Source organism: Anas acuta, chromosome 15 (assembly GCF_963932015.1).
Source record: "Anas acuta chromosome 15, bAnaAcu1.1, whole genome shotgun sequence".
NCBI lineage: Eukaryota > Metazoa > Chordata > Aves > Anseriformes > Anatidae > Anas > Anas acuta.
In genome coordinates, this window is record NC_088993.1 from 1090501 (window position 1) to 1203154 (window position 112654).

The 112654-nt window shown below is 37.4% G+C and overlaps 3 protein-coding genes across 16 annotated transcripts; 1 reads left to right on the plus strand and 2 right to left on the minus strand.

Moving 5' to 3' along the window:
• Positions 1-11920: 11920 nt before the first annotated feature.
• Positions 11921-78850, minus strand: PARN (poly(A)-specific ribonuclease). 6 transcript variants are annotated; one of them, XM_068699931.1, is made up of 24 exons: positions 78729-78850; positions 78442-78519; positions 77526-77605; positions 75263-75330; positions 75091-75172; positions 73180-73240; positions 72271-72436; positions 71606-71671; positions 70807-70845; positions 69071-69113; positions 68303-68383; positions 66416-66472; positions 65307-65384; positions 64119-64162; positions 63640-63682; positions 61823-61898; positions 59732-59842; positions 59577-59646; positions 53542-53597; positions 48206-48292; positions 41872-41946; positions 24184-24373; positions 14939-15126; positions 11921-12891 (listed from the first exon to the last, which is right to left on the minus strand). In XM_068699931.1, the coding sequence occupies exons 1-24, from the start codon at positions 78745-78747 to the stop codon at positions 12839-12841; spliced, it is 1911 nt and encodes a 636-aa protein (XP_068556032.1). In that variant the 5' UTR covers positions 78748-78850; the 3' UTR covers positions 11921-12838. The 6 variants fall into 6 exon arrangements, with proteins under 6 accessions (XP_068556032.1, XP_068556036.1, XP_068556035.1 ...); XM_068699935.1 differs by having other exon boundaries at positions 77545-77605; positions 78742-78822; XM_068699934.1 differs by having other exon boundaries at positions 78742-78816.
• BFAR (bifunctional apoptosis regulator) lies at positions 78769-93139 on the plus strand. Of its 8 annotated transcripts, XM_068699942.1 has the most exons (10): positions 78770-78891; positions 82499-82564; positions 83714-83786; positions 84759-85089; positions 85884-86085; positions 86420-86589; positions 89758-89902; positions 90167-90337; positions 90890-91092; positions 92002-93139. In XM_068699942.1, exons 4-10 carry the CDS (start codon positions 84824-84826, stop codon positions 92192-92194), a joined length of 1350 nt encoding a protein of 449 aa, XP_068556043.1. In that variant the 5' UTR covers positions 78770-78891; positions 82499-82564; positions 83714-83786; positions 84759-84823; the 3' UTR covers positions 92195-93139. The 8 variants fall into 8 exon arrangements, with proteins under 8 accessions (XP_068556046.1, XP_068556043.1, XP_068556042.1 ...); XM_068699941.1 differs by lacking the exons at positions 78770-78891; positions 82499-82564 and adding an exon at positions 83241-83319; XM_068699939.1 differs by lacking the exons at positions 78770-78891; positions 82499-82564 and adding an exon at positions 83442-83595.
• A 602-nt stretch (positions 93140-93741) lies between these two features.
• PLA2G10 (phospholipase A2 group X) lies at positions 93742-103884 on the minus strand. 2 transcript variants are annotated; one of them, XM_068699952.1, is made up of 4 exons: positions 103476-103884; positions 99430-99595; positions 96581-96687; positions 93742-94090 (listed from the first exon to the last, which is right to left on the minus strand). In XM_068699952.1, exons 1-4 carry the CDS (start codon positions 103525-103527, stop codon positions 93945-93947), a joined length of 471 nt encoding a protein of 156 aa, XP_068556053.1. In that variant the 5' UTR covers positions 103528-103884; the 3' UTR covers positions 93742-93944. The 2 variants fall into 2 exon arrangements, with proteins under 2 accessions (XP_068556053.1, XP_068556054.1); XM_068699953.1 differs by having other exon boundaries at positions 99430-99588; positions 103472-103883.
• Positions 103885-112654: the final 8770 nt, after the last annotated feature.

Genomic DNA, 112654 nt, shown 5'->3' on the forward strand with positions numbered 1-112654 from the left:
GATGCAACTTACCATAATTTTAATATAATCAGGGCAATACAAAAGAGAGGACTGGACTTTAGAGGATGGGTCTATCTGTTATAAAGACTAAACACGCTCAATATGAACTGAAGGGAAACAGTATATCAAGCAAAACTGACCATGTGTAACTGGACAAAGTTTTCTCTTTGTGCTTGCATGAGAACTTTAAAGAGAATAAGACCTGAAAGAAATGTAGAACTACATTTCAACTGAAAGCTTTTTTTTTTTTTTTTTGTAAATTTATTAAATCAATTAAAAAAATAATGCCTTTTCCTACAAACATAAAAGAAGAAAGGCATATGTTGTCCCATGGTCCTCCATTCCTACACAAATACATAGTACTAACCAAGAAAACCTGAACTGCATATCCATATCCCTATTCTGATCACTTTTACCTTTACCTTTATCTCCTATCTTCTCTGAGCTGAGTTATTCCTGTACAGTATTCACGTTGCAGAGAAAAACAAATTCTGTGCAGCTACAAAGGTTACATTTACAGTGAATATTTACCTACTTCAATGTAGACATCCTTTGATTGCTTACTATTGTGGAGGTGTTTTAGAAAGTAAAAATATCTTCCCTCCCCAGGCAACAGAAGTGTCCCAGAAAAAAAAAAAAAAGAAAGAAAAAAAAAAACAACAACAACTTCTGTATGAAATCTTTTACACAGAGATTGAATTCCACGTGCAGAAGGACTCAGTACACATTGTTCAAACTAATGTTCCCACTGAACAAATACAAGTTTCTAACCTCATGCTCTCTGCTGGGAGTTTACAACACCAGAGCAAGCTGCATTATAGGTCTTTTCAGGACAAGGAAAGGGGGGAAAATTTCCATGAACTATCATAAGTCTATGCCTATGCTTTTAATTAGGACATAGAATACAGTTCATTTATAACACTGGGAAGAGGGAGGGGAGGAAAAGGACCAAGAAGGTAAAACATGGTACTTCACAGTGAAAACAGATCCTGGAATGACTTCAGGAAGACATAAGGAGATATGTGGCAGAATATCTTTAAGCGTGTATGGTCAGACACGTCAAATGAAATCGAGGAAAACTCCTGCCATATCTGATTTTGTCAAATACTTATTAGTATACAGAAAAATAATTAGCTACTGTGTATTTCTTTTATGGACAAAATCCAAATCATCTTGAATAACTAAAGATTAAATTCACAGAAGTAATAATTATTTTCATACATAACAATGCCTCCCATAAAAAATACGATGTACTCCTGAGTTCAGTCTCAGAAATGTAATCTGAGATATGTAAATGTTACCTCCACATTACAGAGAAACTAGAGACATAGAGAAGTTAAAGTGAGTTACCCAATGTCACAATAAAAATTGGTGGCTAAACTGATAGTGACAGTAGTCAGATTATCCAATGCTGTCTTCTACCAGGCAGAAAAAGGAATTATCTGTCTTATAAATAACAGAGCAGCTCAGAAGCGTTTTCCTGTTTTGCCAACATTGTGGATAAATGCTGGCAGTGTAAATGTGTGGAACTTGGCGTAGAGCCTCTTTCCTTACAATGTATCATTCAGTCTCATTTTTAGCATTTCATGCCTGTTCCCTTTACGTGGTTATTAAAGGGAAGAAAAACAGAAAAAAAAAAAAATAAATAAAACAATACAATATATTTATATTACATAATGAAACAAAAATCAAATAAGAGCATCCTCTTCTAACTTTGCAGCAGCAAAAAAGGTCTACAGTATTAAACAGAGTAAGTACTATAGTTGGTCCACCCCAGGGATATATAAAAATCTTTTTTTTCTTCTTTTTTTTTTTTTTTTTCCTTCAGGAGAATTCAAAGTTCTCTGTGATATGATTTTTAAGGGTAATTGAAAAAAAATGGAAGCACCAGTAAAATTCCTGGAGCAATTCTCTATGTAGAGTTGAGAAAAAATAGGAAGTATTGTAAGGTTTCCCTCTTAATAACATAATTACAAAACGTAATTTCTTAAATAGAAAACATTCACAAGCTTCCATCACCACTCTGGAAAAAAAAAAAAAAAGTTACAGTATCTCTACACAATTTAGATTGTCATACGTTTTATCTACAAACTACATGCATTTTCAGATAAGAGAGTTTATTGAGGTCCCCCACCCATACCTACATGCATATATTTCCAACAGTCAAAGAAGATTTCTGTCTTTTGAGAATGAGATTGCATTGGAAGAATTAAAAGCATTGTGAAGGCAAGTAGGGAATCCTTCAAATATTATTCCTCAATACTATATTTGAAAATACAGTCATGAACTACACAAATATAGATGAACTATAGGAGAAGAAAAAGCCATTATTCATATTTGCTACAAAATACAGTGCACCTGTGAATAAGAAATCAGATAAAAATGTTTGCAGATTCGCACCAACTGCTGTACTATACACTTAATTGTAGCAGGAATGGTTAACATTCATTAAACATCTCTGGGTGGAATACAGACAAATCAATTTGTGAAGAATTACTAAAGCTTCAGTTAAGTGCTTTCGAGCAACTTTTCAGTGTCCAGGTTTAGAACTCTGTAACACATGACATCCAGCAGCACACAGAGCAGAAAAAACAGGCAGTCTACAAGGGAATGCATACAGCTGCCTAAACTCGGGCATGCATTTGTAGCTACCAGTCAATACAGTGCTTAAAAAAAAAAAAAAAAGTCTTTCAGAGCATGAAAGGTGTGAGACAGTTGCGGACATGTGAGAGTGAGATGGATCCCAGAGAAGTGCATGAACTGGCACATGTGAATATGATTAAGTGCCAAGCAGTTTTACAGTGATTTAAACAGAGCTTGAAGTTCAGGAAATGAAGGGGGAGTGGAAGACTGTGCTTTTGAATGTGGTATAATATTATTTAATCACTATGCCATTACTTTCTTCTAATGAAATACAAGTAAAGCACTCAATATTTTCAACCCAACAATGTAAATTCTCCAGTTCTTCTGTTTGGATACTTGGAATTTTATAAGGGTTCAGTTTCTGCTTTGGTTTTATTTTTAAGCAAATACTGCATGTCTATGATTTTGGATGCTTTAATTTATTTATATTAGCCATTTTTTCCATTCCAGTTTCCAGTACTAATTTCAGTTACCTAAAAGACAGCCAGAGCATGCCAAGATGGATCCACCCACTTGGAGGGATCAGTGACATAACTCAGATTTGCTCTTATGATCATTCATTCTGATTTTTATTCCACAGAAGAAAAGACTGGGATATGGCAGCGCCCTGCCAGTTTGTTATCTGTAGGTCTAACTCTGCTGCTTGCACCAGAAGCTTTGAAAATCCAGTTTGATGATTTTTTATTTTGAACGTGGACAGATCTCAGTAAAGCTCTTCTAATCTATGGGGTAAACACATCTGCCTGTTATGTTCAGCATATACAGAGCAAGAACAGCAATGGAAAAAATGCAAAAGCTAATGAGAGCCTTGCAAATTTTTCTCATCTGCTGAATGTCCCTGTATTTACATCTCGCTACAGAAAACATTTTCACCTTTTTGTTTTTCTAGGTTATGAAATACTAAACTTGTAATGCAATTCACTTCTCCTCAGACAAAACTCGATAACTGTCTGACCATTATGTCATACACAATATTAAATGCATTTAAAATGCAAATATAATTTAGCATTAAAAAACTTTGCTGAACACAAGTTAGCTAGCACTGAAATTCCTCAACATACTAGACAAGGATCAGCTTCCCGCTATTTTTGCCCAGAAGTTTCTACAGTTGTACTGCTAGCAAACAGTTTCAGTCAGGCTTAGAGGCCAAAGAGCTCATTTATTCTGTTGTTGTTTCCCACAGTATTGACATGCCAATGTTTGGCCTTATTCTTCCTGTTGATATCATACATCCATCTGATGGCAGTCATCAAATGGTTACAAAACTGACAACTCAGTGTTTTGTATTTTTAGGATAGGTCTTGCAATAGAACAAGCTTAAAGGGAAAAAAAAAAAAAAAAAAAAAAAGGAATAGGAATAGAACATGGTGTTAAAAGACAACTGCTAAAGTTGTCTTGAACAAGACACAAGACACAAGTCTTGAAGTGAAGCCTCAATGTCCAAAATCTGACAACAGCTTGAGTAATCATCTTTGAACAGAAAAATTAAGCAGAAAACTGTGAGACGTACAGAGAAAAAATTCCAGCTGTCTGAAAGAAATGTGCAGGCTGTAAAGCTAACTGGACTGCTTGGTAGGAAATATTGCTCTCTATCACAAACTGAAATTGAATGATTAAGTGAAGTGCTTACCTTCTTACTGGGAATGCACAGAGAAGCAAGGAAGGAAATTTGTGTAATACAAATAATTTCATTCTTTCATGTTCTATTGTCTTTGTCTGAATAATTGGTTGTTTGGAATAAAAAATGTAGATAGTTTGTAGAGACTTTTGATATAAATATCATTTTGATATAAATATCATGCTACTGGCATTTAATAGAAGAGCCATGGGAAATCAGTAGTAACTGTAGAGCTTCCTAGACTTCTGCATGCTTATAACCAGTTACTGAACATGTGAGTGACATTGTATAACTCCCCCTAACAAGGGCATAAGGCATCTAAATAGCAGCAATGGTTCTGCTCCAGTGTAGGGCACCTATATCCTGTGGTCCATCTACCTGAGTACTCAACAACTGCAGGCAGGATTAATAAAACTGTTTCACGTTGAACAACAAAAGAAAACACTTTTATCCTTAATTTTTTCAATTTAGTGCCATGTTTAATGTGTTTAATCATTTAATGTGTTTAATCATTTTCAATTTTATTAAATATTAAATGTACACAGGTACTCAAAATTGCATCAACTGATTAACTTTTCCTCATTATTGATATCATGCATGTGTTTTTAATAAAAAATCTAAAATAAAGAGGTGATTCTCATGCTATATTTAACAAACTTCTCAGAAACTGGTAGGATTTTTTTTTTTTTTTTAATAACATAATGTTTAAGACCTCATCTTTAGACAACTGTTCTCACCAACGTTTTCAACTCCAAAACAAACAACTGAATCTAGTGAGTCTAGTTAAAAAACAAAACAAACAAAAAAAAAATTGGCCTGTAGAATAGCAATGTTACCTTGAAAATCTGATGTCTGGGACAAAAAAACATTATTTATGACAATATATGACCTTATCAAAGTTGACCCACTGACATAAAATTTGGCACCACTGCTAGTATCTTTATAATTCTAGAGAAGAAATATTTGCAGAGTAGGACAAAATTGTGCACCTTTCTTTACCCAAGGACAAAACCTACATGATCAGTAGGGGAACAAAAGATAACCTGTTTTTCATTTTCGTCATGAGAAAAGGTCAAATTAACTCTTTTTCTCTTAATACTACCTACTGTCCATTTTCTTTTAATATATTTTATGATTTTGTTTTGGGTTAGCTCTTCAGTCTTCTAGGAAAAAACAATGTTCTAGTTTTATCTGGTTTACCTAATATTTGACAATATATCATTCTTCAGGCTGTTACATGAGCAGTTTGCAAGAGCCTCCAGCGTCGACTTGAAGGAGTTCCTTTGCAGTGATTGTGGAACAGCCGCAATTTGGTTCCATGATCTTCTGCAGTACGCTAAATAGTCACCTTGCCAGATTATTAATTTTATGTTCCATTCTGTGTAAATATTCTGTATGTGTTTAAATGGAGCACTCTATTCATTAATACACTGGAGTCATAAAACAGGTTGGGAAAGGTAAAGAGCCTGCAGTTTCAAAACAAAGGGGAAATTTCAGTTCTTGCAGTAGGAAACAAGTTGAAGTGTATTTGCCAAAAATGAGTAATGGAGATGTAAATACTGATTACAGATAACAAATCAACCTTAAACTATAAGCCTACCTAAATTTGAAATGGTACTCTGTGTTCAACACACAGGACTATTTTCATCCTAACATTTTTTCCTATAAATAAAGGAAATACACACACAAGTAGAACTATATGTGGTGTAAAAATTCAGTATTTTCAAAGAGTTCTGAACGTAATAGCAGGGTAATGTTCATGTGTATGTTTTTCAGGAAACTATTTGAGGGACAAGAACCTAATTTAACACGTATAAGCATTTTAGTAAACAGAAACATATGTGGTCAGCCATAGTTAGATTTAGTATGTATTAACTTCAAATGCATGGGAAGGAAAGCAGGGAACTACCTTTATTTTAAGGAACTAGAATTCAAAACGTGTCACAACTCTGTCTCATCTGACCTCCTGCACAGCCGCAGATGACAGAACTTTCCAAACTCATTTAAACTGGGAAAACATTCACACTACATTGAGAACCATCCACTGATAGAAAAACTCCTGTTCCACTAAAATGCATTGTCTGAGTGCATATATGGGCAAGACAGATTAAGAAAGCCTGCTTTTTAAGCTACTGGAACATGTGTACAAAAGCTTTTAGCTCTTGCTTATAACACACATACCCTAATATTACATACCATATACACAAAAGGAAACCAGCCAAGTTCTCTCTTAAAACAGATCTAGAAGTTTGTGCATTCATCAAGTCTTTGAAAACCGTCAGACTATAGATGGGATTCCTCTCATGACACAGCATCCTTTTTATGGGGAAAAAAAAAAAACAAAAAACAAAAAACAACACCTGCTGTTTCCTCAGGGAACTTAGGACTCAGTTTACATTTACATATAAACTAATAGAGTTTTAAGCTGAAGGCTGTTGACTATGAACAGAATGTGGTATTTCCTATCTAGTGTACTACACATGTACCACATATTACAATGTGACAAGATTATTTTTTCTTACACTTTGTACCATTGCTTGCAGACAATGGTCTGCTCAAAACCCTCCTTTCCTGGATAGGAGTGTTTTGCTGACATGTGAGGAGATCATGTATAGGAAGAAAAGGTTCTTCTGTTCAAACTGACCAAGCACTTACCCCAGATCTGACATTAGACATACACTAAAAAGATCAGTTACATGTTAAATTCCTGTTCTTGGCCATTATTCAAACTAAAGGTGTGAGTCTCAAACATTCCCCTGGTACTTAAATAGCAAATACAAATCAGCAATTATTACCAAGATGTTACAAGCACTCTAAAATACCTCAGAGTCGCACCCTTTAAGAACATGAATAATTTATTTTAATTAAGGAACTCAATCTAAGTAATGAAAATATAGCAATCATTTTTAGGAGAATACAATACTAAACATTTAATGCAGCACTTACTTCCTAAAACATACTAGTACAAACACTTTGTAGCAACTGCTTCTCATATTGATCATTTGGAACCACCATTTCCATTCTTTAATCTTTTTTTCAGTAACAATTACTTAAACAAACAACATAATATGGTACAATCAAACAGAGTTATTAGTCTGTGTCGTGGTTTAACCCGGCCGGCAGCTAAACACCACGCAGCCGTTCGCTCACCCTCCCCCTCCCTCTCTGGGACGGGGGAGAGAAATGGAAAGTGAAGCCTGTGAGTTGAGATAAAGACAGTTTAATAAGACAGGAAAATAATAATAACAAAAATAATAATAACAGTAATAATAATAATAATACAATGGTGATAATAGGAAAGTAATAATAGTATGTACAAACAAGTGATGCACAATGCAATTGCTCACCACCCGCTGACCGATGCCCAGCCTCACCCCGAGCAGTCCGGCCCCCTCCCCCTGGCTAGCCACCCCTATATATTGTTTAGCATGACGTCAGATGGTATGGAATACCCCTTTGGCTAGTTTGGGTCACCTGTCCTGGGTCTGTTCCCTCCCAGCTCTTACTGCACCCCCAGCCTGTCCGTTGGCAGGACAGAGCAAAAGGCTGAGATGTCCTTGGCTTGGTGTAAGCACTGCTCTGCAACAATTAAAGCATCGGGGTGTTATCAGCACTCTTCTCATCCTAAGCCAAAACACAGCATTCCACCAGCTACTAGGAAGAAAATTAATTCTGTTCTAACTGAAACCAGGACAGTCTGTATGTGAGGGACTCTTGCGAAATTGAGGTAAAATTCTCTGGTAAATGATCTCTTCATAACACTGCATTAGTTGAAAATGATTCTTATCATAAGACCAGGCAACTGAATTCTTGTTTCTTTTTTCGGTAGCTCTATGCCGTTATAGTGAAAACTTGCAGCTTCTCAACAGTACATTAAAGAATACCATAACTGAAATTAAATCCAGCATATGAGAGGATTTAAAGTGGAGGTTAAAATATAGACTTCTTCCAAAAAATAGAGGGCCAATTTTAAAATATTGTGTAATTATTTGCAAATATGCGCCACTTTTGAGAATGCGGCAAGTACATGTAACTTCCCCTAACACAAGAATTTAGAATGGCAGATTTACAGACATGCATTCTATATGTGGTTGCAGAAGATTTATTTTTGAAGAATAGGAAGCAGACCTTAATGAAGTCATCTAACTTCTAATTTTAAAATTAGATAACTGATAACACACATGTTCAGTCTTCTTTGAACATTCTAAGTGTACAATCACATTTGAGAAAGACAAAGATGTTTAAGCTAAAAGTTTAAAAGATGTATACGTAAATAACACATACATATGAACACAGACTCATTACTGAAAGTTCTTTACAAAGACTTCAGAATCAAACAAAAGAGCAGTTCTCACCCCAATAACAGTACCAAGTGTCTTTGAGACTTTTAAATGGATTTGCCAACTTCAAAAGCTGAATTTGAAGTAATCAACTCTAAAACAATGGTATTATCAATCATTTGATGGGTTGTAAGCATATCACAAATCAGGCTTGGCACAGCCAACCTCCAGATTTTCATGTTCAATTGCATACTAATACCAACCAGATCATATAAGTGACTCCAATAATAAAACAAAAAATCATTTGCAAGAATGTATTGACTAAAGACTGCTCATGTATGAGTACAGCTCCCAGTTATTTTCAAAAAAAAAAAAATGAATGCAAGGACAGAAATTTAACTTGGCACAGTTTCATTTAAAGTTTTCTGTACTATATGTACGAATAGATACATTCCAAATTAGTTCTTGAGCTGTGACCTACCCATGATCTGCTATAATGTTCATGGCCAATAACGATTCTCATAGAATATTATTAACTTATTTCTATTTTTTGAAGGAGCTTCATGTATACTTTCTAAAGCAAAAAAAATATGTATATATCTTTATTACATGTATAATGACCCTATAAATCCCAGCCTAACCCACCATCTATTGCTTCTCATCCAGTGAAGGTGCAGCAATATCTCTGTAAGCATATAAAGTTACCTCAGTTTCAGCTTAAAGCCACAACAGTACATTTAGTAAATGAATACACAGTTGCTTGTCTAAATGTACTGTGGAGTAACTTCAGGAATCTTCAGCGTACACATCTGGACAGCTGGCAATAGCCTCAACACTTCACTTCAGAAGCCAAGAACTTTTGATTACCAAGAGCATTCATGGGTTTTCTCGGCAGCTTAAGCACAGAGGACATTTTTATCTGCATTGCATTTACCATGATTTAAAGATACAGAGCACGTCCAGTAGACCAGACATTTTCTGGGCACCATGACAGAACTCAAAAGTTTGAAGAGCAAATTTTTTTTTTCTTCCAGAATCACTGTAAATTATAGCTTTTTACCTCTCTCCGTTTCTCCACTAGATGAATAGGTTTAATTTAGTTATCCATCTAAATCATCTGCAGCCTTTAGATTTTTACTCCAAAACAAGCTCAAAACTGAGATCAAGAATAGTCTGTTGCACTCTCATAAATGTTATCATTACTTGTTAATGCTACTCCCAGAAACGTTAATGTTATGTTCATTCCCCTCCAGGCTTTATTCTCTCTTACCTGTCCCTCTTTAAATACATGCTGCAGGGACACCCATGCTCTTCCCTTTCACTGTGCTATACAGTTCTCTTTTTTCTTTATTTCTCATCCACCATAAACTTACTATACTCCTGGATGCCAATCCTGTGCTTTCCGATACAAGCTAATACTGGTCACCCATATATACTTGAGATTGATTTGAAAGTTATCAACTTAAGTACAGTTTTAACTTGCTTTTCAATTCAAACAATGAAGCATTCAGTCACAATTGATAAACAATCATTATCAAGTTTCAGTCAAACAAGCACATTCTGACCCCTCTAAAGAGGCGGAAGTCAGCCCACCTACCTCACTTGCTTTCTTCATGTCCCAGCTTCATAATGAAACAGCATGAAGGATGCCTCACAAGTCATGTAAAAGCACATAAAACCCTAGAGATCACAACTCAAGACTTTGTAGCCATAAAGACTAGTGACGACAACCTTTTTGTTTTTTGGTTTTTTTTGAGAAACACCACAACCACCACCAAATGCAAATTCTATGCACATATTTTAAACATACATTAGGAAACAAATGTGGATCTAATTTAAGAAGCTACATTCCTTTCCTGCTAGAATTAGTGATTTCATTTAACGTGAAGGGCAAGCATACTAAAAACCATACCATGAATTTTGATGCAATATAAATAGGGTCAGTTCCTCCTTACAACAGCATCTGTCCCTGACTGTTCTCCACCCAAACATTATATTAGAAATATCATAGTACCAATCTAATCACGTTTTATTAGTTTAACTAGGTGTTACCTCATAAAATCAAGCAGTATGGCAGGACTAGAAAACAAAATAGTATTTTCTTAAGGGGTATTAAATATAGCTAGAGATAAGTAACATCCTGCTCTCTAAAATGTCTATTCAGGTTAGGGAAAAAGGTGGAAACAGTGGTAATGTCTATTAACATTTGTAGCTTACAGTATATACCCAGCCTGCTCTGGAGAAAAAAAAAATAAATTAAAGGATTTAAGGTTCTATACTGTAGTGAAATTAAGACATTTTCCTGTGCTGGTATGTAAGTATTGTCATTCAAGACTGAAGTCAGTGCCAGACAGATTGTAACAGCCTTAAGATAAAGACTTTAGGTAGATTCTCTGCAACAGGCTCAAAAGCAAGTCTCTGTTCAAGAGCTATAATCTTACTGGGTATTTCTGGCAGTCCCTTTAAATGCTTTTGTATCCTTTTGACATCATAACTCTGAGCTCTCCCAAAAATACATTATGCCAGTTCTTTAGGATGTATAGCAAATAACAAACTCAACATTTGGTTAAGATTCTGTAATAAGTTATTTATCTCTTATGGAGATGACTCATTTTATACACTGTTTGTTTTAACTGTTGCATACATTCTGAGAACTGAATTCACAGTTTCTTTGTAGGTTTGAATACTCAAGATAAAAGCAATTTAAGACTCAAGTTTTAGAGATGAGGACCCTCTGGATCCTTGAGAGCAGAAGACCTCAGTTACTAACTTCCCCTTGCATCACTACTAACAGTCTTCTTTCCCACATTTTTATGTAAAAATGTGATATTAGTCTGCTATTAAAAACAAAACAAATAAAAAAAAAAAAAACAACACACCACCCTTAGTTCTACTACTCCAGGCAGTTCCAACTTTAGAAATAGAACATTTCACATTTGAGGAATTTAGATTTTTTCCTTTTGCAATGCAAGTTCAAGATAGTTCTCCCAATCATAAAAAAAAAAAAAAAAAAAAAAGCCATACCTTCAGGCAGGTTATTGCATTGTTTAAGTGACAATGATTCACACTGTAATGTAAATACAATCCAGTGAAAGCTTCTTAACCACTTCTAAACCACTCTTTCAAATAAATGTTTTGAACTTGCTGTTTTATAAAACTCTTTTTCCAAGGGAAATGCACAGCAATTTGCATCGTATTATAACAGGCTTGCTTTTCCTGATTACAATTCACAAATATCTTGAAAGTAGTCCATGGACCCAAAGGCTCTGCTAGTCACAGGCTGCAATCATTATGAAAATTAAAAAGTGTCATATTATGTCTTAGCAAAACAAGAGCACATGAAAACCATTTCAGAAGCTAATAAATAAAAACAAACGAATTCCTAAGAAAATTTTTTTAATTTTCATTTTATGGAAATACATCTTTTGTTTTTATTTCCATGATACAAAAATGTTAAATATCAAACATTTTCTGAAATCTACCAATGCAGATCTTTTTTAAACAAATAAAGGGCTGGTGCAGTTAGCAGGTTTGTCACAGGTACCAAAAAAACATTTTTACAAAAACCCCACAAGCTGGGGAAGAAGGTGGGGAAGAAATAGATCAAGACTTAAGAGTGAAAACAGCAGGATGTGAAAACAAAGAAAAACTACCTCCCACTAGGATATTCATGTTTGAGAACCACATAAGTTAAATTTATTTTTTTATTTGTTTTAAAAGGATATGGTATGTGTAAAGTTAGTATTTAGAGGAACACTGGCTGCACTGGGGGTGGAGGGTGGGAGTAGAGAATGAAAAAGTAAAAAAAAAAAAATTCCAGATAGAGTAACTGGTAGAAAGCAATATGTGAAACTGCAGTTCTACCTGTGTCAAGAATGCTGACATCACGCATACTGACATTGCCTTAAAAAATATATAAAGATTAGGAGATTTGTGGTAAGTCCCCTCAAGCACAGGAAACAGCCTAGCATGAAATCAGAGTGCCAGTTTTTTTTGTACATTTCATAGCCAGCATGCCAAAGGAGGTGACCAAAAAACATTTAGTCTTGCTTCTTAAATCTAACATCATTTACAACAACAAGGATTTCACATGATCAACAACAATCATATACTAGTTAATATATGCACAAGTAAAATTGACAGTGATTGTTCAGTAAACAGTTTAAAATAATTAAACTGATTTTCAGGACACATACTGCTTTGTTAACACCATTTATATTTAAATAAAGTATGGCTTCCAGGAGGTGTGTTCTTACAACTGCTGTCAATCAATTCCACTTGTTCAGGCAGTTGTTTCCTACCATGTTTCAGGGACTTCAAAAATTTCAGTGGAACTACTTGTGAAGCTTCCTAAAAAAGGAGTCATAGAATACTATATTAAAGATTTCAATATACAAACACTAAAAAAAACAAAAAGTCAGATCAACAATCTTTCGATTCGTTCAAAGCATACAAATGACAAATTTTCTTCTCTACAGCAAAGCTTTAGATATGTTATTTGCAAGTCAATATTTACAAAGGGAACCAAACAGACTGTTTATCAATGGGTACTAAAAAAAGTTGACTTAGTTTTTTCCGAACGAGTTGAAACACTAATGAACAAAGAAAATTTTCTGAAAGAAATTGCTAACAAGTTCAAACAGAATCAACAACAAATAGATCAACAGAAATCAATTACTTTGTGGTTTAAATTCACGTGACCTAAGGTTACTTGATTTCAACATACGCCCCCCTATGTTATTTTTATTTATTTTTATTTTTATTTATTATTTTTTTTTTTTTTTACAGGCGCAGAAATTTGTACAACATTGCAAAAATATAAGGTGAAAAATAGTCACCTATCTGCATTTAGCCAGACAAACAATTAAAAGGTATTTGGGCTAGAAAATGTCAGTATTAAAGTCTGAAAACCAAAACAAAATAGAATTATCCAACAGCCTAGGTGAAAAGTCTTCAACCAAATAAAAACCAGAAAGATTATGGTCAAATGCCACACAGAATATTACATATATTGATTTATAAGTCCTAACAGTTTTTAGAAGACAGGAAAAAGATTTGAATTTATATTTTGTATTGGAAACACTATTGATTTTCAAGCTTTAAATCTTGAACACTAAACAAGGCTAAAAAATAGAAGATTTACAAAACAGATAAAGAAAAAACATAATTCTGGCAAATCCATATTTTGACACCTTTACAGAGGTCTACAATTTCTTTTGTTTTTCAAAATCTGTATCTCCTGAAAGTGAGATTCCTCAAGCTTTAACAGCTAACAGTTCATGAAATGTGAAAGGTCTGCTCACAGTCCAGTAACCTTTCAAACAAATGTAGGCTTACTAAGAACACGTTAGACTGCAAGAACTGGGAAGGGTGACTGTGACCCACCCATCCAGAATGTGTGGAATGGATTTTAATAACTCTCAATTTTCATCACTATCTTGTCAATTAATATCAGAAATAAAAGCACAGCTAAGTGATACATAAATGCAAAACGATCAAAAATCTAAAGGGCCTAGTGAATCCTGTTACATCAGCATCTATTTGGCAGCTTACTGCTTCACTGAATTGTCTTAGAAAGCCAACATGTTCTCAAGAGATGTTCTAGGGAGGCACTGTGGCAAGCAGTGTGCTGGAGGGGCAGGCAGGTTGGCTGTCAAAGTTTTGGCTTAGTTATAAATGTAGATAACATTCCGACCACAGTGAGAAATTGCATCGGTTCTTCAACTTAAATAATCTCACAAATGACAGTGAATAAGGGAAATTAGTACAATGTTATCAAGATATACAGTTTAAGTTCTAATATATATAAGTGCTACTTAAAAGGGCACATATATTAGCTTTCAAGGCAGCAGGTAGTTTTATTAAAATGGACTTATTTGTAAGCAACAGTTTGTTTAACGACATATCTTGCAGATCAAGCTACAGGCATTCAATTATGCTATGACTCTAATTAAGCTTAAGTGAAAAGGTCTGCATCAGGTAAGTCTTACAACTGGTGATAAAAGTTTGTTGAATTAATAGGATCTACTTTAGTGTTTTACTTCCAGAATCCTTTCAGTTTTGTTTTGATAAAGTTATCTGATTTTGCATAACAAGAAGGTCACATAAATGAAAAAAAAAAAAAGCTATAAATATTCAAAGAGCTTTATTTTAAGGAAGAAAGTAGGCAAGAAATCAAATACTTCTTCTTTTAGTTTGTCTCAGTTGTTTTGTTTTCCTTTTTGATGCCATCTTCAGTTTAAACAACTCACAGCAAAATGACTTATAACACTGACTTACTGTGTTACACTCATAGAAGTCCAGAAAAGTTGAGACATTAAAGAAAAATTCAATTTTGTTCAGGTTTAGGGCAGTTCCAAACAGAACAGAAAATCATAAGCAAGAACATTGCTTTTACCTGCTGGAACTTGCTCTTTCTTGATCTTTTTGAACTTTTTGGCTCTCTTCTTACTATCTGGGAGGGGCTCTGCACAGGAGTCTGTCTGATTGTATTCTGGATCTTCTCCCTCTTCCACATCATCAGAACCAGTTTCTTCCTGAATAGGACTCATGCTTCTCTTTCCCACTGTACTGGTACCTGTAAAACTGAAATGCAGGCGAAATATTGTTATGGACAAGTTAAGAATAACTATTACATAGGTATTAGTTACTATACATCTATTAAATGCTTATGAAGGTAGTAGAATAAACTAAGTGATATACCATGAAATTATATTACCTGGAAAATCCGACTTGCAACTTAGGGAAATAAAGGTGTTCATTGAGCTATTGATGTCTCAGGCTTAGCTGTTATTCTGATGAGATTGCTCATCTCAACCGTAATTAAAGCTGTTCTCTATCCCTGCTCGGGTTTATTTTTTTCCCCTCTTCGTCATGAAAGCTCTTGCATGTAACTGAATATCTATTGAGAATGCTCATCACCTATTAATCCCAAAAACATACATCTTCATATTGAAGGATTTTACATGCTAAGTTCATCCACTCTCCTTGAACTATATGCAGTTGTAAAAGTATTTCTACTATACAGAGAAAACAACCAAACTCAGTGTAATAAAAGTTAAAAACGGGTCTTAAAGTGAGATTCCTATAATCCAACAAACTGGTGAAATAAAAATCACAAAAAGTTGCACATATTTTGTAAGTAGCATTTAAATTGAAGTCTGATGAGCACATTACAAATATTCACTTAGAGCTCTATTTCATTCAGCATACATTGAAATAACACGGCATAAATTTCATCCAACTATAATTCAATTGTTAATCTTCCTTGAATGCCAAATGAAAATATTAAAATAAAGTAAAACATAAGTGGCAAAGAAGCTAATTAAAAAAAAAGAGTTCCCATCGAACTTCTAGCTATTTAAGTGTACATTTTAATATTTTTTCAGAACAACAGATTAAAAAAAAAGTAGTTTTAGGCTTATAAACCTTTAGTTTTTTGGTAAAACCAACACAAAACACTTCTTTTATTGAACATTCTATTCAATGCTTGTATTTAAAAAAAGGAATATCAAATTATAAAACAAAACTAAAATCCTTTTTATTTTTTCTTTTAATCTATCATATCTGGAAGCATGGTGTTTCAATAAAGTTTCAGCTAAAGGATTGTCAAATTTATCTGTACAGTTTTGTCTTTGAAATAGACTTTTGTTCAGGTAAAGCCTGGACAATTTGCAATTTAAAACAGACTAATTCTGGAATGTCCAAAGGTAGTAAAAAACCATGAAACATATGATTATACTTCATGCTTTTACTTCCACTTTAGGGATGCACACACCATTTACTTTGATGAATGGCTGGCTTATCCTGCAAATGTTCACATACAGAACACCTTCTTGCATGATCTCTTACAAACCTTCATTTCGAGTCACACCACAACTATGATCAATAAAAAGATGTAAGCCAAAAAGCTGGAGAGAACTATTTGTCCCACATACACATTTCAATATTGCAAAACAGAAATAAAATATGTCTGGAAAATAAAAGTCTTTTTAAGAAAGTGCATTTAGAAAATGAAAAATGACTTTTATATTTAAAAGAAATGTTTGGATTTTTTTCTAAGAATTCTACCTCTGGGAAATATATTCTGAATAATACATAAGGAAGAAAATTTAGGAGCCACAAATTACAATCTCAGGATTAGATAAATGATCAATAACCGTTGACTTTTATGCTTCCATTCACTGCATGGATTCCACATAAACACATATTAGGTGTTTTTTTGTTCTGTTCTTCTTTGTCTGAAAATAAGGTTCAAGACTACAGGAACATAATTTTTTTCACTTAGCAATAGTAGTAAACCAGTATGGTTGTATATATAAGTTAGAACACTACTCAGATCAAAGTTCAGTTTTCTAATTATACCAGCTATTTTGGAGTATGTCCATGTTTCTGTCTCAATTTCCTTACTCCATTGAGAAACAACCAAACAAACAAAGTGGAAAAAGCAAACAAACTACTAGTTATCAGTAATTTTCCAATTCAGATATACTGGTTTATACTTTCTGGACATCTGAAGCATTTAGGAGAAAGTGTTACATCAACCATTAGCAAAGATGGCACTCAAGTTTCAGAACACAAATGTACAACAGTTACCCATGCAATAATATGATTTTTCAAAAGGAAAAAAAAATATATTTAAATAGGTTCTGAAGTTTCTTTTATATTCTGAATTAAGATTTTTATTCTTTGTTTTTAAGTAAAATTACCAGCCAAGTTTGGGGGAAAAGTAAGAAAAGCCCAGCATACACTGCCAGCTGGCAAATCTATCTAGTGAACACAATGCAGCTTTCATTTCAATTAGTGATGATCATAGTTGTGGTTCTGCACCTCTTCAACAAAGGCTCAGGATCCACCAGTCCTTTTTTCCCAACCTCTCCCTTATGTTGGCCTATTTTAATGCCAGCCTGCTGGCAAAAGTAACTGGGATGAATACCACAGAAGGAAGATGGTAGAAATCTAAAATCTATATTTTATTTTCTACTTCTATTCTTAAATACAACTCCAATCATCAAAGAATATAGTATTTTTGTTAAATCCCAGCAGCATGAGTAACAACATTAGCACTAAACGCAATTTGATGAATCGACAGGATGTGGTGGACTTACATAGAGCTTTGCTGCCCAAAAGAGCACACTCTACCTGATTAAAATGCTCACTAACTCTGTAGTGTCATTTCTAAATTGTGGCTACTAAATAGCAGCAATCCAGCTAGTGCTACGGTAATTACTTTGAAAGAATCCGAAAGTGGAGAGGAGTAAAAGTGGGGGAAACCGTTATGATGATGTAGCATTAAGCATTTTCCATTTTGGAAAGGAATGTCCTACTTTTGAAAGGACCAATTCCATCATAACTGAGTATCTTGAATAGGCCTAGATACAGACAGACTTTCAATTTCAAGCATTTCCCAATTCTTATCCTCTAACAAACAACTATACACAAGCGTTTCTGTAGAAAATAAACTGTAAGAGAAGTCACTACAAACTCAGTAAAGGAATCATCAGCAGAAACACAATAACATTTAAAAAAATAAGATAAGCTATTTTCAACAAAATTAAGGCATGCAAGAAACCAGTGCTACAACTGGGAGCCTGACAACAGCAGATGCAGCACTCCTGGTTTTAGCTAGAAAACTTGTAAGGCAAAATGACCTATCACTTTCCTATTCTTTATGCTCATGTGAGTCTTCTGCCATTAGCTTATTTTATTTTACTCATCCTTACATGATGATTAGGAAAAGTAGTAACTGCAAGCAGAAAAGGATATCTAGTTTTTCATAGAACATAACCTATTTTTCATGCTATGGTTTAATACCATTTTGCAGAGGAAAGGATCCCAATTCCATGCGTTTAACCAGTCAAGACAGTTGGCAGGCAGCTATTTGCTCAGCACAACACAGCTCATGCAGTACACAGCCACATAAGAGGCCATGGTCCATCCATTTTGGAAAGCATGCTCTGAAAAGGGAATGGCTTTAGAGGAGTGGATCCTATTAACTACTTGGAGTTTTGCATTTCCTCTGCTTCTCCATCCGATGTAAACTGTCAGGCACCTTTCCATTAAAACTAATTTTTATATGTAACAGTAGTAATACGCTACATGACAGGAGTATATATTAATTATAAATTGTTGTACCTTGTAGCTACTATGATACAGCATTTTCTGAAGAGAAGTTCCTCTGTAACATTGGAATATAGTTTGTTTCTAAAACAGGAATTAATAAACCCTCATTACATACTTACCAGTCTGACAATCTAAGACAGAAGGTTGCTTATAAGAAATAACTAACAACTTCTTTACAGAATGAAAAACTAGCCAGAACGTATTGTCAGAAGCTGACAGAAGCTGATGCAGTAAGCTTATTAAATAATAAGTAATAAAGAATGCAGTAACATGAATCTATTATAAGAGATCAGCTGCTGGATACACCACAGCATTGAGTGCTTGACTATATATGATTCAGATTAATCTGGATGAATATGCACATATGCACACACAAATACATAAAAATAACCTGGACAAATACAAATATATATAACATTGTATAAAAATATTTACATATAAGCATATATAAATATGTATTTATTTGTAAGATATCTCTGTCTGGAAACAAAAAGAAAATCTATCTACAGACAGCATGAGTGAACTGAAAGAGCACTGAGTGTGCAGTTACACGTTGTGTCTAACCCGGTGTAATTGCCAGCTCACACTTACAGAGGAAATATTTACAAAGGACTAATTCACAAGAGAACACAATCTAGCTAGTAACAAAGAGAAATAAAACAAACAAACAAATACATGTCAAAAGAGCTGCATGAAAGGGAGTTTGGACCAGAATAAAGTCACTTTATTATTGGAATAACAATAGAACCAAAATTCATGTAATGGCAATTATAAAATTGTCTATAAACAAAATAAAAGACTACTATCTAAAGCTATCAAAGTGTTGATCATCAAAAAATAAGGATAGCAAGGCTGTTTCTTGAGGAATTTCTCAATATTAGAGAAAACAGATGAAAATCTTTCAAGGAGATAGTGTTAAGGCAGACAACTCACTGAGACATAACATTAAGGAAAGAATTCGCTAAAAAATTTATTCAGCAATTTTCCAAATTACGTATTTGTGGTCGTCCCCAACTTCTTTGAAAAATAACAAGTCTGCTTTCCACATTTACTGTTTTCCAACATATCTGTTGAAAGAAGAAGTTGTCTACAGTTCATATCATAAGCCACCACTCTTAGTGTCTTGCCTAGAATCTGTGAGATACCCGTAATACCTGTGTATTTCAGTAAGGAGAGAGACTTCCTCCAGTAGAAACAATACTATGACTTGGGATTTCTTTGCAATAGACTCAAGATGTTCAATATGTTCAGACTATTTAATACAGAATTAACTATAAGCTACAGACTTGAACCTTAGCCACCAGGTACCGAGAACACATGTAAACCAGTGCCAGGACAATCCTGAGTTCTTCATCTCTTCACAGCATGTATTCCCAAATTTTCCTAAGTACAATAGTTTAATTGAACTAACTTCATGACTTCATTTGATATGGATTTTATCACCAGGTTCTTCCATATGCTTTTTTAATTATTATTATTTTTTTTAAGGAATCCAACAAGTCTAACACATTTAGAATTCCCACCATGATAAAAGGCATGAAAATCTGACACCTAGGCAAAACACACACCTGTATTTAATTTTGCAAAGTAGGCAAATCATAAGCTCATGTAAGTGAGAAGAACAAGTTTAGTACATTTGTTACATGATAACATTTACTGGAAGATATAATGAGAGTTAGAACTTATCATAGCATTCCCAAGAAAGATAAAGCAGGAAAAGCTCAGTGTTGGTTTTATGCCCATCTCATTTGGTCTGTTTAAAGAGAGGGAGTGGAGGTGTGTGAGGGAGAAAAAAATTAACATCTACACTAATGTAACTTATGCACTCCACCAAAATGTGTTTTTTCCAAATACATAATTTATAGAATTTTGAAAAACTAAGAATACTAATGACTTGATAGCTGAATTATTTAGTTTTATTAACACTGAAAGACTCTTTCTATTCACACCCACACAGATCACTGAAAAAAAAAACAAAAAAAACTCACGTTCTCTTCATATCTAAAACATCTCTTCAATAGTGTGGGTAAAAATGGAACAAGAAATACACACAGCAACCTACTGTATTGGAATCAAAACAGACACCTCCTGACTTAGCTAACTAGCTAAGTATAATACTTATAATACTAAGTAAATAGCTAACTATTTAAAAACAAAAATAAAACACTTTTCAAATTTTACTCCTAAAACTCAAAGCCTCACAACCATCATGCACCTATAATGCATTGAAGACAATTTTCTGACATGGGTGGTGGAGGAGCCAATTAGGTGGGGGGTGCTCCTGGACCTTGTCCTTACCAACAGGGATGGGCTTGGTTAGGGATGTGAAGGTCGGGGGCAGCTTGGGTGCAGCGACCATGAGATGGTGGAGTTTAAGATGGAGCTTGGTGGAAGAAGTAAGGCTAAAAGTAGGATTGCAACCTTGGACTTTCGGAGACCCAACTTCGATCACTTCTGGGACCTGCTTGGGAGTATCTCATGGGCTAGGCTGCTAGAAGGCAAGGGTGCATGTGAGAGCTGGGCTACATTTAAAGAGCACTTCTTCCATGCTCAGGATCGGTGCATCCAGAAGAATAGGAAACTGGGGAAGGGGGGCAGGAAACCTGCGTGGATGAGCAAGGAGCTCATCGATAAGATCAAAAGGAAGAGGAAGGTTTATGAAATGTGGAAAAAAGGCCTGTCCTCTTGGGAGGAGTACAGAAGTGTTTTCAGGGCCTTCAGGGATGCGACAAGGAAGGCTAAAAACCCACCTAGAGATGAGGTTTTCAAAAGAGATAAAAGATAATAAGTTTTTTGTTTTTGTTTTTTAAGTATGTAAATATTAAAAGGAAGACTAGGGATAATGTGGGTCCCTTGCTGAACGAGGGGGGTGTCCTGGTAATGGGAGATGCTGAGAAGACGGAGATACTGAATGCTTTCTTTGCTTCAGTCTTTGCTTCAAGGACTCCCCCATGGGACTCTTTGACCCTGGAGGGAGGAGAAAGAGTCTGGGAAGAGACCTCCCCCCTTGTTGACAAGAGAATGGTTCGGGAGCATCTGAGTAGGCTCAACACACACAAATCCACAGGTCCCAATGGGATGCATCCACATGTGCTAAGGGAGTTGGCAGAGGTGATTGCCGAATGGCTCTCTGTCATAGGTCCTGGAGAACAGGAGAGGTGCCTGAAGATTGGAGGATAGCCAATGTCACTCCGGTCTTCAAGAAGAGCAAGGAGGAGGATTTGGGAAACTACAGGCCAGTCAGTCACACCTCTGTCCCTGGAAAGGTGTTGGAAAAGCTTATTCTGGATGCCATCTCCAAGCAATTGGAAGAGAAGAAGCTTATGAGGAGCAGTCAGCATGGATTAACCAAGGGGAAGTCATGGTTAACCAACCTCGTTGCTTTCTATGATGGCATCACCAGCTGGGTAGATGAGGGGAGAGCAGTGGATGTAATCTACCTTGACTTCAGCAAGGCTTTCGATACTGTCTCCCATGACATCCTGATAGCAAAGCTGAGTAAGTGTGGGATAGAGGAGTGGACAGCAAGGTGGGTGGAGAACTGTCTGACTGGCCAAGCTCAGAGGGTGGTGATCGGCAGTGCAGAGTCCGTCTGGAAACATGTGACTAGCGGTGTTCCCCAGGGGCCAGTGCTGGGTCCAGTCTTGTTCAACATCTTCATCAATGACGTCGATGAGGGAATAGCATCTGCCCTCAGCAAGTACGCTGATGACACAAAGCTGGGAGGAGTGGCTGACACACCAGAAGGCTGTGCTGCCATTCAGTGAGACCTGGACAGGCTGGAGAAATGGGCAGGAAGAAACCAAATGAGGTTTAACATGAGCAAGTGTAGAGTCCTGCACCTGGGAAGGAGCAGCTGCATGTATCAGTACAGGCTGGGGGATGACCTGCTGGAGAGGAGCTCTGAGGAGAAGGACCTGGGGGTCCTGGTGGACAACAGGTTGGCCATGAGCCAGCAGTGTGCCCTCATGGCCAAGAGGATCAATGGGATCGTGGTGTGCATTAAAAGGAGTGTGGCCAGCAGGTCAAGGGAGGTGATCCTCCTCCTCTATTCTGCCCTGGTCAGGCTTCACCTGGAGTAATGTGTCCAATTCTGGGCTCCCCAGTACAAAAAACACAAGGATCTCCTGGAAGGAGTCCAGCGGAGGTCCACAAAGATGATATGGGGCCTGGAGCATCTTTCCTATGAGGAAAGGCTGAGAGACCTGGGTCTGTTCAGCCTGGACAAAAGACTGAGAGGGGATCTCCTCAGTGTGTATAAATACCTGAGGTGTGGGAGACAGAGGGATTTGGCCAACCTCTTTTCAGTGGTTTGTGGGGACAGGACAAGGAGTAATGGTCACAAGATAGAGCACAGGAGGTTCTGCACCATGCAGAAGAATTTCTTCACGGTGAGGGGGACAGGCTGCCCAGGGAGGTTGTGGAGTCTCCTTCTCTGGAGATATTTAAAGCCTGTCTGGACGCCTACCTGGGCAGCCTACTTCAAGGAACCTGCTTTGGCAGGGGGGTTGGACCCAATGATCTTTCGAGGTCCCTTCCAACCCCTTCAATTCTGTGATTCTGTGATCATCATTTGCCTTCCTGTTTCTGAAGCACAACCTCATCTGGACTGCCTAAGATGGTAATTTATACCCTTCACTGTGGCAGTATCACCATGGAAAGTCATAAAAAAACCAAAACACACAAGACTACCTTTAGAGGAGAATCCAAAGACAAGTTTTCAAAGTTTCCAAATGACACGTGTCCTAGTTTTGACTGGGCTACAGTCAAATTTATTCCTAGTAGCTGGTAAGGTGCTGTGTTTTGGATTTAAGATGAAAATAATGCTGATAGCACACAGATTGCTTAGTTGTTGTAGAACAGATGGCAGACCTAGGACAAGTGACCCCAAGTGGCCAAAGGGATGCTCCACACCATCTGGCCACATGTGGAACAACAAAGTAGGGTGGCTAGCTGGAGTGGGGCAGGGGACCACTGCTGGACATCAGTCAGTGGACGGTGAGCAATCGCATTGTGCATCACTTGCTTTGTTTAGTATTTTATTACTATTTTCCCTTCCTTTCCTATCCTGTTAAATTGCCTTTATCTCAACTCTTTTACATTTTTGCCCCTGATTCTCTCCCCCATCCCACTGCAGAGAGGGGAGGGTGAGTGAATGGCTGTGCAGTGCTCTGCTACTTGCTGGGTTAAACCACAACACAAAAGCTATTTAGAGGTGTAAAACAAAGAGGGATGTAATTCTTTTACTTTGGTTGTAAGAAATGGTACTACTACAATAAGCTCAGAAGCTGTGAGTTGACCTGCCCCCAGTATCCTAATATTTTAAAAATTTGTCTAACTACTAAATCCCCTCCACTCCTTTACGTATGATCTTGTGACAGGTGATGTACCACTATCGATTCATGTGCAAAAAAAAAAAAAAAAAGAAAAGAAAATACCAGATAAAAACTACCTCAGAAGTGCTAGACTTAATACAGTGCAATAAAAATACAACAATTTGCAATATGGAAAAAATCTCACCTGTTAACACAGTAGTATCGACTCTGGGAAACGTAAGGTGCACATTGAGTTTTTAACCGCTTTCTCTCCATCTCCTTCCAACTATCTTCTGTACATTTTCTCTTTGCCTGTTTTTCTTCATGTTTTTTCTCAACATATTCAGCATATGTCTGGATCCTATAACTTTCAGCATACCTGCTGGTGTTTACAGCTATGGGGAAGAAGAGTGATGTTATACACAAAATGCTTAAATTACAACACACCCTCCCCTGAGATAACTTAGTGTGAAAAACAGAAGGCTATTTGTTCAGTTCATAAAAACTACTTTTTCTAGTTCCACTATTAGTGGTAAAATAAGTATGTAAATAAATAAATGTTGTACTATCCTAAATTCACATTGTATATTTCAATTAAACATTTAAAACATTTCTGAGTTAGACTTCTTCCAAGAAGGGTTAATTCTACTGAAGATTTCTCTTTTAAATTAGAAACCATCAATGCTTCACTCATAACCCTCTTCCAGATTGCTTGTTGGCAAGAAAAGAATTCCTGGATTTTTTCCCTTTTAGTCTCACTATTTAACCCAGCAGGTTTATTTTGCAAGTCTGCCAGGAAAAGACGACATTTGCACAGGCTTTGCCAAAACTCTGATTGCTGTGAAACATAAGCTCATTTGAGCTGCATTTTTTGAAGCACAAGATACCCGTGGAAGCAGTACTTAACTAGCACCCAGCTGTTCCATCCTTGTATCTTTCTAATGTTCTGTCTCCACTTAACTAAAAAAGACTGCCAGTTCAAGGTAGAAGCATTTTTGTCAACACAAAATTAGAATCACTTAAAGAAAACTTTCACTGCCTTCACTCAGCAACAGTTTACCAACATAGAATCATAGAATATCCTGAGTTGGAAGGGACCCTTAAGGATCATCAAGTCCAACTCTTGACACCGCACAGGTCTACCCAAAAGTTCAGACCATGTGACTAAGTGCACAGTCCAATCTCTTCTTAAATTCAGACAGGCTCGGTGCAGTGACCACTTCCCTGGGGAGCCTGTTCCAGTGTGCAACCACCCTCTCTGTGAAGAACCCCCTCCTGATGTCAAGCCTAAATTTCCCCTGTCTCAGCTTAACCCCGTTCCCGCGGGTCCTGTCACTGGTGTTAATGGAGAAAAGGTCTCCTGCCTCTCAATACCCCCTTACGAGGAAGTTGTAGACTGAGATGAGGCCTCCCCTCAGCCTCCTCTTCTCCAGGCTGAACAGGCCCAGTGCCCTCAGCCATTCCTCGTACGTCTTCCCCTCCAGGCCTTTCACCATCTTCGTAGCCCTCCTCTGGACACTCTCCAACAGTTTCATGTCCTTTTTATACTGTGGTGCCCAGAACTGCACACAGTACTCGAGGTGAGGCCGCACCAGCGCAGAGTAGAGCGGGACAATCACCTCCCTCGACCTACTAGCGATGCCGTGCTTGATGCACCCCAGGACACGGTTGGCCCTCCTGGCTGCCAGGGCACACTGCTGGCTCATATTCAACTTGCTGTCTACCACGACCCCCAGATCCCTCTCTTCTAGGCTGCTCTCCAGCGTCTCATCGCCCAGTCTGTACGTGCAGCCAGGGTTTCCCCGTCCCAGGTGCAGGACCCGGCACTTGCTCTTATTGAACTTCATGCGGTTGGTGATGGCCCAGCTCTCCAACCTATCCAGATCCCTCTGCAAGGCCTTTCCACCCTCATTCGAGTCCACAACTCCTCCAAGTTTGGTGTCATCAGCAAACTTGCTCAAAATACCTTCTATTCCTACATCCAGATCGTTTATAAAAATATTGAAAAGTACCGGCCCTAAAATGGAGCCTTGAGGGACCCCACTGGTGACCGCCCGCCAGCCTGACGCAGCCCCATTTACCATAACCCTTTGGGCCCTGCCCGTTAGCCAATTGCTCACCCATCGTATGATGTTTTTATTTAGCTGTATGGTGGACGTTTTGTCCAGTAGGATCCTATGGGAAACCGTGTCAAAAGCCTTGCTGAAGTCCAAAAAAATCACATCAGCTGGTTTCCCTTGGTCCACCATACAGGTGATCTTATCATAAAAGGAAATCAGGTTAGTTAGGCAGGACCTACCCTTCACAAACCCATGCTGGCTGGGACCACTGACTGCTTTGTCCCCCAGGTGCGCCTCAATAAGTTCGAGAACCATCTTCTCCATGATTTTACCAGGCACTGACGTGAGACTGACAGGCCTGTAATTGCTAGGGTCTTCTTTCTGACCCTTCTTGAAAATCGGCACAACATTTGCCAGCTTCCAGTCTACCGGGACCTCTCCAGATTCCCAGGATCGTTGAAAAATAATTGAGAGAGGTTCCGCGATGACGTCTGCCAGCTCTTTCAGCACCCGTGGATGAATCCCATCCGGACCCATGGACTTGTAGGGATCCAGGTGGAGTAGCAAATCCCGCACACGTTCAGGGTCGGTTGGGAGTTTGTCATCCCCACCGTCCCGGTCCTCCAGCTCAGGGCACCCTGGGTCCCGAAGCCCATCATCGGCATTGAAGACAGAGGCAAAGAAGGTGTTAAGCGTCTCTGCTTTGCCTATGCATTGTCTGTGAGGAGACCTTCCCTATCAAGGAACTATGTATTCTTTAGTTCTCCTTTTTCCTCCAAGTCCCAGCATCTTTGCAACTCTCAGCCTTTAATCTGGAAGCCAAGCTCTGGCCTGAAGTCATCACTATAACAGATGAATCAGCAAATTAAACTGGCTGTCAGCTGGTGTCCTCTACCACTTTCAGCCTAACTCACTGAAAGAAAGTATTGTAAACTAACCAGCAAACCCGTTTTAATCTAAAACAAAGAAACAAAATAACACATTCTTTTTCATGCATGTCTGCTGCACATTTTAAAATACCATAATAGTAAAATGGAGATAAAATCCCAATTTTATTACTGCACATCTACCATAGAAATTTCAGATGCATAACCAACCTTCTGATCCCAGCTGACGCACTGCCATCTTAAATACAGAGCATTCTGTACTACCCCTAGCCCATGCACAACACATATCATGCTCTGACATTGCAATTCAGACAGGTAAGGTAGTGGATTTTTTTTTCTCTTTCAGAAAAAAAATCTTCTATTCTGCATATTGGCTGCAGTAACATGAAATTAAGCATCTGCAATACAAGTCATGGCACATGACTTGTGCCATGTGCCTACACAAAACTACGAAGTTTTTCAAATGTACATAAAACTCGACAACACGTTTTTATATTTAATTTTAATCCCAAGAATAGGTAACTGTAATTATGATTAACAGTCTCATGAGACTGCTGTATTAACCAGATACATGTTAAACATACCTCCCGTCACCCCCCTTTTCTTTATTTTGAACTGTGAAGTTATAGGATCTGTTTGAAGAATTAGGAGCATATTTATTGTCCATGAAGTTACAGTACGGGCATCATAAATGAATTAATAATGCTCACTGAAGTTACTGCATGCCAACTGACATTCCTAAGGGTAAAGTTTGTTTAGTTAGACTCAAGCATGTTTTTACTTGCTAAAATCAAGCACACAGTTACCATGGATCATCTGATAAATACTGACTTGTTAAAACACAATAATCATTTCACATTGTTTGTTTTGCTATAAACTACGAACCAGAGTTATGGCTCGTTCATTTAATTCCCTGGCAAACTCTGCTTATATATAAGGAAAAAATAATCCTTATGAATCAGCCTAAAGATAATTCTTAAAAATTATCAGTATGAAAGTTAGACGAACTGTCTGTCCAAAAACACTATCTTGAAGCAAGACCTGTATTTTATGCAACATGTTCCTGTTGCCACATACATATTTTTACATATATGTATATGCATATAAAAAGTTCCAAAAAGATAAACGCTGGATATAACTCTACACTGAATTTGACATAAAATATGCTAAAGTGCAAACGCTTTATGCATTGAACAACCGAAATGAAGGCACATAAACAATTTTATGGAGCCACACAGACAAGTTAATCTTGCACGGTTCTGATCTGAAAAACAGCTCCCTTAAGGGTTTTAAATACATTCTCTCTGATGCTCTTCTGGTGAACAATGTCCCTGCTGCCAAACAAACCAAATACAGTTACCTCACCCTGTAGTGCCCATGGAAGAAATGCATTGCTAGAATACCTGGTGAATTCTAACAAACTGAAGAGAACATAAGGTTTTTATTTACTTGTTTTTAAATCATAGAGAAGGCAATTTTTTTTTATTATTTTTTTTTTGTGAGAAACCTGGCATACTAACCACCAGCTCCACATGGCTGCATTTCATTACCTTGGGTGCAGCTTTTAAAAGAAAAGTTAAGTTTCTGCCTTGAAGTCGAATAATAGTAATTGCATATTATTTCAGGAAAGATTTCTAGATGACAGCATCTTCCCTAGTTATTAGGCAAGCTATTAAACAGGCTGGCTGACACTGAGTGACCCAAGAGGAATGTGTACAAAGATGCTCTTTCACCAAGTCATTACTGTCATACAGAGCAAAATCCTTATAATAACCACAATTTATAAATCACAAAGAACTACACAGATTAAGGTTGTGATACTAAACACTCAAATTTATGAAATGATAAAAGTAAAATATCACCTATGAAGTATTAAACTGCATAGATGCTTTGAGACTACTCCCTCAAATCAGACTGACGGTGTTCAAATTGTGAGTAGCTAATTCAGTGCTTTGTTTTATTCTCATTACTCGTGACTCACGTGTTGTTTTTTTTCCCATTTGTTTTTTAAATTGTCCAATTTGAAAATAAAGCTCCTTATCTCAAGAAGCTAACAAGTGCCTATTTTATAAACAGAAAGCAGAAGTAAAGACCACACATCCCAAACTAGAGAATATATATTTTAATTAACCTAAATGGAATTAAATTGGCCACTACACAAAGCATCCAGTCATGGCTGGGATCACCCACACAAACATATTAACATATTGGCAGAAAAGTCATAAATGAAAATTCTCCAAAAAGAAACAGCACATGATCATGTGGCCATGGACTTTATCAATGGAAGTGTAATTGACCTCCATTATGTTAAACATTAGTGAAACTGGTATTGCAATATTCCCCCACCCCCACTTAGCTGATAAGCAGTTTTCAGACTTCAGTATACCTGAAAAAGTTCTACTGTAAGGCACTACGCTGTTTGACAACTGACTAGTCAGACCAGAAATTGTAAATGCATTTCTCCAACCTCTCCCTCTCAAATTATGAAAATTACTGATAGTTGCTAGTGCTGATTCAACATTTAAAAGGATTGAGTACACTCTGCTGGCTTCTCTCAGAAAGATACGTGAACTTGATTGACAAAACCCTCACCAATTGCCAATATTTCTGTTTACTGCTGCTCTTTTCCTACCCTCTCCGATTTCTCCCAGGTCAGCCTTTTCGTGGCAGTCTGTCTCATACTGGCCTCATAACTCACCATACCCCTAAACATTCCTTAGTGTTAAACTCATGGATCACAGTTCTGCTCCGGCCATGCACTACTCCCAACTTCTTTTATAAATTGCATGTTTCTGCTGCCATTTGATGCCACTTTTCCCTTGTGTTGCATTATCCAGTTCTGTTTTTTATCCCAGTTTTCTACATACAGGTTAGGCTTTATCAACTACAATTTTCTTTTGTATCCAAGGTATTTCAGAACAGGCCCACTCACAGCTTCTTTGCTGCCTCTAAACATGCCAACTAGTTCCCAATCTTACCCTGTTAACTTGCTCCCTGGCTATCACCTTGCCTAAAACAAAGGAGCAGGGCTGGCAGAGGGGCTGGCACCAGGCGCTGGTCCAAGCACTACCACAAAAACCCTTGGTGATGCATAAGTGGTTACAAGACCCCATGCCTCGTTCACACACCAAAAGGACCAGGACATCCCAAACAAGTAAACAAAAACATATGATAAAAATGACTCCACTACCATTTTTTTTTCCCCGCTTAGAAGTCTGTTTTGACAGCCAAAATAAAAACCACTGTAAGAACAGCGACAGGCTGGTAGCGCATTCCTTCCCCCACCAAAGTAAATGGACAAATTGTGAAACTATAAATAATCCTTAGGATTAGGAAGGAGGCAGGCTACACTGGCCCTAACCATGCCTTTTAAACGACCAATAAACTACTATTTTTTTTGTTTTCTTTCCAAAAGATTGTTCACTTCGTGCCTATGCAGTACCCCAGAGGAAAGTACAAGCAGCAGCCATTCGAATACAGAAACACAGTGCAGATCCAACCTCATGAGCTTTGTGCACTTTTTACTACTTCAAGAGAACAAAATCCTAAACTAGATATTTTATTGTATTATCTAGCAATTTTCAGAGAAATGACCTTAAGAGTAACTAAGAGCCCTATGTTGCTCTTAGCTCTGACAAAATAATTAAAAACGAACAACAAAACCCAACTAAACATAGTGGACAAAACCACTTTCTCAGGTATATTTATCTCAATAATATGTACAAAAAAAAAAAAAAGCGAGCTAAACCTGCTTGCTTTTTCAACAGCAACACCTGAATGCTTCTTTAAATCCTGCTTTAAAACTGTTGGGTTTCAAATCAGCCGTTCTAAGCCAAACAGCAGAAGAGCACAGTGGAGTTTTAAGGGAGCAAATCCATCTGATGCTGCTACTCTCAGAGCCATCTAAAGCCCCATCAGTTCCCAAGCGCAAAGCACCTACACAAGACAGGCACGATTCTTTAAAGCTTTGGTTTTCAACCCACACTAGCAAGGCAGGTAGTTTGTTGAGTTGGATGTATTTAGCACGCCCCTTGCTAGAGCTTTTATTAAAACAAAACTACCTTGAAAGTAGTTTTTCCCCTTTCAGCAGAATTATCCTGCACAGGTCCACTTCTCATGGAGTTGAGCAAATACATTTCAACTGTGACTGAAGGGAGTCAAAAATAACTGCTAATTCAGCTACAGATCACCTGCTTTCCATTTGCCATAACAGCTGCGCTGCCACATTTGAGCCCTTTTGCACATGCCAAGGTAAGTACAGCGGGCTTGCATAGCATTACCAAATGAAGTGACACTTCATTAACATGCTCCTCAAGATCCTTGTCCTCAAGGAAGGTTAAGAATTTAAAAAAAAAAAACAAAAAAAAAAACTTACTGCAAACTCTTTAAAAAAATAACATGATAGTCAAGAATTAGATTGAGTAAAGTCCTCTAGGATCATCCTGCACTGAAGCATCACGAAGGGAAAGTCTGAGTTTGCTCTGACAGCAAGAAATAAAAGGTGTCTAAAAATGTTGGTTTAAAAATAAATAAATAAATCGCTACTACATTATTCTTTGGAGTCCATGAAGAAAATCCTACCTTTGAATAAACCACTCTCATTCTGAGACACAGGTACAGAATTCAGTACAAAATGTACAAGGACAAGTCACGGTGTTAAGGACACTATTTTACAAGTCACTAAATATATCAATTTTGTTATTTAACTCCATGCCTAATTTTACAAGCTGCATACTAACTGCACAAAAACATAAATAAGGATAGTGAAGATGTATTTCCTTGGTCAACAGAACCAGCGTACTGGAGATTGGTGGACAAAAGCTGTTTTACAATGAGGGATCTGTCCTATCTAAATTACACATGGGATTAGCAGCTATTTGCAGGCTATATCAGAACTGAAAACATCAACTTGTACATGGCACTGACCATCTCTATTTTCTCCTCCTGTATTAGTCTAAAGACAGTGGAACGTGTTAACACAGATTTTAAAACAGACTTTTTTTATAAAAGACTGCTTTACAAAGATTGTCATTTCTTGAAACCTGAATCAGGGTAGAGGGAGCAGTGTCAGTGTGACGGCAAAGCAGCCCTCCACCTTGCGAAGGACAATGGCCAGGTTAGCCAGAGAGCAAACCAAAATGAGTCTGACTGTCTGTTTTGAAGAAAACGGGAAAATGAACAGGTGATCTGAAATAAGAGTTTTACAGACAAGAAGACACAAAAAAAAAAGTGCCAAGTACAAAGCATAGCAAAGAAAGGGAAAAGAACCTTAGACAGTATTTTAAACCCAAATATTATAAAGGAGTTTTAAAAGAAACAGCCTACTGACTGTTCTGTGTGTTCCCACAGCACCAGAACAAAATATGCAATAAATGAATTTTATATTTGTATGAAACAAAGCAAAACAAAACCACATGCGCCCACTGAACAATGTTTGGCGTTCCTCAGGTGCTGTCTTCCCCTTCTATGCATTTGCTGATATCCTGGGTTTGTTCTATTGCCATTTAACAGGACTAGGAACAGTTTAAAGGCAAGACTCTTAGATTTACAATACCTATCATTATTCTTAAAAACACAGACAGGAAACTGCAGCCTCACAGTGCTAGGCCTAATATTTTATGTAAATTTTAGTCATATACATGCACTTACTTGGATGTGATACAACATCCTTAGAAGTTCAGATACATGTGCAAAGAAAATCTCTTATGCTCTTTTCATTTCCACATTGTAAACATTTACTTAGAATTTTTTGTTGTTGTTTTAAATAAAAATACCAAACATGTCTAACATGCTTGTAGATACCCTGTGTATCATTCTTGCACAAAATGTACATAGGAACTTTATAAGTAGAAAATTAAAGTGAAATGCTTTTTTTATACAGGTTTGTTGGTGCCACAGAATCAAGCTTCTCCTTGTAAACAGGTATGCCAACAAAGTATCGGAATGGCATCATTGCCTCATCTCCACAGTGCACAGCTGCACGTGGTAGATAAGTCATTTGGCATTCACAGAGCAGCTACTGGGGGAAAAAAAAATCTCTCCACAGAGAACACAGATGACAGTACAGTCCACTGAGACATTTCACACTACATACATGTAGACCGATTGTTAGGATTTTAACTTTCTTAAAGTAGCAGTTTAAGTACTAAAAAAAGTCAAACCGTTTTGCCTTTGCACCCTGTTTAAACGCCTCAGTAATAGAAACAGAATCTGTGAAATAAATTAACCCATTTGAAAAAAAAATGCTAAACAGATGAAAAGCTAGTCAAAAGAGTTCCAAGATTATATTAATAAGAAACTTATATTCAAACTTGCATGGCACAGGGTTAGTTTTTTGTTTTTTGTTAGTTTGTTTGCTTTTTGTCTTTTAAGCAATGAGAAGAAAACTTTGCCACAGGTGCCTAACAGCAAGTCCATCCCTAATCTGTCCTCTACATCACTAATGTTGAAAGTTGTAAAACAGCTGTGTTGTGATTTTAGATTTCCAGCTCTAATGTAAGACAAGGACTAGAATATATCATTCAACAATTTCACTTCTTGTTACAGACAAAACTCCTGAATCACACAAATACAAAATTCACCATACCTCGTTGCCAGCACGTACTAGCACAGAAATGCTAGTAGAACTAGTAAAATGTTCAGATCTGTTAATATACATAAAGTATACAATGTACAGAACACTTCCTTTCCCATAAGATAGGTCTTTGAGTAACAGTAGATGTTGGGAACGGATTGCTCAGATCTGAGATTTTTTCTGGAAGGCATACCACAGTGTGGGGCTAGCTAGCTAGGCAGCTGAATTCATCTAACAGCCTGTTACCAGACGGGGGGAATCTCCTTCCTTGCTCCTTAGCCCCTGCAAGCTGCATGGTCTCATGCCCTTCTTTATGATGTTTCTCTGGTTTATAGACCTGCTGATGAGCTAGGTGATCCCCACTGAACCAGCAGCAATTTTATTTATTTTTTCTGGGCACAGAATCAGCAAAAGGAAAGCAGTCACTGTTAGAGTAGGACAAGAGTCATGCCCTTTATACATGAAGGATTACAACTGGCACAAACCATTAACTACATTTTAATGCCAGCAAATTAAATATTTCAGTTAAGGCAGAGCAGTCACAGGAAGCAAACTCCTGCAAATCTGGTGACATTTCTGATGCTTGTTAATAACTTCAGATCAAGGAAGTAGTGAACTGAGCTTGGACACATCCTCGAGGCAGTGCTGTTCAGTGACAGAGGCAGGTTCACAGCAATTCAGGCAGTTCTCAATTCAAGCCTATTAATGCTCCAGGTCACTGTTAAGACACAGGTAACAAGCCCACCCACCATACTGGGCGATACACTGGAGAATGGTTGCACTGCATTGCCAGAAGTAGCAAGTTCCCTAATGCATGAAACAAATGCACTGATACCATCAATAAAAGAAAACCTGTAACTTTTCCATTTTGATACCTCTTGTTGCCTATGAGGAGTGCAAAACCTACAGACTCACTGCTCAGGCACAATTTCTGTCTTAGACATCCCAGTGAAACCATTTCACTCAGGCCCTTACGTTGCCTGCATACACATGGAACAAAGATCCCTGCAATCTTCTGTAAAACAACATGCAGCTTCAAGGCAACATGGTTTAAGAAATCCAACTTGCACGAACATAATTCTTTAAAGAATCTAGGTGATGCAGTAGATGCTACTTACCACTTCCCCAAATTCAGTGAGAAGAAATTGAAATGCACACAATCTCAATACACTCGTATACAACTTTAAATTGCATTGGTAAGTATTCATGCTAAGTAGAAGATTGTACAGTAAACCTTGTAATACCCTGGTGAAGTATGAAGTCTAGTCCTCTCTGAGAACTCACAGGTTCAGAAAGATTAGCGATTTAAACAAAAATCATTGAAAGGCTATCACAGTTTCAGCTGCTGCACCTGCTTTAGTCTTTTGCTCCCCTGCTGTCTAAATACATTGCTCCACTCAGTGCCTAGAGGAAGAAGATATCTTGCATGCAGTAATTCTGTATGAGCTCATGTATCAGGGCATTAACACATGGAAAAACTTAACATTATTTCAATGCTTGCCATATAGGATGAGCAGTTGCTTTTCACATGTACTTAAAATTTCTGGTTAACTGTATTTATTACATTTGAAAACAGCGAGAAAAAGGTTCTCAGGAACCTTTTCAAAATTAAAATTGCTTTTAAATTGAAGCTGTGGTCTTAAAAGTATTGTAGGACTTGCTTGTAGCCAGAACATAGACATTATTAAACTGCACCTAAGTGTACCATTTCCAGAATATTTGTATGAGATGCAGGTTCCTCTAAGTGAAGATGCATTGAAACAGTATTTATTTCATACTAACCTTTCCAGAAGAAAAAGCCAATTTTATAAATATATGAAGCTGAACAGCATCCAGAAGCAAGCTTACCTTCCAGCTTATCAAGCTGGAAGTCATAAGAGCCAGAAGTTGTGCACCAAGAGTTCATTCTGAAGTTTTTTATATTTATACAGGCTCATACTGCTTTATCTTTTGTCACTCACTTAAAAAGCATGTGCTCAATGTTTGACAGAAATATTGAGAACTCATGAAGTGCAATTTGGCAACAGTGAGCCCTGTCTCCCATATGTTCAACAAAAGGAGTATCAACCAACAACTCTTTAACAAGCTCTCAGTAATTACCTACTCTGAACAGCAAACCTCAACAGAAAATAAATAATATTTTTCTTTCACAATGTAAGTAACTTAGTTTACAGCAAAGCATAGTGCAAAAAGTGACAATGCATGTAATCTACACCATCACTTCCACAGACTGGTTACTCCCTTTGGCATGTCAATGTGGCAAGTTCAACAAGAACTGACACTAATAGCACAGCCCACCAGAACTCAAAATGCGCAGGCACAGGTTGCACATACAGACACCAGGGATGCAGCATTGTGGTGCCTATGAGTGGTTAACCAGCATTTGTCTCAATGCAGCTCCCACTTGACACCGAAGCTTTCAGACTTTGCAGGGTAATATTGTCTTATACAAGAATAAGGCTTTGCTGCTTCTGCTAGCTACCGGAATGCTGCCAACACACAAGTCACATGAATAACCAAATTAAGCGACAATTCTTGGACATTATTACAAAAAGCAAAATGAGAAGGTTAAGGAATTTGCTTTTTGTTTCCTGAGGTTTCTGTTTTATGTGTTTTAAGCATGCTGTATTCGGATTGAAAATTAAGAGCAGCTCCAAAACTGCATATAAAAATCCTGCCCTTTCCCCTATTTGTTTCAGAGGGAAAGAAAGAGGAAGAGGGAACAAGTCTTTTTATACCATGCAAAGATTCAGATACTTTGGGTTAACACTTCAGCAACTAGGAACTGGAATCTGCTCTTCCTTGCCACATACACGCTACGGATCGCCGTGTCAAACAGTTTAATCATTAGTTTAATCTAGCAAAACAGGTTTATTCTTTCCAAGAAGAAAAGTCAATGGACCAATGTTTTATCAAGGGTTTTTTACTGGCTCTTTATGGTTACCATTCATGATTTATGTAACTCAGGAATGCTGTTTTGAAGACCACTGGGATGAATAGATACATTTTATTACTTACATATTTAAAACTGATTTTCATGCATATTAACATGAGATCTCCAGCATATTCCTAGTGTGCAAGATGAACAAGTTTTTAGTCCATAAAAAAAATAAAGCCAGGAGAGACAGAAGCACCAGAAACAGCACACAAAATCCTATACAAAGCATCATGGTTTAGGAGATCTGTCACTTGTTTGATGCAAAGGATAAGCATGAGAATCAAAATTAATTATAATTTATTATCTGAAACGTAAAACACAAACTGAATAAAAAAATCCCCTCCTCATCAGGTAGAAATTAATCTCAAATGAAAAGCAAAAAATTTCAAAGACGTTATATTTTTTTTTGAACCTCAGAAACACTTACAGAAAACCAGCTAATAAATAATTTAGGCAGATGCTTTTAGGAAACCCATTCACAGCTAAATGGTTCCAACAATGGGATATTGAGCTAACAGAAGCTGTTTTATACCAAAGCAATTGTTTCAGCTTGAGAATTCAAGCAGAGGTCACTTTATTATTCATTTATACTGAATATTTATTCAATTCTTTTGATTAGTTTTTGAACAGCTGCATAAATCTTGCAACATCTTACTGCTATACTGCTAGACAAACAGGTCAACATGACTCAGTAAATCAGAAACAGGTTAAAATTTCCAAAGCACAGCACACATCAGTTATGTAAAACTAGCACTTGCACAGGTAATACAGGCTAGCACACAGTTTGGGGAACTGAATATAGCTCTTAAGAACTAAGAAATCCTGGCACTAATTGTGTCCGAATGGAAGCAGTAACTTGCCCAATCACACCTGTAGAACCATCTGAGATCTTTTTGCATTCATTTATTCCACACATCAAATTTCAGGAGTGTCTTACATGTATTTCATTGAAAAAAAAGTCTGACTGCACCCATGCATTCACCTAGGGTTTTTTTTTTGTTTGTTGCTTTTGTGTGTTTTAAAGATGTTTTTAAAATACATGTATTTTATTGTCCCTTCTTAGTCTTTGCCCATTCACATCACCACACCTTCCATTTCCTTCACCATCTGCATGCCAGCTGTCCGCTCCCAAGGAACCTGCTCTGGCACTATCACGCCCAGCTGGGCACCTTGATTGGCACAGCCTACAGCAGCAGCACAGATACACTGTAACTGGGACACTAGACCATCACAACTTCAGTGCCACCTTTATATACCAAACTCATTGTATAAGTAATCACAGATGTCAACTTTTTTTTTTTTTTTTTTTTTTTTTTTTTTAAACACATACAAGGATGAAAAAAGAAAAAGGCAGAAGAGGAAAGTTTGTAACGTACAAACCAATTGTATCAACTGGCTATCCTGAGCACACCCATGCAGGGGTGCCTGCGACTCAGCCTTCAAATGATCTGCTGTTCAATTTTATAACTGCACATTAGTTCAGTCCAATATTCAGTATTTGAATTACTGCTGCAACTGAAAAATAAGGATACTTTCCAAATCTGAATGACGTCTAAAAAAAATTGGTAGGCATCCAATCAGTTAACACTCCATCCAGATTATTATAGAACAAATCAGATTTTCATAATTTTTCCCACACATTCTCCTCATTAAAAGGATTCAAAACAAATCTGATTTTTTTTTTTTTTTTTACAGTGTTTAAACTCATATCTGAGGCCAAATCTAACCACCCTATAAATATGGGGAAACTTCCACACATCCATCATGTTCTCATTTCATTTATTTTCCATAAATGTTTTTATTGCACATGTTACATGTATTAATACCAACTCAAAGCCAGAAGCAACTCTTAAGAGGTAAGCATAAACATGTCTGCAGCAACGTCTTGCTTTGTATCACATTGTTTGACAGCTCTGATGTTGTTTTTTTGTTTTGTTTTGTTTTATAGTCCAGAAGATGCAGACATATTTATATAAACAGGTTCAAAACAGGCCACATCATTAGTTTTTCCTAGGTTCTTTACCTAAACACAGCCCACTAAATCACGAGGACGAGTAGTGACTTTTATTGCCAAAGCTGTTCATTAAAGAATTTTAAATCAGGAAATAGAATAACAGAATTGATTTTATGATTTATTTATTACAGCAAAAACCAAGAGGCTTAAGCCATTTTACAGTAAAAATCGCACAGCTTTTTGGTAATTGAAGTTGCTGTAGTTTATCAGCTTGGCTGGCTGAATACTTTCAGTATATAAGATTTTACTAACCTGATTTCATAAAAATCTATGAAAGCTATAATCACCTGAGCTTTCAAATAAATAACTTGTTTCCTAGCACATAGGCCACAGAACAAGCCTCCCGGTTTGTCAATGCATTAAAAAGAAAGACACGGGTGCCAGAAAGATTCAGTTTATATATTCTGCAGACATTCAGTTCTTTCCACAGTATCTATTTGCTGTAACAAAATGAACTTGAAAACAAAAAAAAATTGTGATGGTGGTGAATATGTCTGAATGCTTGGCACACAATGGGCTATTAACTCAATTGACAGTAGTGGGGAAGTTACTGTAGCACTATGTGTGCATACATGTACATGCACACAAGTATATATATAAAACTAATAGCCTTGGAAGTCGTGCCCAGAGAAACAAGCAAGCAGTTTGAAAAGGTGGTGGAAAATGTACAGACAGAAAGTTGCTTTTGTGATTTACAGATATCCTGTACATGAAGGTATCAACTTAAAACCAGAAAAAAAAATAATGTTGTAATTCATCACAAAGACAAATCCTTTTGGAAATGCAAAAAGGTGGCACAATTCCAACCCTTCATTCAATTCTTTCTCAGCATATACCTCGCACATTGAAACCAAACTGAGTAAGATTAATCAGTCTGAAATAAAAAGTTGCAGACATTTCAGATAAGTTCCTACTTCACAAACATCATTCGCAAATACACAGCCCAGAGTACACTTCTACTGAACATAATTTAGATTAAGTCTAAACTTCTAACGTGCTCACTACTGCATGAACAGCATTTCCCTCGAACCTTTGATGGCGTGCCAGTAGCACCGCTGACTATAATGCAGAGATGATGACATGCAAGGAGTGTCAGCAAGTTGCACAGCTAGCTAAAAGGGGACCACTTTTATTTTGACATAATTCTTTATTTGTAACTTCTCACTAGGAGTTATATGGTCCATTTGCCTAAATACAGGTTGGGTCAACAATGCTCTTTCTGCTAAAGGGAGGCTGATGGTAAGTACTCATAACTCTCTGCAGAGATAAGTATGTATGAAGAAGTATGATAAATACTCAGAGAATGTTAAAGAATTAGATAATAACGCAGTATTTATGCATCCTAAACCTGAAAGCTTCTTTATTTTAGCTTTGTAAGACAGAATGGTGATCTCAGTGGGTTTTTCTACACTGCTTTTTCTTTTTAGAACTTAAGTGTGGGAATTCACACAGAATAATTCTAAAGTGGGATAAGATTTCAGCCACTTAATCAAAAGTGTTATCTACACTGCTATTCTTACTGGCTCCACAGCATTTGACATGAGCATTTGAATAAATAGGGATGACACTCATAGAACTATCATGTACAATGGTCTATTTCCAGTCATTGTTCTCAGCAGTAAGTTTATGGGTAGTTCCTCAATCCAGAAACCACTAAGGGCTCATGGATCCAACTACAGTCAACTAAATAAAAAATATCTGAAAAACAAACTGCTTTTCTTCATAACTGGAAGCAATACTTCCAGTAAATTCAGAGACATTGGTCACTTTTCATTTTTTTTTTTACCATGATTCTATGTGCATCTGAGCAATGTCAGACAGCCTTATGAAAGTTTGTAACTCACTACAATTTACAGGATCCTCATAACCCATGTAAACAGCCATATTAGCTTGCACCTCTTAAAAGCTTAAAACAAAAACAACCATAAACATGCTCAACTAAATCCAGTAATTCCAATCTTTTCAAGAGTCTGTTACCCCTCCTCAACCACAACAGTAGTCCATTCTTTGCCCTATATGCAAACATGACTACTATGCAATACTTGCCCCAATCTCATTTCATTCTATACAAACCACTGCTACTAAAACCATTGTTTGCTACCAATTAGAATCAAGCAACTTGCTTTTTGCTCTGACCAAATAATTGTCCTCCTAAATCCTCCAGTTCTTGGCATTTTATTTAACCTCACGCTCATTGTTCCATTCAGCTCTGATTTTATTTACATTTATGCTCTCATTAGCCATTAAATGATACTTAACCCAATTACTACTATCTCCTCTCACTCCTCAGGTGCAAGAATCACCATCTGAAAAGCTTTCCTAGCACCAGATACACCCTAGACTATCTTCTCATGCTTCTTTTGACTGGCATGTTAAAGCCAACTCTTTCCTATAGACAGTGTAAACAGAACAGACACAGATATGGAAACAGAATGAACACAGTAACTATAACAATTTATCCTTTACTGTGCAAAGCAAGTGGATAATCTGAACATGAGGTATGATGTTCAGTGATCTATACAATGTGAAATGGGATTATCTAATTCCCAAAGCATTTACAAATATATTTGGCTAATTCTTGATGCTTGCTCAAGAGTGTTACCTTGCACAATACTTAAGTAACGTTACTGTCTATAGTAATTATATGAATTCGGAACTCAGGTTTAGAAGTTGTTTATACAGTCATGCAGTTTTTTCTTTAAAACTAACTCCTCTCCTAAAATCCAAAATATATAAATCTACTGAATAATGAAACAAGAAGAGATATAAAAAAATACAAAAACAATTTCCAAGAAAGTTAAACGTTAAAGGTAAGATCTACATTTCCTGTAGATCTTATCTCCATTGATTTGTCTCAAAGCTAAGCTCAGCTCAAAAGTTCAAATGAAGATTAAAAAAAAATCTGGAGACTTTGCTTGTTTATTAATACACAAATTGTAGACACATTAGCATCCAGACTGAGTTATGAGATTTAAGTTATTTTACATGTGCTCTACAACACACAAAAAGGCTTTCTACTGCAGCTTTCACTTGCAAATGGAAAGAAATCAAACATGCATCAGTCCCACGGATATCTGGAGGTAAAAACAGATCATAAAAGTCCTGATAGTTTTGCTTTGTGCAGAGTGACAGTAAATAACTTTAAAAGAAAACAACACTGCATCAAGTGAAAAAAGTAGCCATACTCTACTTACAGGTTCGGCTCCTAGGATGGTCATGGAAAACTGTCAACTAAATCCAGTTTGGGCTTGTTGTCTTTGCTGCAACACATGCAGGCACTATGAGTTTTGTTCCTCCTAAAAGATCTGGACTAGCTCAGTGGCTTTGCCATTTGAATCGCAGACACTGTTAGCCTGGAGGATTTTACAAGAGATAGCTGAAGTCCTGGCTTAGTACTGAAGTAATTTCAGAAACACTTACCTATTTGTACTTGTTCTGGCTGGCTTAATGATACAAATGCTGATGTGTCATCTATCCATGACACCTGAATGTTACCTAGAAAAGGCAAAAGAAATGGTTATGACCACAAAAAAAGAAGGTCTCAAAATTGGTCAACACAACATTATATGCTGTGCCATGGAAGACAAAATCGTCAACTAAGCATATTTTCAGCAGAGAATATCTTTTTTTGTCAACAGGAGTCCATGGTAAAGGTGTATAATTACAAGCCTGGAACTGTTCAGAAAGCAGTGGCCATTAGGGCTGCATGTTCATTCTGTTTACTATTAAACCCTCTTAGTAAGGGCCAAAAGGAAAAAGGCAAGAGATGCATAACACCTTTCTGATCCTATAGGATTTCTGCTTCTTCATAGCTTCAGCTTCACCCCCCAGTCTTTTAGCAATTCAAGTAATCTTAGTGTTGTTTTTTTTTGTTTTGTTTTGTTTTGTTTTTATTCCTCCTTCCACGTGTCCTGTATAATACTGAAACAAAAACTTGAAGCAATTTTGCTAGGAAATATCAGCTCTGTACCGAGAAAAAGAACAGCTTTTTGGGTTTAAAAACCTCTCCATCCTTCAGAACTGCAACATTTCCTGAAGACACAGCATGGAATGGCTAAGTTATCACTCAGTTACTTTCCTCATACAGACATGCAAGATAAGGGATTCCAGTAGAAGAATGGGGCATGGGGGTAGAAGATGGTTCACACAAGCGGAGAACTCTAGGTATTGTAACACTCTAAATCATCAAAATCTGGTTTGTGCCATACTATACACTATTTCCTGGATGTGCAATGAAAACTTAATTTGAGTAAATACAAGGACAAATGCATGAAACTGTGCACCTCATTTGGAAGCTGTTACCATGGAACAGTGACTGGAAAAACATTCCTCCACTCATCAAGCAGCAATTCCATTTCCGATTCCATTTTAATGTCACATTAGCACAAAAAGAGCTTACAAACAAGCAAAAGCATAAGCAAGGATTCTCATCCCAGACACAAGGACTTACTGTAGTCTGAAATCCCTTTACATCTCCTGTCCTTATCTAAGTGCTTTACTGTTTGTATACTTCAGATACTGAAAATTGCTAGAACTTTTTTTCAGGGAGACTAAGGAAATCAAGTTTATATAATGTTACATCACTGTTCAACCTTCAGACATTACAAGGTTAAAAAAAAGACGCAAACTGACTTAAAACGCTTTTTATTTTCATATGTCTAATCTATTAAAATTTAATTTAATTACACGTTACAAGGTTAGAGAAGTCTCTTCTGAAATCCAGCCAGATAATAAGCAGATTTTCTAATTATAAAAAAATAAAAGCCTAGTTAGATTTAGTTTGCATGCTATACATCTGAGTAGCCAGCTATTTAGAACTTTAAGTTGTGATCATTTTGATCATTGCCAAAACCATACTCAAATCAGTATGGTTTCTGATATTTTCCTATATTAAAGAGCTAAGGCTGCTAGTAAGAGCAGCTTTCACTGAGAAGGCAAATGTTAGAATTTCTTTAAACACTTCATAAGGCAAATTTAACTTCTAATAATTCAGTCTTGAAAAACACAGGTCTTCACTGCCTATGGGTAAGGATCTTTACTCTATGGAGAACAAGATCTAGGCAACTTAACATTTCACAACATGGGAACTGCCGAAGCTGATTTAAAATTCAAGCTCAAAATTAGTGTGTGTTTGATAGCTTTCTTTAAATATTAGAAACTACTGCAAAAATTAACGTTGCACTAAGGACATTGGCAACTTACTGCTCCAAATTTCTTTAAATATTGAGTCCTCCTTTTTTGCAAATTTTTCAAATTACAAATTTTTCTAATTACAATTTAAGAATTTTTTTTTTTGAGACAGCTGACATATTCTTCCATAATTCTGCAAGACCTAAGTGCTGTCCAGATTCTGTCCCTCTCCTATATGGAAATTAATGAATTCCATTATCTATCTTGAGCAGACAACAAAAAAGACCAGAAAGAAAAATTATCCTGCATAACTTACAAATGTATCTATCCTTAGAATAAAACAGCACAGAGGATCAGCAATGGACCAAAAATCTCTTGAATGAATTTAGCTGATACCAAATGGACATCAGTGCCTATGTTTCCATTAAGTACCAATTAAAAATAAGTAAATAAAAATCCAATCTAATGATGGCACATGATTTCAGGATCGGACACTTATTCATTGCTACTGTAAGGCTGCAGCACTCTAAATGGCTTTGGTATTTTAGATAATTAAGGGTTTCAATACCTGCCAACATATCTTTATACTTACTATCTTTATACTTACATTTATTCAGTTTAAATATATAATCGTAAGAGCATGTCAAACATTAAAGAGTGAACACTGAGCTGCAGTCTAAAACTGCAACAAATGGTCTTTCACAATTCTCCATGCTTAGCAAACACTCTGTTCAGATATGTTGCTTTTTTTTTTTTTGTTAAGAAATAGGAATTTAAGAAACAAGATTGATAAATGAGGCCATCCAGAAGTATTGCTATGTACTCAGTAAATATTGTGTATTTCAAAAGTATGGTGAAAGGACAAAAAAGATCTGAAAAGCAAATGCATCTGTACTTGAAGTGCAATATTAAACAATCAACATAGCTGCATGCCAGCTTACTGCAAGGCTAATCCAAATAAGCAACATTCAGCAATGTAATAGAATACTTCTAGAATACTAAAATATTAATATTAGAATACTAAAATAAGTCCTCTAGAGAACTAAAACAGAAGATTTCTTCTTCTGCACTTTCATAATAGGTCAAATGCCTTCAATACTTTGAAATGACCACTGCTAGCTAAATGACCCTTGTCTATTTGCTACTACACTACTACAGGCAAAAGTCCCTTGCTAAAAAAAAGTTAATGTCAAATAAAGTATTAGAACTTGAAATAAAAAGATCTTCACCTAGCTAGATTAAAACCTGATTTGTTGCTTCTGAGATGAAGGTGGAAAGTAATGTGTGTGTTTGGGTTTTATTATTATTTTAAACAAATAAATTTTAAACCTTTCTATATAAATACAAATAAGCAAACAACATTAAAATCTACAGAATAAAATTATACTGTTAAATTATGTCATTCAGACAGGGTTTTCTTCATTTTTTTTGTACCACAATGATAAAAGGTACGGAAAATCTTCTGTATAAGAGACTAAGTAAACTAGGATTCAGACTTAAGAGAAATTCTTAGAAAGATGCCCGTACATATTTATGGGGAAGATACAAGAACATAAACCATATGAAGGACATACAGGGGGAATTCACTATTTTGTTACTAAACAACTAAGACACATTTAATAAAATATATGAAGTTTTAAAACGAAAGGAAGTTGTCACAGAACAGTTAATATCATGTATAACTATTCTTACACATTTCTAATCAGCTGCTACTTACAACTAAAGCCTTAGCACAGATATTAAAGATTATATGGATCTTCTTTAACAAAAAATAAAAAAATTAAAAGAAATTAACACTCACTACATCAGACAAAAGAAACTGCTGAATCTTTTATTCTGTGAAGAAGGCTTGAAGACTATGTTAAATGCAAACATTAACTGAGAAGGGTTAACAGAGCTTCTACCTTTCTGGCTGGAAGACAGTACAAAGAAAGCAAGAACAGCTGAAGGAAATGTTGGCATGAGGAGGGGGAAGAAAGGCCAGAAATCCATAGAGGAATATAAGATTAAAATAAAAATAATACAAATAATAATAATAAAAAAACACTATACAAAGCTCAGATGTCTATATGAATGCGTGCTGTAGGAGAATACTTTGCATATACTGTGTGCTAAAAATTTTTGTTACACTATATTGATTACCTTTAAAGGGGATATTTTTCAAGTTTTTTTTTTTTAATATATATTTTATTTTTAAGCGGAGTTAAACAGGGAGATAAAAGTACAGGGGGAAACAAGAACGAGTATCACAGTGTATGGAACAAATCCAATTTTGAGATTCTATGATTCATTTTAAAAAGGTCATTTAAAACTCACATATGTAGTAGCTTGGACTACCAGCACAAGGTTTAAACACACAAAAGGACTGGTTACATTTAAAAGCAATTTATGCATTACAATCACTATGATTCCATGAACTACACTATACCAGTGTTCCCCTCTCTCTCAATGAGAGAGATTACTCTCATACTCTCACAAAGTGTAATACAGGGGTTTGACTCCTGAAAGTACTTGTACAGTGAAATTACATTCACTCATGAGACTGTAAAAACATCTTGCATGAACAGATATGAACTTGGTATGCATACAGTACTGAAAGACTTCGAAATCATAAGCACCCATTCTAGAGTAGGGAATGTAAAATAGTACCAAGCTTGACACTGCAGTCCCTTCAGCTGTCTCACTGCTTTCATCAGAAACTTAAAGGAAGATTACAACTCTGCTTCAATTTGTACTAGACTAAAACAAGTTCAAAATGATTTTTCTATAACATCAGATTAAGGTTACTGTGTAATTTAACAACTGAATTATAATTCAGGTAAAAGTTTAATTTAAAACTACGTTCATTCAATTGGCATTGTAAATTGGGATAATTGATGTCTGTTGTAATTGGGGTAATTGATATCTGTTGCTGCCATGATTTTTGGTTTCTGGCAAGTCAACCTCACATCACCCCATACTCTGTGTCTCTGTCCAGCTACAGCTGAAAAAGCATGGGTGTTCCTAGAATTTTGGAAGACATCACCTGCAGTTTGCATGGCAATAAACCTAAAATAAAATGTGAATTAAGCACTTTCCAAATACCATGAATTTGTAAATCCAGATCTGAAATCCGTAAAAACTAGAGAACTAACACACAGCTCTGGAATCCGTAAAAACTAGAGAAATAACAATTTCAAAATTGTTCAATATTTCAGATGTGTAAGCCTGACACCTGGTGGTAGTGATACATACTCGCGTTTTATAACAGCACTGAAAAGAAGGAATTGTTAAAATAATTTACATAGCTGAGCCTTCAAAAGCCTATAGAAATAATACCAAACTGTACAGGTTCTTAATCCTGTAAGTCCACCTCTTGAGGAATCTCAGCACCTTTCTATATTCTAGACTTACCAAATGGGAATATTAAGTTCTATTCTGCATCATAATGGCATCATACTGCAGTGCAGATCAAGTCAGAAAGAACCAAGTCAATTTTTATATGTTCAGAGACCCTGCATAGATTACTGAATCATAATTATAGGTGAAGAAGAGACAAATGCTATTACTATGTAAATCAGAGTGGCAATCTACAGCAAGCCCAAGAGTAACAACAGAGTATTCTGAAGGACTTCTATCCCTCTACTTGTAATTAAATATCCTTATGGTTAGCATAGTAATTTTGTCAGTGGAGGTTAGTTTCAGGCTTGCCCTGTATCTTTTTGCCAAACTGCAAACTCTGACTTAAGTCATTAAACATTGAAAATCAAACATTTTGAAATACCTACAGTATATACTGATCAAGTACTAGCCACAGGCACCTCTTCATTTGCTTTTCTCCAAAAGGGGAAAGGTCCATTTCATAATACAGACAGAACCAGTTAGTCCCTTTTCTACTTGCAAGACCAGAAGATGTCTTTTGAAGTATTACCTTACTTATCTGTAAGCAACTAGAAACTAGTCTACAATAAAAATCTTGGAAACAACAACCAACATAAGGCTACAGACCTATGAAAGATCACTCCTGTTCTGTTTTAACAGCACAAGGCACAACCAGTGCTTTCTGTTGCAAGAATTACATATCAAGAGATCAATGCCAGTTACAAAGGACCTCCATGTCCTTAAATTATATACACTATTACTTAGTAGAGGAGTAATAGGACTACCCAGTTATTGATAGCTTTTGTTGTTGTTGTTTCCTCCAACTTGAATGGTGTTCACAATATCGAAATCAAATTTTAAAGCTTGCTTGCCTAAACTCACGTAAGTTGCAGTTTTGCTTTAAGTACCCTGCGGGATGAACCTTATTTCTCAGATCTTGATCTACCTTTCCCATTCCCTTCAGCCACCTATATAGTAAACCCTTAACTCCTCCCAGGAGATGCTATGAAAAAAAGGGTCAAAGGTCCACAATATGAAATAAGCACCAAGTAACAAAGATTTCTAAAGAGCAGGTCAGCAAGGCAGACATTTTCAACACATCACTACAAAACAAGTCCACAGGACACCATTCAAAATCACTAAAGATCACTTATCGTTGCTTATACTAGGAATAAATCTGCATCCACAAATTAAAAATAAACCCAGAGGTACTTGCTAACAAAAGAGGAAAAGAAAAGATGTAAGTATAGATCATATTACTCACCAAAGGCACTAAAAAGCTGGTAAAGGTCACTCGTCTTCCACTCTTTGGGAAAAGTAACATGAAGAACATGATCTCGTTTAGGCTGTACTGCAAAACAAGAAGTTACTTGTTAGAATAAGAATTACCATTGGTATCTTTAGAAAACCCTAAAAGAAAGTTACCTAATACGGTCCCATAGCTTTATTTTTTTTATTATTTTTTATTTTTTAAAGAAAACACGACAAGACTTATAAAACTACATCAAGCACAAGTGAAAACATGTTTGCAATTATGCATGAAGTAGATATACAGATAAGCTAGTACTTGAGGCAGCATTTTGTGGGCAGTTCCTGCTGCGTGTAATTCACATCTTTTGTGGCAAGTTCTAGGACAGAAAAAAAAAAAAAAACCATCCTCCTCGTGCTATAACTAGTTTAAGCAAATCGTTAGCAATAATTCAATTATACCATTTTTCTGTCAATAAAAAAAACTTATTGTGAAACAATGTTCAATGTAGTTTTTTACATAACAGTAGGCACAAGCTAGATTATACACACTAACAGACTTCTTTAAATTAAAACTACACCAGGAGAGGCCAACCTCAAACAAAGAGGCACCAAATAAACCTCTGGGGTACATGATTTACTGCACCAATTTCTTAAAGGCAATTCAAGACATAGCTACACACAACTATTCCCCAGGGTTTGGTACTGGGGCCAGTCCTCTTTAATATCTTACTGATGATCTGGATGAGGCGATCAAGTGCAGCCTCAGTAAATTCGTAGACGACACCAAGTTAGGTGTGTGTGTCGATCTGCGTGAGGGTAAGAAGGCTCTGCAGGAGGATCTGGATAGGCTGGACTGATGGGCAGAGGCCAACTGCATGAAGTTCAACAAGGCCAAGTGCCGGGTCCTGCACCTGGGGCGCAATAACCCCAAGCAGAGCTACAGGCTGGGAGATGAGTGGTTGGAAAGCTGCCAGGCAGAGAAGGACCTGGGAGTATTAGTTGATAGTCGGCTGAGTATGAGCCAGCAGTGTGCTCAGGTGGCCAAGAAGGCCAACACCATCCTGGCTTGTATTAGAAGCAGTGTGGCCAGCAGGGCTAGGGAAGTGATTGCCCCCCTGTACTCGGCTCTGGTGAGGCTGCACCTCGAGTACTGTGTTCAGTTTTGGGCCCCTCGCTACAAGAAGGACATCAAGGTGCTTGAGCAAGTCCAGAGAAGGGCAACAAAGCTGGTGAGGGGTCTGGAGAACAAGTCTTATGAGGAGCAGCTGAGGGAGCTGGGATTGTTCAGCCTGGAGAAGAGGAGGCTCAGAGGCAACCTTATCGCTCTCTATAAGTACCTTAAAGGAGGCTGTAGTGAGGTGGGGGTTGGTCTGTTCTCCCATGTGCCTGGTGACAGGATGAGGGGGAATGGGCTAAAGTTGTGCCAGGGGAGGTTTAGATTGGATATTAGGAAGAACTTTACTGTGAGGTTCGTTAGGCACTGGAATGGGCTGCCCAGGGAACTGGTGGAGTCACCATCCCTGGAGGTCTTTAGAAGATGTTTAGATGTTGAACTTAGTGATATGGTTTATTGGAGGACTTGTTAGTGTTAGGTCACGGGTTGGACTCGATGATCTTGAAATCTCTTCCAACCTAGAAATTCTGTGATTCTGTGACAGAATTATATGATAAGATTTCTACTTAACCACAATGAAAAACTCTCAGGAAAAGAGTCTCTCCTCTTTGGTATACAGATATGCGAGTGACTCACCACAGTGAATTTCACTCCTGAATTGTTTGATATGAACTTCTCTAGTTTCTGATGTCTTTTGTTCTCAGCATTAAAATAGAATAGTTTTTCACAGTGGACCTTACTCATAGTGCATACGTCCAAAAATCATAGAATCATAGAATATCCTGAGTTGGAAGGGACCCTTAAGGATCATCAAGTCCAACTCTTGACACCACACAGGTCTACCCAAAAGTTCAGACCATGTGACTAAGCGCACAGTCCAATCTCTTCTTAAATTCAGACAGGCTCGGTGCAGTGACCACTTCCCTGGGGAGCCTGTTCCAGTGTGCAACCACCCTCTCTGTGAAGAACCCCCTCCTGATGTCAAGCCTAAATTTCCCCTGTCTCAGCTTAACCCCGTTCCCGCGGGTCCTGTCACTGGTGTTAATGGAGAAAAGGTCTCCTGCCTCTCGATACCCCCTTACGAGGAAGTTGTAGACTGCGATGAGGCCTCCCCTCAGCCTCCTCTTCTCCAGGCTGAACAGGCCCAGTGCCCTCAGCCGTTCCTCGTACGTCTTCCCCTCCAGGCCTTTCACCATCTTTGTAGCCCTCCTCTGGACACTCTCCAACAGTTTCATGTCCTTTTTATACTGTGGTGCCCAGAACTGCACACAGTACTCGAGGTGAGGCCGCACCAGCGCAGAGTAGAGCGGGACAATCTCCTCCCTCGACCTACTAGCGATGCCGTGCTTGATGCACCCCAGGACACGGTTGGCCCTCCTGGCTGCCAGGGCACACTGCTGGCTCATATTCAACTTGCTGTCTACCACGACCCCCAGATCCCTCTCTTCTAGGCTGCTCTCCAGCGTCTCATCGCCCAGTCTGTACGTGCAGCCAGGGTTTCCCCGTCCCAGGTGCAGGACCCAGCACTTGCTCTTATTGAACTTCATGCGGTTGGTGATGGCCCAGCTCTCCAACCTATCCAGATCCCTCTGCAAGGCCTTTCCACCCTCATTCGAGTCCACAACTCCTCCAAGTTTGGTGTCATCAGCAAACTTGCTCAAAATACCTTCTATTCCTACATCCAGATCGTTTATAAAAATATTGAAAAGTACCGGCCCTAAAATGGAGCCTTGAGGGACCCCACTGGTGACCGCCCGTGATTTTCCGTTGGTGGAAAATCACTCCACCAACCACTTATTATTGCTATATTCAGGTTTCACATGTACTTAACCCAATTATGCAAGGTCAAACCTGCTCGGTTTTATTGCCACATTTGGTTAAGATGCAACTTTGCACTGTTACTGAACAAAAGACTTGTGGACTGCTCACACCACAAATAACTAAGCATTAGTAATTACTGAAGTTTAATTTTGGCTGGTGGCTATAAACAAAGTTTGCTCAGCCTGGTATGTGCATTATAGCAAAACAGATGTATGTTTCTGGATGTAACTCTATTCCACCAACCAAGGTTTTCACTTTTGCATGAAATTGAGAACCATAGCTTTCAATAGTTAGTGTTTCCTGAATAGATGGCACAGATTTTAATAGGCTTTAATTTTAAGCCTTCCCACTCACTTCCAAAATGCCCATGTAATTTTTAATTCCCAAATAATTTTTGAACCCCTTGTGTAAAGTCAGTAGGACACAACAGCTACTTGGAGGCCTGTAAAACAAAAGTTCCTAAAACAAACAAGGCATGACAACAATACCAATTTCTAAGTGCATCTATTTTCTATGGAAATAATTGCAGAATAACTCAATGACAATGTTAAAATACTAAAAGAAATCTTCACAGAAGTTCCACTATGAACACACCAACAGGAAAAATTACAGTCCTAACTCAGCATCTCATGACTAAAATACTGAATGCTTAATGAAGTCAGTGGAAAATAGGTTTCATAACTTTTGTGTTGAGTAGACTACCAATGTGGAGCAAAACCAAGTAAAGAGCTCGATTTTTGAGGTGCCAAAATACAGAAGACCAGAATATGACCCTGTGGTAAGTTGCAACATATCTAATTGGTTGGTTAGTGAAATCCATGCAGCTTAGAAAAACATGAAGTGGTCACCTGTCCGATCATGGCAATTGAAATATAATTTAGAAGCAACTCACAAGTTGTGTAAGTGCTTTAACCCATTTCACTGAAAATGAGCCGGGCTAGTATGAGTTTGCTAGCAATTCCATGTCAACGAATTACAGGTTTTCATGAGCACCTCACCATCTGACTGGATGGAAGCAGAAGCAGCTAAAGAAAATAATCACTTCATGAGCACAAGTGAAGTCTTGTTGATTTAATCTACTACTTCAAAAAACAAAAAAGGGCACAACATGCTTTTTTTTTTTTTTAAATGAGACAAGAAACTCCTCATAAGCCTCCAGTATTATCTTACTCTTAAAATTCACTTTAAATCCTTTGTTTAAAGCTCCATCCCTTCTAACTACCAAAGCGAGAAATATTTGAATCACATTCTACTTTATTTGGTGGAAACTTCAATCTTTTTAAGGAAGTTTTTAAAGCACAGTAACAAAATAAGATCATGAAAGTCACTTTCATATATTCAGTACCACTTGACCTAGCATGTGTTACTGAACTCCAATCTTTCTGGAAAAAACTGCACAAACTGGCTATAATACTACAGAATAAATGAACAATATTTGTAACAGTCACCTAGTTTACTGCACTTTTTTAAACAAACAAACAAACAAAACTAAGTATACCTACCTCAGAAGTGTAGCCTTATTCTTTGTGTGGCTTTACTTCTCCACAAAAACACAACCTACAAGCAACAAATGACCAGCTAGCTTCCCCAACCTACAGTAGTGTTGAAATCTCAGAGTGGAAATAAACTTTCTAAAGTAGTCAAAGTGCCACCTTACATATACTTTCCTCTTTGAAGCTTAGAAAGTATCCCTGGTTCAGACTTTGCTGAAGCAAGCCCTAACTGATTGATGCAGATGCTTTCAGATAAAAGAGACAGACTTTCAGAGACAGACTCTTTGGCAACTCTTCTTGGCAAAGCATCAAAACAATCCTGCAATTTGACTAGCAAGTGGCAGTAAAATCTTCACAGCTTAGCAGCTTGGTCTTCTCTCAGTAACCCAAAGTACACTACACTATCCTTCCACTCAGTGTTGAACAACTGAGGAAAGAAGTGTGTAACATAATTAAATAACCATTCCAATAGATCTGCAGAGCCACTGATCAGTGATCTAAACACCTACTGCATTTGAAAGTTACATACATGCCTTTACAGCAGGCATTTTCCTCTCCAGCGTTTACTTCTATCTTTCTAGAATTTTTTTATTTATTTATTTATTTATTTATTTTTTTAATAATATTAAGCTAGTATTTAACAAAAGGTCATCCTTCATTCTAAGCTTTTCAATGCATGATGTGGCAAATGTCTTCCCATAGAAATGCTACTCATCTGGAAGCACTATAAGCACTATTGAAGACATTCATGCACCTCTAAGACATATTACAGAAGTAGATAGTAAGTTAAGCCTTCATCTAGTAAAGGACTTGATTGGCCTGCAGGGCTTTTCTTTTTTTTTTTTTCTTTTTTTTTTTTTTTTGAGTCACAGCATCAGTGGTAACATTCATCCACAGTTCACAATGAAATAAGCTACTTACAGTCTGGTCCTTCCAAATTCAGATATGGAATGTCCATTACTCTCATAAGAAATAGCCTGAAGCAAAACAGAGAAGCACCATTAGCAAATTTATGCCTAAAGACCTTTTAATAAGCTGTCCTTTCTATCATTTATTTCAATGTTGCTTCTTCAAGGTAGCTACAAGTGGGCTTTAACATCCTAAACATAGCTTAAGCTATAATAAGACAAAGAGACCCTACAAATAAGTCTAATCCACTATTTAACAATCCAGATTCAAGAAATTATTTGACATCTTGACAGTAATTTTACTTATTCAAAAAAGAAGTCTAAAAAGCTGCAAGCCCATTGACTGTTACTGCTGAAAGCTATTAAAATAATGAGGAAATGAACAAATGAGAGAAGTAGCTCTGTGCAGTAAATTCCAGGTTCATGGCAGACAAGGTAAAAGCTCTCATTACAGACACATGTATTCTTTCCTGTGTTCTGAGCATTGCATCATGCTTTAGACAGAATTGATCTCAAAACCCTAAAACTGCAAAACCCAACATGACTCTTTAGTGGAGCTCAACCAGGTTACTCTTTTTGCCCTTTAACGTGTAATTAAATGGTTTCAAACAACACTTATGAAATGCTTTCCATATAAGCTCATATTCAGTTCATACAATATTTTCCTCCAAAACAAGAATTAAAAGTAGTCTTAAATCCTGTTATAGGCATAGATGCTACAGTACTGTTACAAAATATTTGCAATGCTTTACATTCATTGGGAAGCTAAAATAAATGTTTTCTATCATGGCTTCGAAAAGCTTTAAAAATGTTTACCAGATTAATTACATTATTAAAGTAAATAAAAATCTCCTGTAAATAGATAATAATAACAACGTATTAAGCATGTAGACTGATCTGTAATTCCCTTTGTATCCTTTGTATCTTACTATATTCACTATTAGTGTTTATGATTTTGAACATAATGTTCTTACAGTTACTTGTATCACTGAAGTCTCCAGGAATGCAGTTTGTAACTTGTCTTTACTATAAATACTTAGGCAAAAAATACTGGGGGGAAACAGATTTTGTGATCGGCGTAGATGTGAGCGAGAGGGTCTTCAGAGAGCTGGCAGCAGTTATGGTGCACACTGTCCTATCTAATTTCTCTTCCTAAGCCTCAGGGCAAATATGACATAATGTGTATTGTGCCCCTGAGCACTGAGGAATCCCAAAGCACTATTTAACATCAATAGACATTAGAAACATTCAGATCAATTAACTTTAGAAATTTTAGCAATGCTAACATTCCACTGAGTGATTGAGACAGTTTACAAAGGAGTCAGAGTTTCTTCGTAGGTTTAGCCTTAGCCCTACTTGTACAACTTTGGCTTCATTACAGCCACTTGTCTAAAGGGGACAGGAATGACATCTTGAGAACCAGGCAAGCTTCAGAACAGATTCCATAAGGAACCAAAAAAAGCCATTACTCTGATATCTCCTTGACAACTCCTAGAGATCCAGAGTAATATTGACAGGACACACAGTGCTATTGCTCCCAAACAAAAAGCTACCCACCCAGACAAAAAATGGACAGGAGGCTTTGCTCATATCATGGTTATCTCCAAGCCATAAAGGTACACCTTACAAGAATAAATTAAAGGAAGGGGGAATACGAAGAGGCAGTGTGGGACAACTTGACAACTGGGTGAATTTTACTAAAATTCAACAAAAACTTCTAGCAAAAATTCTTGGTAAGCTACCCTCACCCAGGTTTTATGATGTTTAGGAAAGCAATACAAGGCCCAACAAACAGCAAAAACAGATTTATGCCAAAGATGCATATGCCAGAGACTAAGATCAGTTTTTCATTCCCTGCATCAGTCCTACATTTATCTATTTAGTCAAAGAACTTCTCTAAACGGCATTTACACACGTACAAACACATACACACACACTCCCTGAAGAAGTGGTCTAAACACTGATTTTAAGTGCATTTCAAGTATGTTACAGCAGCAATGACATCTTGTAGCACTAATTTATATCATATGGATCATGTGCACAGAGCTGCAGCATAATCTGTAATCATTTATCCATGATTATGGCTGCAAGATTCCTCATCTGCAAAAAATTTAAAGTAATAAGGTTGTTCTGTATGACAACACAAACTCTATATTAAGTTAGCTAGGTTCTTGAAGTTGTAGCTATGGCATTGGTTTTCATTATTGTAATTATTGTAATTATTACTGTAATTATTTAAATATATTAATCAAGCTAAGAAAAAAGTTAATTCCTAATCTGTTTAGAGGTTACAACCAGATCACATGGTCAGAGATCTATTTCTCAATGTACAACAACATCTTAGGAACTCTGATGTGTTTTAAGTCAGCTACTTGAAAGCTGATTGCTTCTGCGGCAATTCAAGTAAAAGGAGAGAAAGGCTACAAGCAGGACATTTCACAGCAAGGTGTAAGTAGTCTCAAGTAGTCAACATCTTTCCTCTGCACTGAGCTAGGATAAAAGTTTTCACAGCTGTTTCATGAACTCTGTAGAGAAACCAATGCAGCTAAATAAAGGCTTTTTTTTTTTTTTTTTTAAACCCAGATGGGTTTACCAGTCCTGCTAGCACTGCCACACATGGCTGAAAGCACATCAACTGTTTACTTGTACACTGTGTTTGAAAAGCTACCGGTCAGGCGGCAGAAGAGCACATTGACATTCTTTTGCAGTTTTTCTGAGAAGAAAATTAAATTCATATAAAAGCAGAGAGAAATTAACTGATTTGCAGTACACGCTGGAGAATCTGACTCCCACAAATACAGCACAAAACCAAGCTATTTGCACATACTTCAGATTTTGGTTACTGATATCCCTGTGTATGAAAAATATATTTCTAAGACAATTTCTACCTCTATAGATTATCATGCTATCCAGCTCAGTAAAACATGGTGTTTTCATTTGTTTCCACCTCCAGCTACATCAAAAGGAAAAGAATACATACAAATAACCTAGAGAGATCTGAATTATAGCTCTCAATTCCCATCGCTTGTTGATGGGAAGTAGAGAATAATTGGTTTGTTTGTTTGGTTTCCCTTTCTCTTTGCTTCCCCATGACCTTTGTTTTCCCCCCTCTCCCCCTCCCCCTTTTTATTTTCACTTTAATTACATTATCCCTATCTCAACCCATGAGCCTTTTTCTTTCCACCAAACTTTCTTCTCCCCTCCTCTTCTTCAGAGGAGGGTGAACAAGAGAATGGTTGTGGTGGAAATTTAGCTGCTCAACAGGACAGAACCACCATACGTGATGAAACACCTGAACTATACAAATAATAGCTTAGATATTAAAATACAAAGTCTTATCATTTCAACTCTTAAATTCATCAAGATTAGAAGGATTACTTACAGCAGGTGACTTTCAAAGACTGCGTATATAAAACGAAGCATAAAGATTATAGAAATGCATGTCTTTCTGGAATTCTTGGATTACAAGTTGTTTACCATATAGCTTACTCCATTATATCTACAAAGAACACAACAACCCTAAAGGAAAGTTTGGTTTTAATTAGTTCTGCTCTTACAAGAAGCTGAAACTAAAGATTTTACCTACGTTCATCATTAACCCACATGAAAATTAACCTATATGCTGCTGGACATCACTCTTGAACAGCGAGCCAAGAAGTTCTATTATTGTAGTGACATAATTAAAGAGGTCAAGCTAACAAACAAACAAAAAAAAGTTATTACCTTCCCTTTGTTAAGGGAATAAACAAAGGGAATAAATAAAGGGAATATTTGTTTGTAATAAATAAATAAATAAATAGAATCAAAGCTCAATTTTTCAGTTTTCAATTTACTCCCACTGTTCACATTAGTGAAAAGTCTATCTGAACAGAAAACATTTCCAAAATCCTATCAGTCACACCAATCATTTAAAAATTTCATGTCTAACCCGTTTAAATATTAACTTGAAGAATTCAGATACGTTGAAATTAAGACTTTATACGCAACCCAAAGAATCATAAAGTGGTCTGGTTTAAAGAACATTTTTCAAAGCTTTATCTTGATAGTTCAAATGGAGAACATTGCTTCTAAATAATAGAACTACTCTGTTCACCTTCTTTAGGAAAAGCTTTTGTGACACACAAACTTTTATTAATTTAGCTTACTGTTTGCATGTTGCAGTTTGTATTTTGCTTGAAGAACATGACTACAGCACAAAGAAAAAGGTTTCCTTGTTCTGACTGTTGCCCACGGGATCAGGTAGAACTTCTGGAGGAAGGAGGAAGATAGTTTTTTTTCTCCCCAAGAAGAAGATAAGATGCTCAGCTAGGGAATGTTGCTAGACCACAAACTAGAGAAAAGTAGGAGTAGCAGAAAGCTACCCGGTAGCCCCAAGCACACCTGCAAGAAAGCCCCATAAGCAACATACTTACTGGGGACTTTAAGATAACTCTGTAAATTGCATAGGCCCTCAATGCTACTTAAAGATGCTAAAGAGACCAAGTGCTGTAAATAGATATCTGGTCTGCAAGGACATACTGCACAGAGCAGATGACTTGGTCATTTAGATATCCAACAGATCTGGCTTCTGGTGTGTACTTTTATCTTAAAAAAAAAAAAAAAAGTCACCTTATTCTGGTTTGTTATTTTGTATTATAGTAATTTAAAAAAATTACTATTATTAATATTAATTACTATTATTTATATTAAAAAAAAAAAAGCTTTGAAAAATGCAAGCCTTGGCCTACTCATTGTAAGGAAAAGGTGATATAGTCTCACCTCCAAGCTCTGAGGTAAGGTGACAGATGTTAGTCAGAATACAGCAAAATTAAAGTAAGTTCATGTGAAAGTGAAGTATGGCAAGTCTTCCAAGTTTCCTTGATTCAAAAAAATATAAATAGCCTTTCAGAAACAAGAAGCTACAAGCTCTGAATAATGACAGAATGGATGAATATCCTTTTTGTAAACTGTAATTTTCAGCTTTTGCTTAAGAAAAAAAAATAAAGCTGTTCTTCTCCCTATAATTTTTTGGGAACTTTCCATTTTGTTAGTTAGGCAGTGTTAACTCTGAAGCCAAAACAGACCAATTTACAATCTATGGTAGGCTTTCTCTAAAAACCTTGAAATGCCGTTGTCGGAGGAATGCCACATTTAAAGCAGCCAATTTAAATTACTTGAAAAACTTGAACTAAACCTATTGTTGTGACAATTTTAGAAGCCTTAGATTTTACTTGCTACAGATATCCATCTCTAGGAAGAACTGAAAAAGCATATTGGTTAATGACTAAAAAAATAACTTCTGCAAATGGCATCTACTAGCTGGCACGCGTGCGCTTGTCTGTGTTGGTGTTACAGAACACAACTCTGTGACAAGTCTTATCTTAAAATGAAATTATACTGACCAATTTTATCACAACTGTTACATTCAAATCAAGTGGTTATTGTATCAAAAACCATCCATAAAGACTCCTAAGATTTCTCAAGTCTTGTATGTAACTCATGCAAGTACTAGCATGAACATCTAATTCAAAAATACTGAACAAAGCATCATCCAATAAAATTACTAATTATATGTACTTACTATGCCTTTAAAAAATCAATTACCTGATAATACAATAGCTTTGTGTTATTTCAGATATTTTTTCCACATTGTTTAACCATACTTAGTGTTAACAAATCAGCAGTCCCAGAGAGTGTCCTACAACAAAGAACACTTGACCAGTTTCTCTTCCACTAATCCCAAAGATTACTCTAAAAATAATTTTCTAAATTATAATCGTATTCTCAACAATGGCATGGACAAAACCATTAAAGCAACTTAGGTACAATTCTCTTTTAAGTTTGCTTTTACAGGCTAGTGGAAAGTAAACCATTCTCTTCCAAAGAAAAGGTATTTACTGTAGAAATTCTGGCCTCTTTGCAGCATTACTAGTGTGAAGAAGAAAGTCAATCAAAAAACTGAAGTGTAAAGAAACATGAAGTTAGCCATTATGCCAGAGTTACATATTCTAAGACTAGTGTTATATTTCCATGTTTTAGCATTCTTTTTTTAATACAGCAACTACTTACTTGTTAAAAAAGGGTTCTATGAGTTTTGATCTAGCAGACACATGATTTTTTGGAGGACTGAGGAACGAACCTGATAAAAAAAGAAGAAAATCAGTGTGTAATGAGTAGCTATAGATACCACTCAGGAAAAGGTTTGAAAAAGATTAGGTAGATACCTAGGAAATTAGCCATGGAGATGAAGCACAGTCCAGTAATGTAAGCATCATATCCCGCTTCATGAAGCTGTTCAGAAGAGGTATCATAACTTGGAAATCCTTCTGCACTTTCTGAGAAGAAAAAGTACTTTGTGAACAAATGTCACATGAGTTAAATGTAGCTGTGTATGTTTACCCCCCATATTTATAATGTCAGACAGTATCATTTGTACTAAGTTTTATGATTTTCAGAAACTCTGAACCAAGCACAGCTCTTTTTTTTTTTTTTTTTTTTTTTAAGAATAGGTTCCTGGGATAAAAACCTCTTCCTATTAAAAAGCTATTAATCTCCTCTTTCACAGGCCTACTTAGCTACAACAGAATATTAATACAAATACAGTGACAGATTTCCCCTTGCACCTCATTTTCTCATGATTGTTTTGTATTTAAGAGAACAGTCACTCAGGCTGATTGAAAACTAACACTAACCCCTTTGCTAGCTATCCAGTTGAACTATGGCCAGATTTTTTAAACTATCTAAATGATTAAGATGCAACTAAGTGACTAAAGGTTATCTTATAGATGAACATGTATGGTGTTTCTGTGGTATTGAAAAGTATTCCTTGAATCATCCCTGAAGGCCGAAACCTCAATATGCACCTGTCTGAAGAGAAGCATCCAAGAATGCCTAAGTCTCACTACTAGAGATGCGTGTGCATATCACTTCTTTAGTTAAAATTTTCCCTCTCCCAACATAAAAGTCATTTTACCTTGGTAGCTAGCTTATCAGCCTCTAGAAAGATGTTTCCTTTTCCTCTAAAAGTTATACTGAGGATAGGACCGGAAGAATGCAGTTAACTGTTTAAAAAGCCTGAATTGTGACCTCTACATTAAGGTACAGACTGACGAGTAAACTCTGTGATTTCATCTAATTTATTATATTCTATCATAGCATGAAAAGCTAAAACAAGAGTGAAACATACATACATGTAGGACTTAAAACAGTAATACAGAAATACTATCATAACTTATATAATGTAAATAAGTAGATATACTTGTCATATTTTTTAAAAAGAAACTGGAATCCAAATTTGATAAATGAGCAACAAAACACCAGGCATTTTTCAGATGAGCCCTTGTAACTGGGTTAACCTATAGGAACATATTTCGCTCAAGATAAGAAATTTCAAAAAAAAAAAAAAAAAAGGTAAAATAATAACTCTACATAACATGAGCAAAAAAAGAATACTTGACAGCTGCCAAATTATGTTATATCCTCAGGAGAAGCTACAGGGGACGCAACACTAGAAGGTCTGCATGCAATTACTGTACGCTCCATGTGCATGGTACATGTACTTCTTCGGTCTAGGCATAAGGGACTTGTGGTCTTTGTCCAAGATTGTAAAAGTAAAAATTGGTCATACATCTTATTCTCTCTCCTGTTACTACAGCTTAACTGCATCTGCTGTGCACATTCAGCAATATAAAGAGTATCATTCATCTTGATTTTGATTAAGCATAGACTTTCCCTCCCAACAAACTCTACTGTTCTGTATTGCCCTCTTTCTAAACCAGCAGCTCAAGAGAAATTCCAGAACCTTGAGATAAACTTGTCCTTTGACAACATCTCCTTTCTTTCACCTCAAAGCAAAGAAAGCTCTAAAGGAACTTAGCTAATTTCTAGAACACACAAAAATAGTTGCTACTTGCAAATTTTCTTGGCTTTCTTTGTTCAAGTGCCTATCAGGGTACTCTGGCTTCAATCTGAAGGACTATAACAAACAAATTAAACAGCTTGAAAGAGTTTCAAGTTACTCACCAAAAATCAAGCTAAAGAACAAATGCCATCATCAGAAGATGACAGAACTGCTGCTGTTCACTGAAATACTCCCATTCTTCTATTATCTGAAATAAAGTGCAAGGATTCCTACCGACTTCCACTACTAGTTCTAAAAGTAACTTCATTTATTTTTTAAGGTCCTTTTCAACAAAATACTAAATATTAGTAGGGAAACCCACATTTCAGGACAACAATGAAAATAATGAAGACATTCTCTTTCCTCTGCTAGAGGAAAATATCTCCAAAAGAAGACTCATTTGATATATCCTTACCAACTTTAGGAGGACTGAATGGAACTTCTTTTAAACGTTTTTCCAGTTCTGCAAGGGACGTATTATTAATGATCTCCTGCAAGAAAGGACAGCATTAACTTCCAGTGCCAAGCACATTTTCTCCGAAAACTGAAATCAAGTAGGATAAAATGAGTATTTACTGCTGCCACCTTGTGTCCTCTAAGGATTTATACACAGCCTCATTTCAAATTAAAACACCAGAGAAGTCTGCCAAGACAAGTTTTAAAAAGTTAACTTGCCTAGCCTACAACATACTCTCTCTGACTTACAAGCATTTATTAATGCTCTTCAGAATTCTTGAGGTCAAATTATGCCAAAATACTATTTCTGTTTGAATCTGTCACCATGCAGGGCATGCGTGGTAAGGGAAGGCAGCACAAAGAACAAGGTAAAATACCCTAAATATCAATCATAATGTTTGAATGCATTCAAGGTGAGTATCGAGGTGTGCTTGCCAACTGGAAATTCTTGAACATTTGTATGTGTAAATACTGCTCATTTTTAAGTAGTTCAAAGACAGGGAAAGAAGTTTTACAGTCAGAAAGCTCATTTCATCAAATCCTACTTCTGCTCAGCCAAGATGCAATACTGAATATAATTTATGCACATACAATGTCATTAAAAAATATCCAGATTATTAAGTTTATGTAAACCAAACTTAATTCACATTATTGAATAATCAAATATTCTTTGTCAACCAGTACAATGGATAAACCATGCAGAATCAACAGCAACAGAAAACCAAAAATATCACACAAAATATTTCTTAAGCAGAATTGGCTGAAATTTGAGGACCAAGTTTTGCTTTGGTTCTAAATCAAGACAGCTGTTTACAGTTACAATCAAGTCTCTGGTCTGAAAAGGTATGAAGAATTCCGTAGCAAACTCAACTCATGCACTGCATTAGCATCCCAAAGTGCCATTTGGCAACAGTTGCCTAAAACCTGAGCATCTACTGTAAAAACTAAAAATATCAACATAACTGTACTAAACATAAAACTTGTGCTGGATTATTACTTTTCAGAATACAAAAGCCTTATTATTACTACAGTAGTATTCAAGACAAACTTGAAAATATCTAAGTAGATCTTAATGAGATTTTCTGTTATGCAATATTCTTACGTAAGAAAAGTATGCAGAAAGAGATGCTGCTCCATCAGCACTTTTTTTTTTTTTTTTTTTTTTAATATTTAATTCAATAGCTATACAGGAGAACACAAGAATATGCTCGTCTATGTCAATACATCTTCCCTGGAAAAATAAAACTCATACTGAAAAAAGTTTTAAGAGAAACCTGTAATTTTTTTTCTCCTGCGGACTACCCACAGGACGTAGTAGAACCTAATGATGTTCCAGGGCCATTTTCTAGACAAATCCGAGTCAGATTCACAGTATTTTGAAGCTTTGCATTTACAAGCAGCTTTTGTGTCTAATCTGTTCCTGAGTAACACTTCCCCTACCCTGAGTAAGTATGCAGTTTTGTGCTAATTTACAATACAAATACATATCTAATCACATTTTTAATTAGCCAAAGCTGTACATTTTGGAATTCAGAGCTGCTGTTATGTTAAAACTGCAACAAATACATATCACTTGTACAAATGTAAAAGCCCGTATTCCAAAATTTTCAGAAGTTTCAATCAGGGGTCAAGGATTTTTTTTATTTGTTTTTAAACACAAAAAGGAGCATTGCAGAAAAAAACTGTTAGACATTTATCTCAAAGAAAATATTTCTTTCAATATACATAATGCAAATTTGTATCTTCAAATCATTCTATAATACTACATTAATTTACCTTAAAAGGTTGTGTACTTGCCATCAGTTTTGTATCCAATAGCCTAGAAACAAAGTAAGAGTTAAGTATATTGAAACACAATAATGTCATTTTCACCAAATCCTCAAAAATGTTTTGGCTAATTAGCTGGGAATCAGCAGTTTCACCCTACTGTAACATTACTCTCTGGTCCTGGAGCAGTCAAAACATTACTTGTCTTTGTCCATTAACTAAGTAGAAAGAGATGCAATCAGTAGCAAATCTTGTTCCAAATGTAGTGCAGACTCAAAATGCCAATCATCGTGCCGAAAACGAGGGGGTACCCAAAAACATCTTTTGCCAATAAATAGACTACCACTACTCTTGTGAAAGAGATGTTGTGAAACACTTAAAACTGTATTTAACTTGTTCAAAATTTTACTTCTAGTCACAGTGCTACAACAAACAGTATCAGCTTGATAAAACAATATCGAAGTTACAAGTTTGAACTAAGATCTTACCGGGGAAAGACACATGATGTTACTTCTTTGAACTCACTTAGGTCCTAAATTAACAGTAACAAGAAAGTAAAATCCAAATATATTAACTGTTTATCAGTCCCAGGATGATAGTTAACAATAGACAATTATCCAATTGGCTTCTAAAATTGAGATACAGTGACTAAATTCACGTTTCATAAGACGCATTTGTCAGCATCGCTATAAATACCACCTCCAATTACACAGGACTACAGACTAATTATTTCTGGTTTGTTCATGATTCAAGGAAGAAGCATTCTATCACCTCCAATACCCTATCCTATCCTATATCCTAGGCTACCTCTAATTCCACCTGCAACAACAGTTTTACTTAAATGCCTGAAAGAATGTTCCCGGTGTTAAATGTGTCCCTGGAAGATAAGCCATCACTCCAGGTGGACTGATGACTTCTCCTATGAGTTTTGTTCTCCCAAGATTCAAAAGTGCAGGCATAACTGATGACTGCTTCTGTTCAACACCATGTGAACATGTCCCAGACTGCTTTCACCCACCAATCAAGTCTTTCCCATAACATCTACAAGCCCTTGAAGATCACAAGCAATAAAACTACCATGTAGCCCATCCCTCCAATGAAACATTTGGCTTCCTCTGACACCATCCTCAGTGCCAACGCATTACTTAGCCTGACTTAATTGTAAGACTACTGCACCCATGAATTGTCAAACTGCCCCGGGGCAGTCACGAATGCATGCTCCCTCCAATTATTCAAGCATTCCAGCTCTTTAACCTAATGGATATCATCATAAATTTCTGTTATGAGATTCCCTATCATTCTATTAATTTTACTATATTTTAAAGACATTTTCCAACTTTATAACTACAAGCAGAAAAAATAACATAATATACAAGTTCCAGTCCGGTCTCCTAACAAATTTATGTTACATTTATCTGCCCTTATGCAAGTAGATTTTGAAGGCCTAACAGACATGTGCAGAAGGCACAATTCACTTTCAACATTTAACCCAAACATTTTAAAAAAAGTAAAGAATCCAGCTAAACTTTCTACATGAAGAATTAAGAAAATAAGGCAGTAGCCCTGAAGCCACAAGTGTTCTTTTTAAAATACTTTAAAAAACTCTATTGTTCTCATATTAAACACATGTATTAGTGCATTTATGTCATCATCTGAACACTGAGAAGATCACTTACATCAGGAAGAGGACAATAGAACTGGTGTATAGTATGCATAACATCAAGCAGCATGTTGTGCCCAATAACAAGCTTGCCCTGTGAAAAGTAAGTTAAATGTTAGTCACACTTCCAGCCATGGACAAAGCAAGGACAGTATGTGAAAAGCACCTGTCACAGATGCTAACTGAGAGCAGCTGGGAAGAAACAGAAATCAAACCTCACAACTTGCTCTCCACCTGCCCCACAGACTCCTCCATTCTCTGTGGGCTGCTACTCCTCTCTTTCCTCTACTCCCAACCACTTATCACAGCCTTCGGCAGCAGCTTGAAATGATGAGAAGTAGAAAATAACACTAAGAAAGCTTCTCGCAACTTTAATGTATTAAAGATTAAAGTAATATGTCAGTCTGCTAACTTTTAATTTACAGCTTGTACAACAAATCACAATATATTCTTTATGGTTGTAATTAACATATGACAGTTATTAAGGGTGTGACACGGCTTCTCACAGTGCGGAAACATTCATGCCAGATGCTTTACAGGTTCCTTCTTGAAAAAGTGCAAAAATTTTTTTTAATGTTAACTCTGCTTCATTTGACATGACAACTTTTTCTACTTCCATGCATTCTTCCTTAGCTAAAGAAAACAATACGCACACACATCTGTTACCTCAAAAGCAGGCTGTCTCAACTACTTGAAAATAAATCAGGCTGAAAGGTACACATGTCAAACTATAGCCTACTTAAACTATGTAAGTAGAAAAGACACAGATGACCTTTTCTGATTAAGCATTTAACTGTGGGAAAAATAAACAATCTTTTTGGAACATAGGAAAAACCTGAAAGCTTAGTTACCTAAGAGAATCTTGTTTAAAAAAAAAAAAAAAAAACACTGCCATTGACTCTTACAGGTAATGAGGTCATACATGTCAATCAGTTTATGAGCTTACTTAATCTAACATACTAACCTATTGTAAGCCATGTAACACTGTCAACTAGAAAAAAAGAAAATACTAAAAAGAGAAACAACTTTAACATGCATTCCACCTTATCTTGCAAAATATAACAACAAAATAAGCCTTTGTTGGAATTATTTTTCTAAAGGTACATTAAAAATCGCATTACTCACAGAATTTGCAATAGCATGAACAACTCTGGAAAATCCTACCGCATCATTCAGTTCTTCCTATAAGCAAAGATTCTGGCATTAGTGAAATATAAATGCAAATACTGTCAAAATAGTACCTGTAAACAGGCACACTGAAAATTTTAATCCCTGTTTGGCTCAAATGTTTTCTCATATATAAGCAAGAGCAGACCACAACGGAAATGTCAATGTTTGGAAAATACATGAGGCCAAAGCCAGATGCCGGTGAGAATTCCAGTTATAATAAAGCTCTGGTTCACTGCAAGGTTGGACAAGTTGCAAGCTACTGCTGTAGGTTGACTCTAGCCAGCAGCCAAGTACCCATGCTACCTTTTGCTCACTCGCCTCTCCCAGGGACTGGGGAGAAATTAATATTAATAATAATAATTAAAAAAAAAAGTAGAAGGAAGGGTAAAAGACAAGTGAATCAAGATTACAACAGGTTAATAAGAAAAGCAGAAGCTCCATACACAAGCAAAGCAAAAAGAGGAATTCATTGACTACTTCCCATCAGCAAGTAGATGTCTAGTTACTTCCTGGGAAGCATGGCCTCAGTATGCTTGCTTTATGGCTGCTTGGGAAAACAAACACCATAACCACAAACATCCCCCCTTCCTTCCTCCTTTCCCACAGCACCACATATGCTGCTACGAGGAAAGTAAGCTTCATCTAAACCAGACCCAGTAAAGTTATACCCGATTTGTTGTCTATACAGTATTTTCAGTAGTGCTCACCAGTTATTAGACTGTAAACAGCTCAAGAAGATACTAAAACTGTTATGCGTCTTCGGTTTCACTTCATTCTTCAGCTTAGTTTCACTTAAAGCACTTTTCCCCCAATAGGTTCTTCTTTTTCAAGTATTTTTTCAAGTAATTTCTGCCTTGCATTATTTGTCTTTGCTCAACCGTAAGTGAAATTCAACAAAGCATTCACTGTTATTTTAGTTCAGCTCTTAATGCCAGTAGTCAGACTGATTAATACACCTAAAAAAGCTGCTTCAGAAAAGTCTACTGCAGTAATAAGTTGTTCCTAACATTCCTTCAGCAAGAAGAGATGCCACTTTAGATAAGGTCTCTATTAGATAGCTCCTTCCCTCTTAAGAGGGATTCTGCATGCAAACATTATTCACGCCATGCAAGTTGATTTTATCTTGAAACGGATATGCACAAATGACAAGACAAGTGATCAACCATAGCCACAATTTCAGTCTTAAGACTCCCAAAAACTTGCTTCAGACTTGGTATCAAGTCCCATAAATAAAGCTGAGAGTGACTGAATACCACATATGACTTTGCAGTCAACTTGTTACTATAGTAGTTGTGTGTAGCATGTTTCTATTAAGAAAAATCAGATTACATTAATTGTACAACTAAAAGCAAGCAAGTTTTTTTTTGGTTTTGTTTTTGTTTTTGTTTTTTTTTTTAAACAGTGTACTACATCAAGGTCAGATTGCAAATCAAAATAATACGAACACTTGCTCCAGAATTTTTGCAAGACTTTTTGTAAGGACTGTTGTTGTAGAGCACTAATAAATGCAATTCATCTATGTTTCCTATGTCTAGACCTTGCTTTTCTGACAGAGCAGATTCACGTAAGGAGGAATCCAGTGCTCCACAATATAGGTTAAGTATTCTACAATTACTTACTCTTTAAAACTTTGTAGAGTATCTTGCAATTCTTTTTGCTATACTGCAAAGCAAAATATATCTGAGTAGAATTTGGAGAATCATTTTCAACAGCTACAGCCAAGCAAAAGGGAAATATTACCAAACCCTATCACATGCAATTTTACAGAGCTGATTGAACTCATAGATTCTCCCCCTCTCTTTCATTCAAACTAAAGAAATGGAACTTAATGCAAATATTTACCTGTTCCTTTGCTTGTTTCTGCTGTTCTCTTCTTTTTCGTTCTTCATCATCTACCTTGCTAATAACAATATATCTCTCTTTCTAAAATCAGAAAAGTATAATTTGAGGAATGAGTCTAAGAAGTTCATAGTTACAACCATTGCAAGTTTTTGTAAATTAAATTGTAAAGAAAATTAAGTCATATCTCAGCAGCAGTAGCTTGGTAACATGACTGTTTCCACTTTAAGCACCACCTTATCATCCACACTCAAAAGTCTAATTTAGAAAGCTGTATTATATATACCCACTAAATCTAACTTTTACTAAATTCACTTTTTACTTTTTAGAAAGGTTATCAGTGTTTCATTATAGCTAACAGTTTTCAAATATTTTTGAAACAGAGATTTGAGCTGTGAAGGGAGGATTCAGTATGCAATGACACTATTGTTCTCATAAGATCAAGAGTCACTTTTCACCCGTATACATACTCTTCACCAACACTAAATATCACACTGCATTTTAAAGTACCCTTTGGTGTCCCTCTTTAAATTCTTAAGTAATAAACATATACTTGTGTGGCTTAATATAATTCATATATAATTCATATTTAAAGACTAGAAACTAGTTAATCATATTTTATTTAAGATGTTCCACATTTTGCATAACAAAGCTCAAGTTGGATGTAGAAATCAGGACTTTTGGTCAGACCTAGAGATCTGGAATGTTAGTAAAATTGAGAAGTACAATTTCAACAGGAAAAATGTTACAGGCAGTAACTTGCCTAGTTACCTTATCTGACTCCAGAGTTTCAACATGGATACCTTTTGGATACCTACATATCAGAACACATGAAAAAGTAAATGTAAGAAGTTATAAAACCAAAACACTTGTTGGAAAGCTCTCATTTGTCTGCAGCCACAAGCCAGCTTCTTTGGTGGCAGCATGCCATTACCATGTCATTTATTTTAGTATTTATAAACCACTCTGAGTTTCCTGCTAATAGTAAGCTCTAGTAGTAAATATTAATATAAATTTGGTTAGCTCTGCTAACCACTGCACTGCAACCACATTTAATTACCAAAGTGCTGCCACAGAACACCCAACAACTAGCAAGGCCAGAGAATATCACGCCTTGTTTTTAAGGCATCTTCTGATCTTCCCATCATAAAAAAATAACCACAATTATATAACCCACACAGAAGCAGAATGTTAACTTCATCCTCTGGCTACTACTAAATCTAGTATTAGAGAAACTGTAGTATTAGAACTACCAAAGAGTCCTTAGAGGACACATACTAGAGTACTATTGCGTCCTCTTCACCATGATTTCCTACATAATTTTCAACCTAGGATTCACTTTCAAGCTGTTTCATGTCATAAACCTTGGATGCATCAGAACATTTCCACAACAGAGCTCTTGAAAAGAGAAAGTGACCTGTGAAGAGTTCAGGACTGCGTCACTCCCTTCAAGAGAGAAGGGCAATCAATAACCTCATTGTTTTCTGCTTTAATTATCTCCAAGCTAACTTCACAACTTCACTTTCTCTCACCAATATCCCCACACAGCGTACAAAGCTGAAAATTAAAAAAAAAAGTTTGTGAACACACTTTTCTATACATTGCGAGAAGATGCAAGAATAAACATCAGACAAGCATAACACCATGTCCTACTGGAAGCTACAGATATTTTATCAATATATTCAAAAACACAGAGTAAAATTCTTGAAAACACCTCTGTTCTCAAGTTAGTTCTCAAGTTCACTTATTGAGATTCCATTTTATAAAGAGCAGCTTTATTTCATCCAGTTCCAGTACAAGTAACAGTGCCAGATACTGTTTACAACACTGAAATAACTTGATGTACAAAAATAAAAAAATTCCATTGTATTTTCTACCTTTTATTAGTGTAGTTGGAGCAAAATCTCATCTCTAAAGCCCTACTCAAACAGCCTTACAGTTTCTTGTAATATAAGAAATTATATATATATTATATAATTAGGATATATATAGGATATATAATTAGGATATATAATTAGGCAAAGATATAGGATAAAGGAAGTCAGAAGAGGGGAACTGCCACTAGAACTAGGATTTTTTAAGGTCAAAAATGGTTATACTTGGCATCTAACAGAAAAATTAGGTGTTAATATGAGCAATATAGAAGTTTTTCCAAGTAAAGCCCACAACATATCTAAGCACATGCACTTTCATTTTCACTAAAAACCTGTCAAATTGCTTTTATTACATAACTCTAGGCTTCTGCACTTTGCTGTTCTATTCACAGGTTTTAGACAAGAATGACAAAATATTAAGCTTTAAAATATTCAAATGAATCATCACAAACCAGTTTAATGCAATTTATCTTTAGAATACCACAAAAATCTTATCTTAAAGGAAAAAAAGAACTAAATTAATCACCTCTGAGATTAAATAGATCAGCTTTCACCCTCCTCCACCCCCCCCTTTTTTTTTTTTAATCGTAAATACTGAAATTACAGAGTAAGACAGAATTATCAGTAACTTACTTCCAGCTCAAGGTCTGATAAATTAATTTCCTCTGAAATCTAAAACCAAAAGATAATTATGTTACTAAATCTTATTTTACATTTGTGTTTCAAAGTAATAATGTTCAAATAAAGCCTGCTTTAGTTCCTCTGTAGAAATATTTTTAAGTTAAGAGTGTAATTCACTCATACCAAGACCTGTAGGTCAGTTGCCAAGTTGTGAAGGCATTTGGAACATTTTGTACAGCTATTCATGTATCTTCTCACAAGCAAACATTCTGCACTCATGATTACTGAATATAGATGCAGCAATGTAACCGTACTCCAGTTTCACAATGCTCTAGTATCTCTGAGTTTGGATAACTTTTTTTTTTCCCTGAGATAATAATTGTACATCTGGATTCCAAAGCTAAATAGGCTAATAAGTAAGTTTGGGAAGGAGATCCACTAGAAACCATTTTAAAACACGGTGTTAACAATGAACAAAACAATTAATAGCTCAATAGATTTGAGGAAGTTGTTTATAAAATGCATCTCCAATGCTTATAGAGCACTACAGCAACTACAAGAGTAGGCTTATGTATGCGAGACACTTCTTAGCTATACTTACATATGTTGACACTGCAGGCAGAAGTTACGGCTCATAAAGCAGAGTTTGACAATCATATAGATTACCAGGCTTTCTCAACATTCAGAGATAAGTCAAGCATAGTTTTTGTTACAGTTAGCTCAGGTCAGGTTGTCTTTCTTCTTCCCTGTAACTCCCCTAATTCAATATAGCCAAAAAAATCATTTTTAGAAGACAAATTCAGAAACTGACCCTGTACATGGCTCCAGCTCCAAACTTTCATTTTCTTCATTCTTTAACAATTCTTCTATCTGTTCCCTGGAAAAAAAAAAAAAAAAAAAAAAAAGATTAAATAGATGATTTGCCCCTATAGCTATCGTTTTCTTTTTGCTGAGATGTTTACAGCTCTCCCCAAAAGAAAACACTTAAACATAAAAAAATGTTCAATTTACAAACATGTCACTATGTTTATGTTATGTCAACATGTTTATGTTTTAGTTTCAACAACATCGAAGAAAGCATTAAACTGTCACTTTAGTGGGGGGATGTCTTGTTTTTCACCTAAGACCATTAAGTGTTGCTAGGTAGATACTGATTTAGTAGAATAATTAGCTAAGTGTTTCTTCCCCTAACTCTGTTCCATTTTACAAAGGAGGAGATTGCCATCAGATAAAAAACACGCACAACCAAAATTCTACACCTCTTTATGTTGAAGGCCAACTAAAGGGTTTGGGTTTCTTTTGCTAAACAAAAGAAACTCATAATGGATTTCTCTCTGTATTTTCTAATTTGTCTTTCCTTTCACAGAATATTTTATCATAAACAGTAGGAAACTAAATATTTGAAGAGTTATGATTTATTGTAATATCACCATATGCATAATAAAGTTTCGTTTTATATTAGAAAATTTTACTTACACTACTTTCTCAATGAATTTTTTCTGATCTTCAGGAATTGTGACAGGACATTTTGTGGTATTGGGAGAAATATAGGAGAGAGATCCTGCACCATTGGCCTGAGAACGTTTTTCATCATACTGTTCCCTTAGCTGTCTTTCTTCTTCCTGATTTAAATACGGAATTCCTAAAAAAAAAAAAAAAAAAAGATTAAAAACTCATAATAATTACAACTTGGTTAAGGATGTAGATTTAGGAAAGAGTTATTACTAACCAAGAATCTGCCAATGTTACCCCCCTGAAAGCTCAAAACACATTCCGCTCTTTCAGTCACCCATTCTAGATCCCATTCTCTATTTATGGGTATAAAAGCTTTTTTCAACCACATGTGAGATTAGCTGGTACTGTTGGATTCTTAAGATCTGTATGCCTCATCCACACAAAGCATAAGCCTGAGAACCCACAGAGCTGTAGATCATGATCACAGGAACATTTGGCACTTCTCTTCCTTGATATTTGCAATGCTTTGATGATAAACTGCAGTAGCACCTATTACAAAGCACTGATACCTTTTCTAAAAATGTTACTTAAAGGCCTTACAATTGTTCCATTACCCTGTAATGTAATTTATTACTCATCTATTTATATTTAGTCAGCAAAGAAAAATAACCTACTAAGTACTTATTTAAATAGGAATTCTATTCAGTTGAACTCAATATAATTAATTTTTGAAAAGGGAGTAACTATCAGCATAATTCTAGAACCAGATATGAATAATTTGGAATTATACCCAGAATTTAATAATTTAGAATTACAGTTACAGAACTCACTTTGTGATAAGAGAATACTGTGAACAGCTGCCTTTTTTTCTTTTTGCATAAAATGAAGAAATGAATAAATTTTGCAGATATAGAAAGAAAAAAAACTCACCGTTGCGAAAAACTTTATTAAAATCAAATCCTTGGTTTGCTAAAAAATCTATACTTGAACTCTGTAACAAAAGAAAATAACTTTACAATTGGCAAGAGTATCAATGGCTTACAAAGATCAACTATTTTTAAGTTACTTAAGTTTTTAAGAAATTGTAGTAAGTTCTGGATCACGAGCAACTAAGTTTGTGAACCTAAAGAAGCCAAAGCAAATTTAAACTGCGTTACTTTTGTTATGTACTTTCAGCTTCTATAGGGTATCACAAAATCAGCTGTGTCTCCCAAAGCTATTCTGACACATGGGTCAACCTTAAACAATTTAGGGTTTCAATGCTATATATGCGCACAAGATACATCAACAACAAAAAAGCCAGTGAAAACACTAGTTTCAACTTTACTTATTGTGTGAATTTTCATTGGCTTTGTTTTCTGAATCAAGACAACCAAGTTCAAAACTGGACAACTTTTCAAGGCAATGACTCAAAGAATACATACTGAAGTTTTAGCAATGAGAAGCCTGGTTTCTCTACTGCCTGAGATACTATCCGTTAGAGTCCTACCATAGACAGTCCAAAATTTCTTCTTGCACTGTTCAGTGTCATTAAATCTAGAGCAGTTATCCACAGTTTCATTTTAAATAACTGGTTAAGAAGCACTTACGCTCTTTTATTAAAGTCTAAAAATCAAAACAAACATCCAGGGGATAGACAGAAGATCACACAGGAATTAACCTGTCCAAGCACAAAACTTAGCCAAATGACTGAGGAAAACACAGTACAGAGAAACACAGTACAGATACAATGAAAACAAACAAAAAGGAATGAAATTACTAGCAGTAAGTCTCAAATCCCAGAAAAAAAAAAATCCATCTAGGATAAGCAGTATGTTTGGCTTTTACAGTAATAACACTGCATAATAATACATAATAATACATAGAGAATTAAATGGAAGTGTTATTGCTAACTGAATAAGGAGGCTTTGTTTAGCTCTTTTTTTGTTTGAACAGAAAAGTTGTAGTAGAAGACAACCTCATTTCTCCAAATCAAAATGAACTAAGAGACCATATTTCTTTGTCTAGCCATTCAGGCCAAAAAGGTAACAACCCGATAAACTTAATCCAAGCACAGAGCTCACTAAAGACTTTTTAGGTATCTATCTTTTATTACAATTTTCCTCACAAAATACATACATCACCATCTCCTAAGGAAAAACAGATGTAATAAACAAAAAGCTCTGTTGCTGTAGCAAGTTGGAGTAGAAAGTTTCAGTAATTCAGCTAAATGCAACATTTAAGGAGACCATATTCTAGATTTTCCTTTCGTTTCCTCAAACACTGATCTCAAACTATAATTTCTGCATTAGTTTATGATTTATTTTTTACTTACAAAGTAAGAATAAATACACTAAAGGGATAAAGATGAAAAACCGAATTACATAGAAAAAGAGTGAAAAATACGGTTCAGTAGAAAAAATCTGAAACCAGGAAAATGCTGGCAATAGTTTGGAAAGCAATGAAAACGAGATAAGCAATTGAGAATAAAGAATAGAAATGGAAAGAGCAAGGAAACAGGAAGTCAGACAAAGGGAAAAAAATAGAATCATCTTGCCAGGTTTGAAACACTGTCTCCAAGTCCAGAAACAACAGGGAATACAATGTGACATGCAATGAGACTTAAGTGAAGCCACAGGTATTCCCTTGAAGCTCATTTGGGAGGATTTTTCTTAACTGATGCTTTTGTTTCTTCTTCAAGAATGCAACACCAAACACAGAAATTTATCTGTCTTTAAAACTGTCAAAAGAACCAACCACTTCTCCCTCTACAATGATTTAGTATTTTCAGGAAAACCTCTACTTAGAAGCCTCCTGCAGGTATATCTTACCCAAGAAAATTCAGATCATTTTTCTACTAACCTGACAGACAAACTTGACATCTGGTGAACTTCTGTTAAAGGGTTTTGGAAAAATATAGAAATTAAATGACTTCATTATATACCTGTGAAAAAGATGAGTTGCATGTCAATACATCTTATCTATATTTATAAATTTCTCAATGAGCAAAGCAAGGAATAAGAGAATTACATACTTGTCTTCAGTGTGGTCATATTTAAAAGTGCAAAGGCCAAACTGAAAGAGCAAAAAATCCATGGAATGCTGGAAAGGAAAGGAAAACTTTGCATGAGAATAAAAGCTGTACACATTTAAAAATAACCGGGGTGCACCCAGAGTAGGTATTTCTCTTCATTTCAAATTTAAACAGATCTGGATCTTCATAACCAACATTTGCTCTGTTGGTAATTTTGAAGTAAATTCATCAGATCTTAACTAGTTTTCAATCCCATTTACCTAGAGATCATCACACTACTGCCTAAAGATGACTTGTAGAATGCATTTTTATTCCCTAAACACACAAGAACTAATGGAAATCCTGTATTTCTCTACCTGTTGCTCACACACAAGAATAAGATGGTGTACCTAAAGCAGCTGTCAGTTCACCTTATTACATTCACTTACACTCCAAGTAGTGTGTCAAGAGGCTACGAGGGATGCTGGCTGCATATTGTTTTCAAATATGTATGATAATACTTTTAATATCCTTCTAATACATGTGGCTAACACTGATAGAAGTATGAGACAGATACTTATCATCCTGTCCTCTATTTCACAAGTGTTGAATCAGTATTGGAAATGTTTTGAACGCTGCTGTAGGTGTATAGGAAAATAAACAAGCATCCTGGTTGCACTGTCTCATTCTTCCTAAGGGCCAAATAGCCCTTTTAAACACAATGAACACATAGAACTTTCAATTCAGTCATGGGGGGGGGGATTGGGCAGTCACAGGATATACAACACTAATCTTCTAATCTCTGAGCATAAAGATCAAAAATATCAATAATCATGTTAATTCACTGGCTGGCAAAAGAGAAATTTTAAGAAGATCATAACAAAATTTCAGGTTAGGCTCAGATACACCAGACTGTTTGTGCCTGCAGAGCCTAAATCATCAGCTACCCTGAAGCTCTGAAAGTCTTGAGTGGCTCTAGCACATTTTGGGCTTCCAGCCCATGGCAACTCTTGCAGGTACATAAACAGTAGCCAGAAGCTCTGTTACAACAAGCAAACTAGGAGCCCCATTTACATTAACTATCTGCCTGGTCTCCAAACTGGGAGGAGCCACAGAAGTCTTTGAATTATTTGATCCAAAATTATGCATAAAGAACTCCAGGTACCTGCATAATGATGCCCACGCATGTTCACCTTTTGGACTTTGTCTGCCTTTACAAACACATGCCAGAGGGAAGGCTGGTAGACTGCAGATCTCCTGTGGTCTTAACATAGCTTTTCCTGTCTCCAAGTTGTCTCTAAAATATTATACGTAAGAACGTACCATTGCATAAAAAACAATAAATAAATAAACTAACATTAAGTTCACCTGGCCTTTCTCATATGGAGCCAGAGGAATAGCAGGTGGCATCCACTAGCTTACTGGATGCTCTTCAGAAACCAGTCTCCATTAGTGTCTTCTTCTGGGTCACTTTTTGTCTTTTTTTGTTTGTTTTCAAGCTACAGCCTCTTCCTTAGTTTTTGCCATTTGTTGTTCTTGTTTCTCAATGGCTACCCCTAATAGAGAGGACCAATAGGAATACTAACCAGCAGTTCCCTCATGATGCAATGCCTCTTAACAAAATAATAGTAAGCAGTGTTTATTGACTCCCTGCAGCTCAAGAAACAGTATGTGCTAAAACACTTCGCACTCCTCTTTTCTGATCCCTCTCCTATAGGGGGAAGAGGAAAGGAAAAACAACCGATAACATCACAGTTTTGACCATTAGATGCTCACATGCTACATGTTATCTCCCATGATCATTTGGCTGTTTTTCAAGACTCTTTTGACTTCTTTTAGCACCTCTTCTCTCCCCTCTCCTCTCATCCTGCTCATGCAGAGAGGCAGACGTGGTGGCAACTTGCATTTCAGTTTGCTTAGCAACAGTTCCTGCTTCAGGGGAGGTAGTTCAGGAAGGACCTTTGTCCTGATGTAGTTTCTCTGTCACTGAATTTCTCTTACCTAGTCCCATTTCAAACTGATTAACACCCTCAACATCCTTTGATAGCAGGCACTACATATCCACTATCTCTTATACAAAGAATCATGCCCCTTTGTTCTGACCACAACTCCCACCAGTTTTATGCAACACTCCCTAATTCTTGTGTTAGCAAGGACAATGAAACAAGCAATCCTTATCTGCTCTACTTAACTTAATTGTACAGACCTCTATCATTGTCTCCATTCAGAACTAAGTAACTTTTTTCCAGCATTTTCATTTTAGTCATGGTAAACAAAACTTTACCTTTTTAAGTTTCTGATACCTTTCTTCTGGAGTGTCAAAGCCATTGGTTAATGCACTAACAGAAGGCCCATCGCTGATCCCTGAAAAAGCAGAATGTACTTGGCTTTGGGTAAGCTTTTCAAAATTAGCCACAACTAAGCAATGTCACAACTGGTAAGTTAAAAAAAAATGTTTTTGCTTAAAATACATGTTAAGAGTATTTTAGTTAAGAACAAATTTCCACTGTGTAAAAACATACATCTTCAACAGAGAAGACACCCAATGTAATAGTACTGTTCTAGCAGTAAAGCCTTGCTGCAGAAGTCTGGTTCCTATCCAACGAGATACTAACATGAAAACATCTTCTACCAGTAACATAACATTGATGTTACAACACAATGGAGGATCAAAGTCAAACTACAAAACGTTTAGAGTGCAGAGTAGAGATTCATTGAATGACTTAGCCACCTTAAGCAATACAAAATACTAACTGTATTTCCATAATCACCACAGCTACTGAAACCATTTTAAAATCATATTTTCTTTTCATGGTTGCCTAAAGACTACATCCCAAAGCTAAAACTGGTCTTTTACTGGTCTCTTTCCCTGTCCAAAGGCTTGCAGGATCTCCCTTATTTATCCCAACCTCTTGTTTTCATGAGGCACAAAAATCTCTACTTCTTCCCTGAGGTTTATTTGACAGCTGCAGCTGAGAATCAATTAACGTGGTCTAAAATTACTGTGGGGAGAGAGTAGAACTGTGGGCACGACACGTTCCTTTTCTTGACCAAAACCATGCTATGATACATAGAATAAATGTTTTTTTCGCTTTCCGGTAGCCTTTGCTTCAGCTACTTCAAGCCAACACTTGGATATACCACACAGCAAACTCACACACCTGACACCGCACAGATACTGCCAGAACACGCGACTGTACCTGAAAACTCCCCATCAATGGCCAGGAAGTCCGCCTCTTCGATGGCTTCACAGACTTTGCTCAGGTTATCCTTAAAATCTGCGGGGAAAAAGTCAAATCACGCCTGAGCCGCCCGCGGCCCACGCACGCCCGCCGCCCCTCAGGGCTGTCCCTGCGGGGCGAGGGGCGGCGCGGGGCCGCCCCCTGCCGAGAGCCTGAGGCCAGAGGAAGGGGAACTGGGAAGCCGGGACAACAGGGGAGCCCTCAACCGCGAGGTGCGAGACAAGCAGGGACTGCCGCTCACTCACTGCTTCTGATCACCTCCATCCCTCGCCCGCACTAGCCCGCCTGGCCAGGCCCGGCCCGGCACCAGCCGCAACCGCCGCCGCCGCCGCCGAGCGCTTCCGGAGAGCGGCCCGCCCCGCCTGGCCCACCCCTCAGGAGGCGGGCGGCCGACGCCATTTTCTGGGGGTAGGTACCGCGCCTCATGTGGGGTGTACTCCAGCGCCCTGCTGCGGTGTGTAAGGGGGGGGGGCAGATAGCCCCGGTTGCCGCTACTGAGTCCTAAAATATTTTTTTTTTTTTTTTTAAAAGAGCATTTTTAGTTTCTTTATTTTTGTGGGGGAGAGGTGTTTCGAACTGTCACGGGTGTGGAGAAATATGTCCTTTGAAAAAGGTGAAGCAGCTAGCACCACATAGATGGAAGTGATACAAAGTTGGTAAGATGTTGAAATGCTAACGCTGGTTATGGATTCACCTTGGTGATGGAGCAGGTGTGTGTGAAAGTGCTTCGGATGAAACATTTGTCATCCCACTGCATAAAAACAACACTTCTGCAGATCACTGCAGATCATTGTAAAGCTCAATGCACAGCAAAATACCCCCACACCTCTACTATGAAAGGAAATTCTGAAATAAGGCCTGGTACAAGAGCAGGAAACTAAACTCATGAGGGAGAATAGTATGAAACCCAAAGTTCACACAGCAAATCAAAGCTCTTTTCCAGCATTCCAGCAGAATGAAAACAAATGGGAAATTCCTAATGAATTGGGAGATAATTTCTGCATAGAGTGGATGATGTGGAAGTATGCAGGACTGGGCAGTGAAAAAGGAGAACTTTTAAAGATTCTTCAAGATGAGCGTTTGCCTCTTCACTGCTAGCAATTTATTCTACATGTGCCCACAGCAAATCATCTATATGATTAAATGGTGCAAAGCAAGACATTAGTTGAAATAGTAGTAGAGATTCTTCTATTTTGCAGTAAATTGGCTGAAGCATGACACTTGAATCTTGCTCCCATATTTTTTTTAAGAAATGCTCCTGCTGCTTCTTGTTAAAGAGCTTAAACAAAAGACTCAGAGGTAGCAGCGGTGTTCAACTAATGAGTAGCGGGCAAATCAGATTTTGAGATGCCGAGCAACCTGCTCACAACCCCCGTGGTCAGTGTTGAATGTGTTCAGCCTGAATGTGTGTAGTGCCATTGCAGCCCCCGTGGTCAGTGGTTGCAGAGGCTGTGCTAAGGGAGAAAATAGCCCCAGGCTAGCAGTGTTTGGCCCAAGGAGAAGAGGCGCTAGGCCCAGCTGCAGAATTGGGCCAAGGGCAGCACAGCTGCAAGCCAAAGCTTTGAGACAAGGGCTGTGCTTCTGAGAAGGCAGAGCCTCAAGGGCAGCTCTGTGGTGGAATGGAGCCGGGTATCCAGGGAGGGAACACCAACTGATTTTCAAGAGCAACTGAGTTTTCCCAATGCATGGGCCACAATTGTAGTAATATTTGCTTGGTGACATAAACCATGTGTTTTAGAGAATGAAATTTGTTTGCATCATCTCCTGGGCTCAGCTACGTGATATACGCAACAAATCGAGAATTAGTAGTAACCAATGTACCTGTAATCAAAGTTGAACTTTAGATATAATATAGAAAAAATGCAAATGTTATTCCAAGGGAAAAGCAAACTGCAAGGTAACTTTGCTTGAAGTTTGAACCTCTCTTCGAGGTTCATAAGTCACTTAAATTTAGTAGGATAGATCTTGTGTTTTCTAAACAGTTTTCTAGAATGCAGTGTGGTTTTCACAAGTTGCTACCTGTTTTCATTTAGTTGTAAAATTATGATAAACTGTATTACAGAATTACAAAAAGTGGTGGAATGTTACATTACTAATAGGTAGCGTAAATCTTTGTACTTATTCTGGAAACAAAAAGATCTGCATAGAGCAGTACTATGTCTGAAATAATATTAGAGATAACCTGAAAGTAAGTATAATGCTGTGACCCTTCTTAGCTCAGAGAGCTTTTTTAGCTTTGTTACAAAACAAAGCTAAATAAACTGCAAATAAAAACGTCAGATGCTGTAATAAAGTGTGGTTACTTAGTATTACAAGCAAGAGAGATTTCCTGCTTCAAACGTAGGTATTATTATTGTGTATTTAAAAGAAAAATGTGAAACTGTTAACTGTCCTTTGGGGCTTTAGCTATTAAAAAAAAAAAAAAAAAAAAAAAAACGCACACACACAAAACAAAAAAAAAAAAACACACAGTTTCTTCTTAACTTGGAGGAGAAAAATGAACTCATATAGCAGGACTAAAACAGCACAGTTATACTTAGGATTGACTCCTCTGCAGATGACAGTAGCTACAAAAATATTCATGTAGTGATATATGTGGCGTAATAATCCGTACTACAAGTTAATCCAATTTTACCTTGGATATAGTATTGTATGCTCTGGTTTTAAGAATGCAGCATCTTGGCAATGTGCCACTTATATATGGTAAAAAGCATATATATTTTATTTTTTTTTTACATTAAAGCAGAATACTCTGCTTAATTAGGGTTTTGTGGAGTCTGGCAATTATTCATCACAAGTACTTTCTATCTAATTTATAGTAATTTGAACTACTGTTTGATTCTACATGTCTTTTCTCATTTCTGGTCCAATGTCCAGTTAATCCTCTCAGATTTACTTTTGGATTTTTTTAAAACAAAAAGTTTGTCCCAAGCTACAGAACTAAAGTTCAAATAGATGAGAGTCATTTGTCTTCCTTTGTTTTTATGAGAAGGTCTGCTCTGGAGAAAAATCAAATTCTGTATGACCATGTTTACAGCCTAGGCTGCTCGTTCTTTGATCCACTTTTGGAACATTCTCCTCTTAACTGTTTTCCTATAAAAAGTTTATTGCAATGAAAAGGAAATGCTATTAGGTGTTAAAAAGAATTTATAATTCTTATGATATTTATTCAAGTTTTAATCAATTATTGTGTAATTGTCCTTAATGTTTCAGAGGCATACATCTTGACTTCTGTTTAGTTTCAGAAGATAACATATTTACCTAATGAAATAAGTGCCTACCTGATTTTTTTTTCCATGTATACATTAGCAACTGCACTTATGAAAACATAGCTTGTAATCTTAGTTCCTCAAAACTCCCATTTTTTAATGACACAGGAAAAGCTTGGCTGCTTTCCAAATGACTGGGTAGTCTTGAGAGAGAGCAGGGCAAACAGCTAATTACAATGTTACAGAATGAGGGGGAATGGGCTTAAGTTGCGCCAGGGGAGTTTTAGGTTGGATCTTAGGAAGAACTTCTTCACTGAAAGGTTTGTTAGACATTGGAACGGGCTGCCTAGGGAAGTGGTGGAGTCACCATCCCTGGAAGTCTTTAAAAGACGTTTAGATGTAGAGCTTAGGGATATGGTTTAGTGGGGACTGTTAGCGTTAGGTCAGAGGTTGGACTCGATGATCTTGAGGTCTCTTCCAACCTAGAAAGTCTGTGGTTCTGTGATTGCTTTTTTGGCTATGAAGCATTGGAAGTTAGCTGGTACAGACTTACCATTTACTCTGTGCTGATAGTGGAATTCTTCATTGTTATTTGACTAAAGCTGAAATCTGTTTTGGAGTCCAAAATCATTCCTATGATCCCTGAACCATTACAACTAAAACTGTGTTTAAAAAATCTAACAGTGCTGTGTATGATTGAACAAATATGTCTGTTTATTCCATGTCAATGGAAATTTGTTTAGTACCTTTAATATATCACTTTAAAGAAGGTCAGAATTGGATGCTCCTTTTTTAATCACAAACAGATCCAAGCAATAATAGCTGCAGTATTGCTAATGGAACTCCACTTGTATGTGAAGAAGCAATAATTGGTAAGTAAACCAAATAAATATGCAAGTGTGGTATGCAAGTATTGGATTGTTGCTCAAAGAGTTGATAAACTTCTCAGCTATGTGTTTTTCTGTCCCGGAAAATCAGATTAGAATAGTTCTAGAGCAAACAAAAATAGGACCGTGCATGTGTCAGCACAGGAACAATTGGCTTCTGGAGACACCTGGATAATATGGGAGAGGAAGCAATGAGAGTCTATTACTTTCATTATTGAAATAGACTGAACTAATGGTAATGTTCGATATCTGATTTGGGTAACTCAGATGTCATTTGAACTGGATTTGTAGCTTGTGCCAGGCTGAACATGGACAAAATCTTTATGAAAATGTTACTTCTTATCACACACTGAAAAATACATCTCAATAGTACTTAAAAAATCAGTTTGTTTTGGACTCTAGTCAAAAAGAAATACAGTAAGGGAACAGAGACATATAAATATTTGTGAACGTGTATTATATAGAGAAATACTCCCAAATGTGGTAAAAATAGCCTGTGTGAGCCAGCTCACTGCAGTATGTATTAGCGCTGCTGTTGAACAAGCCTCTAGAAGCCTAATTGACCTCTGCAACTAACCCTCTATATCTCAGCTTGTAAAATAAACCTCGTTTATTAGACCACGTTTCCGTGAAGGAAGATGAGCGTGCAGACGCAGCCCAACTCACGAGTGTGGGAGTGCATTAAGAGCACCGTGACGCGTAGCGGTGCCACAGCATGGCGCAGCGCGGGGCTTAAAACGGCCCGAGCCGGGCTGGGCCTGGGCCTGAGGGGGAGTGGTGGGGAGCAGGGCCGCCGGGCTTTGAGGGGGCCGGGAGCTCTGAAGGGGCTGGGGTTAGCGGCGGTGAGGGGAAGGCGGGCTTGAGGTGTGCCCGGCCCCGCCTGGCGCCGCTGCGGGGGGGGAGGAACGGAAGGACGCCTTGGGCCCGGGCCTCGGCTGAGGTGGCGGGAAGGAGCGGGCGGGCAGCGGGAAAGCCACCGGGGGAGCTCTGAGGCTCCTGGTTGGTGTTGAGGTGAGGTAGGTCTGCGGAAAACCCCGCTGCCTCTCCTTTAGAAAATTAGGAGGACGTTTTCAGACGCAAAAGAGTGGTTTGGTTTCTTCCTCTTGGAAGTGATCTGTCGCTTGCTTTACGTAGGGAACTGACAGCCTGTGCTTGGCTGGGAAGAGAAGTGGTGGTGAGCGCTCTGGGGAGCCTGGCTGCACTATCGGTATGTTGCGCTGTACTGTTTGTCGGATTCGTTATTCTTTTTTCTTAAAGACTTGCATGTTTACTTCTTTGTGTTTGGTCTGGTCTGGATGGAAAGATAGTAACCCGGTAGTGAGCAGCAGTCAGATGGGGTAGAGCGTAAGCGTATTTAAGTTTGCTAATGTACGAGGGGAAAATCTTTCAGCCCTTGGTCCTTTCTCACGTGTAATGAGAAGTCATCTGGATCAATGTGAAAACTAGGAACTAGATACGACCAGTTGCCAGAGTGTAGTAGGAACATAAAACAAATGGGATGATATTTTTGGCAAGCTGAGGGGGAAACTTACACTGGAAAAGATGTGGAAATCCTATGCTTTTCTCAGCTGTTCATTTTCAGAAATACCAGCAATGGGTAATTACTAGTAAAGAAGTTAATGTAGAGCTCAGTCCTTCACTGAGATGGCAAACAGAACAATCCCTTATAATTTTGAGGCATGTGACTAAATGAACTGGGGGGGGTTTACATTGCCTAGCATTTGTCTTTGTTAAATTTTATTCCATATACTTGTAAAGAATAGGGCCAGAGTAAATTAGATCAAAATGTTGCACATATTCTGGTGTTTGTTTTATTTATTCTCTTCTGGTATTTTCTAATGATGTTTCTTTTGATTGTTGGCCAAAATAAGATGGGTGTCTCAATTGGAGAGTTGGTGAGGTTTTTGGTTTCACTTTCATGTGCTACCTAACGCTGGAAAAAAACATACAGGGAGACTGAGCTCAACACTTTACATCTAGAGTCTGATTTTGATTGTAGTTTGTAACAAATACATATTTTTTGAAAAAGTAGATAACGTTTCATTTTGGAGAGAGTTAAGTTAGTTAAAAAGTTTAAAACTATCCGAGTGACAGATGTTATGATGATGAAATAAACTTCTTGCAATTATAAACATCTTTAGTAACTTTTCTTATTGGGATTTATCTTGTTGCTTTGCAGAAGTAATGCTGTACCAGATTTGAAGATCTGAGAGAGCTTTTGGTTTGCATAAAGTATAAAAGGAAATGGAAGAAGATGAGACTTCACAGGGTGAACCAGAGAGGGCAGAAGTTAAAGCACGTGCTACCCCTGAAATCAGTCGGAAAATATCAGTTAGTGAGTTCCATTGCCATTGCTGTTATGACATTCTGGTTAATCCCACCACCCTGAATTGTGGACACAGTTTCTGTAGACATTGCCTAGCCTTGTGGTGGGTATCCTCCAAGAAGAATGAATGTCCAGAATGCAGAGAAAAATGGGAAGGATTCCCCAAAGTCAACATTCTTCTCAGGTAATTGTAATGTGCTTTTCTTTAAAAATGTATTTCTTAAACAACCAAAATTAACTGTGTGGTTTCTTGAATCTGCTATAAATTATTGTATTTTATTGGTAATTTGAACTGTCACGAGGATGTTTAGAGCCAGAAGTCTTATACCTTGTTGCTTTTTTTTTTTTTTTGAACTGTTCAAGCATGTTTTTCTGCATGAAAGTAAAGTGTTGTTTGCTTGCTTGTTTTTCTTGCATCTGTTAAAAGTATTAGGAAATAACCAGTTATTTGAAGTTAGAAGGATCCTTGATAAGTTTGTGATTATTTCTGTAGCAAGAATTATTTGTAGGAAGAAGTATGATCTTATGGCAGAAGAAAGTTCAAAATATCAAACTGTTGTCTTAAATTACCAGCAAGTTCTTGCAGTGTGTTCAAGACAACATTGGCCTACATTAATAGGATTTTAATAAATAGTTTATAGAATTAATGGTGTACTTTTATGTGGTTTCTTGCTTAGAATTTTGGAATGATCAAGGCATCCTAGTAGTGTACACAGTACTGATTTTATATATGAGATAAGGATTGTTGTTTTTAAATGTGAGATTTTTAACTTCCTCCATCTTTAAAAGCTAAGGAAAATAAAGTTTTAAAGTAATTGGTTTAAGTTTAATTTTACTAAGTATTGTTAACTAATGTTTTCTTGCTTTCAAAGATGAGTCTTCAGTAGAGGCTGGAAAACAAAAATCTTAAAATTAATCCCTTTTCTGAATGCTAGGCCTCAATGTTTATAGGTCAATGACAAGTATTTTTCCCATTAGGGATGTTATTGAAAGACTCTTCTCTGATGCAATTGAACAAAGAAAAGAAGATATTCAACAAAACAGTGATGTAGCACGCAGCTTAACAACCTTCCAAAAATATGGGAATGACCAGATTTCTACAGCTCCAAACACGGGAAGAATTAATCCTCGAGGAGGAGGGTTTTTCTCAGGCGTTCTGACAGCTTTAACTGGTGTAGCAGTAAGTTTCGTTGGGATGGTTTTCCATATACTTCTTTTAATATGTAAATAAATATACTTAAATTACATGCACATAAAGAAGGGTTGTATAGAAGATATTTTAGCTGAGCTGAGTAAATAAGGTAGCAGAGTTGTCTGTCAGCAGCTATAATTGTAATATACAACAAATGGAAGTTAGACAACTTCAAGATAGTTCCTTGTAACCTAAATATTCTCCAGGGTTCTTAGCATGAAAGATTTTGCATGTTAAGTCCATCAATGCACATTTATTTGTGTGATAATATATTAGCTTTGCAAAGGATCTCTTTTTTTTTTTTTTTTAAATCTACCTATAGGTAGTACTACTTGGGTATCACTGGAGTAGCAGAGAATTTGAAGATGATCTTCTTGTCCACAAGCCAGTTGCTAAATGGACTGTTGAAGAAGTGATACTTTGGCTAGAGCAACTGGGCCCATGGGCTTCACATTATAAAGAGAAATTTCTGCTGGAGAAAGTAAATGGAAGGTGAGGGGTCTAATTGTCAGGAGTGGCTGCCATTTGAGTGGACTACTAGATAGTTTTCGTTAGACATGGTATATTATGAAATGACCAGGCTTTGTTCCATAGATAGTGGGAATATTCTATGGATGTAGCAAAGGAAAATACAGGGTAAGTTTTAACACTTATAGTTGAAAACTTTAGTAGTAGACACTAAGCAACCTAACAGAAAATTTTCTAAGAACTTGTTTAAATACTAACAATGTAGACTGAAATGATACTGAAAGTGAAATTCTACTAATGCATTATCTACCCCCCACCTTTTCTTTCTTGCGGAAATGTGTGCTATATGCATTGTTGCACTCAACCCAAGAGTTCTAGGTTTGATATCAGGAGACCAGACTAGATCTGTGATGTACTGAAGAATTGTGTTCAGTGATAGCCAACAAGCTGCTAAATTTGCATGCTGAAAGCTGGCTGACTTTGGGCTGCTCAGGACACTAGTTGGTGGAGTCCCTTGGGAGGCGGTTCTGAAGGGCAAAGGGGTCCAGGAGGGCTGGGCGCTCTTCAAGAGGGAAATCTTAATGGCGCAGGAGCGGTCTGTTCCCATGTGCCCAAAGACGAGCCAGCGGGGAAGAAGACCAGCCTGGCTCAACAGAGAATTGTGGCTTCAGATAAGGAGAAAAATGAGGGTTTATAATCTTTGGAAAAGTGGGCAGGCCACTCGGGAGGACTATAAGGATGTTGCGAGGCTGTGCAGGGACAAAATTAGGAAGGCCAAAGCTCATCTGGAGCTCAATCTGGCTACTGCCGTTAAAGATAACAAAAAACGTTTTTATAAATACATCAACACAAAAAGGAGGACTAAGGAGAATCTCCATCCTATACTGGATGCGGGGGGGAACTTAGTTACAAGAGATGAGGAAAAGGCGGAGGTGCTCAATGCCTTCTTTGCCTCAGTCTTTAGCGGCAATACCGGTTGTTCTCTGGATACCCAGCACCCTGAGCTGGTGGAAGGGGATGGGGAGCAGGATGTGGCCCTCACTATCCACGAAGAACTGGTTGGTGACCTGCTACGGCACTTGGATGTGCACAAATCGATGGGGCCGGATGGGGTCCACCCAAGGGTACTGAGAGAACTGGCAGAGGAGCTGGCCAAGCCCCTATCCATCATTTACCAGAAGTCCTGGCTATCGGGGGAGGTCCCAGTTGACTGGCGGCTAGCAAATGTGATGCCCATCTACAAGAAGGGCCGGAGGGCAGACCCAGGAAACTACAGGCCTGTCAGTTTGACCTCAGTGCCAGGGAAGCTCATGGAGCAGATCCTCTTGAGGGTCATCATGCAGCACTTGCAGGGCAAGCAGGCGATCAGGCCCAGTCAGCATGGGTTTATGGAAGGCAGGTCCCGCTTGACGAACCTGATCTCCTTCTATGACAAAGTGACGTGCTGAGTGGATGAGGGAAAGGCTGTGGATGTGGTCTACCTTGACTTCAGTAAGGCATTTGACACTGTCTCCCACAGCATTCTCCTCAAGAAACTGGCTGCTCTTGACTTGGACTGGCGCATGCTTCGTTGGGTTAGAAACTGGCTGGATAGCCGGGCCCAAAGAGTCATGGTAAATGGAGTCAAGTCCAGTTGGAGGCCGGTCACTAGTGGCGTCCCCCAGGGCTCGGTGCTGGGGCCGGTCCTCTTTAATATCTTCATCAATGATCTGGACGAGGGCATTGAGTGCACCCTCAGTAAGTTTGCAGATGATACCAAGCTATGCGCATGTGTCGATCTGCTCGAGGGTAGGAAAGCTGTGCAGGAGGATCTGGATAGGCTGGACTGATGGGCAGAGGCCAACTGCATGAACAAGGCCAAGTGCCTGGTCCTGCACCTGGGGCACAACAACCCCAAGCAGAGCTACAGGCTGGGAGATGAGTGGTTGGAGAGCTGCCAGGCAGAGAAGGACCTGGGAGTGATGGTGGACAGTCGGCTGAATATGAGCCAGCAGTGTGCTCAGGTGGCCAAGAAGGCCAACAGCATCCTGGCTTGTATCAGAACCAGTGTGACCAGCAGGGCTAGGGAGGTGATCGTCCCCCTGTACTCGGCTCTAGTGAGGCCACACCTCGAGTACTGTGTTCAGTTTTGGGCCCCTCGCTACAAGAAGGACATGGAGGTGCTTGAGCGGGTCCAGAGAAGGGCGACGAAGCTGGTGAGGGGCCTGGAGAACAAGTCCTACGAGGAGCGGCTGAGGGAGCTGGGCTTGTTCAGACTGGAGAAAAGGAGGCTCAGGGGCGACCTTATCGCTCTCTACAGATACCTTAAAGGAGGCTGTAGTGAGGTGGGGGTTGGCCTGTTCTCCCATGTGACTGGTGACAGAATGAGGGGGAATGGGCTTAAGTTGCGCCAGGGGAGTTTTAGGTTAGATGTTAGGAAGAACTTCTTTACTGAAAGGGTTGTTAGACACTGGAACGGGCTGCCCAGGGAAGTGGTGTGTGGAGGAATTGTTAAGTGAGGTAGGACATGTGGATGTTGAGCAGTTGGGAGACAATGGGCTGGTGAAGCACCGTACTCAACTCACATGAGCCTTGGCACGTATGCAGCTGGCTGAGAGCCAATCAGGCTCAAGGACACGATGCCCTTGGGCGATCGGGAAAGTCCCTAAGGCGGGACAGGTAGCCAAAAGAAGGAGGACCAGACTGAAAAGCCCGGGAAGTGTTAACCAATCCTGAGCTTAGTTTCTGCAATATGTATGAGTTGATTATGTTCAAACTAGATAAAAGGCGACTGAGCTATCCATTAAAGTTGAAGTTCACTGTTCACTCATATTGAGCGTCTGGGTCTTCCTTCCGTCGACAACAGTGGTGGAGTCACCATCCCTGGAAGTCTTTAAAAGACGTTTAGATGTAGAGCTTAGGGATATGGTTTAGTGGGGACTGTTAGCGTTAGGTCAGAGGTTGGACTCGATCTTGAGGTCTCTTCCAACCTAGAAATTCTGTGATTCTGTGAAGAGAAAACTTGAAAAGAAGGATATTTAAAACCTAGGCTCTGAAATGCAGTTGATTCAGAACACTCCATGTGGAATGTAATCCAAAAGGTGATAACTTCTATCAGTAGCTTATTGTTTCATTATGTAATTACTGATTTGTTAGTCATATGTTTTGGGTGAAGAGTCACTGTTTACCTTCTGAATTCTTCTGCTTTTGTAGGCTCCTTCTCACACTGACAGAGGAGGATTTCACAAAAGAGCCTTACAGTATAGTGAACAATAATCATAGAAAAGCTATTATGGCAGAATTGGAATGTGTCAAAACTTTAGGTGTTAAACCACCACAGAACCTTTGGGAATATAAGGTAAATTCTGTATAAAGTCTGTAATCTATATAAAGTAATTTTAAAATGTATTTCAAATAAAATTCTCTTAAAGTCAAAAGCAATGTTAAGGAAGTAGAATTAACTCTGGGGGGAAAAAAAGTGTGTGTATATATAATATATATATACATAATGCCCAGTTAATGAACTGTTGAACTGTTGTATTTGAAAAATGATCTTTTTAAAAAGTCTAAAAACTGATGTGTCCCTTAATTTTTTCATTGTTTTAAATTTGATACCTTTCAGGCAGTAAATCCAGGAAAATCACTCTTTATTTTGTATGCACTGAAGAGTTCTCCGAGACTCAGTATGTTATACTTGTATCTGTTTGATTATGCAGAAGCTTTCCTACCTTTCATCCACACAATTTGTCCTATGCAAGAAAACCAGTATGAAGATATTGTCACAAAATTATTAGTAAGTGTTCAAGTGCTGCATGGTTGAAGCAATTTGAAGCAATTTAGTTGCTTAAAATCGTGATGTGATTATTCATCATTTCATCTCATTACCATTCAACTTTTTAAAAAGAAATATTGTAAAGTAAATGGTTCCTCTTATTTTATTGAATGAGATTAACAGTGTTGTGATTACAATCTTTAGCAAGATATTTAAGGATTTTAAACACGTGAAAACAATTCTTATGATTCTTTTTTTTTTTTTTTTTTAAGGTCACATGACTGTAGAAAAACCTTTATCTGAAAATATCCGCATTTAAAAAATGGCATTATAAAGTCTGGACATTTGTGATGTTTTGTGCTACTCCAATGGAAATTACTGTATTACAGTGCTATCTACTAGAAAGCATAAAAAAAGATTAATTACTGCTTTCATTTAAAAAAAAAAAAACGAAAAAAAAAAAAAAACACAAAAAACCAGAGGAGTAGTGGAAATAAGCCAGCCAGTATTGTGTCTATTTAGTAGGAAACCGTTTAACAGGTTTTTTTTGTTTTGTTTTTTCCTAATTTACAGGACCTCAAAGATCCTTCTTGGAAACAGTGGAGAGAATTCATTGTGAAGTATTTATTTGTGCCATACCAGCTGATAGCTGAGTTTGCTTGGGATTGGCTGGATGTGCACTATTGGACATCAAGATTTATAATTGTAAATGCAATGCTGCACTCTGTTCTCGAGCTACTCACCTTTTGGAGGCTCTGGTCAAGAAGAGAATTGAAGTAAGTCTTAGTGAGCTTGTTGAAGGGTTTAGGAAGTATGTGACCTTATAAACTGGAAAATAAGTCTCTTATGATTTCACACTTGCTTACTGAAATTACATGTAGTGTCTAACCACAACTCTGAAACTAATAAGAATATGTGAATTTAAATCTGCACATGCACTAATTTCCAGTCTTGAATATATTTCTTGCTGTGAATACTTGAAAGGATTTCTTACAGCTGGTTTTACTGATCAGATGTAGCAAATGCAGTAATGGTAATATGCATGTTCCTAACCATTAGTTCTCAGGATAAGAGTTAATGTGTACCTGCCTTTTATGGTAAATGGTATTAGCTGTCAGCTGAGAACTACACATGCAAGAATTCTGTCAAGATATACTTATGGTATAGTTACTAAAGGATGTATCCTCAACTAAGTTTAGTTAGACTGATATCACCTCTGATGGTGATCAAAATTGCTAGAAGTAACAGGAAAGTTACACCTGAAGTAAGACCAAAGCAGTATTAATATCACTTCATAATTGCTTTATCTTTTGTTCATAGTTTTTAGAAGTCGCATAGGAGAAAGTCTTGGTTTGACATACATGTATATGGGGTATTCACTTTCTTTGTCAGCAGCTAGGGGGCAAAACATCTTCAAACGAGAACAGAGTATATGAACAATCTGTGACAAATCCAGAATTTTACCACTTTAACTGCTGTAGTTTGTAGTCTAAATAAATTGACTTAACACATCCTCACATAAAATGTAGTATTACTATATTTAAGAAAGTTTCTACGGAGTGCAGAATGATGCTTTGCAGGTAACTGAGTAAGCGTTGAATAATTTGAGGCTGCAGCATGTATTACTTAGCTTAGAATGGTTAAAAACGAAGTTCCATTAGGCCTCTCCCTTTCCTTTTCCACAGGACTATTCCTCACAGAATGTGGAGACATTTCTGGAAAGTCTCAACCCAGGGTCTTTTTGTTGCTATTTTTTGGCCTTTTATACCTCAGTTTGTCTGCAATTGTTTGTTTTACTGGGCCTTGTACTTTAATCCAATTATAAACATTGATCTTGTGGTTAAAGAAGTAAGGCGCTTGGAGACACAAGTGCAGTGATTGGCATTAGAAATGTTGAGCTATTTAGTTTCTAAAAGTGGTTATTTGAAAGAAACTTTGCTTTTTCTCCTTTATGTATATGGCAGTGAAAATGTTGGATTACATTAAAGATACAAAAAAGCCTTAAGGTAAGTTACTCTTAAACAGTTGATTCCAACTCTGAGGATGGGCTTTATTATCCAAAATTATTTTTATAGTAAAAAAAGTATATCTGTATTCCTGATTTTGCCATTTAAAACTTAGTCATGTCATCATATTTTTGATCAAATCAAACGTCTCTATTCTGTCTTAAAATCGGTGTCTTCTGAACAGCTACAGTAGTGTTTAACTTAGTATTTCATACCAGGGAAATGTGTTGCTCAGAACTTAAACTTGCCAAAGGAGAGCTCCTCCTAGACAGGCTTGATATTGAAAGTACTTCAGTGTTTTCAGCCTGCTTTACATGTGAAGTTGTGACTGTCAAATGCACAGTGAAGTTTGTTCTAGAATTCCCCCTCTTGAAGGCAAAGACTGCGTTTTCTTGCACTTTGGAAGATATTGGTGATTTGCAATTCAATTTGCTTTGTTTTGTTCAGATCAGTTAGATTTCATCGATAGTTTCTTTAATGCTCTCCTCTTAAAGTCTGTTGCTAATCCTTAAATTCAGGGTTATCTCTTAAAGGGATTATTTTGGATAAGTGACCTGACACTGTAATTATGTCTTACTGCAATATAAGGTGTGTATCTAGATCTGTGAGTGAATGTTGACTGGAAAGTTATTTTGTATAAACTGGATTGCCATTTTTTAATGTATTGTTTTTTTGACTGAAGGAGAAGCTCTTAAATATTCAAGAGCTGTGTTGCCTTGCATTATGTTGTTGATTTTTTCATTTGTATCATTAATGTTAAACTTTAAATCTGCCTATGAATATTTTTAAAGATTAAAGATACCTTTTTTAACCCTAATCCTTTCTAAAGAAGTTGTATTTATTTTATATCAAAGTGCTTGACATTTTCTGTGATGGTAAATGCTTCAAAAGAAAAAACTATGTTGAGCAATTTTTAATACAGGTAGGACCTCTTAAGTAGAGTGAGATTCAAAAGTTGAATTAGATTTCTTAATAAACATTTAATATGGACAAGAGGGCTTTTTACGCTGATGCTGTCACTTTATGCATTTCTTCCTGTTAGTTCAAATGTAACAAATGTTAAGATAAATGTTAGTGGAAAAGTGTGAATTGTATCTTACATTCCAGGGAAGCGAGGATAGAAAACTTGCAGTGAATGATATTATGAATCTAAATATAAACCCAACAATATTAGATATTAGGAAGGAATTCTTTGCTGTAAGGGTGGTGAGGCCCTGGCCCAGGCTGCCCAGAGGAGCTGTGGGTGCCCCATCCCTGGCAGTGCCCAAGGCCAGGCTCCTTTCCAACCCAAAGGTCCTTAAAGGTCCTTTCCAACCCAAACTATTCTGTGATTCAAACAAATTTTAAGTCAGTTACTCATTAAACTGATAAACACTAAATAGGAATTGAGATAGTAAATAAAAGTTTACACCAAACTACTGAACATGCTTTTTTAGTCCATGTATTGTAAAAGATAAATGAGAATGTAAACGTTTACTTCAGTCGTTCTGGGATAGAGAAGCTAGAGTGGCAGGAAGGAGAATCAAGAAAGCGAAAAATCATTTATTGTCAATACTGTGATAAAAATAGTCTTTTTAGTTTTAAATGCATATGGAGTTTTCATAAAGGCTGATGTTTTGTACCTAATATCTACACACAGGCTGAATCTCACCACACATAACATCTGGCCACAAAAGGTACTTTGTATGATAAGGAGCTTTAGAAAAACATTTGGCAGCTTGGCTATCACATTCACATGCCATTTTTTGACACTTTTCTTCTATTGATTCTGAAAGAAAACAAATAAGTTTGATGTTAGTTTGAAGTAATTAGAAATAACAAATGGAACTACTGCAATCATTACTTCCTATTCTATGTTTGGCAGATAAATAATGCAATCCTTTACAAAACAGCAATCATACTTTATTTTACTCTTGTAGTTCAAATGCAACAGGAACTGTACTGAACTTTAGTAAGACAGTTCTTTTGTGTATTGGGAAATCTGTTGTATTTAGACTGAGCTCCATGCAAGGACAGCTCAGCAATAGAGGATACATAAGCATGGTTTGCTTTAGCAAAAGTTCTCTACCTTCTTTAGAAAAGGAATTCTGGTAACTAATTCCTCTGGAAAGTGATATGTAACCCTCTTTTCCTGCCCTTTTGCTCTAGTGAAATTTGAGTTTGGGAAGAAATTTCCATTTCACATGTGCTTTTACTCCATTAAAGGATGTAGCATTAAAAATTATCTATGTGTAATAAAGAATGCAAAGGTGTTCCATCTTCAGCTTATATTCTCCCTGCTCCCCCCCCCTTTTTTTTTTAATTAAGGTATTCTGTAAGAAGTTAGGTAAAGTATGTTAAAGTACAATAAAATCCATCTCTAGCCATGGTTGTTTTGTAATTGTAGTCCTTAACAGAAACTTAGTAGGGTTTTTTGCCATGAATGCTGTCTTCTAGCATTAATGTTTCTTGTTGGCATGAACGGTTTCTTCCACAGCAGTATGTTTTAGTCTTATTGTGCCAACCCAGAAACGCAATTTTTTTTTTCCTGCAGCAGTCTGTAAACTGAAAAAAAATTGATTATGTTTTGTCAGAGCGTGAAAGCTTACCTCGATCTCTGCTTGAGATTTGTCTAGGAGCAGAACAAGCATTCAGTTTTGTGATGAAGAAACTCAAATTCTGCTATGAAATGTGACTGTTTTTAATGTATATACGTTGATGTTGTATCTAGCTACCCTATAAGCTTCTCAATAGCGTAAGTAGTATAAATAAAATGTTAACTGAGAAGACTAGAGAAGAACTATTTTTTTATTTTTTTTGGGGGGGGACGAAGGGAAGGGTTATTGCTCCAAACTTTGCTAGCATACCATTTGAGAAAGTTATTTTATTATTTTGTTCCAACTTTATTTATTGCTGATATGCTTATTGCCTTGACTAGTATTTCAAAATGTCAGCTTCTGGTCTGGAATAGGAGCAGAACCTTTACAGCCAAACATAGGCTGACTGCAATTTGACTGTTAGATAGTTTAAGAGAGAAGATGCTTAGCACTTCCGGAGCGGCGGAGGAAATTACTAAGTAGAGAGTCTATATGAGCTAGATGCTTGGGCAAAATAGGGGTTGAATGAAAAGGAGGAAAGAAAATAACATCAAAAAACTTCATCTGATTTCAGGTCAGGCAAATATTAAATTGAGTTGTGAAGTGAGGGCTTTTGTTTTGTTTTCTCTGAATGACCTACCCTGCTACCTGTAAAATATGTCAGTCTGAGAGTTAACTTTTAATCAAATTTATAAAAGGGCCTGCACTTTTGCAATGCAAATAATAAGATACCCTGATTTGTATTCTGGGTAGTAGCATACATGCAAAATAACTTTGACTTAAAAAATATATTTTTTAAAAAGTGTTAAGTGTTTTAAGGGCTTGCAAAGCTTGGGGGCTTCTTAGGTGTTATAGCTTCAAAAAGTTCTTTAAGTATATGTGAAAACACTGAGTGTTGTAAACAAATCATAGAAAAGACATGTTGCTTCTCCCTGTTACATATATTTGTTTCATTTCTTTATCATCTCTTTGTCCCTCCCTTTTATACTGTAGCTTGGCATGTATTACATTCATATTTTGGAGCAATCAAACAAGCTTTATCAGGTTGAATTTTCAAAACTACATTTTATGGCTTGTGGACACGCTATTTCAATAAACAAATATACTCATCAAATAACTTATTACCTCAGTGTTTGAACTTTTAAGTTTTAATTGCAGTCACTTGTGTATTGCAGTCACTAGCAGTGTGGTGTGCAGTCAGTCAGTGGTAAGTATGTCAAAAATGTGTACATTGTGAACTTAGAAATGGTATGTAATATTTTCTGCTGAGTATAAAAATGATCCTTTTTAAACAGCTGTAATTTTCTGTCCCTGTTTGTAGCTGCTTTCCAGTTGGAGACCATGGCATAGCGTGGGTTCCTTAATATATGTACATGTTACACAGCTTGAGTGAGAATGGGTAGGTTGGTTTGTTTATTTTTGAAGTATTTTCTGAAAAAATAATAGAAACTTGTAGATCAGAATTTTGCTTGGTTATGTCAGCAGGTGGGGATTTAGAAAAAGAAATTGCATTCAGTTGGTATAGTCATGCTTTCTAGAAAAATAGCATACCCTGCAAAGAGGTTGCAAAAGGAGGGAAGGTAAAATAAGGATTTTGCAGTTAAGGAAGCATCTCTTTATGAAGTCCATGAGGCAATCAGTGCAAGAAAAACTAAACCCAAAAACATTAACCATCCACTCACCACACATGGCAACATTGTCTTCACATTCCCAGTGGTAACTTTCTATCTTAGGGTGACAACCTGCTCGTTCTGCCTTACCATAGCAGCAGTCATGGTTAAAGCAGCACCTGAGAGAAACAGAAATGGGTTTGCCTTAATTTTACTGTAGTAATTTACAGTCACATAATCCAGATGGCTTTTATCAGCATATTTAGTACGTTGTAAAGTAATAAAACAGTAAATGTATGAATGTGCAAAGAGTTGCCTAACTGAATCAAAACAGGATAACTGTTTAACAGATAATATAGACATTAAGTATTCTTTCAGGGGAAAAAAGTGTCTGATACACATTGATTTAGTTGAACTTTCCCTTTCATCTGTAAGAATCTATCAAGTATTCTCAGTTTTAAACAAAATGCCTACCCCCTCCCTTTTAGCCCCTTTCAAGAAGATGATTAAACACCAGTATAGTTTGTCAGATAATAAGTGACTTATTTTTCTGCCAATTATTGATGACTTTTGTAACAATTTCGGCGGAGGGAAGAGTTAGATGAGAAAACTTGTTAGGCCAAAGCATATTACCAAAAATGTCTTTTCATGGCAAAGTCCTTAGATGGTGCAGGTGAACTGTTCAGTAACGCATAGGCATGGCTGCAGTTTAATGTCATATACCTAAAACTGTTTACTCCCTATCATACAAAAAAATAGAAAATTACCCCAGATCATGCTTTAAAGGTTATTCTTTCCACATTTGAGACAATGAATTCATAGACTTTCTATCACACTGTGGAACTAAACAGTATAGGTAAGTGTTAATGGCATATTTTAATGCTTAAAAAAAAATAATTATTCATATGGTGTGGAAACACTGCAAGCCCAGAATAGCAAGTAGGGAAGGACCTGAATTCAGATAGATAGTTTGCAAGTCTTTGCTGCAGACTGTTCTTTTTCCTTAGTGGAAGAACAGGATGCATCTGCAAGCTTTTTGCATTCAGTCATTGTTACCTCCTGGTAGCCTACAACTATCATATTATAGTATGTATGTGATGTTTAGCAATGGTGTTTAGGTTGCCTGAGGAATCTGTTTGCAAGAGACCTCATGGCATTGACTTTTTCTCACTTGAAATGACTTTTTTTGTATGCTTGTTAAATAATTACATGGTAATTGTACAGCAATCTTCACTTAAACATCCTGTAGTACTTTACAGGCATTTTGCTATTCAATTTTTAAGTAGCTCAATACATCCATTTTACATGTATGAATAAGTGTCTTCCAAGAAACAAAAGAAAAAAATGGACTCAGAGTCTTCATAGCAGGACTAAGGTAAATAAACCAGGAAGTATGTCCTTTTCTTTTCTTTTTTTTTTTTTTGCCACAGTTCAGTCTATCTTCATGTCTCTACAGAAATAGCAGTCTTATTAAGAATGCCTCTCTTATATTTTTAGAATAACTTTAGACCTAATTTAAGAATTTAATATAAAAAACAAATGCTTCTGTATTTTAGATGTCTTATAAAAGCAATAAAAATTGTCTCCATTTGAAAGTTATTGCGATAAGCATAAATTTAAATTGCAGTAAGTATTATACAAATAATTCCATTACAGACATTCTTGCTTCCGATTAAGTATTTCTGTAATTTCACTTAAATTGTTTTCAGACCTAATTCTGAATGTAAACAGTTCACAGTGTAGCTCATGACTATAAGAAATACAATTTGGTAAGAGTGTTTGATGCTACATGTTAATTAGTGCCAAATACTAATTTGGTCAAATGCAGAAGCAGAGTAATAAGCCACTTCTGGCTTGTTCTTAATATTACATAGCCATGGCTTGTGCAGAATAAGCTTCTTGCTATTATGGGACTTCTGTAAAGTGAGAAATAGACTCACAAGGAAAGATTAGCAAACTATAGATGCTTCACCACTATCTTTGGTTGTGCAATTAACTATAACTAATAACAGATCCTTCTTTTCATGTGTTCCCAGCCATAAAGCAGCAACCACAAATACTCTCTTTTAAAACAACAGAACTTATGTGCAAAAGCTTGAAATACATATGAAAAGATCCTAAAAGTTTAAGATCTGAACACAACTACTCCGTGCAAAAAACTCGGATGCAAGCTTTCTGTATGTCTTTCTGTATGTTCTACCCCAAATGTAAGTGTCAGGTATTTGTTTTAATTTGTTTTACAATATAATCTGGTTGGAAAGTGATAACCAAGAGGTAACATATGGTGGGGAAATTTATTGTTATAATGATAACCTTGAAAACGTAAAAGTTTTATTTAACTTTTATTTAACTACAATAACCATGAAATCATCTCCCTGACAGCTAACATTCAATTATTAGTTAAATTGATGGTAGTCAGTATAATAAGGTCTCATACTAGATTTAAAAGGACTGGTTTTATAATTATTGTAGTAATGATTCATAGCTCCTCTTATTCAAAAGTTATTTTTCACAGGTTGAATTTTGCACAACTTTCTATGTACTATTCATCCCATTTTATTAGTGTTCAAAACAGAATTGGAATCAAAAGACTTGCAATTGGGGCTTTTTTAATAGATAGTTTGAATGTTTGAGTTTTTAAAACGTCTCTAAGAAGACTTCAGTTTTCAGCCAAGCAGCAACAGCAAGAAAACTCAGTTGTACCATGAAACAAATATTAATGCAGTAAGACTTTGAGATAAAGACTCATGTAGGTCTACAGTGATACTATTTAAATAACTTCAGAGTTTCTTAGCATTCTGAAGAATTTAGAGTCAGTTCCCTTGTTGATGTTAAATAGGCCTAATTCATATTTGAGTCCTTTTTCTCTGTCATTTGCAAGCATTCAGCACTTTGCTACTCAGATAAATAGTTACTCTTACCAATCTACTCTGTCCTTGGGCCATCCTCTTCCTCCCAGTCCACAGTAGCATCCATATCGTAGGTAGGCAAAAGGAGATCGTCCTGTAGTACATCTAATGGCTCCGGCTAATTCCAGAATTCCTCTTTTGTTCCTTAAACGGGCTTCCCCAAGAGTGCCTCTATAAACTATGGAAGAAAAACTTTGCATTGAATCTAATGTGCAGACACAGTCATTTATGTTATTAGTATTTATTTTAACTTTGATAATATATATCAGTACTTTGAAATAATGCTCCATTCTCTTTTTGAAACTCTGGGGGACAGTGATTGACTGTCCTTGACCCAATCCCTTTTCCCCTACTTGGTAGTGAGCAGAATACTGAACAGCATTCAGAAAAGGTGTTGTGTTTTCCTCCCATAAAGGCAGCATATAATGACAGACTTCAGTCATTTCTGTTCTTAAAACTGGCTAGAGCTAGCATGTTCTGTGGTCTAGATCCACAAGTCTGCTAGGACTAGATGTACTAAGTGTTGACTTTCTCCTTATCCTAAAATGCAATTTTGCCTATGTTATTACTTTATATAATATAAAATTCACACTTGTACAAGTATATCCTTTTTCATGGGGTACTTTTTTTTCCACTAAAGTATCCTAATTTCTAGGTTGAGATGCCAAGTAACTGATTTTACTGGGGGAGAGAGGAATTTCTGTTGTTATAATAAGTTGAAGGGATGAAGGGTGTGTGTATAAATTTGGGAGGGAATTCTTTTTGTTGATGTATGTGAAGGTTGTGAAGACTGTATGATTAATGTATATTTTAATGATAATTCCCCTTCAGGGAGCAGAGAAGCATGTGGGTGCTTGGAATCATTTATAGGGAAGTTAGAAAAAATGTTGGTTGTTTAAGGGATTCTCACCATCATTTCTACAGAACAAGACTATTGAAGGACTTTATTGTAGCCATCAGTTCAATACTAAAGCTGTCAGGTCCTGGGCAGATTAACGTTGGGACACCATGTGACTCTTTTTAGGGCTTCAGGTCATCCTTCAGCTTTAGCTAACACATCAAAGACCCTGGATGGTAAATAGGCAGCATTTCCTTGCACTGAAGGCTCCAACCTATTTTCAGAAATTTTTAAGTCTTAAGTTATTTTTACACCAGCATTGAAAACATTACCTTTGCTATCAGTACAGGCTCAATAAATTACTGGAAAAAAATGTTGCAGTAAGACTGCAGCATTACAAACTAAAACAGCTCATAATCTTAAGTGGTTAGTTTTGCTAGTCCTGTAGCTAGCCAGTAACAACTGAAGGAACGACGTTAGTGGCTAACGGCAAAGCCAGGTTTGCTGTACATGATGTTAGTAACTGACGAAACCCCAGAAGCAAGTGAAGAATGTACAGAGTGTATCTTGGTTCTTGGCTGCTGGGTAAGGAAGGTGTAGGAGGGCAACAAGACAGAAAGAGAAAGGTAAGAACTTCCAAATCACATTTCTGGTTACATCACAGTTGTCTGTTAACTTCGGAGAAATCACAATCCCATATTTAAATCCAGGTAAAATGGAAGTTGTCTACTCCATGGCGAGCTCAAGTATAATTTTTTTGAAGTATGCCACATAAATTAAAAGGAAATGAAATCTTTATCCTTGGAATTTTTCGATGTTACAGCATCTGGACATCCAGGTATAAAGCAAGGCTGTATTGTACCAGATGCTCAAAACGAGGCTGAAGGAAAGGTTTGTTCCAACAGCTTTATAACCCAAGTATAATAAAAGCAATGAAGGATGCTCCTAGAACTCACATAATGACGGAAACAGGAGGAGTATTAGCACGGTAATGATAGTGTTAGTGTATTAGCAGCACAATAAATGTTTACAAAATATTTTATCAGAACTTCCATGGAATAAAGCCAAAGAAAATGTTAAAATTTCAGGTGTTCCTGCTCTCAAAAGAAACCTTTACAGACAGGTATTTGGAGGTTAGGGGGGAAACAAAACTAACAAGAGATCAGCAAACTCAAGTTTAAATGGATGTGATATACCTGATTTGGAAGTAAAGGTTGAAGGAAAAACAATGCTATACCAATTTTAAGATTACTTTACACATTAAAAATAGCAGATGGGGACACAAACACAATCTATTCAGTTCTACGTGATTCTAATGAATAAACCACAGAGATTAAAAGCTACCAGGTGACTTTTTGAAGAGTGAAATTAAGTTAACAGTGAAGGCAGCCTGAGAGAAAGTAACACTAAGTAATCACATTATGTTGGTGTCCTGCCTGATTTCAAATCAGTAATTTTGTTGCCCAAATTGGAGTCCTGCCACATTTGGAGAGTTTAAAATTCATTGTACCTTCATGGTTTGTCACCTGTATGAACTCTTAAGCATTTTGATTGTGCTATACATGGTTATAGAATTATACAATACTTTGGGTTGGAAGGGACAATGTAATAATTAATATGTTTTTGTGAGATGTTTTCTGCCTCAGAAATGGTCTTTCTCACCTCATCTTGTTGCACAGACTACTGATACGCCATCTCTATGAACTGTGGTCGCGTATAAACTATGAACAGATAAATTTGCCTGGTACTGTGGACCAAGCATTGAGAAACAGGTAAATTGCATTTCCCTTCCTCCTCACTGCCTACAGAATGGGTGACTGCGATGCTTGACTCAGCTGTCGGGCTGAAGCCAGGCTCTCTCTGTAATGATTGCTCTAGGCTGGCACAAGCAGTGAAACAGTCTTTCATTGTTTTCCTTAATGTTCTTGCTGAGGTTTGGGCTGTGCAAAGGATGAAGTCTTGGAGGATGATCAAAATGCAGAAGGAATAATAGGGGCACTCTGAAGTGAGGAAGCAGAATTGGGGCAGTGAGCCTTGTGGAACATAAAGTTGGCCCCATTATGCAAGCACGTTACCTTGTGGTCTTTAATCAGGTGACTTTTTTTTTTTTCCCCAGACCCCTGATTCATTCTGTACAGAGGATATGCTGTAAGAACAGGTCAAGGCTCTTGTCCTTAAGGTCTTTCTATTTGTGAGATTTAGTTTGCTGAATTTGCAAGTGGTTTAAGAATGTGTGGAAAAGTGCAAGAAGACAAAAGCGAATCTCTTAGTTAAAGCAGCTGAATGCTATTCTGGAAAACTGGATTTTATCCTTACAGCTGTTAGAGAGGTTCAGCATGAGGTTAGTTTTAACCCTTTAAAACAATGCCTCTCAATGGTCCCAGCCTGCTGAATATCCCAGGGCTAGAGAAACAAATTACGAGTGTACTGCTGAGAGCTAGGCTTTGAGCAGTTGATGTTTCCTGTCATTTAAAGTAGCAGAAAATAAGATTGGGTTCTGTCATTTCACCATGGAAACCTAAAATTAGTAGATGCTTTTATTTATGTGTTAACTTAGCTACCTATCTGTAAAAGAGGGATGATGATGGTATAGTTTCAAAAAAGTGTGGAGTAAGTACATTCAGGCACTATGCTGATGAATGCCTCAGAAAATCTATGAGGAAATGGAATAAATTATTACAACCGGTCTCTAATACTGTTTAAGAAACAGGATATTAATTTAATAAGTAGGGGACAAAAAAAAATTAAATACCTGCTAAGTGAGCAGTCTGTTATAGTCAGGTACGAGGCAGGGGTCCTTTAACTACATTCCCGTGTTGTAACTTACTCCCGAGGAATGAGTCGGTCTCTATGAATAAGCCCGCTGTAGCTGTGCAGACAATCCTAGCACCAGCAATTCCTTACTTCAGGACTGCTTTGTGCCTCGGGTGTCTTATGCCCTGAGCTGGGTATGGTAAAACATCCTGCCTCTGTGGAAAGGTTATTACACCTGCAGTTGGGTTTTACGTACCAAACTTTTACACATTTTGCCTATTACTGATGAACTTCTGTTAAGGGGGGGGGGGGGGAGAAAGGCAGCAAAGCTCCCCCCAAGATGCAAAGCCCCCTTCCAGCCTCCCCCCGGCCCAGCAGCTCCCCTTGTCGGGGGCAGGTCTTAGGCCGGGGTCGCAGCCCCTGTAGCCCTGCCCCCGAGCCCCGTCCGCAGCCCCAGGGCACTCACCAGCCAGCAGCAGCAGCAGCAGCAGCAGCAGCGGGGCCGGGCGGGGCGCCATGGGCAGCGGGGGCGAGCAGCGCGGCCTCGCTCTGCGGCCGTCGTGCGGGACTGAGCCGGGGCCGCCCTCGCCGGCCCTAAGAGGCTGCCCCCGGGCCGGACACCGCGCTCCCGAGAAGGGAGGAGCCGCGCTGGGGGCCCCAGCTGAGCGGGGACAACCCCGCTCCGCTCTCAGTGCGGCTCAGCCTCGAGGCGAGGGGCCGAGCAGCTCGGCTCTGCTGCGGGGTGGTGCCCAGCGCCGGGTTCGTGCGCTGAACCGGGAGGCCGGGGAGGCAAAGCTGCCCCTGCTGCTGCAGCCACCCGTGGAGCTGCCTGTGTGCTCCGCAGCTCGATCGAAGGGACTTTTTAACCTTCCCTCTGGCAAAGTAGGCTTATACTGAGAGCTCTCTCTCTCTCTCTTTTTTTTTTTTTTTCCACTTCCAGATCATTTACTTCTTGTATATGCTTTCCCTTCCAACTCTTGGATTATTTTGCAAAATCTACAGCTGGGTGTCACATTCCGATCGTGGTGTCATTGCTTCTCAGCACGCAGACAACACCGCTTGCTTTTACATCACTTTTCTTTGCTGCTACATTCCAGGTATTTCATTAGAGTTTTTATTGTTGTACTAAAACCAGTTCATTTCTTCATGCAGCTGGGACCCCTGAAATCCTGTGTATTGATTTTTTTCCTCTCTCTCTTTTGCGTGTAGTATTATTACATTTCAGTATGCCACACCCATTGGATCCCACTGAGACTGACTGGATAAAGAAGTAGAGAGGAGAAAAAGAGACAGTTGGGGTTCTGTCGGTTGGTTGATTTTATTTATTTATTTATTTATTTTGTGTGTGTGTGTGTTTTTTTGCTTGTTTTCAACAGGATTTACCAAGAACTTGTTCACACCATTTTACTATTGGAAAGCAGCTTGTAGTTTTGTAGTAAAGGCTATTTTCACCAGAGAAATAAAATGTTTTTGGATGTGTATTGAAGTATGATTCTACTTTTGCATCAAAATACCCTGTTTTCTCCTTCATATCACTCTTCTTTAATCACAAGGGAAGTGGAAAATCATATGTGGTCTGATTGCAAAAGACAAAAAGCACGCACAGACAGATCAGGTTTGTTTTTTGTTATGTTCTCATTAATCCACTCTATGAACTGTTTGTGTTGGCACATAAGTTAGGGTAGTGCAGGATAAATGTGGAAACACATCAGCTGAAGGTAGGATATTGACATACCTTTGCACACCTGACACAACTTTGTGTAACTGCCTGCAGAACACCAGAAGCAGTTCATTAGCCAGGCAAGGCTGTACATTGTGCCCAAATAAACAGACGCACTCATGGCGTGAAGTTTTCACAAACCAGAAAGCATGGTTTCCAGCTCGAGAGGCATTATGCCGAGGCATAGGCTTCGATAGTTCTGTATCCTGGTAGAGGCTCACTCTGTGATGCCAAGCAGCTTCTGATACAGGGTGCTACTGTGCACTGCCAGCAGTTTCTTCTATCCCTACCTCGTGGCCATTCTGAGCACAGCAGAGCTACTGCTGTACCTCCTGGGAAGCTGGATTTGCATGCTGGAAAAATGGGATCTCTGGCAATCATAACTGTTGTCAATGATCCTGAAAAAGTTTTGCTAATATATGAGCCATAGCAGATAATCCATCTGTTGGAATAGATTCTATTTATTTATTTTTATTTGAAGATTTTGTTGCTACTGCCATCAACTGGGTCAAAGCAATTTTCTTATTACTCATGGAGTCACGCTGCTAATTACTGTTACACTATTTTTATATTGTCACTTATACATTATTTGTTTACTGACTCTTCCGGTCAATAAGTCACACCTATTAGAGTGTTTTAATAGTGTTGAACTGCAGTATAGTGAAACTTCCAGTTGAACAGTATCCCATCCAACATACCACTGGATATGACATTAAAAACAATATCCAGGGGAGCAACATGAATTAAATATTGTGTTTGCTCTTCAGGAGACTGCCTGATGCAATGTGCTGGTGCGCCTGATGTTGGCTTAGTACAGCTGATGTGGATTTTTCATCTAAACTGGCTAATTCTTCTCATATACATGTTATCCAGCTGTCACAAAACTTCATGCTATTAACATTTAAGTGAGGTGATATTTGCAGAAGTTATACGTAGAGTAATAGAAAGTATTACAGCAGTGTATTATTTATCTATATGTACCTACTGAATAGTTTATATGTAAATAGTTTGAACTGGAACAGAACCATCCTCTTGGTGTCCTGCGGCCCTGGGAAATGTTCTACTAAAATGAGCAGGATTGACACAGAAATGGGCTGTCAAAGTTCCAGTAGCTTCTGCAGCATTTATCCAGGCGATCATATAATCAGTTACTTTTAAGAAATATATTTCTCTTTCTGTAGAGACCACATAAGAGGTTACAGCTGATTTGATGTATTTCTTAGGTCGTGAGGTGGTGATAGTGCTTGCATGTGAGTACTTTTTCCCATGCTCTATATTTAAATATGCTTCCTAAAATTTCATCTGTGATTTTAAAATGCATTTTCACTGAAGGACAGAAAGTAATCTTACAACCCTTGAAAAATCACATGAGATTGAAATGCTCAGGCTACAGCTGCTTCCATTAGAAAAGAGAAAAAGATGTGAGGTGACAAACTATATGAAGTAAGGAATGCAAGTCAGGATTTCTGTTTCACAAGAACTGCAGTAAAAGGAAAATATCTAGTGAAATCAGGACAAAAAATCTGAAAAATAAATACTTCAAGGGGAGTTAGGTTGTCCAAATAATTGCCATTGTATACAGCTAAGAAAATATACTAGTAACAGATTGGAAGTTATTACAGATTATGACGATTGTTTACTTAGTTAATGGGACTCAAAATTCCCTTTACATTTTAAAATAATAGTTTATAGGACAGTGGAAATGTCATATTCACTCTTTCTAGTGTCCCTTTCTTCTTTCTGAAGCACTTGGTAAGTGGTAGAAGGTGTATGCAAGAAATGGCATTTTCTTTCTTACTGGTGAATTTGTACATTGTGAATTGGAGCCGTGCAAGGGTAGGGAGAAGCATTTTCTTTTCAAATATCCTTGCTCAACTAAGGTTGCATGTGCTCAATGGTAGCTTTAATTAAGTTGTTTTTAAATCTGAGGAATAGATTAATATAATTGAGGCAGATAGTTGCACTGAAGAACATTCTCTCAGAACAAAAATATTATGGGCAGTCTTGTTAAGTTGTTTGTAAAGGCCTGTTTTCTGGGTCTATGATTCAGTTTCCTTATGTGTAGAATGAGGATATTAGTCTGTATACACAGCAAGATGGTAACTTTTTGGACTAATTTATTCTAAAATGTTGATGCAAAATGTTGGAATGGTCTAAAACAGGAATAAGTGCAAGGTATCCAGTTCCCCTGTGAGCAGGTGAAGGTGGTGGTTTTGAGAAAAACATGATAGTATGTTTGCCATTGACCAAACAGCTGCAAAGCTGTATTTTTTAAGTAACAGAAAAAGTTGCTCCGTTAACACTTTCTATTTAGTAAGAGCAATTATTTTTACTGAGAAATTAAAAACAAGCAAAAAAAATGACCTCCTACCTTGGACGAGGGTTGGTTTATGTACTCAGAACTTAGCTATTATGAAGATCTCTAGTAATGATGATGATTGTAGGAGTACTAGGGTGTGTAGGTATCTAAGGCAAGTCCTACAAAATCGGAATTCTACTGTGTTAAGCATGTTGCAATGTACATGACATATTCCTACCCCACTGAATTAATGAGCTAAGCAAGCAACTAATAAAGAATGGTGGAAGAAGTTATTTCTCCTATTGTTATAGATGGGAATGGAAGCAGGGTGATTTGGTGAAACTCTTATGTGAGGGTTGTGGTAGAGCTGGGGAACTGCACCTTTGTGTCTTATTTATCATCATCTTCATAAAAAGAACAGTCTTATTCCAGAATTTGTTTGGAAACAGTCAGTGGCTTTGTTCCCACATCTTAGAGGTTTGGCTGGCTTCCTTCTCTTTCATGTCTTTCCGTCCTCTGTAGCTCCTCTTCAGAACCAACGCTTCCTGTTTACCAATGTTTTCTTCATCTCATGCTGCTGGGGATGTTGTTCCATAAACGGTAAGAGTTATAAAACATAACCTGGAGAGAGAGAGGTTTGAAATGATTTGAAAATATTCTCCTGAACCAGTTTATAATATTTAATAACATACTTCACGGTACAATCTCAAAACTATTTCTAGCATACAGAACAAAATTCAACTTTGATTTAAGTGAGCAATTGGCTAACGGGCAGGGCCCAAAGGGTTATAGTAAATGGGGCTGCGTCAGGCTGGTGGGCGGTCACCAGTGGGGTCCCTCAAGGCTCCATTTTAGGGCCGGTACTTTTCAATATTTTTATAAACGATCTGGATGTAGGAATAGAAGGTATTTTGAGCAAGTTTGCTGATGACACCAAACTTGGAGGAGTTGTGGACTCTGTTGAGGGTGGAAAGGCCTTGCAGAGGGATCTGGATAGGTTGGAGAGCTGGGCCATCACCAACCGCATGAAGTTCAATAAGAGCAAGTGCTGGGTCCTGCACCTGGGACGGGGAAACCCTGGCTGCACGTACAGACTGGGCGATGAGACGCTGGAGAGCAGCCTAGAAGAGAGGGATCTGGGGGTCGTGGTAGACAGCAAGTTGAATATGAGTCAGCAGTGTGCCCTGGCAGCCAGGAGGGCCAACCGTGTCCTGGGGTGCATCAAGCACGGCATCGCTAGTAGGTCGAGGGAGGTGATTGTCCCGCTCTACTCTGCGCTGGTGCGGCCTCACCTCGAGTACTGTGTGCAGTTCTGGGCACCACAGTATAAAAAGGACATGAAACTGTTGGAGAGTGTCCAGAGGAGGGCTACAAAGATGGTGAAAGGCCTGGAGGGGAAGACGTACGAGGAACGGCTGAGGGCACTGGGCCTGTTCAGCCTGGAGAAGAGGAGGCTGAGGGGAGACCTCATCGCAGTCTACAACTTCCTCGTGAGGGGGTATCGAGAGGCAGGAGACCTTTTCTCCATTAACACCAGTGACAGGACCCGCGGGAACGGGGTTAAGCTGAGACAGGGGAAATTTAGGCTTGACATCAGGAGGGGGTTCTTCACAGAGAGGGTGGTTGCACACTGGAACAGGCTCCCCAAGGAAGTGGTCACTGCACTGAGCCTGTCTGAATTTAAGAAGAGATTGGACTGTGCGCTTAGTCACATGGTCTGAACTTTTGGGTAGACCTGTGCGGTGTCAAGAGTTGGACTTGATGATCCTTAAGGGTCCCTTCCAACTCAGGATATTCTATGATTCTATGATTCTATGATTAAGACTATACCAGCCTATGGTATGACTTGCACTGTTTTTGTAATAGTAAGACTATGAGAAGAATAATATGTTCCGAGAGAATTTTGGGAACCATGTTTGTAGCATCCTCAACATGCCCTTTGGCAACAATGTTGTCATGTCCCTCCCATAGAAATGTTGTGCTAGTGCGCAGCTGCCCATAACAGACTGTTGCTGGAAAGGTTATTATTACATAAATGTTCTTTGTTCTGTTCCAGTTTCTACCCTCTCCTTCTCTACTGTAATGGCTACTAGCACAAAGTCCATCCTGTGCATGCAATCACCCAGGTAGATAACAAACTACAAGTATGTTATTGGAGCGCTATATATATAGTGATGTGGATCTGTCTGTTTTATGATATAGAAATATCATCTGTCTTTGACCAAAACCATGAACTGGCAGATTGCAGGGAAGGAATCTGTAAATAATTTCTGACTTTCTTAGCTCTTAAGTTTCAACAGTCATCTGTGACTTTCTGAAGATTTCTTATACACTGTAAGCAAAGTTCTACACTGTAGCATGTGTACCCAAGGGACCCAGGGCCTGATTCCCATGGAACCTACTTTTGATTTTTATACCTGGGTAAGAACAGAGATAGCAATGCAACTCTTCCATTTTTCTTGTAAAGCAAAATTAGAAGGCTGTAGCACAGCAATTAAAACATCCTTCTTGTGATTTATTTTTAGAGGTTACATCAATGTGTATTCTTGAAATGGCTGCTGTAATGAGCGGGATGATGGGCTAGAGTGAACTCTCATCAAGTTTGCGGGTGATAACAAATTGGGGGGAGCGGTTGGTACACCGGAGGGCAGGGCTGTTACTCAGATGGATCTAGTCAGGCTGGAAAAATGAGCAATCAGGGACATTATGAAGCTCAGAAAATGCAGAGCCCTGTATGTGGGCTGGCATAACCCCATGCAACAGGACAGGTTGGAAACTGTCTAGAGAACAGCTTCACAGAAAAGGATCTCAGGGTCATGGTGGACAAGTCGAACATGAGTCAACAGTGTGCCCTTGCAGCAAGTGTGTCCAGCTGCATACTGGGCTGAGTATAGCCAGTGGCTTTGGAGGGAAATGATTCTTCCCCTCAATTTTGGTTTCTGTGACATCTGGAGTGCTGTCTGTAGCTTTGGACCCCTAGTAGAAGACGGATGTTGACATACTAAAGCAAGACTCGTGAAGGTCAGTAAGCTGCTTGGGGGCTGCAGTTCACAATGTGCCAAGGAGAATCTGACAGAACTACATTTGCTCAGCATTAAAGATGATGATGTTGAGGAGAGTTGGTATTGTTGTCTAATTAGCTACCTAATAGGAGGGAGTAGAGAAGGAGGGTGTAGAGCTTGGTGCTTCCCAGAGGTACACAAAAGCAAATGGGCACAAGTTCCAACATGGGAAATTCAACATAGGGAAATATATATTCCTTTTATATAGTGTGTATATATATATGTATGTATGTATATAAAAGGGTGGTCACATACCAGAACAGCTTACCCAGAGAGGCTGTGGTAACTCAGTCCTTTAAAATATTCGTAACTGGACTAGACATGGCCTGAAGCAATGTGCTTTCATGGGGCCTGCCTTGAGCAGAAAGTAATGCTGCAGACTTGCAGAAGTCCCTGACCACTTATGTGTTTCTATGGATTGTGATCTGATAGCAGGTAGCTTCAAACTGACAGTTCCACCTTGCAGGGAAAGAGACTCTAATAACAATTTTCTTTTTGCCTAAATGTTTTCATGAAACTACGCCCTGCAGGCAGGGAAGGCAGTACGTCTGTTCTACTGCAATAATAAATTCATTGATAATTATTTCTGTATGTATCACCAACTAAGCTATGCAAACGCACAGGGAGAATAATATGTACTGAATTCAAGGAAAGCTGAGACTTTGCTTGTCTACTTTTATTATCTAGACTGCTTTGTCATAAACAGAAACAATGTTCTTTTCATAAAGAACTACTTTCCTGCCATTTTAATTCACTATTCTGAAATTCCATTTCCGTGCATTTGTCCTTATCCAAATATTCCTCCAGTTCTGTTATATTTTTACTGAGATGTGGGAAAACTACAGAATCATAAGCAGTACTAAAGATGAAGGTAGACTTTAGACTAACAGAGACTGTGTAGACTATTCCACTGAGAGGGCTGAGACAAAAATATACTTATTATCATTTTGTGCAACCCTTTTCTTTTACCTCTTCATTACATCTCATTAAGTGCTGTAAATTGCTTAAAAATGAAGTGCATATTTTTGTCTCATCTATTTTTTCTTCCATCTTTTGTTATATTACTCTCCATCCCATCAGTGGTGTAACACCCTACTAGGCTGCTTGTATTACAACTATTACAACTTTCTTTATGATCTTTCTGTTCATGATGTCTGCTTTCTCATCTGTCAATAATTTTATGGCAATTGGACACTTGGGAGAGGACAAAAAAACTAAGTTGTGTGTCCATCAAAGGAAAGGTGAGGACAAAGTACCTCTTGTCTGCTCCAGGCTAATCATCCAAAGAACTATCTTTAACTTGTTTAAATGCCATCCAGACTCCTTTGGGAACTGGGAAGTTACTGAATGTATGATTAGGAGACAAGAAAAATGGAAGTACTGAGGAGGGATGTGGGTTGCTGGGAATAGCCAGAGAACTTCTTATGAGTAGGAAAAAAGTGAAAACTAGAAAACTGTGATGTTAAGATACATGGGTTCAAAAAGGCAACGCAGCTCAATAGTGTTGATAAATTCAAGTGTCACCTGTCAAACAGGCTTGGATTTCTTTATTTCCCTTTGGATCATTTCCTACCTTTACTGCATTTTCAGTGTGGGTGGGTGGACAAGGAGTAAATGAAACAGAGAACCGCCAGCTCCATGACCATGATTTTCTACACCTCAAGTAAATCAGATTCTTCTGAACTAGCCAAGAATTGGAGCAGTCATTTGCTGAGGATTATGCATAGAATGGAAGTGCCCAACATGCAGGTCAGCATTCAGTAAAACATCTGTTTAGCTGCTATTGTTTAGCCACTAGTAGCTATTTTGATTTCCCAGGGAGAAGCTAGGATTCTAATCTCAGTAGAAAGTACAAGTTTAAGTACATTCTCAAATCTGGGTCATGCTGACAAACATATTATGTGAGTTTTCTATGAAGGCCTGTTTACCACTGTATTTGTATAGCAACAAATGCCATGGGTACTTTATAATGTGAACAATTTAGAACAACTTATGTAACCTGTAATTATAAAGATGTAAACTTCTGCTTCTTCGTAGTGTCAATTACTGGATTAAGAATACTTTTTTTCCTAAAACTAAGAAAGAGTTTTTATGATTCTATAGGCTGCATATTCCCTTAAAAGTGACCAGTTATGGGCAAGTTAAGACATGTTCAAGACATTTGTGAGCGAGAGACTTCTTATAGGCTCACTGTCAGGAAGTGCTAAGAGAACAGTTGAGTCTGAAGGTTGCAGCTGCAGTGGAGTCCCAGTACCCTATAAATATGACAGTGTTCAAGCAAGATGATGATACCTAGCTCTTACAGAGTTCACTGAATCTTCAAAGAGATGTAGATATGTTGCATAATTTAATTTCCATTGTCCAAACTGAAAAATAGGACACCAATGGTTTTGGCAATCTTAAGCCTTGGTTATTGTTTTTGTTTTCATTTTAATACAAGGAATATGACCTGAACCAAATACTTCACTTACTTCCTTAGTTTACAATACAACAAATTCCTAATTGCAAAGCTGTATTTACTAAACTTAATAGAAGCAAGTGTGAAAAACTCTTGTCTGCAGGTC

Excerpts from the sequence above, each read along its gene's own strand:
- PARN (XM_068699931.1), bottom strand. Across the intron at positions 75,173-75,262 it reads TATGACCACACTGAAGACAA|GTATATAATGAAGTCATTTA; the intron begins GTATGTAATTCT and ends TCTTTTTCACAG. Across the intron at positions 66,473-68,302 it reads AGAAACAAGCAAAGGAACAG|GAAGAACTGAATGATGCGGT; the intron begins GTAAATATTTGC and ends CTTTGCTTATAG.
- BFAR (XM_068699945.1), top strand. The coding sequence starts at position 84,824 with ATGGAAGAAGATGAGACTTCACAGGGTGAACCAGAGAGGGCAGAAGTT. Across the intron at positions 86,086-86,419 it reads CAGCTTTAACTGGTGTAGCA|GTAGTACTACTTGGGTATCA; the intron begins GTAAGTTTCGTT and ends ATCTACCTATAG. Across the intron at positions 86,590-89,757 it reads CTGGAGAAAGTAAATGGAAG|GCTCCTTCTCACACTGACAG; the intron begins GTGAGGGGTCTA and ends CTGCTTTTGTAG.
- PLA2G10 (XM_068699952.1), bottom strand. The coding sequence starts at position 103,527 with ATGGCGCCCCGCCCGGCCCCGCTGCTGCTGCTGCTGCTGCTGCTGCTG. Across the intron at positions 96,688-99,429 it reads CCCAAGGACAGAGTAGATTG|GTGCTGCTTTAACCATGACT; the intron begins GTAAGAGTAACT and ends TGTTTCTCTCAG. Across the intron at positions 94,091-96,580 it reads AGACAATGTTGCCATGTGTG|AATCAATAGAAGAAAAGTGT; the intron begins GTGAGTGGATGG and ends GTTTTCTTTCAG.